Below are 144,179 nucleotides of genomic sequence, written 5' to 3'. Positions count from 1 at the left end.
AACGAAATGTAAAAAAAACAAAACAAAATGTAAAAAAAACATAATGAAATGTAAGAAAAACATAACGAAATGTGAGAAAAACAAAAAGAAATGTAAGAAAAACATAATTAAATGTAAGAAAAACTAAAAGAAATGTAAGAAAAACAAAAATAAATGTAAGAAAAACATAACAAAAGGTAAGAAAAACAAAAAGAAATGTAAGAAAAACATAACGAAATGTAAGAAAACAAAACAAAATGTAAAAAAAAACATAATGAAATGTAAGAAAAACATAACGAAATGTGAGAAAAACAAAAAGAAATGTAAGAAAAACATAATTAAATGTAAGAAAAACTAAAAGAAATGTAAGAAAAACAAAAAGAAATGTAAGAAAAACATAACAAAAGGTAAGAAAAACAAAAAGAAATGTAAGAAAAACATAACAAAATGTAAGAAAAACAAAAAGAAATGTAAGAAAAACAAAAAGAAATGTAAGAAAAACATAACAAAATGTAAGAAAAACAAAAAGAAATGTAAGAAAACAAAAAGAAATGTAAGAAAAACATAAAGAAATGTAAGAAAAACAAAAAGAAATGTAAGAAAAACAAAAAGAAATGTAAGAAAAACATAACAAAATGTAAGAAAAACAAAAAGAAATGTAAGAAAACAAAAAGAAATGTAAGAAAAACATAAAGAAATGTAAGAAAAACAAAAAGAAATGTAAGAAAAACAAAAAGAAATGTAAGAAAACAAAAAGAAATGTAAGAAAAACAAAAAGAAATGTAAGAAAAACAAAAAGAAATGTAAGAAAAACATAACAAAATGGACATTAATTGTACATCTAGTTCAGATTGTACTGTACTCTGCTGTCATTCATGTTTTCCCCGGTTGACTTCTCCTCACATGTCATCCCTCCCGTCGCTGCAGGCTCCGGTCGCTTCCCTCCGATGATGCACCGCCAGGCGGCCCCGGAGGGTCGAAGCCAGAGGGCTGCAGCCTCCGGCTTCAACAGAGCCCAAAACTCCGAGGCCGTAGTCAGGACCAAGGGAGCAGGAACGGGAGCCGGAACGGGGGGCAAGTCCAACCTGGCGGGACAGATCATCCCCGTGTACGGCTTCGGGATCTTACTCTACATCCTCTACATACTGTTTAAGGTGAAACACTGATACTGTATAGACAAGAGTTGATGTAGAAAGTACTCAAAGCCTTTACCTGAACGTTTTTATTAATGTGAATGATAATATATAGTTTGACATTTGGGTTAAATGTCTGGAGTCTCCACTGGTTGCCTGTAAAAAACCAGATGCACTGACAGTAAGGCTGCTATTGAACTTCAATACTGTTTTGGTACTGACTGAAATGTGTCTGTGTCTGTGTCTTGATTAATTATTTGATCAGACATTTAATTATTTAAATAAATACAAAAATAAAAATTGTAGACAATTCATATTTTAAGGCAATGTTTGTGTACGTCTACTTGTGTTAAGACAATATTTAACATGTGAGACGTTTGTCTTATTTTGTTAGATTACAGAGTTTTGTCAAAAGCCATGTTTATATAAGTTATATATAAAGTTATCGCTAGTATGAACAAATTTCAAATGACACCCAGCCCTGACTCACAGTAAAAATTTAAAAATCAAAGTATTTTAAATTGGAGTAAAATGAAACCATGAAGGAAAATAGATAACCTTTTTCTTTATTTAAAAGACTTTTAAATACAGACAGACAGTCCACTGTGGGGTTTGTTGTGATGTGATTTAACCTCGATATTGTCTGTCTATCGTCTCCCTGTCAGATCACATCGAAGGGGAACAACAAGCCAACAGAGAGCCGCTTTCCTTCGGTTCGGTCAGAGAACATGAAGAGAAAGATCAGTGAGTATCATTCAGCGTCAATTATACTAACTTTTTTAGCATTTAGCTTACTTCCATCTCACTTCCAATATGTTTCTTTAGTGTTTGAATGCACTTATTTTCCTTGATTTTTGGACAAAAGCATGTGATGTACTGTAATTTTTCTGAGGACATACTGCAACGCTCCGATGTTGTGTGTTGGTACTGATTCCTCAGATTTCAGCTGATCGGGAAGAAGACTGAGAACCAGTTCCCAACCACATAATACAGAAATATTTACTTAGAGGGACAACAAGGGCCTTCACAATGAAAAAATGCCTCTTCAATTATAATAAAATTTCTCTTCAATAATAAAGAAATGTATATAAAGGGGGTTTTAATGACAATAAACAAAATAAAACCTGCATGCGTTGCAGCACAAACTGTATGACTAGCATTAAGGTCGACCCTGATGCAGGTAACCTCGTGAAAAGGTGTTCTTTAATAGCTGACGCTCATCTTTACACTGCATTAATGTAATGAGATGTAAATTAATGTTGGTTGTTTTCTGGCTTATTGAGTCCCACGAAGCATCATAACAGTAAAATTAATTGCAGGCTGCGAAAACAACATTTCCCAAATGATTGTAACCGCCGGAACTTTTGTGCGGTGGTGGATTATTGTCTGTGTTGTAGTTAGTTTGAGCTCAAATGGTGTATTAATGCATTTCCTTCATTTATTTTGTCCCTCTGTCTCCAGCTGACTTTGAGTTGTCTCAGCTGCAGGACAAACTGAGGGCAACAGAGTTGGTGATGGAGAACATTGTTTCCAACGCCCACCACAGTCCTGACAGGTGGGTGTGTGCCTTTACTGAGGAATCGTTTAACAGGAATTAATAGTTTGATGGAGCTCATTTGTTTATTTGTTAATTTCATTACATGTGTGCAATGAGACAGACATGACACTCCCATAAAGTATGAATGCAGAGATCATTTCCTTTCTGCAATTTTGTTCTCTCCCTTTTATATAATCAATAATAATATAATTATTTCATGTGTTATCTGCAATGACTGCGCAAAATCTTGTTGGTTAAAAGTTTTAAAAGTTTATTACTTGTTATTATTAGTTACCCCAGTAGGCTGTAATTAGGATGTGTGAAAGTATTTATTGTTTTTAGAAAGAAATATACAGCTAATGTGGGTTAAATGTGAAAATTTAAGGTAGAATAGGGGAAACAATGAGATCTGCTTGACTTCACACACTCACAACATGAGTTATTCACATTTAGGAGTGAAAGATGTTCAGATGGTCGTTTGGTTTTCTGTCCGTGTTGCAGGGTGAAGGGGGTGACGGCGGACCAGGAGGAGAGTCTCCTGCAGCAGCTGACGGAGATAACTCGGGTGATGCAGGAGGGCCAGCTGGTGGAAAACATGGAGCCAGAGAAGAAGGACCAGGAGGAGGACTGGGAAGGTACATGAACGCTGCACGCTCACGGTGGCTGTTTTATAATGTAGCAGTTACATTTTACCCCAAAGGAACATATTCTCATTTAACATATTATTAACATTAAACTTAAAACTCCTGTAAGTTCTTACCAGCCAGTGTTCCCCTCCATCTTATTACAGTAGGAAACAAATCTTTAAGGGAGTGGTAATCTTTTGTTTGGTGACGTAGCTGTGAGCAGAAACTGTTTTTTAGCACTTTAACGCATCAAAGGGAATGGTGCATTCAAGTGCTTGCGGTTAATTCCTTCATATAATAGTAACGATCAAATTCAGGTCATCGTTTTCACATTGTGTGTTTGCTTTATGTTTCAATGCAGCAAACAGTCAAATATTTAAAGGTATAATATGTAACTTTTCGGCATTAAAATGTGAGAAATCCGTAACTTGAATCAAGGTAACGGTCCGTTTCATTCATGCCTCAGAAAATTGCATATTGTGCGTTAACTGTCAGCATTTTCCACTAGGAAGAGATCTCAAAAATATTTTAATTGCACTACCATGCAAACAAATAATATAACTTTCTACAAAAAAGAAAAGCAACATTATGCTCTTTATAATGATTTACCTTCCTTAAGCTGCTCTCAAAGTTTCTGCAAGTTAATTTTGGTTCTGTATTTGCATGAACTGAAACCAGAGGACTTCCTGGATGGCAGGAAATCAGTCTGAAATCATATGTTCCACATGCAAAGCAATACAGAGAAGTAGCCGAACCATGGTTTGATTTTCTATAGATTATGTCCAAATTAAAAATTTGCTTTTGGTATTACAAGTGTTAATGTCAGGACTATTGACAAATAGTGATTATGCTGTGCTAATCAGCTGTAATTGCAAGTTCCTAGATTGAATGAGGCGATAGGTTTTTCACATACAGGTAGATCAAGGAAAACTGATCAATTAATGACTTATTCAATGTCTCTAAAGGTTCTGCAGATTATCCTGAGGAGCCTCAGCAGCAGTGGGAACATTCCCGCTGCTCCTGTCACCACGGTCAGCAGACGGAGACGGAGGCTGAGAGGTCACAAGCTGATGGAGCCGACCTGGACAACCTTCCCGAGGACGTTGCAGGTGGAGGAGAGGCTGCTGAGGAGCCGAATAAAGAGAGAGAACCTGATTTGACAGCAGCAGGTGAAGAGGATGTAGAGCCAGAGAGCGATGCAGGTGTGAACGAGAGGGCGGACGACGTGTGTGAACGCAAAGAGCCAGCGGGTAAAATCGACCTGGGTGTCCCAGCGGAGGACCTGGCCGGAGTCCTGGAGGACCTGGAGCTCACGCTGAAGATGACGTCCGTGATGGAGCAGGAGAAGATGGAGGATCTCACCAGGACGACGGAGACGGACACTTCCTGCGGCACCGTGAGACGGAGGAACAAGAGGAGGAGAGCGAAGAAAGCCTCGCACTAACTCCCAACATGACTGCATATGAACTTCAGCCTGGACAGCTGCTTCTTTTAAATCTGCTCTCATCAGATGGGTTGTGTTGTCAGCCTCGTTTATCTACTATACTTGAAGTGAATAACTTAGAAAATGTGTTTTATATGACCGTTAATATCAGCTTTATCCACTGGCTAGAAAAGGCACAAGTATAGTTTATGGTCATAAAACTGTTCTTTTTCTTAAGAGAAAACAGGGGCCTCATTTATTAAACGCTCACAGTCAAATACAATAATATCAGTCTGCATAATGTATAAATTCATGTTTTTTAATTGAACATTAAGATGCTTCCAGGTCAAGATTTGACTGTGAAAAAAATCCAGTATTTATTTCTGTTGGGGGAGTTATTTATCATATTTCATTTGTCTTTTTGCACGATTATCAGCCTCTTTTCCTGTAAAATGATTTTACTTTATTTACATCAAGTGCTTGTACTAGAGGTGGTTTTAAAATGTATAAATGACCTGCAAACATGACCGAATCAGGCCACTTCAAAACATGTTCTACAAATTAATACATTTTGAAACTGCCAGAAAAAAGTTATTGATAAAGAAAGGAACCACTGATGATATTTTATGACGTTACTGTCTTTAACTGGGCTGATGGTGCCTTTTCTCACCTGTTAGAATACATGTTTAACAACTTCCTGCAATCTTTATGTCCAAGATGAAAATTTTTTAGAGGAATCTTAAATTCTATTCAACAGCCTCAGTCTGAGGAGACACAATAGATGCACTGTACTAAATTAAAGAAATGGGGACATAAATAAATCCCCCTCTGTCTTCCCATCAGTGTCTATGATGGAGAAATCTTTGTCTTCTGCACCGATAAACATTTTAAGCTTTTAACAAACCTGCTTTCTTGTGTTCTAAATTATTTAAAGATTTTTAATTTTATAAACTGAATTTATTTATTTATTGTTTAGAAAAGCACCTGGTTATAGCATAGATCAGTGATTAAAGTACTGTGGATAACTTAAATAAAGTGTTCTGGGTTCTCAACTTACTCTTCAAGGCTGTTTGATTTTTACTATAAAAACACTGTGGCTCAGACTCTTGAAACTCCCAGTTTGGTGCCTGCAATGTTGCTCATCTAGATATTTTAAGTATGTTTGTGTATTAAATAGGCAACTGATGAAATGAAGAGCTATAGCACAATTCAAAAAAAGAGTTTATTACTTGTATAATGTTACACTTTACTCATACAAAAGCAACATCACATTGGTTGTTGATGTTAGCAGAATATTTTGGATTGACGGTTGAGCGAGTGGCACATCACAACAACAACTTCTCCTCCTCTAAGATTTACTCTGGTGAGTTGCAGTTCGGTCTGGCTTTGTGCCCCGCCCCCCTCTGATAACAGGAAGTTAACTGACAGGAGACGCCTCAGTGCTCCATTGGCTCATCAGGTACCTCTGGTGCAGCTACGGCGGCGGGTTCATCTGCAGGCTGGGCGACCTGACACACAAAAACAGAATCAGACATCAGGGTCTGTCTAACACTGAAATAAATATAACCCCAAAATGTGAGAATATTTCAACATTATGCCACTGGTTCATTACTAAGGGGAGGACTAAAGAGCTGTCTAACCTGGCCCCAATGCAATATAACCAACAGGGGATACAGAGCTTGTTAGTTTGGACTAATCATGTATCACATAAAAGTGTGCAGAAGACAATAAATAAAATATAACATTTGTTGTGGACTTGATAAATCGTTGCAGTACCTTTCTCTGTGGCCTCTCCTCCAGTCCCTCCAGGAACGGGGCGACATCATCATCGTCATAAATGACGAACTCCATGTCCTTACCCACAATGCCGATGGAAACATTCTGAAAGAATGACAAGTATACGTAAGAAATGGCCTGTATATTATTACATTTCAAAGATGATCACAGCATCCTCAATCCCTACTAGGGTTGGGCTTTTATAACACTTCCCGTCATTTTCCTTTGAAACCGTTTAGGTTTGCTTTTATCAATTGTAATTAAGTTATCGATAACATTCAAAGTACAAAAACTAAAAGCCATATTTTCCCTATTAGATGACATTTTGGATTCATATTTATGTTCTGACGCTTTTACATAGCTCTGTAATACACACAGATCTGATCACAGGCGGACAAGTGCTTGGCTGTGTCCCAAGTCACATATTATGCATTACTTACCCAATATGTGTACTATTGTTCAACATATTTTTGTGTGAATAAATAGTAGTATGTATCTGTTTGGATGCGCTGAACAGTAATTTACGTCGTCGCTTCCTGAGAGCCTTCTTGTCGGTTTGAGACGTGTAACCATGGCAACCCGTGCCAAACTCATAATACCAAACGATTTGTGAGAATCAAAGTCTGAACTAATTAAAAAATATATATTACACCTATAGCAAAGTGGAATCTTATACTTACACTCAAATTGAAGCGTTATTGGTGTTACAGAGCTGTCCGTCAATGTCTGTTAGGAACGTTGTCGCCAATATTGCATTGCATTGTGGGATATTTATGCTGCTGTAGTGTCCAGCATTTGTATACTGTAATACTTCACCGGAAATAGTATGCAATTCGCGTTCTACTAAGATTCATACTCAGGTTTCGGACATACTAAAAAAATCTCACATACTGTTTAAGTGTGGAATTTTGGACGCAACCCATGTCTTAATTAAGACACAGATGAAGACAAAGATGATTGATCTCTTGTGTAGCTGAGCGTCACATCAGACAAGAGTGGAGAGAGTTGGCGTACCTTGGTGGTGAGGTCCTGCTCGGCGGGGAGGGTTTCTCTGAGAGCACGGAGGCCGTGCTGGACCAGATCATTCAGATTACCTGAGAACAAAACAATACTTTCTTCACTCAAGTATTTCCACTGGTCAATCAGCAAGTGGAACACAGTGTTTGGTACTGTGACTGTTATCCATGTTTGATTTGTGAAGTTGCTAAATGAGATCTGTGAGAACACCGATGAGTAAATACTTAAATAACTCATCATCTCACATATACAGTAATCACACTGTAATTAGGATATGAGAAATCCATGACAACCTGGCTAATAAAGATGCAAACACATTCATATGAGGGAACAAGGCTAGTGAAATTAATTTCATCTTACAGTCGGAGAATTTCTCCATGCATCTCTCCAGGTAGGTACGTGCAGACTGAGAGCGCGCTCCGATGGACATGGCTTTGCAATCAAAGTAGTTGGCTGACGGGCAGGTCTGGAAGATGTGAGGTCCCATGTCCTGGGTGACACATGACAAAAAACAATTTTTTTAAATTTTAAACTATAAATTTGTATGATCTTTATTCTTTCACGGGGAAAATACTATAGATAAATAAAAGAAAGGATGTTTGAGGTGACAAACTTACATCAAAGCCAGCAATGAGGAGTCCAACACCATAGGGCCTCCTTCCATACCTCTGTGTTGGGATTTGAGTTTCTGAAGGTTCAGTTAAGGTTCACTGTTGCCATTGACAATTATTTGACTTCATAGAGTATTCACACAAGGAAAACGGACCAATATAACCACTAAGATAGCGATACATAAAAAATAACACCACATTTTTTTTTTTTACTACAGAAGTTCAAGCTAACAATAGTTAGGATACTGCTGCCAATAAGAGAGACGAGCCGTGATGCTGGAAGGGGCCTGTCGAAGACAAATCTTGAGTCCAAGCACTCCTGACGCATGAAGTTACTGCGGAAGAGAGGGTGCAATCAGATTTATTGATCCACAGGTTCACTGAAAAGCTCCATTCAGACCATGAAGGCAGCTGTGACCTACCAGAGCAGTCTGGCATCAGCAGTCAGTCCAGCAATGGAGATGCCGATGTGGTTGTCGACATGGAGGATCTTCTTCTGGTGGGCAGCCAGTTCAGACTGGGCTCTCTGGAGGGACATGAAAACATCAGGCATGATCTCATACTTGTCCTTCAACTGTCACTAATAATCTGTTACATGTTTTGTTGTGTCTTTATGGGTTATGAATGAATGAATGAATGAATGAATGAATGAATGAATGACTATTTTGAACAAAAAAATAAGTAAAAACAGATACAAAATAATAACAAACAAAACAAGAGTAATAGTGTCCGAAAAGGAGTATAGGTAGAAGTAAAACTTCTATTTCCCTACCCCTTTCTCACTTCCCCTCTATTAACTCATATATCATAGAATTATAATATAATATACTATATAAACTATCCCAGATTTATTTACATCCCAAATTAAATATATGAACAGCATCCCAAGTTTATTTACAACGCACATATCCATCCGGAGTTAAAAAGTAGATATAAACTAACCCGTAACGCAACCCTTATCACAACTCTTCCTCAACCATATATAATACATTTAAATGGTCCATTAAATATCAAACATTGCTTCCACGGTTTGCGGTGTTTCCAAATAAAAAAGGGAAACACTTGACACTGGAATTTATTTTGGCTCAAAACATTATTTAAATGTAATAAAGTAAGTTTTTGGGAAGCAGAAATATCGACAGACAAGACATTGAAGGACCGTACCTTTAGTGCAACCAGGACTGCATGGGTTTTGGATTTGAGTCCTACAGTTGCAGAGCCTTGCTTCACTGCCTCCATGGCATACTCGATCTGATGGATACGGCCCTGCACCAACATGAATAATAGTATTAACATATTATACTATGGCATGTCAGTGAGACATAGACAGAAGTCAGAGGTTAAAGCAAACAGCGACTCACCTGCGGGCTCCATACTGTCACGTCGTTGTCGTACTGGTTGCGGAACTAAAAGATAAAAACAAGACATAATTAGAAATTGACATTTAAAAAAAAAAAACATTATAGAAACACACAAGAGCAGAGCTTACATAGTCTGCAATGTCTTGCATTATGCGCTTTTCTTCAGTTACAGACTGTTTGTCACGGACTCCAAATTACGACTACACGAGGCTCTGTGTCTGTCTTCAGACCGGACCTTTTTTTTAGACTCAGGTTTTAAATTACTACCACGACTAAATAATGTATTAACCCAGCTGTGTGTGCAGCCATTTACCAAATAGAATCATGCAACCAAATACATCAACTTGTCAACAATGGATGACTACAAACACATGTCAGCACTAAACTCTTTTTGCTGTATATATGCAGGACAGATAATAACGCACTATACTCACTTTTAACAGTCTCTTCTGCACTATATTCACTTTTTTAATAGTCGTGTATCACAGCTGTTACCCTGCACTATATTCAGTTTTAACAGTTTTCTTCATCTCCTTGTATTTTTATATCTGGTATATTTTTTTTGTACTTTGCACTACTAACTTTTTACTGCCTTTTTACTAACATGTTTTTGCACTATGGAACTGTGATGCTGGAAACTTGAATTTCCCTCTGGATCAATAAAGTTACTATCTATCTATCTATCTATCTATCTATCTATCTATCTATCTATCTATCTAAAGCATGTCCTGCTTGTTTGCAATGTGGTTTTCTATGTAACACTATTGCTTTTGGTTCTGATGCATTGTATGAAGCCTCTCATAACACATTGGCCAGGATGTACAGGTGTGTATTTATTAATTTGCAATGACCCTTAAATGTCCCATTGTTGTTAACGGTGCTGGGCACCACTTAAACTTGGTTACTGCACAAAGCTAACTGACATTAGATGAATAAAATACAGACTGTATGAAAGTTTAGCTAAATTACAGTGATTACCTGTTTACATTACATCTATTTTTATATTTTATACTTCTAGTGTAACACTTCTGTTTATATTTATTTATTACATCTACTTCACCTGTTTTATTTGCTTTATAACTGTGTGTGTTTTACCTGTTGTATGTTTTATCTGCCTCGTTTAGTCTTGTCTAGTATTTGTTTTAAAGCACTGATCAGAAGTGGCAGCTGTGAATCTCGTTGTATTTAATACAATGACAATAAAGCTTTCTATTCTATTCTATTCCAACAACTGGAGTTAAATGTGTTAGCTTCACAAAATAGGTTATTAGTGTGAAGACGAAGGCCTGGTGAGCTGAAGGAAAACGAAAGTAAAAGACATGATACTTCAATTTTGATGCTAACTCTTAGCCTAACGCCTGTCAAGGCTTATAGAAAGAGGTTAGGACACGGGTCTTGTTGAGGGAGTACAACGCATGCGCAGTGTGATTTGTTGCGACAACGATTTGTAATTGAAACCAATAACTGTGTATTTTGTGATGATACTGAAACTACTGATCATTTATTTTTTCATTGTATATATTCTGCTGCTTTATGGCTTCTGATATACATGACTAGCTTTTCCCAAAAGTTTCTCATCTGGGAAACTTCTCTCAAAATGAAATGTTTATGGACTTGTCAGACAATAACAAAGATGACTTTCTGGTGAATAACATTCTCAATCTTGGAAAATTTTATTTGCATAAATCCAAGTATATGAAAGTGAAACCTATAAGTTTAATGTGTTTCATTCTGAGTTTCTTTCTTACATAAAAGCCCTAAAAACAAAAATGCATTGAAACTTCTTAGTATAATAGAAGAATATGAATTACAGGTACAGCCCTAGCCCTTAATTTAATTTATTATTATTTACATGTATAATTTTACATATTTTATTTGTTCTTATTCTGTATGCACCTTATCCTTTTACTCTTATGCAATAATCTATGAGCCATGTTGTTTGTAAATTTGAATTTGTTCAATAAAAAAAAAGAAACATGCGCAGTGTAACTCAAGCTGCCGTCGTGCAGAGCAGATTCTACTGCGCATGTGCAATACCACCCGGAGGTATGAACGTTGGTGACGTATGACCCAGCCTCCTTTTTATAGTCCTCGTTAGCATGCTAACCACATAAGCAGCTAACTAACTAATCAGCAACGCAACAGTGATATTAGAGTAATAATGTTAAATGTAAATAGTTCGGGTTACTTATGGGCATTGTTTAATGTAATGTGATCCGACAGATATTAGTCATGAAGCGTTTCTTTGGACAGACGTCATGTAGCCGGTATCAGCTAGCATGCTAACAGTTAGCTAGTAGCTAGCGGTGTTTTGCTTACTCACAGTGCAGCCAGGAGTTAGCATGCTAACGTTAGCATGGTGGGATTAATAATAACCCTGTTTTTAAAGGTTTCCTGTTAAATCAAACTACATGAACACGCTGCAGGATATATTTACAGTGTCTGTATAATATATAATGTTAAATTGATTAATCTCATTGATACTGACCATCTCTGCTTTAGAAAGAGTCTCCTCCGCCTGTGATGTGCTGCTCTGATCCGAACTTGATTTGTTTTCCTGGACGCGACGTCAGGGGAAAAGAGCAGAGCACCGATTTAAAATCAGTGATCGATTGAGTAAAGTTGCTAGCTGGAGAGAAAAAACAAACAAACTGCTTATTATCACTATATTTGGTTATTTCATCCTGGTTCTTTTAATCTATTTCCGATTAAATCTATCAATAAAGAAGAAAAAAAACTAAACCTTTAAATGTATATGTATATATTTGTGTATGTATATATATATATATATATATATATATATTAAATAAAAGCTTTAGTTTATTAGAAAAATAAACTAAACTAATAAACTAAACCTTTATATATATATAGGCATAAACAAAACAAATATTTTTTTAAATCTAGGCCTACTTTCTTTTCAGATAAAAGCAATCATCATCCACAACAATGGTTTTAAATGGTCAACATTTTTGTATATTTTGTTATTTCATCCTGATCCTTTTAATCTATTTCCGATTAAATCTATCAATAAAGAAGAAAAATAAACTAAACCTTTATATATATATATATATGTTTATATTTGTATATATATATATATATAGGCATATACCACACAAATAATTTTTTTAATCTAGGCCTACTTTCTTTTCAGATAAAAGCAATCATCACCCACAACAATGGTTTTACAATTTGCGATTTTACTTTTAGATTTAAACTGTTTTAAATTATTTAGTTATTATTTAATAATAAAGAAAAAGTGGATTTTATCGTCAATGGTTTCAACATTTTTGTAAAGCTCCCAACAACTTGAAAAGGTGGTTTATTATTTTCAGCAGTATTAGTGCTCTATGTACATTACTGGAGGGGAACAGGAACTAAAGTGCAGTTTAAAGTAATTTTCTCCCTGATCTTTCCTTCTTTTTTCGTTTCTGCACTGACCACACAGGTGCAGTGTTTGTGCACGAACACTAGGCGGCAGCAATAAATTAGAAGAAGACACTCTGGGTTGGGTTGTGGACATCATGGACATTGACAAGGAGCACACATTTCTGTTGCAGAAACACATAAAGAGACATTAGATTGTCCCGTAGACAACAATAGAGGCTGTTTTATGCTTGCTTAGATGTCTTTCCATGTCTGTCAATATAAATTATGGAGAAGTCAACTTAAATAATGAAAATCTAGACTTCACTGTTTCCTTTTCTATAAAGGTAATAGTAGATTAAATTAACACTGAACTGGTGCAGGTCCATAAACACTAACTGAGTTTTATTTAGTGCCAGTTTAAATTTAAAGTTTATGCTGTAATTTCAACTTGTAACAGACTTCTTTTTCTTGGTCATTACTCATAGCCCACTAGAAACTTTAATGCACCCGGTGGAGGTAAAACCACTAGTGCACAAATGAATATATGCAACAAGTTGAACTTTATTATTTCATTCCAAATGACATTTTTGTGGTTGTGTGAGATTCAATTCAATATGTCAAACTAACTAAATAATTCAGTAATTGAATATACAGACAGATAAATAAATAAATAAACAACACAAGCAATCATGAAGTCAACATAACATTTGTGAAAACTCAAAAGCAGCTGTAAAACGAAGGCAGCAGCAGTTCGTGTGCTGTCTGCTTCTTCAAAGGTATAAATGCCACCCATTTTAATAATTCACATATGTTATTTCTGTGCCACGGAGCACTTCGGTCAATACTTCTCATCCACTGAGCTTTTCTAAAAGCTGGAAACTGGAGAAGAAACACATGACCTTTAAACTGGAGTGAAGGATCTGTCTGTCCTCGAGAGACCACCAACTGGATTGTGTCGAGGTCTGAAACCAAAATGAGCCTTAAAAACTTGTTTATATGAGCTGCACTAGAATATTAATTTCATTTTGTTGTGACATGTCACAGTTTGACCAAGTCAGCATCTCATTTATTATCGACAAAGCAGCCGCTGAGGAGTTTCTTCTTGATTTCTGTCTTTTAGGAAAGTGTCACCAAGTTCAGAAAAACTGACTGAACCTCTTAATCTGTATAATGCCTTAATGAGATGTCTTGATATGTGTCTTTATGATGATTGACACATTTTAACCAGCAGCCACCTGCATTTGTCGCAGTCCTTTAAGAAAAAAAATTGTTCTCCCTAAAATGACTTAAAACATGGAAGGATGAAGACTTTGAATGTCTGTATCTTTTTAAATAACAGCAAGAGTCCTATCATCATTTAAAAAATTAAAGATAATAGTTAAATATCTTACTGGAATATTGTGATAACATGTAATGGGACTACTATACTGTACACCTCTTATTGAGTATAGAAACATCAAAAGTCCCTCATTTGATGGGTAAAAGGCAGGAAATGCTTAATATAATCAATGATATTTGAATAAAGTAAAGTAAAAGTATTAATTATGCAGAATATTTATTACATTATTTGATTATAATTATTGATGCATTTATGTGTTCATTAATTTAATGCTGCAGCTGGTAAAGGTGGAGTCCATTTTAATTATTTGATATACTGCTGGGTAGCAGCAGTGTTAACCTATAATAATATCATAATTTATTATGATATGACCACTACTTAACCTTTAAAAAAAAACTGAAACACGAAGCAGTCATGTACTAATGCATAATATCTGTTCCCTCCTCCCCCCCCCCGGGGTCTTCTGGTTCATTCTGTATTTTAACCAGCTTATTGTATGTGGATTTGTTTTATTCGTAATGTAAATAATGTGTCCATTTTGTATGTAAAACAGTTTGTGAGCTCTTCTCTGTGCTGTCTCGTGGACTGCCCTTTAAGGTGTCCTGTAATTGTAATTTAAACATTTTTTTTTTATACCTGCTTTAGGATTATGGATGAAATTTAGCTATTGTGCTAATTCCAGCATATTTACATTGATGCATATTGCTGATATGTTGATTAATGTGCACTGTCCTAATTCAATAAATTCAATTTAAAAATAAATAAATAAATACATTTATATAATATTTATTTAAAACTATTTTTAAATGATTTATTAAATTATTATATATTTAAAAATAAATAAATAAATACATATATATATATATATATATATATAGCAACTAAAGCTATAAAATAAATGTAGTGGAGGAAAAAGTACAATAATTCCCTCTGAGATGTATAAGTATAAGCATGGAATGGAAATACTCAAGTAAAGAACAGGTACCTTGAAATTGCACTTAAGTAAAGTACTTGAGTAAATGTACTTAGTAATTTTCTACCACTGATAATCATTATAATAGTCCAGAATCAGAATAGTCAAACAATGATGCTAATTGAATCCCAGTGGAGTTATACTTGTTGGGGTGTTTTTACATTATTTCTTTATAAAGTATCTGAATGCTTCTTCCACCACGGTTGAGTCCTTAATGTAAAATGGATGAGTTTTAGTGGAATACTGGAAAACATTTCCCTCCATTATTGGATATTATAACATGCTTTACAGGTGGATAGATGCTGACCGCTGAGTCTGTAATAAATTACACGTGCACTGTGAGTCTTCCCAACACGTGCATTCATACTTTACATCCTCTACGCTCAACATATTCTATTTCAAATTGGAATAAAGATATATTTTTTAATTTCTCAAAGATCCAGTCACTTCTCTGCAGTCAGATAAATGCCTCTCATCCTCTCTCACATCCAGCTCTGTGTCTGGTTTTAAGCTTTTTTAATGATATCTGATGTACCCTTGATCCAGGAGGAGGGGGGGGGGGGAATTAGTAGGGCTGTGCTGACGAGCTCTCCTCCTCTGCCAAGGCAGCGGCAGCACGGCGGTGGCCATTACATCAGCGCGCCAACCTCCTCCTTTGTGATTGAGATTGTAGGAGCTGTGCTGAGCTCAGCATGTTTTTTCTCTTTTTTTTTTTTTCCTCCTGGGGGCCTCATTTAACTCTGCCAAACGGCCCTCCGTTTAATTTTTCAAATGGAGAGCAGCCTGAGTCACTGTGTGATGGGTCCAAGCCACACTGTGGACTCTGCGCTCGCACGTGGCGGCGGGGGAAAGAGGGAGGCGGAGGTGCTTTAGGGAGTAGAAGAGAGTGTGAGTGCTCCCATTCCTCTACCCATTCATGGTTTTCAGCTGGTGTTAATCACACAGGGAAACAGTGAACTCCTGCTGTATCTCTGATTCAGATTCAGTTCCTTTATGTTTCTTTGGATAATAAATGTCATGGCGTCAGCACAGACTCTTTTTTTCTCTTACTTTATTGTGTCTTTTACCTGAACTACAGGCTACTTCTTCTTGAATGATGACAACACATTTTGCATCCTGAGTGGCTAAATATTGCACGACTCTCATCCCCTTGTTGCTTAAAATAGGTCAGCGGTGTGTTCGCAGCCTGGAAAATGACTGGACTAATAGGCGGGAAAGGTGGCGGCTCTGCCAAGGTTGCATTAAGCTGGCAGCTCTCCTGTAACAAGGCGGGTCAGAGGTCACCAGCCGCACGGCCAAACGGAGGAAAGCCACCTCATCCCCTTCCCCTCCCCTCCACGAGTTTTATGAATACTGTATGTCGTCATTGACGTTAACACGGCAAAGGCCAGCGCATACGTGCGTACGTGAGACGAGGTGAGGTGGGAGTCTTGCAGAGATTCTGTTCGCTGCCGTCAGTTTCCTGGTGTTGACGAAAGCGCTTATGCAGCAGTTCAGTGGCAAATGGCTGAAGAGGCTTTTTCTGGCACAAAAAAAAATGCAGTACATTGTGGGGGCACTTAATAATATCAGCAGCTAGATAGATCGTCTCTTTGCTCAGTCTATGAACCTAAGAATAGACAGCTAATAAGCTTTTTCAAACAGAAACTGGTTCACTTTAAACCACCTGATGCCGGCGAGTATTACATACATACTGTACGTATACTGGCTGTTTGAGTCACTCAAATGCTGGCTAACAGTAATCCGGTTGCTGTGAGAAGTGATTGAGTACTGTTCACTGTGAGAAGGAAATGCAGTCCTGGAAGACGCTGATTTCAGTCATTATGTTAACAGCGATTACAATTTTCCAATCCATCATTTTCATTGTTTTAATGCCAGGAAATGCACCCACACCAGCGCCGGAGTACCAGAATCCATCATTTTAATGTTCTGATTGCATCTGACCACAGCTCACTGAATAGAAGTTTTAAAGAGAGTTTTTAGGAGATTGCACTTAACGATACCATGATACATTTTCATAAGATATATACAATTTCTCATTTAGTTAATTTTGTCAGGTGAAAGCACATGTTCCCCACATAAATTCTGTTCATTAATACACATATTCAGTGATAAAGTTGGTGAAACACAAGATCTCTGAGAAGAGGAGATCCGCTGACTGCGTGCAAAATTAGCTGCAGGGAAATCCTTTTTGCCTCTCAGTATTGTATCTGTAAAACTGGGCTTTCTCTAAGTGCTGAGAGGATTTATGTGTTGAAGACTCCACTCAGACTCACACACTTTGTTGGTTATTAGACCGCACATTGTCAAGTGTAGGATAGATTTCATCCTGTTAGAATCATTGGCTCGCTTTAATCTAACTTTTCATTATTTTTTCTAAACAACTTATTTCTATTTGCACCTCAGAAGATTACTGAGAAGGCCTAAGGCTGATAACCTGTATGTGCCAATACTAGTTAACGGCACACTAACTTGTCCGTCAGTCTGTCGGTCCAACACTTTTGTTCAGAGGAAAATATCTCAACAAATATTGAGGGGATTGCCAGGAAATTTCAGACATTTAGAAGAGGATATTATTGACTATGAAAGCTCACAATTTCACCTTGTTCAACACAGTTTAGGAATCTTATAGAACTAGACCCAAAAAAAGAGACCAAATTTCCATCACCCACAGCTGTACTTTGTGTTTTAATCAGAACCAGAATCAGAAGCAGGATCCGGTTTATTGCCAAGAAGGTTTTCATATACAAGGAATTTGCTTTGGTGTATTGGTGCATACTGTAAACATAGTCGGAGACAATTAAATTAAAAAAAGTAAGTATTGCCAAAATCAAGAAACATAAATATAAAAATTAGAGTAGAAATATGCAAAATTGTCCAAGGAATGTGCAAAGGTTAACAGTAACAGTATGTGAACATAACACTAGTAGTAGGGTCGTGGAGGCTATTACTAATCCAATTTTTTTTTAACATATGCTGTATTAGGCTTCTCCCCAACACCTGTAAATAGACTTTGATGTGTAAAGCTGAGCCTGACAAGTCTGATCATAAATGGTTACCATAGAATAGAATAACCTCTTTAAATAAAATAGCCTTTCATCTGGTTCCACAATTTTTGCCTCACTTATGGAAAAGATCTTAGAATTGCAAAGTTGCCTCAACAGTTTTCATCCATCTAATACTTTAGTTTTCTGGTGTAATGAAAATGAAAGAGGGCTGTTAGTGTTGCTAGACAATGTCAGTCTTTTTTTTTTAAGCTGCAGCGGGTAAAAATGGGAGCAAATAAGATTAAAAAAGTTATTTTCATAAAACGGTCACTATATCCTGACAGTAGTGCATGAGACAGGTAATGTGAAAAAAATCCTGTTCCTCTGTGTCCTCCGGTGCTCCTAATGGCATCAGCAAGATTTAACAGACCGGAGGAAAACAACCAGTCAGAGCCGATCTGGAGTCTGCCGTTCAGCCGCCGTCTATGAGAGGCGGCTGTCAATCACTCGCGAACTGACGGTCAAACTAGGCAGCGCTGATCAAATATGAATCAATATTATGTTACATTAATGCCTATTTTTTGCCTCAATTTTTTTTCAGAAACATCTTATCATATACTGTTTAGCTGTAAAATTAGAAAGTTTGTGTCCCAGCAGCCATGTTGAGATCAGTTGAGGAAATACCAAGCATTGCCCACCAGCCGGAGCACAACCAATAGGAATGCTCTCTCCCTGAAATGACCTGTGACTGGTCTAAGTCTCCCATCACGGGCTAGATTTTTTAAAGCCTGAAAACAGAGCCATGAGGAGGTGCAGAAGTCTAGTTTTCTCTCGGAACACTTGAATTACAATATGCTGAAAGGTTATTATGGAATTTTTGCCCAAAAACATTCTGCCTACCGAAGCTTTAATCTGCTCGATGCACATTTCTGGTTTCAGTTTAACTCATTATCTAATTGAAGCAAAAAATAACACACAACATAGATTCAACCCAAGCTGTAGTTACATGACAAAATGACTGTGCATATAATTATAATAGACCGAGAATGTTTCTCTTTGTCATTTTGGACAGCTGAATATGAAAATACAGTAAAGATGTTTGACTTTTGATGATAACGCAGCCTCAACTAATCTGAAACCTAATGCTCCAGAAGCATTCGTTCATTTGTCATCCCTCGTCAGTGTCAATGCAGAAACATCTGATGATGCCAAGCTTACGGAACGGAGATATCCAATCATTGCTTTGGCTCTCCGGCAAACATTTAAGAATTAATTGCATTTGCTCATCTAGCTCTGCAGTTTTGGAATAAAACTAATGTAAGTGGTCACTTTTGGAGATGAGAGCATTGTCTTCTGTCAGATAGCGCTGCATTGATCTATTTAATATCCACAAACAATTGACACCACAAATCAACTCAAACAACATGACTGATTTAAGTTCCACAGACGGTCTTTTTTTCCGTGACGACACGTAATTTGATGATAGCGAGAGCTGGAAGGAGTTGGGAGAGGTTCATCATGAGTCACCCTTTTTGATTTTGTTGTCGCTCCTGATCAGATTTTTCCAGACAATGAGGTATTTCACAGTAGATGAATGTGTGACACAAAAGCCAGTCTGCTGTGTGATAAATCAGTCTGTTTTCTGGCTCGTGTGAAGCTCAGTTCAATGAGCTTCACGTTGACGTCACACACGTGTTTCTGTTCATTGCTGTTTGGATAAGGTCACATGAATGGTGAGAGGCTGGCGCAGTTCGTCTTTATTAGTATGTTAATGTATCAGGCTGAAGGTAATATGAGATGTGAAAAATATATTCTGCAACAAAATGTGTCAGATGGCAGAACCGACAAATAATTTACAAAACGTATAGATTGGAGACATGACTGATATCCCAGACCCTCAGTGGACCCAAGTTGTCTGTGTGGCAATTAGTTTTGATCATAAACTGTATATAAGGATGTGGACGTCGTCACCGGGACGTCACCCATTGGTCTGTGGACTGCCGTTTTGAAGCCTCGAGTTCGGCATTTTGACTGTCACCATCTTGGTTTTTGGCCATCACCATCTTGCAACCAGAAGTGACACGAGAGGGTGGAGCTAAGTAACCAAACGCTGAATAAGACATCTTTAGGCGACCAAAATGTTACAATTAACTTTCATGAACTGAAAACACACTGTGAAAGGGTTAAAGTTGTAAGACAGATTCATGGACAACTCCCAAACCGGACAACGCCGTGGTAGCGACCTGTCAATCACAACGTAGCCCCGCCCTAAAGCATCCCCTGCTTTATGGTCTATTTGACTCTAAATGGGACCATAATTTACTAAATGAACATGCTGTGTTGAAGAAAACTTGAATACTTTACAATGCATCAGACAGCAAAAATAGCATTTCCTAATTTAGTTAACTAATAGCTTCAGAATTAATTGAAATATCCCCCAGCTTTAAATTTCATGCGACGTGACTTTTGTCAGATTTATATGAAAGCTTATGGTTTAGTATAGGCATGTATGACTAATTTACGTGATTACAGGCTGATCTAAAAAGCCAACGGCTGATTTGTGAGAGCCACTGCTATGCGATCACGTCATCGGTTTCGACGGTGGGTTTTATCCTGATATTATTGGTTACAGTTGAGTAAGTATGACAGCAAATGAGGACAGGGCGGACTTCCAATCAATACTCACAGAGATGAAGAAGTCCAGCAAACAGAGGAACTCTGGTAAATAGCAAAAGGTTAGCTCAATTTGATATTTATGCTATTTGACTCTTGGCTGTTTTGGAAATTCAATGAAATACTTAAGTCTAGACATATTTGGATTTCTTGAAGGAATCCTTTCTCAGAGCATCATTTTTTAGTATAGGAAATAGTGTTTTACCAGTTTTATATTGCCAGAAAAGCTTTATAGGAGTGAGAAACATGTATTTATTTTTCTAAAAACCCGTCCACTGGTGAAGTGAAGAGATACGACATGACTGATCTTCAGTGATTGGCACTTAATGGACGGAAGACACTTTGGTGGCAACGTTTAGGTTTAGGTGGGCGTGTGATCAAGTGTTGTTCTGGAGACACCTGGCTGCTCCGGCTAATCCATTCATTAAACCCCCTTAATGGCCTCTTGTGCTTCAGGATCCATCATGTCACCATAATGGCTTTTACGAGTGAAGGGCGCTTTTAACTGCATTTGACTGATTGGGAAAAAAAAACAAAACTGTCCCATTTCTCGTGGTGGAAAAAAAAAAAATGCAATGGCTGAACACACCATATTAATTTCATTGCCATGCCGGATAAACCATTAACTGGTGTAGACTCAATTACGTCAACGACGGTGACATGACAAGGGAAACAAGAGGTTCATGGGAAAGGAATTTGATGGTCCACAATTTGAGATATTTTCCTCTGACAAGGAGAACAAGCTCTCAAAAGGATGATGAGTAGTCTTTGGTGAGAGACATGGCAAACTTGTCTCAGGCAGCGGGAGGTACAAGAACAAATAACAAAAACGGCAATGGAAGAAGATGATGCAAAAAAAGCCACAGCGAAAAAATATTTTTTCTCATAAGATATTGCACTACATAGCTTTACATTTAAAACTGCAAAGCACAACTTCATGTAACTGACAAATTTAGAGACCTTTGACAAGCATGCATAACATTAAGCCTGCATAACAAGTCCATATTTTTTGTCCAAAATTGTTGCAAGTTTAAAAATAAATACGACCTGACGCTATGTCAATCCAGCCCGTTCTCACCAAATAGTATATGAATGACACAGTAATCTTTAAGTCATTTCACATGCAATAACGACGCCCTACACCACTTGCTTTTGGCAAGTCATGTTGTCTGTAAGCCATGTAGTCTGTAATGACTGCTATACAAACGCATCCTTTTTCAAGTGTTCGTGTCCCATAGTGTTGTTTTACTTAGTTTACGTAATTATTTTAAGCCCAAACATGATGTGTTTCCTAAACCTAACCAAGTGGTTTTGTTGCCTAAACTTAACCGCGACCGTTTCGCGGTAACGACACGTGAAAAGCAGCTTGAAAACGCTAAGCCTGTGGGGTATAAATGACATGCAAAAAGGCTTAAATGACACACGGAAATGTTGTGCTATTTATATGCCTTTCCATGACATCGGGTTTTCGGAACAGGTTTGATCTTCTGCGTTATTTTGCATATGACAAGAGCCAAAAGAAGGTTGTTTGACCACTCAGAGCGGCCGTGCGTGCAAACGTCATCATCTAAAACATCATCTGATAAACTGATACGCTCCATCTCCCAGCACAAAGCACTGTACGACAAAGAAATAAAAGAATACAGAGATGCGGAATTTAAATATAGATTGTGGCAGGTGATTGCAGAACAGCTTGGAATCGGGGATGGTCGCAAAAATAAAGGATTTATGAAAGATTATAAAGTACGGATTGTGGATTTAGGTAGCTAAACGATAGCTTCTTTCTAATGTCATTCATTCATCAGCCCGATTGGGAATAGCGCTATCCGTTGCACCCACGTAATTAATTCAGTTTTGTCTCGTATTGCGAATTTTCGCAACAAAGAGAATAATAGTATGCATCAGACTCAGTGTGCAAAGTTTCTCTGTGTCATGATTCTTATCAAATGACGGATAAAAAAAATGCATACTTATGTGCAAAGGCCTTTATAACGCTAATTTTGCCCTCTTTTTGACCTGTGCACGAGAGGATTTTGACTGTTGGTCAATGCTGAATCTGTCTTTAGTCGTAGGGAGGAATGGCTCTACCAAATTTGAGATTTTATTATTGGGCAGCCAATCTTACAAGCCTGGCTACAGTTTGACTCACTTCCAGTATCATTTCCAGCATTAGTTCATTCTCCCATTAAGAGCCCCTCTTCTGACTACACGAAAAAAGTAACTGTTAAAATGTCCTTGAGAATCTGGAATCAGCTCAGACGTTGTTTTGGTCTCCAGACATTCTCTACGTCAGCTCCAATAACTGCAAATCATGCTCCCCCCCATCTTTGGTAGATGGTTCATTCACTATTTGGTCCAACCTTCTTCCAACAGAACTTCTTCAGGTATCTGCAGATCTGCAGTTTTGTCATATATCTCAGAGTCATTCTTTACATCTAGTTTCCTTAAACTTCATTAAAACATTTTGGCAAGTGGATCTAGGAGAGGAGATTTCTGAGGAGCTTTGGGAGGATGCCATTGATGAAGTACACAAATCATCTATCTGTGCAAAACATGGACCGATCCAGTGCAATGTTGTACACCGCAGCTCTCGAAGGTTAGGCTCTCTATAATCGACAAAGATGTGAACCCAACCATGAACACATGACCGAGCCATGTACCAATGTTCTGGTCCTGTCCCGCTTGACTGTGGGGGGAAATCTTTAGATCACTGTCAAAGGTTACTGGAAAATTGATTGAACCTAATGCTATGATTTGTTCGTTGTAACTCCACCCACAGTACCACTCTCTTCCCTGGAGGCAGCCTTTACAGCCTGCGCCACCCTACTAGCCAGACACTCCTGGTGTCACCAAATGGCGCTTGATTGACACGCCAATTTCTTAAGTCAATTTGTGTGCTACCACAACGCCTTTATTGCTTTTGGTGTGTCATTTCACTCAATGTGGGCTGTACTGATGGCAATGTTAACACACCCACGTGAATATGCTACGCTCTGAGCTACTGACGGAGAATAACGAGGAATGCTCAGAGCAAGTGAAGAAGAGCTGGTGACATTATATAAAAAGTGAGAAAGACTGCTTATGGTGGGCGGTAGGGGAAGTGGATGTGTCCAACAAACTCAGGACTTTCACGCAGGAGAACGGTGTTTGTGTACCGTGTGAAACCAAAAGTCTTGCTGGCTTATTTTGAAGTTCCATTAGTGACATTGGTGATGTATTTTCCGTGCTAATGTTACATTGTTTACGTACATATTTTACTTAGTTTACACACTTATTTTAAGCCCAACCATGATGTTTTTCCTAAACCTAACTAAAGGGTGCCCTGGTAGCTCACCCGGTAGAGCTGGCGCCCCATCTACCAAAGCTCTGTCCTTACCATGGCGACCCGGGGTTTGAATCCGACCTGTGGCCCTCTGCTGCACGCCATCCCCTCTCTCTCCCCCTTACATAACTATCTCTGTCACTATCTAATAAAGGCAAAAAGCCCCAAAAATAATCCTTAAACCTAATTAAGTAGTTTTGTTGCCTAAGCTTAACTGCGATCATTACCGTAGTGACCCGTAAATGACACGTGAAAAGCTGTTTCACAATGTCAACCCTGTGGTGTAAAATGACACTCATGTATCATGACAAGCGAATTTATACACCTTCCCATGAGATCACATTGAGACGTACTGCTCAAGTGGAAATCTCCTCCACCTCCTTTGCATACCCTTTTTACAAGATGGGACCTCTTCTTCGACTATACGTTAGCTGGACCTCCCAGATATCCCAGAATTATTGATCAGGCTTTTCAGCATTTAATTGTGATGTGACAGCCACCAGACTGACCAACAACTATTACTTTATGTTTTAGTATTTCATATTATTATTATCATCATACATACTTTTATATTTATATATATTTTTAATTTTTAATTCATTTTATGTCCTTTTTGATTTGAAGTATTTGTCTTGTCTTGGTCCTGTGTAAGTTTTGTATTATTTCTGTCTTGCTTACCACTTGCACCTTTGCTTTATCACTAGTGTATTGACCAAATGTTATTATGTTCTGCTCTATTTGGAAAATATCAATAAACAGATTGTGGAAAAAGACAGAACAAAAACAAAAGATGGCGCAAGAAAGGACTCTAACAAAAGAAAAAAAAGAGAGATGATTATTAAAACCTTTGCTGAAAGCCACTGTCTAAACAGAGTAGATTTAGTTTTGGGTAAAACAATAAGTTCAAACATATTTTTGCTTGGTGATGAAGATTTTCCTTCTCGGTTTCATTGCAACTTGAGCATCTTTGAGCCACACTGAGAGCCAGAAATTTCCAACTCTCAGCTTTGCTGCAGAGGCAGAAATGATGGCAGATTCTTGGGTCCGGGCCAGGCTTTATAACCGCATAACGTTTAACTTTCTATAAATACCGCGGGAAGTGATCCAAGTTGATCAAGTGTGATTGAATCTGAAATGACTCCAAAGACGGGAGCCAAGTTTCCTTAAGATACTTCAGAGGAACTGCTTGCCCCTGCCCAGCGTTTTGACAGGGCACCAGCCTGAGTCACTGCACGGTTTCTCAAGGTAAATCAGAGTTATTCAAGCAAAACTAATAGTTGCAATGCACAAAATCTCAAGCAGTATTGGGATCTTAAAAGGGCAGTTGAGCTATGACTGATGTTGTGTACGTGTCTGTGTTTGTGCACAAGGAGATTTCCTGTCCTGAAATATTAGTTTACAGGTTGTTTCCATCAAGGGTCAGAAAATTGGTTGCGGTTGCTACACCTGTCAATCGTTCAGGTGATTTCACAGCACATATGCAGTTGAAATGATAACGGTAGCAGATTTAACACTACAAAATCTTATATATTTATTTATTTATTTATTTGTGGAATAATGGGTCCTTGATTTCAGACAGGCGATAAACAAAAGTAGTCTTCTCATTTATAGCTGTCCATTTTTTTTGGCAGAAATGACATGTCGATGGAACCTACCAGCTAATCAAGCTAATGTTAGCGCCTCGAGCTTGTTGAAAATGATATATCTCGCTGAATGTTTAATGTTTCCAGCTGACTCAGTTTAAATACACACTTGATAGCTACATACATGGATTGCAATCTATTATGATAATGACTTGTTTTCAGGCAAAAAGGCTTCTCAATTGTCTTTTATCTTATTTGATAGTAAGTAAACTGAATATATTGTGTTCTCTATGTTATGTAATGGCCATTGTTCACCATTTTCTGACATTTTATGGACTATTAATAATGAATTTATCGCCATATTAAATTGATAATGAATATAATCGTTTAGTTTCAGGCCTAAGAAACATCATTATTCTTGTATTGTATTGTTGAGCTTGTTAGTCCACATATTATAAGTAAGATAAGGTAAAATGTAACTGTTATTCTGATCTAATATAACCCTGTTTTGCCGCTTAGCTTACATACTTGTATTTTCAAACAGTATGTTTCTACTTATAAGGCTACAATAGAAAAGGCTTTTAGGATGAGGACCAACCAATGTATTACCAAACATAACAGCTATCTCGAGTAACATTGGCTGGGACGTGCTGGAGTGTAAAACTAAATCCAGTAAAGAGCCGAACGGAGCCGCTAACCGTCACCCTAAACTCTTTACACCGTGTCAGCGTTGCCAGATGTACGATAATCTTCTTATCGTATTTGTACGATAAGATAAATTCTTTTCCATCGAGGTCAAGGAAAAATGGTTAGGAAAAGACATTAGGATGTAATTTTTTTAACTTTTCGACCGCAGCCAAACTCTTTGTCACGGTTAGGAGAGCAGAGAGCAGAGGAAGAACCCGAACACAGATGAGGAGAGGCAGATCAATGATTTATTAGAAAAAAGGCTTTAAGGCAGCGAGAGTCCAGATGGCAAGCAGGAAGACAAAACAGGTAACAAAACTCCAAACAGCAACAATGATGACCTGACAACAGAACAAAGGAAGTAGACCGGTAGCAGAGAGTGACTAATGGGGAAACAGGTGAGCAGAGGTCTGCTGAGTGCAGCGCTAACAAGGGACAGGTGATACTCATCAAGGAGGTGGGAAACACAAGGGCAGGAAACGGCAAGGGAATTTCATCTTTCAAAATAAAACTATGAAAACATGATGACAAGAAACTAAGAAAACATATCCTCAGAGCTGATCCTGACACTCTCAATTTACTCCCTATATGTTTGATCTTGAGTTTCTGGAAAGGCCAAATAAAGACACCACTCTCCAAACTCTTTAAAATATCTCTTTTACTGGAGCCCAATACACAAAGTCCAAAGTTTGACAGACCTGTTGTGTTACATTTACTGAGCTATGAATGGACAATCACTGTTTGTATCAGTATTTCAAACATCTAGGTTGATTGCGAGCTGTAATTGCTTCAGTGTTAGTCTGTAAAGGATCCAGACCGGAGCTGAGTTGTTTATGCATCAGCGTCTAGCACTGCAAGAGGTCTCGTCTTTTATTAGAAAATGTGAGTGGATGAAATAAATGATTGAATGATTCTAATAATGTTTTATATAGTCGAGCTGGCAAGCATATTCGCCGCACGACTCAAATCCAATTCTGCCATATTTCTGCTAGTCAGCCGTCAGGTCACTTCATTCATTCTGGTGTAATCATGATAAATAGGACTCCCAGCGGGCACTTTTCGGAAACGCAAACCCTCTTTAGTGTTGCTCCGTCAGTCCACAGCATTTGTAAGTGTCTAGCTATAGATTGCTGAGAGGTCTCTTTTTTTTTTCTTGAATGAATGTGGAGTAAGCAAGCCCGGCCGTTCAGACGGTGATGTCAGAGCCAGGGGGCCAACATCCCTCCCACGCTGCGACGTCTACGCCCCTGATTGATGCTTCAAGGCTTCAACGATTGAATGTAATCTCCCTAATGTCTACAACGGAAAGATTAGCTGCGTGCTCCTTGACATTTTACCTGATGACCTGTCCCCAAATGTTAGCGTGACCTTCTGCTCAGCCACTTGTCCCATCGGTTTAACAGGTAGAACAACATGTTCAAGAACACCTGCTTGAAGCTACATATCCTCCTGCTGCTCCATCCCGCAGGTGTTCAAACACAGCCCCCCCCCACCTTCTCCCTGATGTAAAACCACAACCAGTTCCACCACTTGAACTTGCATTTAATCAGGTGGCGAGCGTCCGTCGTGGTAGCAAGCCACTGATTAGATTTGGAGATTGAGAGCCATTACAGGAGGCTGCAGTTGGATAATGACTTAAGTGCTGTTTCGCCTTCCTTTCTCTGCAGGAAGTGATTTATCTGGATGGGCCTGGCCTTAACTAATTGGGAGGTGCCCAACGGTGAGCGGTGCCATTCGTAGATCATATCACTGCTCTGACCCCTTCAACACTCACCGTTCTCCCCGTGGTGATTTATATGCTTTATGGAAAAGTATTACAGTATAATACTGCTTATATTCACAGCTTGTGAGATGGGATCTTGCTTTCACTTGATATGTCAGTTGAGTAATTGTAGACATGTGATAGAGAGCTATCTCTTTATAATTGGAAATTGAATATCGTAAGGTTTTTGACAGATGGTCGGACATTTGACCACTTTTGGAAACAGGGATGAGCAATTTAAAACACTTTTTTTTTAATTTAACCTTTAATTTACCAGGATATTTCCCATTGCGATTTAAAATGTCTGTTTCAAGGGAGTCCTACAAGACAGCTGCATAATAAATTATTACTATTATTCCGACTTACTATCATTCCCAATAGGACAATATTCTGAAATTGATATGGGTCGTGTAAACAGCATACATGTTTGGATAACCTAAATCAGGCTTTATTCAGAATGGAGCATTTTCCAATTAAGACATGTGGGATATGCCAATATTATTCAGGTTTTAGGAGCATTCTTTGGACATGCATACAGCGCATTCGGAATAAGCGTCTCAGTTGGGGGTTTTACGACACGCCTCTTGCCTGATTACGACCAGCTCTGTGCGTTGTACACAAACCAACTAGCGGACAGTTTGCAGAGATGCATGCCCAAAAGAAAAGCCCACATTTCTGGTCGGGAGGAGAAACACACCTACTGTTAAACATTATGAAAGATTTGGATATCAACAGGTTTTTTGATATGCACAAATATCACAACGCCGACCTTTTCAAGAAGGTGGTTGAAGGAATAAAAGAGGGAGGCTGTGTTCGCACAGTCCACCACTGGTTACATTAATTGGAGTATGCACGGCTGCATTTTAACAGGAATATTAGTAGAATATTCATTTTCATTAGCCATGTAAACAGCTTAGTAGGAATATTGTCTTTTTCGGAATAAGCACTGTAAAAAAAAAAAGTGTGAAATAACGGAAATGTTCCGGCAGCAGGGGCGCCAGAAAATGTCTGTTAAAAAACGGAAAAATACTGTTAATTTACATAAATAAACTGTAAAAAAACAGTAATTATCTTTATATAATTAGCCTTTATTACTGTAATTTTAGAAGAAATATTTTACTTTTAACATATATTTATTGTTAGAATAGTCATACACCGTAAATCTAAGACCATTTACATATAAATCACAAATGAAACATGTAATTTTACGTTGCAAAAGCCCAAATTTACATTAACTCTCAGAAGTTTTGCAAAAAAAATCTGTATTTTTACAAGAAATAATTTTAGAATTCCATGAAGTCATAAACCTCTAAAAAACAGAATAATTATCTTGAAAAGCTTTAATACAGATAATTATGATTATGATTACAAAAAATACTGTAAATCTAAGACCATTTACACATAAATCACAAATGAAACATGTAATTTTTAAAATTTTTTCTGTCATTTTGAAATACAGACAAAAATGTAAAATTTCTTGAAAAAAACTGTAAAAAAACTGTTTTTTTTTTACAGTGAGGGCAAAAACCGGAATATTTTGTGAATGCAATAATAATAATAATAAATAAATAAATAATAATCCTTAATCCTATTATTCTAACCTGCCATGCTTATAAAATAATCGAGTTAAATTTTCCGATATTTCGTACAACAATAATAACAATTACTTTTTTATTTGAAAAAATAACCGCGAGATTAATCCATAATAAGATTAATCATTAGTTGCAGCCCTTTTTGAAAAGTTTGAACGATTGAGCAATTAAATTTGTTTGAATTAATTCCAATGGCAGCCCGCGTAGCCCAATCCTGAACTTGACTTTGTAAAAATTGATGTTGCTGATTGATGTTTTTGTTAATTTGTGACGCTGCATGTTGCCTCCGTTTTGTTGTTGAGGTAAAGATATTGTAGGCAGGTTTTTTTTAAAGGCAGCAAGCAGCCATTATCCACGATTTTTCCATCTTCACAGTATAGAATCAAAAATTCTTCCTCACATTATTTTTCTCCATTTTGCGCCAACAAGGAGAAAAACCGTTGCGTGATTTGCTGGGGGCAGCAGGGTATGCAATAGATCAAATTGTCATCCTGTTGCACCATTCGGTCAGATAGTTACAGATAAAATCTTAAATTTTCCCAACGTTCAAACGGTAATGGATATAACTGGATCTTTTCAACAGGCAATAATGTTTCTGACAAAGCTTGAGCGTAAATACAGAATAGGTGCAGCTGATATAAATGTGAAACATGGATATGAGAATGTGACCAAGAAATTAAGCATAATACGATAACTATTATACTTAATTAGACATAAGCTGCTGTAACAAAAATAAAGACGGATTATTAAATATGTCAAACTGTATTTTAAATGAGCTTCTTATTGGAACAATATAAGATGTTTTTATGGATGCAATGATTCACAAGCTTTTAAGTGTCATGTAGAATAATCGCAGTGTGACTGCAAAAAGCATCTTCAACAGTATTAAAGTCAGTCATCCGTGTCCATCGGCTACTTAGTGATTTCCTGCATTTCCCAGAATGTCCTTCATCTGGCATGAGCAGCTTCCATTCGTCTGTGGGCGGCACTTCAACCAGGGGGTTTGTAAATTGTTTTTTCCTTCTCTGAGTGTCACGAACGCGCTCATTAGTCTGGTTTAAATCGTTTGCTTTACAAGTTATTGAAAGTGAAACAACAAATATCCAGTGAAGATCCAATATCGTGCTAACTCTAATTGTTTTGTGTAGGTGGAGGGAGACAAAACAGCAGCTGTCAGCTGAGGAGCACAGAGAGTCGTGCCTCTTCTACAAACACAACCTGTGTTGTGGCTTCATTTCATAAAGCAATATTGAGCTTTAATATTCCATTACAGGAGTGCCACTCATTGTTTGGCTTAGTCAAACAATATAATGATTATATGGCCATCACCATGTTGCAGTGGTGGAAGAAGTACTCATATACTTATTATTATTATATAGTCTAAAAATAGTGCCCAAAGTAACGTCTTTAAACAGCTTGGCTTGGCCGAACAAAACATCCCAAAAAAAAACTTATAATCATATTATGTGAAGCTGGAACCCGCAAATATTTGGCACATTGAAAATGACTGAAACGATTAATATCAGCAACCATTATCAAAACTAGTTCCCGATTAATGTTCCACTAATCGACTGATTGTTGCATCTCTAGTAGCAGTAGTACTTCACCTGCTGGCATAGATAGCTGTCACAGATTTCACATTTTCACAAAAAAATATATGCATCCTCACAAAGCTTAATCCAAGACTGAGGTTTTAGCTCATAAAAGTTGTATGTTTTAGAAATACATGGATTCCATTTGACAGACATAATAACTGTGAGAGCACATGTGTTTCTGCTTGTGAACACCTACATGTGTGTTTTGCAGGTATTGAATTTCAGTCCCAATCAACCCACTGCCATGAACTTGTGTGTGTGTGTTTGTGAGTACTGCATGTGCATGTGTGTGAGACATGAAACACACCTATACATCACCTCTTTAATGAGTGTCGTATAGGTCATTACACACAGCACAGCAGTCCAGTAATATCAATAACAGCATTTCTACAGGTAACTGATGCTATATTTACACGTGAGCTGCTTGATTGGCCCAATAGAGCTGAGCCATTAAGATGACATATAGCATGACGGTTGCTCACATCCAATAATAGCAGCAGCAGCAGCAGCAGCAGCAGCAGACACGGCGGTCAGTGTGTCCCCAGTAATAACTTACACTAGGGTGGGCGGGTTGATCTCGGCTGGGGGAGGCCCGGCATCAAAGGTTACCGTATCGACTCCACGCTCAAAAGTTCTTTCAGGAAAACTTCTAAGGAGTCAGGATGGCCTGCTGCAGCTCCCTTGGGTGAAGATGACCCAAAAGAAACACCCACGCTGAAAATATGAGCACATATACGTAAGCATGCACGTACATACACACCCACACGCAGGAATACAATATATAGACCCACGGAGATGTGCTCACACGTGACACACTGTCTGGTGCGAACTAAGAAAAGGAGAAACCGAGAAAGACTTTTATTTTATTAACTATGACACAGACACACCACACACAGTTCGTCCAATTGAGTTTGAAGGGGTTGTTCAAACACTCTACTATAGGAGATAATACAGATCTTCAATTGAAGTTAAAACTGAACTCTTACGAGATTTTCAATGACAATATACACACAGACTCATACCTTATTATTATCTCCATTTCTCTTTTATAAAAAAACATTAGAAAGTAAGACTGGTTGGTTTGCATATCGATATAAATAGATGGATTTATAGGTAGTTAGGTTTGTAGGTACGTAGGTTGGTAAATACAAAAGTAGTTTAGGATGAGAGAACAGTAGTTTTATAGAAGTAGTTTCATGCAATTTGCAGCATGGAAATAGAGTTGTTGCCAGTTTATTAGGTACACCTATAGCTAAAACTAATGCAGTCTAATACAATGACTAAATAAATAAACAATAAATCCTTCTTTCACAAAGGTTATAATGTTCAGTTTGTGTTGAAACTGTTTTAGAGAGGTGTTGTTTGTCATTTTGGAGCATAGAAATGGACATAGTCACTGTGACGTCACCCATTGGTTTGTGGACTACGATTTTGGCCGTTGCCATCTTGTTTTTTTTGCAACCAGAGAGGGTGGAGCTACGTACAACCAAATGCTGAATAATACATTTTTTGGCGACCAAAATGTTAACTTTCATGAACTGAAAACACACTGTGAAAGGTATAAACGGCTCATTCTAAGGTAACGAAAACACAACGATTCTTATTTTCAGGTCGATACACTAAAGAAAACATACTTATTAATATTATATTCCATTTCTGCTAATAGAGCCCCCTAAATGCTACACACTAGACCTTTAAAAGGAACTCTTTAATATGTGGGCAGCAAGGGAGAAAGCAGGGATGCACATTTACTGAGAGAGGGTTCCCAGAAGTTAGTGAAGTAACCCATTCATATCAATTTTATTGATAATATAGTCCCAATATCAAGGGACTTTACAATCTGTACAGAATACGCCACCCTCTGGCCTTAGACCCTCGATTTGGACAAGGAACTCCCCCTAAAAAAAACTTTAAAAGGGAAAAACTGGAAGAAACCGCAGGAAGAGCAGCAGAGGGAGGGATCCCTCTCCCTGGACGGTCTGACATGTAATAGATGTACAGAATAACCAACATGGTAAAATTACAGTATAGACACTCAGTAGACTACTTTATAGTCTGCCATAACCCATTGATGCAGGGTATGAAACAGGGCTCAAAGTTGTCTGTCCGGCACTGTGCAATAAGTTCGGCAGCACAGTGGACATGCCGGTAGAAAGCGGTGATGTAGGTCCATATAGATGTGGCTCGAGACCCAGCAGCTGTCTATTCTGCAGTGATTTAGCGTCTGACATGGGTGAGCCTTGTGGCTCAATAGCACTAAAAGGCTCATCCTGTCTAATGGGGTTCCTCTATGACGCAGACGAGGAGAGGCAACCCCTCCCCTCCTTTTACTCTGACATATAATCCAGAACATACACACACACACACACATCATTCATTTTGTCCATCGTGCAGAGACTGAGAGTGCACACAGATATATACACACATCAAACACACACACATATACTGTACACATGCCGCCCTGCACACTAATGAAAAGGAAGGGGAATTGAGACGACGGTGCACGACAAACAGTTGTGTAATTGCTTTTGAGAAACGGCTCTTGTCGGAGGCTGTCATCGATTGGTCTTTGCCGAGGACAACTCGTTTACTCAGTGTGTGGGAGGAGGCCCGGGCGGCAGTGATCATTACTGGACTGACTGTGGTATCACTTTATTAACTCAATGTGGTTTGATGTTTCACTGCAGGGGGGGAGGGAGGTTGTCATACTCCATAAAGTAGCTGCTGCGAGACAAGAAATATGTTTCAGGTTGATCACACTGGTAAACAAAAATACACAATTTAAGTTGAAGAAGAAGGAAATTGCTTCGTAGTTTGAAAGTAGTTTCCTTTGAGGAGAGTTGACACATATGATATTTAAAGAGCCATGAGTTCATTATTTGTGGTGAATCTAGATTACATAAACTGATCGTGTGTTAGACGGTCTACACTGAGCTGAGGCACAGTGGGTGTAGAGTTGGTGTTATCCAAACAGCGTTATGAATGAAGAGCCCAGGAGTGCGTCACCGTGTAGTGTACATCCCTCCCCAGCAGATGGCCCCGCCTGCAAGTGCTTAGCTGGGAGGGTGGCGGCGGTGCTTGGGAGGGTGTGGGGGGTGCGGGCCCTTATCGATTTGGCATTTGAGATATAGCATGCAATGTAACATTTTTGGAAGGTTCTTAAAATATTTATTGCTGGTGATGCTCCTCCACGGACACCGGCCGGCACTGCCTCCTATTTAATTAATGACATCAATGCAAATTGGGGATAGCAAATGGTCCAAAATGACTGAAGGATTTTGTGAATGGAGCACTTACTGACTGAGGAATGACGTCAGCGCAAAGCCATATCCCTTATTAGTGAGCCAGGACCGAGGGGAGGCGTCCCATTGGCTCGCCATGGCATCAGAGCGACGCGATTGGCTGCCGGCGGATAATTAAACACCTACACAGTCAATGCACAAATCCAAGTGGTGGGATATATAGGCTGGTGCGTTGGCGCTGCATGCAACAGAATCAAGAGTTGTTCTGCAAGTTGAGATAACTTGTTGTGTTTTGCATAGAGATACATAGAGATATATATTTATTTTTATTTTTTTTGCTGGGTGATTATCACTGAAGGTAAGTGTTGACTTTTAAATGTTGGGCGATGTGTTGGAACTATGAATGTACCTGATGAGCTGTTTGTGAGTGTGTGGATGAGATGGGGACAGAGTCACTGCGTTAGACTGCGGGGACGTGATAGTGTTGGTAATGGGATTGGAGTGTGGCCGCTGGGGTCACCAGTATCACCAGCACCCGTTCTGTGAGGGTCCAGTGAAGGCCAAGGACCCGACATAGAGAGAGAGAGATGGGAAGAAACACAGAAAGAAAATGACTAAAGTGAAGAATGGCAAGTGAAAGAGGAAAAGGGAAGAAGAGATGGACAGGAGGAGCGAGATTTGAGTGTGTGTGTGAGAGAGAAAGTGTGTGTGTGTGTGAGAGAGAGAGAGAGAGAGAGAGAGAGTGCTGGCAGCTCATTACACTAATGCACTGGTCCCTTAGGGAGTTGGCAAGCTTGGAGTCTCCCTCCTCCCTCTCTTCGCTTTCCACCCCTCCTCTTCCAGGACTAGCAAGTGCTACATGCCATGCACAGTCTAGGACCTCCACCTACCCTCACACATACACACACACACATGCACACACACTCACACACACACTCTCACCCACAGGCATGTCACACTCCGGGTCCTGAGAGAACTACCTGTCCTGTGCTCTTGGCTGGATGTTTTGGAGGAACAGTGCATTTTTCCAGAAGAAGTGTAGGAGGGGGGGATTTTTTAAGTGGCTCAGTTTTGAAGGGGTGTTGAAGTAAAAGCAAGGATGTGCAGCAGGAGACCAGAGCTAAATAGTGCCAAGCTGAGATGTGGGTAAAGCTGAGCTCACCTCTCTGGGAAGTGACAGGAAGCCCTTTTTCCTTTTCCAACTTCTTCCCATCAGTACGAGAGGATCAGACACTAAGAAGTATATATTTTCTAGATGTATGTTGATTTTTTTGCTTTGTAGATTTTTAGGCAAACTTATTTGTGTGAATGGCAGCAGTCTTGCGCACAAGGAGCTGACAAGTGGGGGGGTGGGTGTCTTTCTTTGCTGTGTAGGGGACCATGGTTATGTTGAAGATCTCCGCTTTCCTCGTTGCCTACGCCCTGGTCATTTGCCAGATGTACTGCTCACAAGCCGCCCCTGCCAGGTGAGACTCTCAACATTCACATTTTTCATTTTTACACTTCAAACTCTCAGCTGACATGCATCTTGAAACATGTGAGGAAAAGTAGAACGGATGTAAAAATTGTTAGAGTCACAAGCAACCAGTGGGATGGAGAGGAGGGCTGAAGCAAAAAAAAAGAAACCTCAAAAAAAATTTTGTAAATATTTTGTCACTAAGGGAATCGGGTAGAGTTTCTCCTCTTTAAAAAGAAATCACAACATTTTCAGTACTGCTAGAACAATATGAAGGAATGGGAGGGGACGTATGTGTGTGAGGGGGAGATAGATGGAAAAAGATTCAAACACATTCAAAGACACACAGCAGATAGTGAGTAATAATGTGCATGCATGACAACTTTATTTGTTCTGGTTCATCTTAATATCATCAATTTATGATGCTTTGCATGAGCAGGATGAAATAAAGGCTCCAGTTGGGAGTTATTAGGTTTAAAATGTGTCTTTAATCACATCATTTTATAAGAAAAAAATAATGTAGATTCCATAAATTAGATTTCCTTATCAATATATGAATGTTGTGTATGCTGTTATACCTCTAATCCAACTGGATGAAATGGTGAATAATGGAACCAAAAAAGAACCAAAAAAGTGAAACAGGACAGAGAATAATTCACTTCACGGGGACATGTAATGTATATAAATCTATATATTTATATGAAGCCCCATTCGAGCCACTCCCCGCACTGTTCCCATGAAGCTATCGATTTAGTAATAAATCTAAAGGCGGCTGCACATCAGCCCCCTCTCTCAGATGGGGCACTTTCCGCAGATTGTTTCCCCGTGTTGGCTGGGGGCCCTCCAACTCAGACGTCATCCCTCTCAGAGTTGGTGACGTCCCAGCCAACCCTCCCCCCCCCGACCCCTCCTATCCATCCAGCCACTCCACATCCACCACCACCACCACCACCACCACCCTACCCCACCCTAACACCCCTCACATCCCCACCCCTCCTTTTAACTGCAGGTGATAATTCCAGCGAAGGGTTTAATGCTTAATCTCCCCTCTGACCCCTAAACCTCCCCGCTCACCCCTTCGCCACAGACCGGTTTTAGAGTCCATGTCAGACCGAGTCACGCTCACGGACTACGAGGCGCGAAGGTTACTCAACGCCATCGTCAAGGAGTTTGTGCAGATGACGGCGGAGGAGCTGGAGCAGCAGGCAACTGAAGGAAACAGGTACACAGACGACACACCCTTCTGTATTTTAACCCCTTTTAAAAAAAACAACATTTCCTCCCTGCGCAGAAACAGAAAGATTTGACTAGAATGGAAAGTTAAACGATGAAATTAAAAGGTAAAAGCTCTTCTTTGGGCTACCATGCTGGACTTTGTGTATCTTTTTAGGGGCAGTATCTTATTCTGGTTTCACTTTAACATCACTGAAGATGCGTCTTTTTAGTGTCCCACTTGGGTTCAATCAGGCATAGAGGTATGTACGACCAAAAGAGAGAAAAACTGATTATTTCCCAGAAAAAGATGTTCATACACGAACACAAAAAAAATCCCTATCCTCTGTCATGACCCTGCTCCCGCATGGATGAGTTTGATTTTGTTTGAGTGGACTACTATTTCCAGCCTGCCTGCCGGGCATGTGAACAGCGTATGCCTAACGGAACGAATAAGTGTGCATGATGTCAATTAAGTGGAGTTGCATGACAGTGGGAAGCGACTGGTTTCTGTTTGTTCTGTGGGTGTAAAAGATGTGACAAGAGGGGATTGACTGGGGCGGGGGTGGGGATGGAGGTTTTGGCGCATGAGGGGATGGAAGACAGGTTCTTTGAATGGTGGGGAAGGAGAAAAAGCATGATGCTGTAGGGGAGGGATGTCTTTATTTGTAGTTTTTTTATACCTGCGATGGCATGTGAATGAAATGCATGTGAGAGAAATGGAAGGAAAAAAAGAAAAACAGAGATGAAGAAAGTGTAACCTGCATGTTTTCCCATGCCTATGAGCCTGTTCTCTGCATGTGTTCTTGTGTGTCCCCTCCCCGACAGCATGGACAGGCCTCTAACCAAGCGGTGCTCCAACCTCAGCACCTGTGTGCTGGGCAAACTGTCTCAGGAGCTGCACAAGTTGCAGACGTTCCCTCGCACGAACGTGGGATCAGGAACGCCCGGCAAGAAGCGCAGTGCGCCTGAGAGCGACAGCTATGCAAGCTACGGCGAGACGTTTGACAGCATCTAACCCCTCCTCGTCCTCCCTCAGCCCTATACTCTTTTACCTTTACTGCATCTCTTCCTCTTCCTCCGCCTCTTCCTCTTCCTCATCCCAGTTTCTTCCTTATTGTTTTTGGATTGGCAAGTGCATGTTGATTTTACCTGCTTGATTGACATGAGAAGAATATGACCTCTAACTGCAACCAACTTTTCAGTTCTTATCTCCTCCTCCCCCCTCAGAGAATGATTTGTCCCTATAATTTCAGACAATCAGACTTAGTTTTCATATAAATGTAATTCAGGAGCCAGTTCAGACATCCATCTCTGTGTAGTCCACTGTGTGTGGAGTCATTTGACGGCATTTCAAAGCCCCTGAAATCTAAGAGTAGAGAGAGATCACTTAATCGAACCATTAATAAATGACCCACTCATGCGACACCATGTTTCTTGTTCAATAAACGTATTTTTCTACCAGGAAGCCTTAGCTCATTTTCATTCTTAGGGCTATACTTTAAAACAGTTAATGGGTACCTCATGAACACATTTCAAAATATGGACGTAAATAGGAGTTTAGAGCATCCTCTGAAGCCCTCATCGAGTTCACAGGTAAAAGAAATGTCAAAATATGTGATTAAACCTTGCATGCTTGTGCATATTTTAAGCTGTACGTCCTGTTTTTCTGTGCTGTGAAGTTAATGTTGATAAAAATGAAGAAATGCTGTTGTAGTTTGTGTGTGTCAGTGTTGTATTGATAGATGTCACACCAGATCTTGGCGTTAACCCCTCCTTTGCTCTCCTGAAGCAGCGTTACAGCACAGAAGCGAGCTTGCAACACGGCAACCTGCGTGACTCACCGCCTGGCGGACTTCCTCAGCCGGTCGGGGGGAATGGGCAACAGCAACTTCGTCCCCACCAACGTCGGTGCCAAGGCCTTCGGCAGGCGGAGGAGAAGCGTCCAGATGTGAGCAGCACTCCAAAACCCTTCAGGGACATGGTGAATAACTTTTCTTCTCTTCTGTTTTTGTTCTTTGACGGTGATTTCTACCTTTTCATCACTGCTTTTCTTCTGTTGCATGAAGTATGACTATCATAAAAAAGTCAATATTTTCCATTTGCTGATTAAAAAAGTGCAACAAAAGGACTTAGAACAGAAAAAAGAAAGCAGAAGTATTTTTAAAAATTGGCAGTAATACCAAACTTTTGACAAAATCATTTATTGTATCACAATAGATTTAAATAATTTGGACTCATCCTGTAATGACCACCAGTCAGTATTGTCCTTTTATAAGCTTTACATTTCCTTTAATGTCTTTCTTTCTTTCTTTCTTTCTTTCTTTCAGAGGTTGAAACCTGACAAGAAAACACCAGAAAAAAACCTGATAACAAAAATCAACAAAAACAAAATCAAGCAGAAAATAAACACTGAACTGGCCCTTTATCCACTCCCTCACGTTCTTACTGGAGAAATAAAAAAGACGCCACAGGACTTCTCGTCCCCATTTCCATCCTGTTAGTGAAACCTTTTGCTTTCGGCAAATAAGAGAAAAAAAAAGAGAAAAAAAGCACTTTAGTTTATGTACATGAACAAATGAACTCCTGAAGAAAAAAAAAAAACATCCTAATGGTTCCTCTTTTTTATACATGAATATCATTGGAAAATAAAATGAAAGCTGCAGTGGTTATCACCTTATTCTTTCCCAACCTTCACCTCGTTAGAGCACATTTCTTCTTCTCCCCCCCTCCCCATTTGAGATCCATCCTCCATAACTCCCCCTTTCCTCCCGAGGGTACCCTGTTTTTGTGTGTGCCAGAGGGACGCCATTAAAGATCAGCCTACCCAAGGCCCCCCCCACAACGGCTGTTGTCTTGTGCCTTGATGTAGAACAATTTACATGAACATGATTGTACAGTTCTGTTTCGAGACGATAAAGAAGAGCCGGATGAAGAGAACGAAGACAGATTAATATTGTAAACAATATTGTGAAAAAAACAAATTTCAGCAAGATTAAAATGTATTTTAGATACACTCGGGTTTGGGGTACTTGTGTTGTTCTTCAAAGGTTTTTAAAACATTTAGGTGTAGAAAGAGGTTATTATGAGAAGCTTATATTTGTACATTAATTGCTGGAATATTGATTAAGAATGTCCATAAAATATAAATTATATGGTGAAATTTGACAATATTTCCAATCACAGATACACACCAACATCCTGAAAATTTGTAGCACACATCTATAGTATGGGAAAACTATTGAAAACCAATTCATATTCTACTGTTGCACAGTTTGGGTCACTTTGTATGCAGCGACAGTCTGCAGGTGTAAACACATCAGTTTCATTTTCTGACTGACACCACAGCGGCATGGATATGTTCAGATGATATGAGAAAAAAAAACAACCTGCATGGGTAATTGCTTAATAAAAGGCAGACAAACCTGCAGTCAGACTGGTTCTTCTTTAGCTCCAGTGGAGGTAAATGCACGCCACTCTTTTTAATCAGAATCAGTGTATACGGACACTCGTGATAATAATTCATCACAAGTAAAATCTTTGTTTTATTAAGTTGTATTCTGCAAGAGAGAAATCGACACGTGTTCTTAATTTCAGACACAGCTTTTTAATCAAATGCAGGAACATTTTGGGGTTCTCTTGTTTTTACAGCAGCGCTCCAATAGGTGGCAACATAATTATCTTGAGTAAAGTTTCAGTGGAGCTCTGCAGAGTCTCACAGGTCTGACTCGAGTCACAGAAGCATAAAAACAAGTCCTCACTGGTGATAAATCCATCAACCGCTTCAGCAGGTACTGTGAGGCTGATAGAGACTTGGATTTTGTTTATTTGCACACAAACTAAAAGAAGAAAGGACAGCTAAAAAACTCTTAAAAAAATGAAAGTTTCTACGCTTGATGATGTTTGAATGGCGTCATTCTTTAGATTCTCCTGGACAGCAATGAGGTGTAAAACAATGACCTGTTGACCTCCTCCTGTAGGCGTTTCCTTAACAGAAGTCATCAACCAGTGCGTCATAACAAGGATGTGTGAGCAGATAAATGAGAAATGGTAAATTGCCTTTGAGAAAGTGACACACAAGTCCATGACTTACAAATAATATCTTTCTGCTGATGCTGAAACACATGAATAGGAACAAAAAAAGCTAAAGGTTGTCAGCTCGAACTGCGTAAATCCAGGTGTGGAGGTGCCCTTCGGCAAGGCACTGAAGCCTCATCTGCTCCAACCAGCCGTCTTTAGAGGACTGGTTGTACTTACTTAGTGAAATTATGTGTACTTCAGCAACCTTTGAGTAAAGGTTACAAGAAAAGCACAAAAAAAGAAGATGTCATTAGTGAAAAATAAAAGTCTGTATGCGGAAATAAAACATTAATTTCACATAAATCATGTTAATTGCACTAACTGGAGCATATCAATATCGTGCAAAGGCATAAGTTCTGTTTCAGATTGTATTTTGCCAACAATAACTTTCCCTGTACTGAATGTATTTGAAGTGCAGTGTTTCCAGAAAAATCACAGACAGAGAGCTTAAAAAGTACTTAAAAAGGAGGATAAATAAAGGCCCCTCAGTTTTTGGATGACAAATGCAGGATGTAAGTTTGGAAATTGAGGGGCTAATGAGCTCATTCAATAAGGGTGAAATTGAAAAACAGGATACAGTTGATCCTATTTGGTTGCACGGATGAATGCTAAAGTGTGCACCGGAGCAAATACACGACATTTATCACAGTGTGCATCACACCCAAGCACACAAGGAGACCAAGGTTTTGTTAAACCATCTTATGAAATACGAGGGATACGTGAGAAACCATCACCACCAGACGTGCCGTGTCCATGCTATAAACACTTAAAGCCATAAATGATTGGTTATGAAGCCAACTGGACGGCTTATTAATTCAGGAGATGCATGAAAAATATGTGACCTTATGCGATCGGAGTGTAAACAGAAAAAGGGATTTGCGCTCTATTCCCCCTGAAGCTTTAAACCCCTCATCTGTCAGTTGTTTTTACAGTCTTTCCACTCGTGCTGTCTCTCTGTCTTCCTATCTGTCTCTCTGTCTGGAGTCATGCTAGAATCCACATGGAAACTTTCCCTGCATGACTGAGGAGGGAAAAACTAAAACCCCCCTCTCTCTCTATATTCTGATAATTGAGGGGGACGGGAGGTTGAGGGCTGATTCGTGGGTCGGTTTGGTTTTAAGCTTCTTTCTCAGCAGTAATCTAACAATCCCACTATGCCAATGAGAATAGCAGTCCTAATGGCACACAGCTGCTTTGAATGGGGCCCTTCCAGTTGGAAATTAGATGGTTCGTATAAGAGAAACCAAGAAACAAGCCCCCCATCTACACAGAGAAGACGTGTCGCTATAGTCCAGTTCCCAGAAACCTACACCACAAAACTAATTTCAAAACCCGAGGCTTTGGTAGATGCTTCTTTTTAATGTTGTAAAGGAATGGTTTGACAGTTTTGGGAAATAAAGAGCTTGAGTCATGATTGATGATGAGTCACGTCCATGGCTGGCTTCTGTAAACCAATGCAATCTCTCACTGAGCTATTATCTAATGCTCTATCCACTTAAACAGTCGCTATACGATATTAAAACCATTGAGATTTTAGCAAACTTTTTTTGTGAGGACAAAAAAAACTGCAAGGATGGCAGTGTGGTCCTACAGTACGTCATCGTACTTGGTTTTGTCCATGTCCATAAAATTCACTAAAGCTCTCTTCTAAAGTTTTTCTCCTTTCTCGTTGTGTAAAAACGTCTACAGCCTCTTGACTCAACCCGATCTCACGTGAAGGCGTATAAATAGCACAACATTATAAGGACATTCTGGGAGTCATAAGAGCGCATTTTAGCCTTTTGACGTGTCATTTGTGCGCCTCTTTCCGTGTGTCATTTTTACACCACGCAACAAAACTACGGCCCAAACTTAGACTCAGTCAACAAAACCACTTAGTCAGGTTTAGGGAAAAACATCATGGTTGGGCTTAAAATAAGTACGTAAGCACACAACACACTGTTGAGAAAGGCTCTGTTCCAAGATTGGATTTCTTCGTTATTTGTATTATCTTAATTTTTTTTTTTTTTTTTACTCTCTTACCAAGATTTAAGTGAGAAGATTGATACCTTTTGCAGGTGCTGCTAGAGCCAGAAGGCGATTAGCTTAGCTCAGCATAAAGACTGGAAGCAGGGAGAAATAGCTAGCCTAGCTCTGTCCAAAGTATTTCAAATTTAAGAAGATATACAGTAACATGCTAATTAGTGAGATTTAGAGGTGTTGGCAGCCAATTTTGTGTACCTTTTGCCACGAGCTAGCTGTTTTCCCCTGCTTCCAGTCTTTATGCTAAGCTCAGCTAACCATCTCCTGGCTTTAACGTCATATTTAGCCTACAGACTTGAGAGTGGCATCAATCTTCTAACCTAACTCGTGGCAAAAAAGCGAATAAGCCAACTTGAGCTCATGGAATGGCGTATAAATAGCACAACATTACAATGGCATTTTACGTGTCATGAGGATGCATTTTAGTATTTTTGTTATTTGTAGGCCATGCAACAAAATTTCGGCCGAAGTTAGGTTTAGGTTTTAGGTTTAGAAAAACATCAGGTTGGGCTTATAATAAGTACGTAAACTAAGTACGCATGGAAACAACGTAACGTAACTACGGAAACACGTCACAAACGTCACTAACATAATTAACACAACTAACATAACTTACAATTTTAATTTTATTGGTTATTTTTGCAGGGACAACGCACAATTAAAAACTAATTGCATCAGAGTTAGCTAGGAAGCAATTTGCATATCTAAAATAAGCAAAAAAACTAACACCGGTCTCCTGGTTGAAAGTCCTGTATATGTTGGACCCATCCACCTCCCTTTCCGCCCACCATAAGCGGTCTTTCTCAGTTTTTATTCTACATCACTATCTCTTACCGTAATATATTTACACAGATGCGTTTACATTGCTGTCAGTACAGACTACATGGCGTACAAATGACATGCGAAAATCAAGACATGTGTTCTTATTGCACGCTAAATGCCTTGCGCATTATCATGTCATTCATACACCTTTTCGTGCGGCCGGGCTGGAATAAGCGTACATACCAAAGTGGAGAACTATTCCTGTAAAGAATGGGGTCTCGCTGAGAATTACCTTCACACATAGCAATGTTTCTCTAAATGTGCTTCAATGAGCACTCCCCTGTTGCATTTGCCAGGAAATGAGGTAAAATTTGGGAGGAAATTAGCTATTTACATTCAGATTGAGGCTAAAACTAATATTTATTGACTTTATATAGTGTAACAGGCCCTTATGTGCACATGGGAGTGTGTGTGGAGCCGCCCCCCGTCACATAATCACGTGATAATTATTCACTCAAGAATACGTAGTGATATTAGCTGCAGCAACCAGCGACCAGCTGAGTCTCGCTCATAATGGGAACCAGCCGACTGACGTTTATATTTTCATTTTCCTTCCTCATTTTTAAAGCTCCCAATTTTTCCATAAGGCAGTCATTTCCAAGGCCCGAGGTGAAACCAGACACCCAGGAGCACTCATGGTAAAGGTCCAGAAACAACATAAGGCCGGCACGACATCCTCTCACCTTCCCCAATCCCCCTTTTCCGTCTTGCGCGACTGTTGCTGGGAAGGTAAACACCTTTTCACCGTGTCAGAAATGGGATTTCATTCTGCTGCCATTGCAGTTCCTTCATCTCCCCCTCTTTTCTGTTCCTCCCTCTCTTTCTTCTTCTCCCCTCCCTCTCTTTGCCGCCACATCTGGAACCCAGCTCCTCATTTATTTATGTGGTCTGTGTTGCTTCTTTTTTTTTCTTCTCAAAGTCTTATTTAAAAGTCCTTTACCTTGTCTTGTTGGCAGTTTCTCTCCATCTGATGAGGTCTGCAATTACATCTCGCCATAACTGGTCACTCTGCAATTACATGCCCCACCACAGAATCTTTTCTCCCCCTCCTCTGAGCAGCACCACTGCTCATATGGCAGACCGAAATAGAATAGTTTCATGTCTGTTTGGATGGCGTCCCAGCTGAAACTATGCTCCGCTGCATGACTGACAGTGGGATGTGGGCTTTTTCTCCCCAAGAAAAACCCTTTAAGGCCAGTCACGTTTAGACTCTGAGCAGTCCCACTCCAGCAGGCTTCGGTGGTGGTTGGCCCAGCTGGGCTCCAAGACGGGAGACAGAGTGAGACAAAGTTAGAGAGAGTGAAAGAGAGGACAGAGACAACAGTTTGCAGTGAAGAAGACAAGAACCCCGAGCTGTAACTATGAACCCTCCCGGGAACACTTAACCTTTCAGTCGCTGACCGGGTAAGTTTGGCAACCGCTAATCTCAACTTCTGGGAATGTTGACATGATGCTGTGAGAAACTTTGAGCCTTTTCATGATGTTTTTCAGATAACTTAAGCACAACTTGTGCAGCATGTACGTCCTGTTTTGAATAGAAAACTCAAAAAGTCTTCAACAGCAATGCAGTTGTCCACTTGGTTGACAGACATTAGTACTTTCCAACGTGAGATGCAGTTATTATTGTGCAAGGTGCTTGCATCACTTTCAAACTCCCGCATTTAAATGGGTGGGACCTTAACAGATGACAAAGCCTTTTTTTTTTTTCTCATGATAGTGTTCTTGATCAACGTCCAAGTCTGCTTTAATTTATCACAGAAACCTTAAAAGTTTTCTAAAGATGTCAGTATTCTGACTTAAAAGCTTCTGATTTAAAAGGGCGGCAGTATTGATCATCTGGACACCCAGAGTCTCACAAAACCTAAAGGTTGTATGACCTGCTCTGGAGGGATTTTTTTTATATTTTACAATATCATCCTTGCTAAAAAAGTCAGATGAAGCACAAAAAAACATCCTTTAAATGCCAGATCATAAGGAATTCAACTGAACCCTATATCAATATCTAAAATGTAATGTTAGAGTAATGCAATTGAAAAGGTAATGCATTGAAATTACTGACAACTTATATTTGGGTTTTAGAGTTTTAGATAGTTACAGATGAGTAAAAAATAATCAAATTATGTCTTGATTGCAGGGTATGTAATGTCAGCCCCCTGAGGCAAATTTGTGATTTGTGAATTTGGGCTTTACAAATAAATTTGACTTGACTATGTAATCCAAAAATTGCTCAAAGTTGACTGAATTGATTTATTGGGTGTTTCAGTGAAACCATTAAAATAGTGATTAAACCATTTTTTTCCCGCTTTGGGGCAGCTTAACAAGCTATAAACACACAATGACATTACCTTTTAAAGTTGATGGTTGCTTAATTACATATCTAGTGGAGATGCAGCAACATTAACATTCATTTGGAGTTGTGTTTCTGGCCACCTGATGAATAAAAGTCCAATATTCACACTCTTTTAGCTCTGTTTTTGGTCACCACCAACTCCTGAGGGAAATATCTAGCTCTTTAGCTGCTAAACGCTCCACTATGTTCACCAGCTAATCACTAACTTTGTCTGTGTGATGTCTCAACCCGATCTCATGGGAAGGTGTATGAATAGCACGATATTTCAAGGGCAATCTGCGTGTCTTGAGGACGCATTTTAGGCTTTTTGTATGAAATTTGTTTGCCGCTTTTTGCGTGTCATTTGTACGCCATGTATGTCCAAAGTCCGCAGTTTAGGTTTAGGCAACAAAACCGCTTAGCTAGGTTTAGGAAAAACATCAGTTTGGGCTTAAAATAAGTATGTAAAGTAAATAAAATACGTATGGAAACAAACGTCAGTAAACGTCACTGAGAGCAGTGAGAGTGAACCAAAACAGTAAAGATACGGGCCTTAAAACCAAAACAATGAGCTGAAAGATGCTAAAATTCTCAGTAGAGCTGTTGGGAAATGGTGATAATCATCTGAGTCCCTCATTAAGAGCGACACCTTTAACATTACACACAGTAACTCTTTCTATTGTTAATATAAAAATACTGAGTAGCGCACCTTTAAGTTAATCCTTTACAAGTAAAGTATACCAACATTTTGCTGAGTCAGTTGGCCTCCTTAAACCCCGTGACAGTCTGCAGTTCTGTCTAATATGTGCATGAACATTTAGTATATTGCTGACTGACTTTAACGATATTTCAGCCAAACATTTACATTTTAAATCACCGATAGATTGCATTGCTTTAAGCATCCCTTTTGTAGGAACTTGCACTTGCCATTTGATGCTATCATGATAAATATGAACGGTGCTTTCGGGATACTGGTCAGTGTTCTCAATCGGAAAATATTTTATGTTTTTGTTCTGAGTCATGCTGGAGCTGAACACCATCGTGTGGCTATAGCTGTTTGGAGTATATGCTGATCTGGTTTGTGTGGGAGTGATGGAAGCTGAGACTTTGGAAAACAACAGAGATTACAGTGAGGCTGACGGTGATGATGAGGACACAGCTACCACATGTCTCTACTACTTTGTGTGTGTGATGTGGTGGTGGAGAAAAGAGTGTGTTTGAGAGAGAGAGAGACAATTAGAGATTACAACATAGGTGTGTCATTATGTTTTCCCATGCTCTCTGTGTGTATTTCTCGTCTTTTCTTTGCTTCTGTTGCCCAATCTCAAAGTCCATCAGCTGCCCTTCAAGCATTAAACCCTCACTAACAAACATCACCTGTGTGCTCACTTAAAATGCATGAGTGGAAAAATGTGCCAGCCTCTGAATGGCAACGTGAACTGAACAGCATATGTTACCAGAACCAGAAGTATTTCTGTTTTCTCTAACCACGTAAGTCATGGTGTCACTATATAATTATATAGCAAATACGGTGAGCTATATACAGTATATGAACTTCTTCCTGTGTTTTGTTCATTGTTTTTAGACAGAGTGGCTCGGACCAGTATTTTGGTCCAGACTGGAGTCTCTCAGCAACTATTGAAAGCCATGAAATTCTGCATGGAAATTCATGTTCCCCAGATGACGAATAGGTGATCCTCTGACTTTTCCTCCAGCGCCACCATGATGTTGACATTTTTTGTCAACTGTTGTTGTCCGGATTGCAATCGCAATTACAGAGATTACATCTCAGGATGAATTCTAATAACTTTGGTGATCTTCTGACATCAGCAATAATTTGTCCAATATTTTGGTTTATGACCAAATATAATAATGACATTCAGCCTCAGCTCTACTGTGTTTACTGCTTATTGATATTATACTGCCATAAACACACTCGACTCCAACAAGCACTGAATGACCTCTCATGTGCGATATGATGACTGTCTACGGGATCTTGTGCAATATTTACATAATTGTAGTGCAATAATAACTCTTATTCTAGTGCAAAATTAGATTGTAGATATTTATTTCATACTATTTTAGAAGCTGTGTTGCCGACTGTGTTGAGCTGTGTTTTCTGATGTTTTTTTGTTTTGGTGGTGTCCTGTTATTTTCTGTCTTTTCTGATCAGGAGTAACGCTCCTACAATCATTTTGTTGTATTCTGTACAACTACAATAAAGGCTTTCTATTCTAAAATAAGATGGTGAACATGGCAAACATTATAGCTGGTAGTAGCATATTTGCATTTTCATTGTGAGCATGTTAGCAATCTACGCTTGTCTTTCTATTCTTGTTTCTGTTTTGGGAGCTCGCAGGCATGCTATAATGCTTATTGTGAATTTTATCCTCAATCAAAGTCTGCAGGATTGAGTGGATTGATTGGATTCAGTGAGGCGTTTTTAAGAATGAATGTTGCGATTGATCCTCTGAGGTCTTGAAGTTGCCAAAAACACAAAAATACATGAAGACGTATAGCTGAAACATCTTCAGTGTCTTGCTCTGTTCTTACAGTAGTATTGTGCCTGTCTTGTGCCTGACACACTATAGCAAGCCTAGCATTTGGTGACTCATTATGTCACTCAAGTTTTACAATGTGGTAAAACTGGTGCCGTCTCAGTATAAAAATAAACTTTTGCGAGGCGGTGTGATTGGTGCTTAAATTCTTAACAGCAAATGATAGCTTAGCATCAGTAAAGAAAGAAAGCTCAATGCTTATAACTCATGGTCTGGACAGTTCATTTGGCATCAGCAGATGACAAGCTAGGACAACCACTTCCTGTAAACATCTGTTCAGCACTTCTATCTAATAATACATATGGCTGGTTGGGGATGAATCTAGAAGCACAGTTGCGTTCTCCTCCGGCCCGCCTGGTGAACAGCTGAGGAGGGCGTAGCGTAGCGTGGTCAACACGAACCGCACATGCAGGTGTGGCCGTCACACTGCTGTCACACTGTTTTAATTAGGCTTTCTCTCCACGGGCCGAGGGTTTCTGCTGTAAAAATCTCACCCCCACAGTCATTGTCTGAGACGTTAAGAGAGCGCCTAGTAGTGTCTATCAGTGAGGGTGTGACTGAACAATGTGACCGCAGCTAAAGTTGGAAACACAAAGCTTGCACTTGGCTCCACACGAGTCTGGTTTTGGAGGAGCCAGCGCCAAAGCATTGTGTATTCCAACTAGCGTGCTCATAATAAACTGCTCAACATGAAGACTACTTTCACTCATCAAAGACAAAAGTCAAACCCATCCCGTATATTTGCTCCCATAATGATAGATAACAAGTTGATTCACGTTCAAGGCTAAGATCCCACACCGGCAGCTGGACCCTGCCAAGCGCCTGTCGCTCTCCATTAGTAGCTCCTTTCTTCTGGATGAGGTAGTTTCTTTCTTTGTGCATTGCTATTTTTCCATCCCTCCTCTTTGTGTCTGTGTGGCCTTGCGTGGAGTCAGGGCCGGGTCATTTTGGTTCTCCTCCCACGAGTCTGGTGTCCCCCACAGGCTATTTCTCACACAGCTCGGCCTTTCCTCCGACGGTTTCGATCCAGATGCCCACTAATTGTGCTTTCTTCAGGGGAAACAACAGCGTTAAGCTTCTTTTCTTTTAACCAGTTTGCCTGTATTTCAAATTTACCTACACTATTGTTCAACAAATGGAAAGTAAATATAATTCATTTTCTGTTAGCCAGTGATAACTACATATGACCTGGGGTATATGTCTCCAAAGAATGCTCCTAAAACCAGAATAATATCAGCATATCCCACATGTCTTAACTGGAAAATGCTCCGTTCGGAATAAGGCCTAATTCAGAATATTAAAACGGAATATGCTGTTTACATGACCCGTATTCAATTTGGATTTATAGTGGAATATTAGTGTACATGTAAACATTGTCATAGAAGTAGGGGAGGCTGTGGTTCAAAAGCTAGAGCAGGTTGGTGATTTTATTTCTCCTCCTCCTGTCCATGTGTTGAAGAGTCCTTGAGCAAGACACCGAACCCCAACTCCCCCTCCGCATGGCACCTTTAGCTGCCGTCGATATGTATGGGTGAATGAGAGGTGCTTTGATATATAAATGCAGTCAATTTTCCAGTCCATTCAGATGATTTTTAAAACGTATGAATTTGATGTAATGTTGATGCGATGCTGACCGAATACTGACAGATACTCAGCCACATCTGAATACTGTATAAGCTGCTATATGGCAGTGAGAACTCTGCACCCAGTGTGTGGAATCCTGTCCCTGTCTGGCTCATCTCAGTCTGTCTAGGCTTATAACATGACTTCTATGAAGTGAATACAATTTTCAACCTCTGACTAACTATTGCTTCCATTTTAAGTTGTTTTTGTACCAAAATACAAAACTCTTACCAAGGCAAGGCAAGGCAGCTTTATTTGTAAAGCACATTTCAACAACAGGGCAATTCAAAGTGCTTTACATAAACATTCAAGAACATTGCGACAAAGTGCAAAAGAACATTAAGACATAATTAAAACAGTTATAAAAACATAAAAACATAAAAAACATTAAAGATTAAAAAAAGAAAAAAAGCACTTTAGAGCCATTAAGAAAGGAGATAAAAGCTGGTCCGTTCTGTGACAAATGTAGTACATTTCTACACTTCCACGGCTACAAAAAACGACAACAACAACTGGCTCGGGTTGCTGACCTTTGACCTCTGTGGAGTACAGACAACATCTTCCTCCGCATGGAGCCAGCTGCCTGTCTCCGACATTAATCAAAGGGACAGTTTTTATGGCGTCCAAACAACCGTGATCAAAGAAAGTTGTGTAAAAATGGTTAAAACAACAACTGGTTGTGTCCACAAAACCTCCCGCTGTTGATTTAAACCTTCATTCGTCCAAAGAATGAAATCTAATGATAATAAACGCAATGAATCAGCAAACTTTTGAGGTAAAGATGGAGATTTAATAATGTGGGACCACAGCATGAAGCAGCTCCCATGAATGACAAAGCCCCATGTTAATGTTTCTTACGTCACAAAATATGGACGTTGCACGAGTGTCACGCGTCCATGTTTGACGTCGCTTTATTGTGGCGCCTGTTGACACATCGCTGCGACAGCGTTCATGACTCAGTGGAGGCTCTCTCTTCAAAGTGGGGACTCAATTAGGAGAGTGCAGGTATAAATTTTTGCGTAGGTGGGCCCAATATGGCAGCCACTCTGGGGCCCAAGGCTGGGAGATAAATCAATATCAGACTGGTTGAGTTAGAGCGTCAGCTTGGAGGCTCCTCTTGCGTTGACCTCCTTCTCTTTGCTTTCTTCTTTTCTTCCCATCTCCATCTGCTAATTGGAGGGAGGTCGTGGCTTCCCGGGCTTCAGTCTGTTTATCTATCTTGTCTGTGATTGCCATCCACTGTATTTGCTCTGTGGCCCTCGTGACGGTTCATTGGGGAGATCATGAGAGGAGACGGAGGCGTCGGTACTTCTGCGCTTTTGTTTGTTGTGTGATTCTTAGAAGATAGAAAAGGTCACCTCCTTGTGAAAAAGTCTTGATGCTGTATAGAGAGCACCTCAGGGAGTCTTGAGGAGTTACTACTCCTCTCTAGTGGTGTCATTTTTCTGTTTTGGTAACCCCCGCATCCTCATTACTACCGTCTGTCTCAGGGCTCTTACTGCGTCATACAGCAGCGATAGCAACTCAGAGGAGGTGTTTGAAAACGTAAAACCAAATGAAAGTCATTATGATCTTTAAACTGTCAATCAGATATTTGGGCAACTTTTTCTCCTTTGGGTTAAATTACATTTTCCTGCATATATTATATTATTTATATTATATTTAAAGTTAACTTAACACTTGTTTTAGAATTCATTATGTCATAACTAGGGCTGCAACTCATGATGATTTTCATTATCAATGAATTCGCTGATTGTTTTCTCGATAAAATCTTGCTTCATTTGTCTGATCAACAGTCCAAAACCCGGAGATATATAATTTACAATGATGTCAAAATAGAGAAAACCAGCAAATCCTCACATTTAAGAAGCAGAATCAAGACAATGTTTGGTATTTTTGCTTTAAAAATGACTGAAACAGTTACTTGATTATCAAAATTTACATCTTTGACATTGTAAATAGACCCTTTTTGGGTTTTTTTTCGCTCTCGCTGCACATTACTGTCCTTTATTATTTTTCAGTCCATTGTTTGATTTGACTTGTGAAAACACATCCAAGTCAATAAAACTGAAATGGTTTGTAAGAGCATGGTTCAACGGCAGCAATAATTCTGTCACAATAGGTGTTACACCCTTTTAAAACGATGCATATCTCACTTTGAAATCACACTTTTTAAGTATTTACTTCTGAGAATATTCTGTATATCTCAAATGAGACATGGCAGACTGTTTTCCAGACCTAATTACCCAGAAAGCTCTCACATGTGTTTGCTTTTCGTGCCCAAAGTGGAAAAAATAGCACGGAAATGGCTTTTTGAAGTGCCACGTGTGGGCACATATGGAGCTTGCCCTGCATACCTTGCGATTTATGCAGCCGATATTTACTTATCACATTGACCCCATGTGTGTCCCATTTTCCCTGCGTGCTCCTTTAGTTCGGCGGTGGAATAACAGTCGGAGGAAAACGCCTTGAAAAATTCCACCCTGCCCTGAAGTGGTGCCTGTGTTCCTCGGTTTTAGATCTGGGCAGTGGACCTATCCTCCTCCCTTGATTCTTACTCTTCCCTTCTCCCCTAAACCCACACACACGGACCCAGCCCACCTAATTTACTCCCACCTCCTAATGTCAAACAGCTGTAGAGTTCACTCGCAAGGAATTGCTGCTATTACGTCCTCTTCCCCTCCTTCTCTGCTCTCTTTTTCTCAGCCATTTTGTGTGTGGCCCCTAATATCAGGTCACTCAAGAGCCCAAATGTGGCATCTTAAACCACGCATCTATTCAAGGCTTATTTATGATCCGGCCGTTGGGTATGAGGTCATGAATTTACATCGTAGATGCCCGTGGGCGGAGATGGATAGACAGACAGCCGGCTATAAATTGCGCGTATGGATCGCGCTCCTATGTTCTCTAGTGGCCCGGTCTCGCTGACATGTAAAGGTGGGCCGTAACTGGGTAGATGCCAATTTCCAAGGCTCTCCATCAAACTGAAGGAGCCGCGTGACATAAATGCCAGTGACGTCATTCTCCGTGTGATTGACAGGAGAAAATCAGGCAATGACGCTGAGGGTTCTGAGCTCCCGCTGCTGTCGGGAATCTGCTTCAAAGGATTGCTTTGGCCGCATGCCTGAAGTCCGACCTGGAAGCTGATTCCTCAAGAATATCACTAACTTTAAAACTTTGGCTACGATATTCAAGACTGGAAAAGCAATGGACCTGCTATAGGTTTAGATTGCTGAGGGTACAGCACTTTACTGCAATGTTGTCAAAGCCAAAATAAAAAAAGACAAGCGAAAACAGAGGCAAAACTAAGATAAATAATTAAAATAACCTCGAAGGATTATAAAAATATCTTGCATCAAAATACATAAAAGCAACACATCCAACAAGAATATGTAACTGGTGTCAAAATCCCCCTCCCCTTTTCAGAGGACATCAACATAAATGTGGAAAAACTGCTACACCATATGTCCACTCTGTCCAGTCTTTGTACATTTTGCTCCATGTGAACAATCTTAACTTGATGTTTAATTTAACTCGATAGTCGGGCAGATTTTTGATAGACTTCGTAACCTTTACATAAAAGAGTTCAGTGGTTGTTTTTATGGAGCTCTCTCATTCGGGGAAGCTGAGGTCTTGCCATTTTATTGAGAACTCATACTGAGTCTGAGCTCTTCCACTAAAGCAGCTGAGTGGAGTTCTTGTTGGTCAAAGTTAGAAATGTACTGTTGAGTTGAAGATGTTTTCCCACTCATCCAGGGGGCTTCATCAGTTCTACTGGCTGGTTGTGTCAACATTTTTAAATTCATGCTTTCTGCAGAATCTGCTTATGGAAACTAAAGTACAGTATGGTTAAGGTTAGACAAAGATTGTGCAAATAATATATGGTTGAGGATTGTCTACGGTTAGGCAATTAAAACAGTTGGCTCAGGTTAAGGAAAGATGTCTATGGTTAATAGAAAAACAGCCTTTAACTGCAGGTCTATGATGGGACAACATGTTCTTACTTTCAGCTCGTGAAATACCGAAACTTGGTCAGTGCCCCTCGATGTCTGCTGATGCATGTATGAGACACACTGGGCATTCAACTAATGCCGGGTACACGTTACACAAGAATCAAGCAAATTCTGGTCCCAAATCCTATATATTAACCAAGCAGACTGAAGCGAAAGGACAAAAAATGCTGTTATAGCGGCCGAGGCTAATGCATGAGCTAATGCGAAACGCAAAGCATAAAATAGTAGTAAGATGGATCTCAGAAATGGAGGACCAACTTGTTAAGTAAGTCTGAGTGTTTATTTATTTATTTTATCTATTTTTTTCTTTTTTCATCGTGAAATTTCAGTACAAAGTAGTGCAAAAACTAACATCGCTAATTCTTCCTGCCCGTCGTCCGCCATGTTTGTTTACACTAAAGTAAACGGGTCAAACAAACACCTAGGAGACCGCTGTTCGTGTCCCGTGTGAAACCAATTCAACGCTGACTTACTTCACCGTGCTTTTGTTATGTAACGTACGTACTTCACTACCACCAGTTACGTAACAAGCACACTTATTTTACTAACCAAACCTAACCAAGTACTTTTGTTGCGTAAGTAAACCTAAAAACTCAGTAGACCAAGGTTGGAAGTTTATTTTGAAAAGAGACTGTATATGAGCGAAAATAGTTTTTTCAGCCTGTGAACACGGAAGTTTAGTTTGAAAAGCGGAAACCGACACACCGTCCCTGACCCTGACCCATTTTATCCCCTCTGGGTTGTTCACATGGACCAAAACTGAGGCTCCTTCTGGAAGTGATGCCCCATTACCCCCGTCATGCTGTGTCCCCGTGGACCGGGCCTATGGATGTGTTGCAGCTGTGTCTTGATTCCCCAACATCTTAGCCACTCATTTTAAGTACCATCAGAGAATGATCAGAAAACCATGTTCAGCACATAATCTGATCATAACCAGGATGAAATGACTCGTGCATGAAACACCAGCGAGTCCTGACGTGGTGTATTTGCTCTTCTGTGCTGTGCTTTATCTTTGTAATTTCATTGCACAAACATCAATTCTCTAATGATGTTAAAGTATGTGTTCCTCCAGGGGGAGCTAAGCGTTGCCTCAGTGAGTTTGAAAATCGCTGAATGTTATATTTTGCACAAATCCTTCAGGGACACAAGCCTCATATCTCATGACACTGTGGTTCCATATGTGTTGTGTTTGGATTTAAGCTTTGGTTTGGAGTTCTGCGTTGACTTAATCTTTTGACAAAGGCCCAGTCAGTCAAACCACAAGTCAAATGGATGCACTTCTGTCTCCTGGTTTTAACCTCAGCGTTTGTTTTATTTTCTCGGCTCCGAGGTGACTCAGCTGATGTTTCGCAGGAGAAAAGTGGTTTCTAGTTTTTGTTGCTTGGAGCTGGCTCGGCTCTGATTAGGTTTTCCCCTCTTCTTTGCCACGAGGACTTCATCTCAGCCAATCCTATTCTGATTCTGAGGTGGGTGTGGTGGAGGTTAAGTCATTCATGTCGACACCCATCAATCCCGTTATTTTGAACGCCACACTGGGTTGTAACTAACTGTTCTTAGATTTTTCTCTCCAGTCATGTCTCTTGAGTATAAACTAGCACTAAACACACTCGAGGCCCACTGTGTGTGAAGTGTGGATTGCTGCAGGGTGATGACAGAGTCTTTAGTCAGCAACATGTGTCAAGTTGCTCCGACTGATTATTGTCATACACCCTACTTTTACCTGACCATGCTGTAAGCCTGGCTCCAATTATGTCAGTGTGACTCCCCTATTAGCCATGTGGTGCATGTGTGCCTCCCTGCAGGCCTCACTCATTCATTATTAAGCAGCTCCTGATGTTTTGCTGGCCGTCACTGCACCGGTGTCAGGTACCGCACACGGTCCCCCTTCACTGAACCAGACAGAGCCAGGATCCAGTTCTCTTCGGCCTGTTTGGAGCTGCTCCCGAATGCTACCGAGCTCCACTCCAAACCCTTTTGTTAGCACTGGAAGTTGTCTCACCCCGAGGTTGATTTCCCCTCCGTTATTTATTTGGCTAACTGTCGATGGAACTGGGAGGCTTAAAATGCATTTGGATATTTCTCTTGGCGTGACGTCGGGGCTATTTGAGCTCTCTCTGGAGGTATGGTGTTGCTATCATCTTTTTTTTTTTTTCTTGAAATGAGAATTATGGGTACTTTTATAGCTGACCGTAAAGTACCAAGACGACAGTGTGCTCACTTTAGCAGACTTGTGGTGAAGCAATATAGTTATATATGCAGCAGAATTTCATCTTTTTTGGGGGTTAAAATGTGTCCCAGGCTTCTTAGTGTCAGAGGAATGAGGAGCTGAAGTGTAACTGCTATCAGTTGTAGCGATCTGTCCACTTTTATTAGTGTGACATTCAGCAGGGTGGCTGATTTTTGACCATGTTGGGATTACAGGTCTGTGTGTGTGTAACTTGACCTCGTCTGATCTCATCTCCATATGCGCAGGTTGCCTAGAAACCCCGTGAGGGCGGTGCATTTAACTTCCATATTATTATGCCAAAGGAAAGAATGCTTCCCAGACCCAAATAGATTGCACAGTTTCTGGCCTTACAAGGAAATCTTCTCATTCGGTCTTGTCAGTTGAGGAAGGACTTAAAGTTTTCATCTCCCAAACTGGTGCATACAGAGACAACAGGACAATTATGGCATGCTAGACAAAACCAAAAATAGGCCTAATTTCTAGTAAACGTTTTATAGAGTGCTTTTACTGTATGCCCCGCTAAAGGCCTTTACACACTGGGTGGGGGCGTTTTTCTTCTTGTTTTTTTTTTCGTGCGATTAATTTGCATGTGAATATATTTTTTTGAACTGTTTTTGTCATGAATACTTTCACACAGGACGGGAATATTATGCAGCAAAAAGTAACGTTTTTTTTTTTTTTTGGAGCTTTCGCACCACAAATAAATCAAACCAATCATACTGTGTGGAACAGGTTGAGTTGTGCCTATATTTATAAGGATTATAAAACAACAACACTGAGGCTCTGTAGTCTGAACCAGTGGGGAACTCCGAGGTCTTAAGCCCACGCTGAAGTGCCTTAAACTTGCATTCTTTCTAACAGCCAGCAGGGGGCGACTCCTCTGGTTGCAAAAAGATGAGTTTATTGTCTCAATTGCTAGTTTCAAGTCTTTTTCAATACAGCATGATGTTCATTTAGTAAATTATGGTCCCATTTAGAGTAAAAAAAAAAACAAGATGGCGATGCAAAATGCCGAACTCAAGGCTTCAAAACAGCAGTCCACAAACCAATGGCTGACATCACGATGACTATGTCCACTTTTTATATACAGCCTATTGTCCAAACCAAGACGGTAAACTTTATCGGTCCTTTCAACCTTTGTAAAGGTTGTCTCTCACCTTTCACAGTAAAAAACACTATATTTGCAGGCAAGTATCTCGCATTTTCGTGTTGTTTATTCGTCATGTCCCCGGTGTGTAAACGTCTTAAGAATAGCTATATGTGGGTCTGAAAAAGCATTGTACAGTATGCTATTGTTATCATGTTGGGGCTGAGACTACTGGTAACATTAGCTCTGTACAACAACACAGGTGTTTTTTTAGTTATTCTGGTTGATTAGACCTCTGCTCAAGTTGAAGGCAGGTGGAGCTTTGATGGGAATTTATTAGGTTATAAATCTTCGTTTAACAATAAGAATAATAAAAGGTGTAATTAACAGGTTCAACAAAGCTAACAGGATGCTCAGGAAGATGTCACTAAATTTGTCTATACACGCCCACACAGTCCTGAGAAGAGGTCTAATCAGCCAGATTAACTGAAAACACCTGTAAGGCTTTAAATTGCACAAATGCTGGAAAATTATTTTTCCAGTGTATCTTTTTTTCTTAATATACTTGCAGTAAAGTCTATCGTCTCGCCTCATTGCTGCTTGAAAAAGAAAGAAAACTTTGGTTTCTGTAAACTCCAAAAGAGCAAAGAAGATCAAGTTCACCAAAGTGAGTTGTTTCCTGCGTACGCCTTGACTATACATCCTGGGTAACAGTGGATGGATGCAGTATGAGTGACAGAAGTACAATGGAGCAAAACGGTGGTTCTGCTGTCAGATACACTGCTGGGGGAGCATTTCACATGTCAAGCAAGTCCGTCTTCTCTGTAGAGGCACGGTGACAGACGCTGAATGGTAACCGGCTCTCTCCTTCTCCCAAATGGAGTCTGGAAGACTTAAATGATCCATTAAGGAGACATTATAATACTTTCTCGACGCATCCGCCCTCACTTTCCCACCAGTTTCTCACACTTTCATCTCACAAAACTATCAGTGGAACTATTTCAGTCCTGTGCCATCCCTATACAGAAACTTTCAGTAACCTCTAATTCACCCATCTTTCCTGTTATTATCTACGGCTCTAAGTCTCAACCCACCCCAGCAAATGTGTTGAAAAGAAAAAGATGACTCATTGTGACCAATTGTCAATAAACTGTAGGTTATAGAACGCATGAGTCTTTTATTCCCAAAGCATTTCAAAGACTTTTCACCCTAGAGCTGCACTTTATTTGGCTCTATATTTGGTGTGGGTCTTAATTATCCAATTTATTTCCTGCTGCGTGGTATGCTCGCTGCCAGCGGTGTGTGTGTGAATGGGTGAATGAGAGGCAAACTGTAAAGTGTTTGGATAAAAGCTCTATATAAATACAGTCCAATGCACTCTTTATTTGGTAATTATGTTGTTAGCTGTCATGTTTGCATCATGTCATGTGTTTTTAATGCTTTGCTGCTAAGATTATCTGCGGGATAATAAAGTTGAAGAAGCTGACGTCAAAGTAGTCAGGCTGTTCTCATACACTGTTTGTAGCTGTACCTATATGAAAAGTAATACATTGTAATTCGTACATATCCTACAAAATCAACTTGTGTGTAATTCACGTAATCGTGAACCAGGAAATATAAAGAGCGGTGAGCGCCGTGTAGGGAGGAGGTCGGGGTGGATGGGTGCGTTAAAAAAATACCAGACTTTTGCCCAAGAGAACAGTGTCCATGTCCCATGTGAAACCAGAAGTCAACGTTGATAAATTTGTCACTTAACTGACGTACTTAAATAAGGAGTTATTTTAAGCTGAACCACGATCTTTTCCTAAACCTAACTAAGTCGTTTTTTTGCCTAATCCTAACCACGTTGATCTTTCCTAAGTCAAAGTAAGTCGTTTCTTTACCTAAACCTAACCTGTGAAGACGGAAGTTTATTTTGAAAAGACTGTATGCATGTAACGAGCGGAAATTGACACGTGTTGGACATTTGTAGGAAAATGAACGAAAAAGGAGGAATACATTTTTTTGGAAGATAATTATATGAGAATACTTTGAAGTAGTAGTATGTATAGTTTCACATTTAAAGTAATCTAAAGGTGTTAGAGTTAGACTACAAATGGATCAATTGTGTATTTTTGGGATATTTTTGCCTTGATAGTGGGGAGTTGAGAAGAAAGGATAAAACTACTATGACCACATACTGTTTGTTCACCCTACTGAAGTTTAATAAAGCAAGACTACCTCCTAGCTCCAGTAGCACTTTTCTCCTCCCTGTACTCTTAAAGTAACCTGAAACTCTCTTGTTGAAGAAATATTTCGCTACGAAAACTCTTACTCTGAAAAACCCTGTACTGTATTTGGAGAGCCGTTAATGTAACAAGAGTTTTTGTACAGTGCAGCTTTGTTACCAGCTTTCTCCCACATTCTTCTCCACTTCTTTCTCAACTCTTTCAATCTCCTTCCAAATCACTGAACAGCCCCTTTTCGTAGTAAAAATATATATGGAAACGGTGCTTCCTCTCCACTCTCCATTATCCCTGACATCACGGTGTACCACACTTAAACATGATGCTCTTGAGGTCCCTGTCACCATCACCTGGAAACATGTCAAGACATTGACATTGTTTTTCTATCATTAGCCACACAGCTACAGTGGAGCTGCTGTAGAATATGGTAATGTGTGTATTTAAGGCAAAATTAAGAACTCCAACAGCCCTCCGTGATGACGCGGACTGAGTCAAGCTCCAGTGTTTTTTGTTGCGTACATCCTCTCATGCAAAGAAAATGTAGTGATTAGGAGAGTTAACTGGGAGCTGTCAGTGGTTTCAGTGGTGGAACCAGTGTCAGAAATGATTAAGGTCAAATCTGATGGATGTATTATTCTGACAGACCACCTGAAGACCCGGATGTAGGCACAAGGGGAGGCTAAAAGGTGGTGCAGCTGTTATTACCTCCACCAAGACCGAAGGCCTAGGAAGGAGGTTATGTTTTCACCGGCGTTGGTTTATTTGTTGGTTTGGAGGATTACTCCAAAAGTCTGTGATGGATTTGAATGAAATTTTTTGGAGGGGTGGGGTGTGGCACAATGAACAATCCATTAGATTTTGGTGGCAATCTAGATCATGATCCGGCTTTGGGAGTTTTTTTCAATAACTCCGCTCAGACTATGCATTAACACCACAGACTTTAAGACATGCGCAGTGTAACTGATGACGCATCACCCTGCCTCTTTCCTTCTGCCTGCAGAGAGAGGGACAGAGAGAGAACAACATAAACAAAAATACACATGGAAGATTGCTGCCGCACAGGTGGAGGTCTGTGCTCTCCGAGTGCCATTCTAGTTTTAATATAGGACTCATTAAATGTCCTTGGGACAAAAATATCAAATATCAAGTTTTAACATGGTTCACAGTAGATTACATGTATTTGCACTATGGATTAGTCTTCATTAGTATTCAAAGTATAAATCTTCTATGGAGTTTTAACGTGTATTTTTCCAAGGGCAAAGATTACAGTATGTTACATGTTTTTAGTATTTCAAGAATTAATGTGATTTGCAGTCTAAGTCAAACATTTACCCCTTTGTAGGGTTAAAAGCTGATTTCAAAACGTTATTGTTTCATCTTCTACAAAGGAAACCAGCTGTAGTCACTTTTAATTAACGTCAGTTACGATTGATTCTAATCACCATCTACTAATCCATCTCCGTATATTCTAAACACTCATATTTTTCACCAAAGTATGGCTTAATATGCCAACATCTGGCAGAGCTCCCAACGTCCGAGGATGGCGGTAACACAACAAAGTAGTGTATTATTGTGCCATATTTTGCAGAATGGCCAACAGAGAAGTGAATTATACAGTTGGAGTAGTTCGAGAAGTTTCTTTGGACATGGTGATACTTTCTGCAGAGAAAACTGACAAGCTCACCATTGTTCTTTGTGAAGACTTTCAAACATATCGTGCGTCAAACACATTTTGGGTTTTTGAAGGAGGTCCCTTTTTTATTTACTATCGAACTGAACTGAACTGTTGTGCTGTAACTGTAATTGTACTTGCAGCTGTTCCTTAGCTGGTTATCAGCCCTTGTCTTTACATTCTTCTCAGTTTTCAGTGTAAGTTTAATGTTCACCAGCGATGAATGGAGTGATGGTAGCCTCAGGGTTTGGCTTGTGGCCAAAATATTTGCTCAGAAGGTCATTCAGATCCCTGGACGGGCTGGGAAAATGCGAGAGGGCCACTGCAAGGCACTGACCCCCAGTTACCCCATGTAGTGCTGTAGAGTAGTGGCTGTACTCACTAATTGTTGGATCTGTGTGAATGTGTAACCAGATGTTGCTAGATAAAAAGCTAAAAAAAAACTAAAAATGTTACCTTCATTTGGTTAGATTTACACAACCTAAAGAAATATGTGCTTGCATACAGCAAAACTCTCTAGTAGCAGATTGGACAGACAAACTGCCGTCCAGTTAACTTGAGAAAGGTAAGGAACAAATTGTAGTGTCTTGATGCAGCTAAAAGGAACAAATCTCACTCACAAACATGCTCAGTGTACTAAGAGTCAATCTGAGGCGTGAAAAGGCTAAAGCTTAAAAGTAAAAACCAAGCCAGACTTTATAGAGAACACATGGGGCTTCAAAAAGCTGACCATGTTGCTAATGTTCAAACCATCCAGATTATTAAGAATATATGGTTGTAACTTGGTTAGCCCACCAAACAGATTGTCAGCTTGGCAACCCAACCCAAAATAAGTTGCCCATGCCGGTGTTATCTGTGGAATGTGCTGCATTTAGACTCACAGAGATAACGGGAAAGACTGTTGTGTCTGGTGAGAACAAATATGTCTTTCCAATGTCTGTCTGGCTTTATATAGAAGAGACCAATTGATGGACAAGTTGGTATTTTATGTTTTTCGTGATAAAATTATCAAGTTCATTGTCCACATCAAACCAACAGACCAAGAACTCAAGGCAGGGTTCAGTACACATGTTTGTTAAAAAAAAGTTAACTTAAAAAAAAACAGGCAAAGGCTAAGTCCAAAACTACAGAAACAAGGTCCAAACACAAGAGCTGGGAAATGAGAATGCCGGACCTCTAACCACAAAGAGCTAAAACAAACTGGCAACAGACAAAGAGAGCACAAGGACTAAATACACGCGGGAGGAAGAGTAATCAGGGACAGGTGAGAATAATGAGGCAGGTGAAACTAATCAGGAAGGCGGGAAACGAACAAAGGGCAGAAAGTGAAGCTTTCTGAAACGAGAGGATCGGTTAGTATACCAAAATAAAACAGGAAACAGTAACTGAAAAGTGGAAAACCTCATCAGGAGGCCGGGATAAAACACAAACGGGTTGTAACTCCTGCCAACTAAGCGCACGTTACCTCACGTGACATTATCTTAAGTTACGTTACCTTACATTACGTTAGCCTAATTTAGACTATCAAATGCATCACAATATTCAATATTGTGCTCCCAGTTGGTACACATTATTGTCACTTTTTTCAAACAGTAATAATTCTTCTCATCGGGAATTATCATGGTTGAGGCAGTAGCTAGTAGAGCTGCAACCATTTATTGATTAGTTGTCAACTATTAAATTTGAGTAATGTTTAAAAGAAAAAAGAAGTCAAAATCCTGAATATTTTCTGGTTTCTTTACTCCTCTATGACAGTAAACTGAATATCTTGTTGTTGTGTTGTGGACAAAACAAGACATTTGAGGACGTCATCTTGGGCTTTGGAAAACACTGGTCGACATTTTTCCCAATTTTATAGACCAAACAACTAATCGATTAATCGAGAAAATAATCAACAGATTAATCGACAATGAAAATAATCGTTAGTTGCAGCCCTAGTAGGTATAGGCTTGGTTTGTGCCAGACATATTCAGTCTAGCACATCTGCAAAACTGTTGTTCCACTATATCCTGTGCCACAACCCATGTCTATGGTCCCTTTACATCATTGTTCAAACAGGTTATACTCTACCGAACAACCTAAATGTCTTTTAACAGCAACTCTAGCACATTACCTTGGGATAAATCTCTTATATGATGTATGATTATTGGGTAGCTCAATGGATCAAGCATGGCACTAACTGCCTGGATTCTGAGTTGGTATTTCACTTGGACCATTAGAAATCTTACTACGTGATATTTTGTGTACAGTACTAACCCTGAAATAACTTCAGGTTGTAAGTAGGATGATGTAAAAGTAGCTTCAGTAGTAGTAATGGTTGACTCACCAGACAGCAGTTAACATCAGGCATTATCTGCTGCACTGTGTGGGTCTCTCTGTCCAAGTACAAGGGCCCACTTTGAGCCAGCCCACTGTGTGTGTGGGATGGGAATGTCGGGTCCACGGCTCGGCACAGCCTCCTTCCAGCTTGTTCCCACCCAGCCACCCATACAGTACCCATGCTGCTCTGCTACATGACAGCTCTGTGGTGACACTGTGACCACTGTCTCCTCCTGTGAACCAAGTCTCCAGCTCAATGATAGGACGCGAGCAGCGCGGCACCGCCGAGTCGCCGATGAAGAGCGTGTCCACCATATTTAAAGGCCAAAGGCCGGAGACAGCTGCTTAGATGCTTTCATCTTGTGAGTTTAGGAGAGCAGCAGGAAAAGAAGCATTTCGTCCATAAACGCTGGCAGTTTTGAACTAAAGCCAAACCATAAGGAATCGCTTACACAATGAGGCACTCCTGAAACAACAAGGATATTAAACTTGGAGTACACAGCCTGACTCACTCTGTCCTGAACTCCAACACATTGATTCAAGCTGGTTTTGGCCTCTCAAAAATGGTGAGTGGCTTCAATTGTTTCTTTCGATTTCCTCAGAGTTCTTCTGTCTTTGTCCAACAGAAATTCATTGCTTCTGGCACAACGGTGAAGCTAAGCCACAGTGGTTTGGTATTTTGTTTTCTGCAGACCAGTTTTTTGTATTCATTTGGTGGTTTTGCACAGAATCTGCAAAAGGCATTCTGCATCACCACAGAATATTGTGAAATGAGCTGGAAGCATATTTTTAACCAGTGAATCTCCAGTTATGGAGAACACACACAATGAGGTTAGCGGACAATGAAATCTGAGTGGTACATTAGTCTCCTTTTATTTGTTAGTTAAGAATGAGGCCTACGACAGAAACAAGCATACAGGGACTAAAAGGGAGGATAACTCTGGTGCTACAATGTCAATTTAAAAGTCTGTCTGTCACAAGTCACACTTTAGGATTGTACAATATTGGCTGACAAAATATCTGATGTACTGGGAGTCATTATCAGAGTTTAATAGGGAGCTGAAGTCCCGATGTTACGTCTGTTCTTGCTGCTGTTCCATCTGCTTCTGTCTTTCTTAAAAAAAAAAGAAAAAGAAATGAAATACTTGCTATTTGTGATTTTAACAAACTTAAACAAAAATCAATTTGTTAGCATTCAAAACACTATGCTCCAATTATCTCCCTTATCCTACACAATCCTTATCTTCACCTTTTGGGGGGGAGTAAGAAGGTGTGCTGTGGTTACAGTTTGTGTGCTTTAGATTGACAAGTGACAGTCCATTGTCATATCTCAGTTTGTCAAACTGGGGTCATTTAATCATGCAGTAGAGGTCTTGGGTTGGTGGATAATGGTGTCCATCGAAGGCAGCTAAAACAGAAATATTATCTAAACAATGATATTATATTGTATTCTAATATATTTTTTAATCCCGTCACAGGACCGGCTTAAGGCATATTTCTGCAAAAAATACACTTTTCACCCCTGTAATAAATACAATTATTTATGAAAATAAAAATCTTAATTTTTGTCTTAAAACCATTGTGATGCCTGATGTGAGTGCAGTTTACGAGGCTAGCTAGCCCTAACCCTAGCGTTGCAGAAATAGGCGTCGGTGGGGGCTCCAAATCCGAATTTGGGATTTGCCGGCCCTGTCCTATCAAGACAAATGGAGTGAACCACAGAAAGGTTATGTTGTAGTACTGGATGTTCAAACCAATCTCATGAGAAGGCTTATAAATAACATTTACATGTGTCATTATAACGAATTTTAAGTGTTCAAGTGTCACTTATACGCCACAGGCTTAACATTGTGAAACGGCTTTTTGTGTGCCATGCCGAAAAGGTTGCGGTAATGTTAAGGCAACAAAAGCACTTTGTTAGGTTTAGGAAAAACATCATGGTTGGGCTTAAAATATCTACATAGTCTAAGTAAAATACGTACGTAACCAACGTAACAATCATTAACAATCATTAACATCACTAACGTCACTTCAAAATAACTCAACAACACTCTGAGACACAAACACTGGTCTCCTGGTTGAAAGTCCTGTGCTTGTTGGACTTACTCTGAGCGTAGCTTATTTACGCAGATGCATTTGCATTGTAGTCAGTACAGACATGGCCCTAAACATGACAAGCCAAAAGCAACAAAGGCGTTGTTATTGCATGCAAAATGATTTACAAATTACCGTGTCATTCTTAGGCCGTTTGGTGCAACCGGACTGGGATGTTGTAGGTTTTCTTACTCCTGTAACAGAACCTGGAAGTTCATGGTTTCACTTTGGTTCTTTATTGAATGAGCCTTTAAACACTAGCTCATTATTTAGGCCCTTTACTATGTAACTGCTCAACCTTGGTCAAGCTATTGAGCTACAGCCAAAATATATAAAAGCTACTGAGCTCAGATAAGAATAGGTCGAGATGACTCTCGTGTGAAATGCAGTAGTTGGCGTGACTAACTACAGACAGACATTACATGAAACATGACTGGAAAAGTGCAAAGTGACAGAAACATGCACACAAGCGCACACACACAACATTTAAATCCCCCTCGACACACATGCAAAGAATGAATACAAGTGCTGCAGTAAATCTGGAGCAATTTCCCTCACACAGACATAAAGTACTGAGTGCTTGTTATTTTACCCGGCATGTGACATGAGGCCGAGACAGAGGTGTCCTTTGTTTAGCTCACCTACAACCGACACGTTCTCCACGGCAACCGAGTGGGGAAACCCACAGGGCCGCTCGGGTTTCAGTCCAGACATAAAAAGAAATGTCCACCCCAGCAAGAAAATTAGCCAGGATGCCGTCAAAGCTGACCATCTGCTTCGGAAACTCATATTTCTGTAACACTTGCAGCCTTCCTGCGCTTGGGGATGTTTAAACAGCGGTGCCTGCAGCCCCACGGAAATACAGCTTTAGAATGAATAGAAGGCAGACTTGCCAACCGTGAGACCCTAAAAAAAAGGGAGGATTTCAAAACTGAAGCAGGGGGTCCTCCCCCAGAAAAATCAGAGTTTCAGAGACTTTGTTTCCTGCATTCTGGTGACTTTTAAAGAATGGAAATAACAAAATAATAAGTGCACTGCAAAAGCATTTTAATGTTAAACTTTGGATTTTGCCTTTAACTCCCAGGAAAGAAAACTGAATAATTCGTCCCTCTGGTGTGAACTTGGCGTGTGAATCTCTATTCATCCGTTTTTATTTATTTTTGCACCTGCTTGAGTATTTCTTTCTCATAGTTCACTCCATTTCCCTCTCTGTCTCTCACTCATTGAAGGTCTTTTCAGACACAACACGACAACGGCACCACTGCACTCTAAAACCCGTTATTTCCAACGGCTTGCGCAGCGCCACGACGGCTTTTTGCTGCATCGAGCAAAGCCCAACTTTGGGAGCTGCACGCTGGAATGAGCGCAGCTTAAACATGAGCTCAAACTGTGTCGCGAGCATAGACTGCTCTCCTCCGACGGGAAACGACAGTTGGTGTAGCTCTATTGTCGTCCGGGTGGAAACAGTAGGGATTATACACTATGTTCAGTTCCAGAAACAGGTTGAGATAACGAAAAGGAAAAAAAGTGGGAAAATTGCCATAAATCGGGAGAAATACGGAATAATTGTGACCCCGGGAGGAAACCGGGAGAGGGCGATGAAAACCGTGAGTCTCCCGGGAAAATTCAGGGTTGGCAAGTATGACAGAAGGTGCATGATTACAACATAACAAAGCACTGTCTGTACCAAAATGACATCAGTCCAGGAAGCTGTAAAAGAAACAAGGCTGCTTTGACATTTTGCTAAAATGCCTTTTCGTTCTCCTCCCTCGTGCACCGCTTTGCAGTCGGTGGCCACTCACTGCAGAATGACAGAGATCACTTTCAGTGCAATGGCCCTTAACACGGCACTTAGTGGCACACTCTAAGTGCTCAGGACTGAATTGCCTGATTGGACAACTCATCTCCATTTGTATGGTAATCCACAGAAGAGCGCCGTAACGAGCCGGAGGCACATGTAATGGAATCTGCTGGATTTGTGTCTCGTTGGCGGTGACCCTGAGCTCAATTATAGGGCCGATATAATTCATCTACGCCTCTATTGTAATAATCTAACAGTGCAATTATATCAGCCCTCATGCTATGGTATTCTATTTGACTCTATTGTAACTGCACAGTGTGTAGATGTGTGTGTTTTTTTCCCCCTCCAAACTGGGTGCTCACTGCCAGACTTCCGTGGTCCTCCTGGCACAGTATTGGTATAATTTCTGATTCGCTGTGATGCTTTCTCTGAAAATGGCCCTGGAGGAGCGATGCCAAGACTGCAGTTAAAAGACCCCCTCCTCTCCCCCTTTCTTCGCATCTTCTTCCCCCTGCTCTCTCCCGTCTTCTCTTTCTATCTGTATTATCTCGTCACCTATTCATCCGGCTGGGTATCCGTTAATCACAGTCACTGACTCAGTCACCCAACCCCCCCCAAACAACCCATCCTCATCCATCATCAAACAGTTCCCTCGTTGCTCATAATTACGTAACTCGGGGAGTTTCGGAGCAATCGAAGCAAACGGTAAAACAAGAATCGGTGTTTCCTCTAATACGCCTGATCCTCTCCATCTCCTAAGGATGGTTGAGTTTTTCTGTCATTTCGGCTCGAACACTGCGGCACTGAAAAAAGCAGGCCAACATGGGATCAAACCAGTGACGTCCCACGTGCATCACACATCCCTCTAGTCTCAATTTCTTTGAGTTCTCCTGTTTACGTTTATCGATCCCACAACACTCTGGAGGCATTTAATAAAAAGCAGGGCGCTACAGCTGAAACCTGCTCCGTGACACCGGGAGGGTGTGTGTGTGCGTGAGAGAGGCACAGTCTCACTTTGTAACTACCTGCTAATTACACTCACACGGTAAACATGAAATTTGTAACCACACCACTGCAGGATATCATTAACTAAAAGGATTAGAGTGTAGTTCAGGCGGGAGGGCGTCTGCGGCTTCTCCCGATTGAAAATGGACTAATCTAAATGGGATACATCAATAAAACGGCGGAATAAAGTTGCGGGCACTTAAGAGCGTCAGCCTCTTTTGCTCAGGCTCAAAGTAGGGACGAGAGTCACTGGCTGGCAGCCAGCCAATAAATTAGAAGATAAGAAATATTATTCCACTGGCACACCAGCGGCTTGCAGCTATTTAAAACAGTGAGGTTTATTGATAATTAAATTACTTGGAGGAAAAAAAGACAAGACAAGAATAGAATGCTTGGAGGCGGATCAATAAGGAGATATTGTAGTGGATAACGCTGCAGTGGCAAGCAACACAGCCAGGAGGATGCAGTGTGTGTGTGTGTGTGTGTTGTATTCACAGTGTGTGTGTGTTGAATGTTTATATGTAATGTATGAAAGTATTAAATAGGAAGTGACTGATTGAACACCTTTGACGCTATTTTTTTGCGACAATTTTTCACATTTGACGGGAAAATCAGTTGATAAAGGAAGACACGTTTGTGTGTTGTGACCTTGAGGTTTACGCTGAATGTCTTGTGTTTTCAGGTGCTGAGCTGAAGTAAGATGGCCTCGGACAGAATGGCGACTCCTCAGAGCAGCTCCAGGCAGAGCAGCTCCAGGCAGAGCAGCTCCAGGCAGAGCAGCTCGCTCTCTTCATCCCCAATGAGGCAAGTAGCAGCAGTCCGACCACTGGCTGCAACCAAGTCACTAAAACATCTAAAGTGGGCAGCAGCAATGCAATCTCTTGATTTAGGTCTATTAGGGTTACAGGTGCTCGATTAGCTTTGTATCTTGTAAGGTCCACTTTGATGTATTTGCATAAAGATGGAAGATAGTAGGAAATAGCACAGATTCTCAGATACTCCGATTTTTATTTATTTATTTTTTTTACTTTTAAAGGCTATTGAAGGTGTATTTTGACCCAACCCGGGTGCAACATGACTGATTGTGTTGAGATGTCGAGCACGATCTGCTCTAGTCTGACAAAATAAGTGAAAACACCTGTGAGGGTGCACCATGGCTGTGTAGGGACTTGAATAGAAACGTAACTAATGTGTCTACTCTGTACTGAAATAATGCAACGGTTACCACACGGCTTATTATTAGCACAAAGTTTAATACAGACAGTCTCACACAGTCTCATGTTGATATTAAAGCCGGTGGTGCCGAGCTGTAGATGATCTCCATGTTGACGACACTTTTCATATCCATCATCACACACACACACACGTCACATTCATACAGAAACACACACCCAAACACCCAAACAACATACTGACAATAATAGCCATGGTAGGAAGAAATAACCCTCCTGTTTCATCTGCACATGAAGCCCCCCCCCAAAAAAAATGCAGCGCACTTTGGCTCCTATCTCCTTCTGATAATGCGCTGTAATGGTGGCATCATGGCAGCTCTCACAGGAGCAGAGATTGAGGTTTCACAGTGGTGACGGGGTCTAGTTGTGTCATCGGTCGTCCTCGCTGGTTGGCGAGGAGATGAATGCATCACAGAGATGTTTGGTAGCAGATTATAGGCTGCTGTGAAGAAGGCACGTCGTGTTTGGTTCTCAGCGGTGCGTGAGTTGGAGGACACAAACAGAAATGCATTTACGCACTCATACAACTGAGTCAACATGAGACATTTTAGGAATTACTTCATGTGCTCTTAATCACAGAAGAATCACCAGACTAATTGTCTTAACTGCCCACAGCTGGTAAAGTCACTGCAAAAATGTAAAAATCTTACCAAGTATTTAACACTAAGACACAATCACCTAAGAAATAACATTCAGTGAGATATAGTGACTTGATTTTAGACCATTCATCTTGAATATCTTGAAAAATTACTACTTTTGAGCATTACTGGCTTATTATGACACACAACACTTCCTAATACTAGTGAAATATAGTCACTGATCACACTTTTAAATACACCTGGTGGTCGGACAGAAAACAAATAACTGGATAAAAACCCCCACATATCCAAAAAACAACATTTGATCATAATAACAATCTTAAAAATGAATCATTTAATCTCTGTTATAACAATATATAATATGATCCTTATCCTCTTTGTTAACAAATATGAAATTGAAACATATGTACTGATTTAATGAAGACTTTTCTTGAATGCATTACTTTCCTTTCCTACAATATATTAAGCTCGTCTTTGAGACAGCTGCATAAAAACACTTTATGTGCAAGTCGTCTTAGTTAAAAACCATGGCAACCAAAAGTCTCCTCCGAGTAAAAAGAGCTCTTAAGATCTCTTAGATTACTTAAAGCAGCAATAATTGATTTTTTGCCACTATAGGGGGTAAACATGATATATTATCATCAAATAAACTTGTTGTGGCTAACTCGTCAGCAAACAGTTAACAAGGTTAACTAAGCATTCAGTAGACACAGAACATCATTATTATTATTCATTAGGAATCGCGTTTCTGGTGATCCTACACATATAAGTCCAAAATTCACTCTCGTTTTAGCTCTGTTTTGGTCTCCACTAAGTCCTGAGGTAGACTTCTGGTTCTTTAGCTGCTAAATGCTCCATTTTGTTTAACAGCTAGTTGCTTATTGTTGGCATGTAAAGTTGGATGTTGAGGCTGCGGTGTCGATGAAAACAATGAGACTGAAAACAAACAGTATAGTTACATTCTGTAAAAACAAAACAATGAGCTGAAAGACGCTAAAACACTCTGCAGAATTCGTAATAATTTCATCCATTGTTTATATAAAAAGATATAGACGAGAACTTAATAATTCCCCAACATAAATGTTTCTTATAGACTTGTATTGTTTGCATCCTGCACAACACTTCTACACAATTATTTAGACTATCGTGGGATTGAACTGAAACTCAGAATAAATGAACTTTAGATGGTTTGTGTGTATGTTGAGAAAGGGTGAGGCAAAAGGTAAAATCACTTCCTCACCTCCTTCATATCAGCCTTGGGAAATATTTACCGGCTGATGTTTGATTAGAGTTGTTGGTTCAACATCACCAAACCAATATATCGGTCTCAGTCAGGATCCTACATCAACTCATTAAGTCAACAGCAGGAAGTGCAAAGGTCAAAACCGTAATGACAATGCAAACACATACACAAACCCACCACAGTCCCATCCACGCATACACACACACCTGAAAACATCTGTACACAATCGGATTCCATATTTGAGGTCCACATCTGCACTCAAAAGCTGGAGATTGAAACCAGAAATCCTGAAAAATCTGTGAGACACATGTGGTCAAGATGCAAAATGTGCACATACCAAACAATCAGAAACTGAAGCAAAAACAGAGCAGCGCTGCCAGCCACGTTGACAGTGAGCGCAAACCGATCCAGCCGACCTGAACTGGACTCTCTGCACTGTTGAACCATCAACTAAACAGCCATCATCATAAGCTGGAGGCCAAATCAGCAACTGCCAGTTTATTTATTTGACATTTCACAGCCAAAGAAAACACCCCAAACCCATTGTGTGTTTTCAACCCTTCATGGCTATCAATGTTTAAATAAACTGATTGCTCCTGACTTCCAGAAATGTCTCTTCTTGGAGATACATAAGACAAAACTGTTATCACACAGCAGTGATTTACATCTTTGTTGTGAATGTGTCAGCTGCTGATACTTAATGGGAAAAGCCTCCTCGTCAGCCGCTGCGGTTGAGAGTATTTCAGTCATCGATAACACATTTGAATATATATCTTCTGACAGTTCTGTGTTTACAAATGCTTACACAGCGTTGCAGAAGACACGCAATGAACGCCTTTGGATATCAAATCAGTACAGCTGTCACGCCATACATAGAACCAGACACACACACACACACACACACACACACACACATAAACAAACACACGCATAAACAAACAGATCATCTGTGACTTGCTTTATTTGTCTGTCCCTCCAACATAAATCCTATTCGTGCAGCACATGGCTCAGTAAATCAACTGATGAAAGGAGCCAAATGACTGAATCGTATTAAAATAAATTGCAAACACAGATGCACTCAGTTGACAAACATCTCCACAACAGAACCGGACCAGCTTGTCTGGACAATCTAAAGGCCTCGGGTTACAGTCTGAAAGAGGCTCGGCACAGTGCGCTGCATGCGAGCAGGTTAACCAAGTTCCTGCGCCGTCATTTGTCTGTACGTTTGTCTTTTTAAGTTGCGGATTCAACTGATTCGACTGTTATCAGGCCATTAATTAGGCACTATCAGTCGCTCTTAGCACCATAGATGTCGGTCATTAGGGGCCTACTACACCTACTACATTGTAAAAGTGAGAGTGAAACTTAAAAGCAACACATTTTAAAATGTTGTAAAACTGAATGAACTGTTACGTTTTGAACACAAACAAAAAGGCGTCTTTAGGTTTAGGTTACAAAACTACAACTTCTTTAAGTTTAGGCAACAAAACTACAACTTCGTTAGGTTTAGAGAACAAACTACAACTTCTTTAGGTGTAGGCAAAAAAAACAGTTAGGTTTAGGCAACAAAATTACAACTTATTTAGGTTTAGGCAAAAAAACTACAACTTCTTTAGGTTTAAGCAATAAAACTACAACTTCTTTAGGTTTAAGCAACAAAACTACAACTTCTTTAGGTTTAGGCAAAGAAACAGTTAGGTTTAGGAAACAAAACTACAACTTCTTTAGGTTTATGCAATAAAAAAACAGGTTTAGGGAACAAAAGTACAACTTCTTTAAGTTTAGGCAAAAAAACCCCACTTGGTTAAGTTTAAGGACTTCCGCTTCTGTTCCTGTCATAATTACTACGGTCACTGTCGTGTTCTTTTATATCTTCTTTCGGTGATTATGTGATTAGATGATAAAATCTACTATTGGATGTAGTAGGCCCCTGTTGACCCACATCTAAGGGGCTTATATCGACTGATATCGCCTATTTAATAGCTTGACAACAGTGTATCGGACAATCGGTTGGCGGATTTGTGTTTGCAGCCGATGCAGAAATGTTGGAAGTTACACAAGTGTGGGTTTGCTGATGTGAGGGAAAGACTGAGAGAAAAATGGAACAAACTCAAGGCAGAGACGAGTCAGCTGCAGATGGTTTGAGACAGAAAAAGAGAAGAATCCACAGTATAATGTTTTGCACATATGCCTGCAGTAGGTGTCCTTTTATGTACTGTAACCAGGCATGTGTGAGGGCCGGAGCGTGAGTCAGAGAGAACAAACGACGGAGTGAATTAAGAGACAAAGAGACAAAACAAGAGAGGAGCAGACTCCGTGTGCTGTTTTAGGTGAATCTGGTCTTGGCTGCACATTAGAGGCCGTCTGAAACATCTGGGAGTCAGATGTCTGCCCCCGTTGCCAGGACTCAACTGTACCAGTCAGAGGCCACCATATCCCATTACCACACGCTACTTCGGGAGGAGCTCCGACCCGACCTTCGCCCAGAAAATCAAGGCGTGACTTGCACATTTAAAAGTACCATTAGCCATATGCTTTTACTATTTCCTTAGCTCATCTGTCAGCTCTTTACACAGTGAGGCAGCGTTTTGTAAAACCTCCCTGAAGATTTCAGTGGAGCTCTGTTTGTTCAGAGAGTTTTGTTCACCGATGTTCTATAGCTCGAGGAATGCATTAACATCCTATTTGGTCTCTCTGTATATATGCCTCCATATTTAATTCTTTCTGGGACAAGAGTGTCCTTGTTTCCTCCTCCAGTCGAAGCCAAAGCCACAATGGTCTGGTCCTGAAAAACTCGCAGCTCATTCTGCCCACATTTCCATCCACTCGGCCCCGCTGGACTGCGGTTCTGTTGTGGTATTTGAGAGAGATTTCCATTTGTTCATAAGTGACATCAGGCGTCAGACTGTGATATTCATGAAAAGCAGACAACAGTGAAGGCTCCTTCCTGCTCATAGTGTGCTGAATGACTTCCATATCAGACAACGGTGGGAAGAACACTCCAAAACAGAAATACTAACATGAGCTAACACGTTGCAATATTTCTTTTTTCAAAACAAGCTGCTTGGCCCGCAGTCAGTGGACAAATCCAGATGTCGTGATAAAACCCCAGAGCCGGATAGTCTCTTATCCAGTTCAAAAGTTTTCATTTTGTGGACACCTAATGTGAAGATTAAGCTCCAGCGGATTTTGGCAAATACAGTAAAACAAGCTTGTTTATTGTATTGATACGAATGAGCGTGAGGTCAGTTTTAGGAGCAGTGTGGCACGAAGTGAGGAAACGATTTGTCCGTGAAAATGTTTAAGCTTGAGCAAAACATCCACGCTTATCTTGAAGCTGCATTGTTTGCATGTAGTTGCTGTGGTGTGGTTTCATGTGTGTTAAACATGTGTTAAACATGTACAAATCGCCTACTGGTTGTAACAATGGAACTCCTTGTATTTTATAAATGAATTCATTCTGTGATATAGTTGGAGATGTTGTAAACATGGCAATTTTTAGTAAACAAATAAGGGTACTTTATGTCCAAATTTGAGAGCTCTAACACAAAAATCCAGGGACCAAATAATTTAGTTAGAGCTGCAATAAATTATTATTTTAATTAGTGATTATTCTGTCCATTATATGTCTCAATTAACTGATTAATAGTTTGCCCTGTAAGATGTCAGAAAACATTTAATAATTTCCATCATAATTTCCTGAAGCCCAAAGGGACGCAATCTAATTCCTTGTTTTTTTTCTAATCAACAGTCCAACACCTTCAGTTTACTATCAAATAAGTGAATTGTTTCAATTTAATGACATTTAGATCCATCACCACACCCTGGTCAATATACAACTCAATGTAAAACCTCCCCCTTTCGTGTGTTTTCCTCGTACAGAGTCCATCACGGTGCATGGAGCACATTACCTGTATTTTACGACATGTTAATTTCACACACGTTCATTAAAGCAGACCGGCTGAGCCACACAGGGCGTCTCCACTCTAATTCAGAACATCAGCGGCCGGCCAAAGAGAAGCGGGCATTGCTCGACCTGTGCTCGTGATCTATGAAGTGTTGTACGTAGTTCCTGAATCACTTGAAGCCTCCAGCGATATGTAGAACGAGCCCAGTAATGGCCACCCCTGAAGAGCAAACTAATTCCTGCTGTGCAATAACTGCCCTACTTGAGTGACAACAGGTGCTCTGCTGCTATGTCTGCCGCCCGCTGCCCCACACTGTGAGCTGGTGCAGTATGTCGGGACTATCACTGTGGTTTAAAGCACATTTATATTGCCATTTGTTTTCATTATCTTCATGATGCGATTAGCGAATGACCCACAGACAGCACACGCAAAGAGATGAATGCTTGCAGTGATGCGGACATGGTTGCTGTTTTTAGCCTCAAACAAAGTGACTCACTTCCTGTGATGAGGGATTCTGTTAGAAGCCCACATTTGTGCTGCACCGAGTGATATTTTTTCTTTCTCTTTGCTCGCCGAGGGTTTCCCTCAGCTGTCAGCCGATGATTCCATCTTTAAAGCAGCCGGATGTCACGGAGTGAAGATGTTACTGTAAGGTTCATGTGATTGACATTTTACGCTTGAATATGGAATAGAAAGTCTTCTGAATTTTCACCTTATTGGTCTGTGATGAGCCACTTAACCAGCAAGCCGTTCTCAAAAACAATTATCTTTATTCAAATTGTTCTGTTAAAAACATGCTTTTCATTGTATTCATGTTGGCTGGAACCTGATAGTTTGTTTTCTGAAATCCTGGATTTGGCTAAAAGAATCAGTGCTTCTCTTCTTCTCTTTTCCTGTTTAGAAAAACAAAAACAAGAAAACATTGCGGTTACTGTGTGTGTGTGTGTGTGTGTGTTTTGTTTTTGGCCACCTATGGGGACACATTTCAGACTAAAGACCACTTCATTGGGGACAGCTTGTCCAATTGGGGACAAGAGCCGTGTTCCCATTTAGAGAAAAGCAGATTTTGGGGTCTGTGGTCAAGGTTAGGATTAGGGTTAAAGTCAGGCAAGTAATGGTTATAGTTAAGGTTAGGGTAAGTCCCCAGTCCCCAGAATGTAAGTCGATGTAATGTCCCCAAAATTCACATAAACAAACGTGTGTGTATGTGAGGGATGTTGGTGCATGTTAAAGTGCATAAACAAACCAAATACTGTTGAAATACGTTTGACCAACTGCTTTGTTTTTTGACTGAACTCTGCGTGAACGTGGTTTCAAAAGTCTTTTTCATAAAATAAAATTAATTGATTTAACCATGCAATAGCCTCAGGAAGGCTAAATAACAACAACAACAACAACAACAACAACAACATAAGGCTACTGTTTGAAAATCAAAGAAAACATTTATTAATCCGAGTACTCACAGCACTAGCAGAGCATTAAGAAATCAAACTAACTGAGTGACATGTTCTGTCTGTCTGTCTATCGATGTCCTTCACTCAGTTTCAGCACTATGAACAGTGCCACACCCACGATGGGTAATAATTTTGTTGGTTTTGCTATTTTTCTATAGATACATAAAGCTTAAACATCTTAAGCAATATTGTTTGGCTTTAAAACACAGATACAATTCATTCAAACATTATACCAGACTCCAAAAGTTACCTGGGCCGCAGGCACCTCGGCCACTTTTTTTACATGGTCTTCCGACTTTCCGACTTGTAAATAGTGTTAAAGAAACAATATACTGACAACGAGCGCTTTAAACGGGTAACAGCAGTCCGAATTCAAATCATTGGAGCCGTGGCCCGTCCGCTCCTCCGGTGTGACCGATAGCAGTTAGCGTGTGTTAGCATCACGGTGTTAACCTTTGGCCAGCAGCTGTAGTTGGAATCACTTCACCGGCTGTGTGTCTCAAATAACTTGATGCCTTGATAACCCTGCTGCACACGTACCACAGAGAGACGTGCCAAGGCTTCTCAGGTCGGGTAGAATCTAACATTAACGTTATCGCTGTTCATCCAGTTCGTTAGCTTGCTTGCATGGCTGCAGAAGGCTGTGTTTGCGTGTCAATTCGTATTATATGTTGCAATGGGGTGTTGAAATGGGCCGTGGACGGGACCACACTGATCCAAAACAAAAACAGACGTTCTGGACCAGAATGGAGTTTTCAAAGGAGAACACACAGACTGTAGCATTGTTGTCAGAGAAGCCAGTATTTCAATTTAGCATGTTTCCTTAATCTCTGATGACATATCAAGATCATCAAGTCAGACTTTGTGGAAAGCTCTGATATATCCGAATTGGCACTTAATAATACGGAAGTGTTGGAACCAAGCCACATATCAGCAGAAGTGCAATAATCCCAAATTGAGTGATATATTGTAAATGCACAATATTTTAACCCTCACACAACCAACCATTACAACTACATGCCAAATTATAACCTCAACCCTAAAACCAACTCACACAGACGGAGTCTGAAGTCACAAACCTCTCTCTTTCATAAATGTGGAGTTGAGTTCAGGGCCGGGCGATTATGGAGCTGAACAGTCAGAGCAGCAGCCTCTCAGTGACTCATCCAGCAGAACAACTCTCTCTACGTCACTCAAGCACATGAAAAAGTTGAGAAAGTGAATCATCTAAAAGCTCAAGTTATCATTTTCACCTGAAGTGTTACAGGAAGTGTGAGCTCACTGTGACAGTAACTCAGCACCTGATTCCCTCCGTAAATCAACCCCCTTTGTTTTTTTGGAGTTATGTAACTCTTCCTTTTGATCTTTCTTCATAAAGTCCAAGATTTTTCCTCTAGGTTTATGTTTGTTACAACTCCAATTTCAGCTTAATTCATTTTCCATATATTTATTGTTTTTGAGACACGCATTGCAATCTCTTTTTCTTTTCTTTACGGATAAAGCTTTTGATATTCTATATTTTTCTTATTTTCAACAAATCCCACGCCAACAATGTGTTAGTACGTCTCTCAGTACTTTCCGTCTTCCCTTTCATGTCTTAAGGCACTCAAAGTTCTTGCACGCCATAAAGTTTTATTGACAGCTGTGTAGGATCAAAAACTCCTCACTGTGAAACAACTGCAGATTCCTTCTCAATTTGATTTCAAGTTCAGTCAGTGCAAATCAGGTGAACATTAAAGGTCATTTCAATTCACTTTTCTTTAATTAAACAAATATAACTTTAGCCTGATTGAATTTAAATTTCACAGTAATATTTCAAAAGCACCGTATCGCCATCTGATCTAATCATAAAACAGAGAGAACGTTGATATCAAACACAGACATGAATAGACTTATACAAAAATCATACATGCAGTACCATTTCTAAAAACAAAAACAAAGACATCAGCTCTTGTCTCAGTTTCCTGACAGCCAGCAGCAGATGATGACGCTTCATCTCCACATCAGGATCCCTGTCTGTCTGGGATAATAGAGCTGCTGTCGCCTGACCCTCTCTTGGCCCCGCATGTAAATATTTGTCATTCCCTGCGAGCTGAAGTGCACCGCTTCCCCTCCTTTGGAAAACAAGCCTATTATTATCATCTTTTTTTCCCCCCCCCCTCCCGTGGTGAGGGGAACGTTTTGTGGCTTGATGGGCGTGTAAATCAAGACGGGTTCATCCTTATAATATGCTGTTATATAACGGTGGAAAATGGTTTGAAATGGTCTAGTATGAAGAGGATTTTGCATATTATTGCACATTTTTAGATTGATTTGATTGTTTGTTTAGACATTTTCAGACTCAGAGTGTCACTTTGGCGCTATTAGGAAACACACGCCATAAACTGACCTTTTCTTTTTTTGTTTCTGCGTCATCCAATTTGGTTTTCTACGAAAACATGTGTAGGTTAATGGGGTGAAATGTATGATGCCGATTAAGAATGGAGAGCTCTTTCCATCTCCTCTTCTGGTGATCTTTGTGGCTCAGGTATAGTTTGAGTCACTGTTATTCACCACTGTGTGATTAATCTCTAACAAGAGACATTTTGAGAGCTGGAGTGGTTTTTAAGAGGTTTTTTTTCAAAATGTGAGAAAAAAAACAGAAGCAGGGTTCAGCATTATTTTATTTGCGAGGAACATTTAGGAGAAATTAATTCCTTTAATCGCCTGGATTTAAACTAAAACTCGTATCTCATCCATTTTCAGAAGTCACGATGATCACTATGAAGCCATTTACCCCACTTAGCAGAACAAGCTCCATATTAATGACTACCGCACCGTGTAACACTGTGCAGTTATTTATTCCAGTCTACGTTCACAGCTAATTACATCTTCATCCTTTTTCCAAATTGAGGGAGATTTATTTGCCGGGGTGAATTTTGAACTGGCGAGCTTCCTCGCTCTGCATCCTACAGATTTGACTACTTTTGCATTATTATTCCACCTCCTCACCTGACAGGTGATTGACTGAATGTAAAATGTATATACATATACAGTATGTGTGTGTGTACAGTGTGTGCATTTGGCCTCAATTCTCAATATTTCTGAAAAATATTAAGTGAGAGCTCTGAGTTGCAGAAAAAAAATTGCTTTTTAATTAAATTAAATTTTTTTTAATTAAAACATCAAGTGACAGACTTTGTTAAAGAAAGGCGATGCCTGAAGGGGACACACCTGGGTTGAAGAGGGTACAATTTTTAACTAATAAACACCACCATGAAACTTCCCCAGTTCATTACTTACATTAAGACAAATATTTTCTGTGTTGCAAGTTTTCTGAAATGTTATGATTAAATATGCAAATGAGGCATTATCTTATTAAATATGTACTAATTTGCATACATTTCCAGAACAGAAATCTGATCATTGAATAAAGCCAGGTTATTTGTATCACTCCATAAATCCTGAAAATACTATTAACAGCCATAAAATATCCATTTTTACCATGTTTTTAGGAATAAAATGTTCTATAAATCAGGCTATGAATGATATATGAACAAAGCCCTGTGTAACTTCAGAATATAGATAGGAATGAAACTGGGAAGTTTGGTGAATGTAAGTGCTGCTGAAGTGGAGATTTCTGGCTCAGAGTCTGAGAAAAACCTAATTTTTAAAAACGGCCTTTAAAGCTATGGATTATAAAATTTCATACATTTTGCAAGATACTACCGGTGAACAGGGTAAAAAATGTGAACTAATAGATATCACCACTTCCCAGTTGATTACTTACATTAAGACAATAATTATTTTGTATTACAAGTTTTCTGAAATTTCATGTTTAGATATGCAAATGAGGCATTATCTGAGACAAACTTTTGGTAAATTTAGGAGAAATCCACAGTTGCAAATAGATAAATAAACACCTTAATGTGTATTTTGGATGTTTTCTTTCAACTAGTCTGAAAGAAGACATGTTATAGAAGAAAAACTGACCATTGCATGAAATCATCGTGTTAGCTGAGTTAATCTGCTGTAGCTTTTTTCTGACCTTAACAAAACTCCACATGAGTTTGTTTTTCATTAAACAGCTGCCCTCTGTGGTTTGATAGTGGATTAGATATAATTGGAGCTGTGGCTTTCTAATGATTCATCGCTGTTCAATGACTGATCTTTGTTTTTTCAGTGTACACACCGCCACAATGCTGCCTGGTCTACCAATATTCCATACTAATGCAATATCCCAACGTCTCCAGTGAGCTGCCATTTCTCCACAAACTGCAGACAATACCCAGAGAGCCAAGAGGAAAATATCAAGCTTCATTAGAGACCCCGTTCCCATGTGTTGACTCAAAGCAGAGGTGGCTGTTGTAGCCATCGACCGGTCCACTTCCAGGGAGCTTTGACTCACTGGGTGCAGGACTCTGGATCGCCCCCTTAAGCCTGCGTTCATTAGGGTCGGTGCTGGGAGAGATTGAAGTCGGGGGGGAGTGTTTGCTCGGTGCAGCCCTTTGTTAAAGCCGCCTGCATGCTTTGGGGAAATGTTTAAACTAACGAGTGTGGAAACCGACAGTTATCGGTGGATAATTGACCTCGAGTACACATCATTGATTTTAGGAATGCCGTGGTGGTTTTAGCGCTGCGGTTTATTGCGCGGCTTAAATGGGATTTTATTTTAGAGGAGGAGGAGGGTGTGTTTTATTTGCATGTATGAGGGCTCTAATTATAATTTTAGTAGGACTGTAGACTCCAATTTTCAAGCAGTGTGGTTCATTTTATTCTATCGTTAAATTAACAACCAATTCCTCTCAGATTAATATTTTAGAATTGACCCGTGTCTAAGCCCAGCACCTTTAATCACTGTTGTTACACCTGTTAAGATTTTCAATTTAGCATGGTGCTACGTATGCAGTTTACAGTAACGGTGGCAGATTTTCCACATACATTTTTGAAACAATGGGTCTTTGACCTGAGATAGCAGTTGACAAAAAAGGTTTGCATTTGAAGTCGGTGACCGTCATTTTTTTTCTGGCTAAAATCCCAACTCTCACTGGCAGATTGTATTAGCTATAGTAGCTAGCTAACTAACATTAACTCATCGATTGAAAACTCTCCTGTCTCCACCTCATTTGACAATAACAACAATGCCAAAGAGTCTGAAATATGCATTTGATTGCTACATCAGGCTATCATGCTAATTTACACTGAAAGACAGACTAAAGGCCGTAGCGTTTTTTATTTTTGTGTGATTAATTCGCACGTCAATGTGTTTTTTTTATAACTGTTGTTTTTGCCATGAATACTGCACCATTTTTTTATCGGAGCGAGGTTGATTTTCTGAACTTTCGCACTGCAAATAAAGACATCACCCAATCACGTTGTGCAGAACGGGTTGAGTTGCACCTATATTCATGAAAGAACAACACGAAGGCTCTTAGTCCGAACCAAGATGGCAAACTTTATTACTCCTTTCAACCTTGACGAAGGCAGGGCTGACCAGATCCACTCCTTCCATTCGTACCTTTCACAATAAAAGCCCTCGACATATAATATTTGCAGGCGAGTATTTCACATTTTTGTGTCATTTATTTATCACTCACCAGATGTGTAAAGGCCTTAAGGCTAAAGCTTATAGGTCCCTGGCAAAAAGTCAGTATCCACAACCAGTTGATGAAACATATAGTAAACGTGTAAATAAATATAAGTACAGTATTATAGTACAGTAGTAGTCTAAAGTAACTTGCCCACATAATTATGTAGCTTGTTAGCTCTTGGCCTGAGAAGTAATAGGTTACAACTGTAGGTAACTAGTTAGCTAGGCATGCTAACACACGTTTGAAAACTTTTGCTCTTGTTTTTTTTTGGAAAGATGATTACAAAAAGACAACACCCTCAAAAAGATAAAATATTGAAATTGCTCTTATTATTTTGTTTTATCAACTTTCTAATAAAAAAGAACAAAAGAATTGTAAAAAGAGGAGAAGGAGGAATGAAAGAGAGAACAAGGGTGGCACGGCCAAGTTAAATGATCCGTCATTGTCTGCAGTTTGAATTTATGAGTAGCCACTTCCTTCATTTTCTACTGATTAAGCATGTTATTTCTTGGGGAGGAGGCAAAGATGATTAAGGATTTCTCATATAAATCAGTTCAAGCTTTCGTCAGCAGGCCGGTCAGCACAAACGACTTCCCGGATCTCAGACAATACATGCACACTGTATCTGGGTGATACTGAGTACATCTGTTGCACTAATGTGATTCTGTTTGTGCAGCAATTTGTACTTTTTTATTACTTATATCAATAATGAGTAACTGCTATGAAGCCGTAAAGTGAATTTATGATGATTTTCTATCTGCAAATCAATTCAGAAGCAGGGAGTGAACGTTCTCTGCATACACCGATCAATAGAGGCGAATGATCTCTGGTCTGTTTCACCTGACCGCATTTTGATGTATGTACTGTCCATAGACTGTGTATAAGAAGTGGACATAGTCACCATGATGTCACCTATTGGTTTGTGGACTACAGTTTTGAAGCCTCAAGTTTGACATTTTGGCCGTTGACGTCTTGTTTTTTTGAAACCAGAAGTGAAAGAAGAGGGTGGAGCCAAGTACAACCGAACGCGGAATGGTCTATTTGACTCTAAATGGGACCATAATTTACTAAATGAACATCATGCTGTATTGAAGAAGACTTGAAACTAGCGATTGAGACCATAAATTCATGTTTACAATGTTTACTGAGGTAATAAATCAAGAGAGAAGTAGGCTCATTTTCTCATCGACTTCTATACAACCAGACTTCTTTTTGCAACCAGAGGAGTCGCCCCCTGCTGGCTGTTAGAAATAATTCAAGTTTAAGGCACTTCAGCATTGGCTTCACTTTTCAGACCCGGAGGTTACCCACTGCTACTGTATTGTATAGTATATCAAAATCCAAATATGGACAATCCATTTGGGCAATCAAGGTCTCCAACTCACTTTTGGTTTAAAAGTGGAGCATTTGATGCATCTGTAAAATCATCTTAAGTTTAAATCCTCTGTTTCTTCTACTTTTAGGCCTCCACTCACATCCAGCTCCGTCTTGCTATTGAACCACTGTGACACAAAATAGCTCATCATTTTTCTGTGTTCATTTCTCCCACAGTACCCGCATGCAGTCTCTCCACGTCGACTCGGTCCAGCGCTGGATGGAGGACCTCCGCCACATGACAGAGGTCGAGTGTATGTGCGTCCTCCAGGCCAAACCCATCGGGGTGGAGGAGGACGCCCAGCAGGGAGAGCTGATCGTGGCCTCCGGGGTCGGCGGAGGGGACCACGTGGCCAGGAACAACCTGCAGACGCTGCTCCGCCGGGCGCTGGTGGTCAGCACGGAGCTTGGCAAGATGTTCCAGCGACTGGAGAAAGGACGCTGGCAGAGGGTCCACAGCACCGCCGTGAGGGCCAACTGCCACGTGCGCTCACTGGTGCACGAGTACAGCGCCGCCCGGAGCACACCACCCGAGATGCAGAAGGTGACTGTTGATTGTGGAAGTGGTTGGAGGCCAGTTTGGGGTCCTTACAAGCTTTTAAAGTTACAAAAGAACTACATGTGAAATGTATTGTAAGACATTTTTGGTGTCACTGCTAAATTAAATGTGACGTTAAGGCCCACTTTCAATAAAAAAAACTATATTTAGTTCTTCAAATTCATTTAGTAAAATGTTGTAATCATATTTCACCCTTAAATAAATGGGTGTTATCCTTATTATAGGGTTATTATATCATATAGTTATCATGCAGTGAGTATTTATTAAACACTAAAATGCCAAAACAGAGAGAAACTTGCAAATTAGATTCCAAAGTGATGAAGTTAACAACAGTTTCAGTTTGATTAATCGTATGTACGTTAACACAGGGTCAATGGTACAATGAAATGTTGTTGACGAGAGAACGGGTCAGCTCAGCAATAAAAACACTAATCGCAATAAGAGCACAAGTCATACAGTATATTATATATATAGTAGTGCATAAAAGATAAAATAACATACAATGACAATGATAAGATAAAATGCCAATACGTTGTGAGATATAATGTCATCACATAAATACAATATAGTACATATATGAAAATGATGATTGTGTATAAAAGCAAGTGACGGTATCTCTGACCGTATTGCACAAATGTAATGAAAAAAAGGAATGAGATAAATAGATAAATAAATAAAAATATAGCACCAACTATGAAACTATCAACTATGAAAACTAACTACATTATCTAACTACAGTATATCAATGATCAAAATGAAGTTTACAAAAATGTTATGAATTCAAATTGAACTCGGATTATATAGAATACATTTGGATATAAAGCCAATTATTTCCCATCATGTGATTCTCCTTTTCCTTTTGTTGCAGTATGAGAAATCTCTGCTGGAAAAGTGTATGGAGCTGACCAACATTACAGAGAGGTAAGACTCTGAAATGATGGAATAAATTGTAAAAACAGTGGGGGTTTATGTGGAACATAATCCAAAATGTCCCGTCACCAACAGGTGCCTTCACACCGATGACGAGTTCTTCCTGAAGTCCATGAGGGAGGCCATCCACGAGATCCTCACAGATGTCAGCGACTCCTTCAGCAACATGATCGACATGGCTTTAGCCAATGAGATCCGGGTATGTAACTCAATCATAAACCCACAAGTCCCCAATATATTCCTCCTTTATTTCTATTTGGGCCTCTCATCATGCGCTCCACCAAGTGTTGAAATTGAGGCCATCAATACAGATTTTCTAACTAGGACTTCAGCGCATGTGAGCCCCATTTTTCTGTGGGAATAATAATGATAAATAAAGGCCATTTGTATAAAAATAATTGAATAACGAATTCATTGCAGGACTGTGGTACTTGAGTCTGGTCTCGGCACCACTTTTTTGAAGTATTGCACTTGTCTTGGTCTCATGCCGTGTTGGACTTGGACTTGTCTTGGTTTCAGACTCGGCTATTGAGAACTGGTTTTAAAGTTGTTCCTGGCTGCTGATTTGGGATCAGTTGTACAGAACATTACCTGACTAACATGATGCCTAACAGCAGGAACCTGTAATGGTCCTCAAACCTAATTTAATCACTATGTTAGCATTGGAAAGACACTATTGCCTATGATGGTCTTGAACAGGACTTGATTTGTTCTGCACTCGGTCTTGACTCGTACTACAGCCTTGATTCATTCAGTCATCCGTAGCACCACCTTGGATTTTTCTTTCACCACAACCATTCTTTGGATTTCATGTTGATATTTAATTGTTTTTCTAATAAACAGGTTGTGAAAAAAATCTAATCTGCAACTGTTGCATATTTCTGAGTTTGGAAAACAACAGACTTTATTCTTTTTTTTACAAACCAAGACTTGTCGTAGCTGAAGAAGCAGCGCAGCAACACAAAATTCCATGTGACAACAAAGATGAAGTGACAAAAGACAAGGGGAGCACGGACACTAAACACACAAGGAAAGGAGGGAGATAATGAGGGACAGGTGAGAGCAGGGCTGACGAGGAACAGGTGAAACTAATCAGGGCGGGGCAGACAATCACACAGGCGGGAAAAAAAGTCAGGAAGTAAAACCAGACAAGACACAAGAGGAGAGGACTTTCATACTAAAACAGGAAACAAACAAAAATCCTAGGACCATGACAAAAACCTCTGACATAAGGATAATTACAGAAAAATACTACAAGCAGTGTCTTAAATCCACTTTTTAAAAAAAAATCTTTAAACAGCATTCAGCTACTGACAATGTGAATCACATTTTTGTGTCCGTAATAAAAAAAAAATGACACGTTTGATCTTCCTCGCAGCTCCTGATCAAACAGATCGACTCATCGGACAGCGTCCACACCATCGGCAGTGCCATCAGCAACCTGCTGTCCCTCACCCAGGACGGACCTCAGCTCTGCAGCATCATTGCCAAGGTACTGTGGACACATACTAGTGGACTATAGTGTACCGCCGTGATCCTGTGCTGACAATGGTTACACCACCTTGGCCATGAGTCTGATTAGGGTGGAGATTAATTCCCACCACTGCCTGAGATGAACCCGTCTCCGCTGACGCATTTCATTGTGCAAAAGCCTGCGAGGTCCGAGATCCTGACGTCAGTGACAAGTCAGCAGCAGCGTGATGTATTATATTCTTAGCTTTGCAATTTTTCCACCCAGTCTTTGGCAGAAGCCGCTTCATTTGATATTACATCTCCACCCCTCACTTCACTCTGGACACACCCCTGATCAGCTCCACCTTTTGCCAACGTTCATCATCCAGGCCGGCGGACCTGCAGCTATCTCTCTATACATGCCTCTAAAAAGCTCTTTCCCTGTGAGATAAGACAAGACAGACCAGACAGCAGTCTCAATTGGCCATTAGTCAACCGAATGCTTCCAGGATACTCTTGATAAGACTCTTCCTGATGGCCCACACACACACTCATACCTGCTTCGCTGCCAGCTTGTCAGATCAATACTGTCAGCTCCCATTAGGAGTGAGCATTGGTCACAAATGCAGGTTACCTTTCAATCCGCTCCACCTTCCTTAACTCTCTGTGTAGCGCCGCTGGCCGATCCCCCAGAGAGGCATCTCAAGGAAACCTGCCTGCCAATGGCTGCTAATGAATACCCAATACAAAACATCCTCCACCTGCCATCGGAGTTAATGAACTAGCACCAGTCAGTCTGTCACACTCTCACATACACACCATCTTACAGTATAAGTGTTGCGTATCCTCTGGCTCATATCCGAAGCTCTTCACTCATTATCATTTTCCGCAGCCTGCTGACTTCACACTTGTTTTGAAAATCTGCAATGAGCCGTTTAAATATTTGGGGTGGGCACCTGATATTTCCACCTTTTCCATCTCTTTACCGGCGTTAGACAGCGTTTAGTGAGGGATGCGCTGTGTGTGGAGAAAAGGGAAGTACGTTAAATGTGTGGCAGTGAAGCAGGCAGCATGATAAATAGAGATGAATCATTGTGTATATGAGCTGGAAGTACCAGATGCATTTAACAATGTTGAACAGCATAATGGATGCCAGACAGTTTAAGGCGGTGGCAGTTCCTCTGGGAAAATTAGATTATTGTGTGATAATTAGGTATTAAGTTGTCATTTACAGCCATGTAGCTTACATGATGACAACAGCAGATCACTTTGTTCATTATTTATTGCTAACACATCAACTTCCACATCACATCATTGGCTGTTGTTAGGACATAAAGTCATCCCCCTGGGTTTTGTAAGAATTAAAATGCAATCAACAAATTCATACTTTTAGAGATGTCAAACATAAACTAAATAAGTGTTTATAAAATGAAAGATTTGGGTACTTAAAGTTGCATTAAGTGATGTTTTGGTTGTATACCATATAACGTTATGACAAACCTGTTAGGAAACTGTTGCCTTTTTACACATCCAACATTCGTTTGGAGTTGTGTTTCTGGCCACCTGAAGTATGTAAATCTAATAGTCACTCTCTTTTTATCTCTGTTTTGGTCTCCACCAACTCCTGAGGAAAGCATCGGGCTCTTTAGCTGCTAAATGCATCCACTATGTTCTCCAGCTAGTTGCTGACTTTGTCTGTCTGCAGGACATGTAGCACACAGTGGGTTCATCACCGTATTTTTTATTATCTTAAAACCACTTAGGTAGGGTTAGGAAACGCTCGTGGTTGATGTTAACTTCACTGACTAGCGACTCACGTGACTGAGTCAACGTTAATTTTAGTTTCACACGGGACACGAACACCAGTCTCCTGGTTGAAAGTCTTGTGTTTGTTTGACCCCTCTTCCCCGACCTGAACGGACTCTCCCGCTATTAATACTACGTCAGTTGCACCAACAGTCGAATAACGCTGTGGGTGCGTTTACATTGGAGTTAGTTGAAAGCCCAGTTCGTCACAAAGGGCGCCACCGTGCGATGGGTTTCCAATGCAGAGGGGCATTGACTATACGGCGGTGTTTGACGAGTTGGGAGTGAGAACGGGTTGAAACAAAACAAAGAAACTAAAGCAACTTAACCAAACTAAATGGAAGTGAAGCTGCAGCAGCCAGCAGAGTCAGACACAGAGAGAGAGTAGGCGCTGCAGCAGTGGCTTCAGGAAACAAGGATCACGGAGCACAGGTGCTCCTGATTACACCAATCAGCCAACAGCAGGGCAACGACAGACAGGTTAATAAGGTCTTTGACATCACGTCAACACTGTAACCTCTTCACATTCACGTTCATTTTTTGAATGTTTTCAACTGAAATTCTGGCCATAGCTTACACATTGCACCTTTAAAGCACTTTTCTGTAATTCACAGCTTATCAGACGTTAACTAATCACATAATCGTGACTTATTTGTCACGACTGAATGAACTGCACCCGTCTGGTTTACCAAGCAGGTCAGAACAAATTATTGTCAAACACCATCCATGTGTGGCTTTATTTGATGACCCACTCATAATGACAAAACCAACTAAATAAATGTATTCATCTAAAAAAAAACTTTTGATATATGTTCTTTAATCCACTAAAACAATGTTTTCTACAGTATCACGGGGATAAACTATAGATAGATGAACACATTCACATTTTTGGGTTATTTAGATTCTCATTTTCACCTGATCTGCGTGTTTTTGGACTCTGGGAGGAAACGGAAGCACCAACAAACAGAAAAGCCCAGAGCTGAGATCACTGAAAAGAAAAATGTTATATGAGCTGACAGTGTTTAATACCGAGCCATGTGCCACCTCATAAATCAAGCAGCAGCTGGAATATTAGAGAGCGACTGTGTCATGATGTACAGGAGAGTTTACCTACTGTCATGATGGATGCCGATCTAAATGTGTCCATGTTGGCAGACTCCCCGTGTGTGTGTGTGTGTGTCCTTGCTCTTCTAACACGGAAAGCGTTTAGACTGCAGGCTGTGAGAGCATGACGTGGCAATAACTCAAGCCCGGTGAGAGGCAGCGTGTCGTCAAAACTACGTGGGCAGAGAGGGCAGACACGTGTAGAAATACAGTGCGGCAGATGAGGATGTTTATGTGATGTCTCAATTTTAATTAGACCCCAGAAAAGGCAAGGTTTTTTGGCTGTTTGGATGAATATGAAGTGTTTTTCTTAGTCTGACAAAGCATTATGATTTAGCTTCGTATACACAAACACAATGATGTCCTTGACATTTTTACTAACAACCTTTTTGTTTGCAAATCAAGAAAGCAACCTCATAACTGCAGGCATTGTGTGAGCAACAACAGACCAGAGTTCAGTTCAGGAAACTATGAGATGGAAAGAGATTACACGCTATGTCGGCCTTCACATGCAAACAAACGGATAGAGAGGCATTTTAAGACAAGTAGTCGAGTTTCACATGATGATGTTAGTGCAGCGAGTAGCGAAATGCACGAGTGAGGATAAATGCGTTCATTGAAGGAATGAGGATGAAGTCAGTGGAAACAAAAGAGCTGAGGGTTGTTTGATGGGGAAGGAAGAGAAACGAGTGACAAGAACCAACCATCTGTGAAAAGGAAGAGAAAGTCTGTAAAGAGGAAACAAACAGAAAGGCGCTTCTAACTGATGATTAACTGAATAAAACTGTCTGGCTGTCAGGCTGGAGGTTAACTTCTTTCCTCTGATACATTTCTGATTTCAAGTGGATGTTAGATTCCCGATGAGTCCAGGGGATGAGGGGAGTAACAATAGAATTAAACAGGGGAAAAAGAATTGAGGAAAACTAAAGTATATGCATAAACAAGGAGTTTATTGACAGATTGAAGACTAAGTTAAACATTTTCAACAAAGAACAACTGAACATTAACTTAAAATACAACAGTAAACACACTAAAACTCACAGACACCCTCTCTCCAAGAGGGAGTGAGTTTGCCGAATAACATGCAGGCCGACGTCTGCCATGCAGACTGACGTTAGGTACTGGCCCACTGGCCCCGTCGTTAGACCCTGATGAGTGACTGATTGAAATCAGCTGCATACAATCAGGCAGGAGAGGATGGCACCCTGTCTCCTACAAAATTACTTTCCCATACAACTAAACTGCATTCTTAATTACGTTTCGAGGGAAACGTATTTTCTCTCGTATTATGGTCGCCCTTTTAAACAGTTTTAAATATGTGGTTACCTTTGTATATTGAAACAAAACTAAACAAAAAACGCAACAAAACTACTTAAGTAAAAAACATCATGGTTTAGCTTAGTATCACTCAGAGTCCATACATAAACATAGATGGATCAGACTACCAAAAAAATCAGGTAAATTAGTACATGAAACAGAAATAGCCATCCAGGTAAAAAAAATAAAATATAATTTTTTTTCTTAATACAAGAGTCGACAGTAAAACATCAATACAATATCACACTATAAATACTATGCAGGAGTTTTTCTCTTTTATTCAAGTTCTGCGCACCCGTCACTTGGTTGGGTCGGGTCAATATTTTCATTGTAAAAACAAGCTTTACTGCATTGTTTGAAATACAATCCTAAGGCTGGAATTATTATTATTTTAACCACGTGTTCGTGTAGACAACTGGCTGCGTCGTGCTACATTCATATACTTTGTATTCCGTATAGACGGCAGCTATTTTGACAAGTATACTTGTCATGGACGCGTAGCGCTAATTTCTGAGAAAGTGCACAACCAACGCTCCAAACAGCAATCATGTGTACACAACAAGTTAAAATCATGTGAAACTTCAATTGAAAGTCATTTAAAGTCACAAAATATGACTCTAAAACCAAAGAACTAAAGCTCAAAAGTAGGGCTGCACAATTAATCAAAATGTTATCTACATCATAATATGTCTTACTACGAATTTCAAATCGCAGGAAGCACAATATTTGTCAAAATACCATTTTAAATTAAATATTGTTGTGCTGCATAGATGTCCTGGTATGCACATTATATTTTACAGACTTAAGAAAACATTTGTTAGTACAGATCCTAGCAAAAATTGGAATGTTTTTCAGTAAAAATGAGAAATAAATCGTTCCCTGTAATATCGCAAATCATATCGCAGTCAAAATAATTTCAATTAGATATTTTTCTAAATCGTTTAGCTTTACCCAAAAGTACGTTATTAGACTATTCGGAGATTCTTCACAGACTCGCTCTGAAAGCTGAAGCAACATTTGTGTCACAGCATAACAACAGGATCAACACCCTCTTCATCACTACCCCGAACACAGCTTGAATCAGCCTGCGAGTCTCTGGAGTTTCAAATGGTTTACTGAAAACTGTATGTCGGTGTTCGCAGTTCTTCCAGGTATATGGCGGAACAGTATTGCGTAGGCGGCGAACAGGGAAGAGCGGTCAGGCTGGAGGGCAGGATGATTAGTCACTCCAAGCCCCGGCAGCATGGCCTTAGCAGCATACGAGACATGCCAGCCCAGTATAATGGCCTTATTAGGATAATGGTGGTAGTTACAGGCTTCGTCTTCCTCCAGGTAATTCCATCTATCTGCACGCTGAATAGAATTCAATACCTGCAAGTGTTTGTTTGTCAGAGGGCTGCTTTGGTGTAGACATAGAGCCAATACAGGAGCTATTTCTGTTTGTTTACTCCGAGCATCATCCAACAGAAAATGCTCAGCCATTAGAGCTAGCAAATCATCTTTTTTTCTCAGTTCAGTGTTTTCCATTTATGAAATATGTATATTTTGGCTGTTTTTATCTGACATGATAAATTGTGTGAGCCATTTGATAGTTTCTGTGGTTGGCAGGCTCGCTGGAGTGAAACCGGCCAAATCCATCGGTCATTCCGGGTCCCCTGGACTCTCTAAAACCAGCATCGCTGCTATTGGCTTAGATCCGCAGTACTGGCTCTCACAGCACCGTCTAGCAAGGAGCAATTTGATCCATCATTTTGCACAATCATGTGTGCTTTAAGACAAGAGCGGATTATGAAGTACGCTGTATAATTTGGTGGTATGATGAAGCCTGATGTCGGGCCTGTGAAAGTCTCAAAAGAGCTGTACTCTCACTCAAAGTTGTTTTCCCAACCGAACCACCTTTATGTCCCACATTAACCCGAGCAAACGTACGGAGAACTAAGTGAAACAAAACACAGTGTCCACTCGACAAATGAACAAAACAGAAATCTTCATATGATAACACAACTCATCATGTGGTGTAGGTGGGTGTTCTTAACTATGGATATGTTAGCATTTTTGTTAAATACACAATATGTAACTGTTTTTATTTTGAGCGAATGTGATAAAAAGTTGTTTTTATAAAACTGTCACTTTATCCTGACAGTAGTCCGTGAGACAGGTCATCTTTGAAACAAATCATGTTCTTCCGTGTCCTCCTAGTGCTCCTACTGGCATTTGAAATGAGAAAGTTTGCTCCGCTCGTGCAGCTTTAACAATATATAAATATGCAACCCTGTCTTCTAGAAATGACATTTATCTAATACTGAATAGAATGCTGCAGGAGTGAGTTAGTGTAAGCATTTTAGCACTTCATGTTCCCTCGTCTGGACGTCAATTGTTTTTTAGTAAGATGCCTGAAATAAGGTCTGTGGTTAACACAAGCTGAGGAGAGTTTAACGTTTTGTTCTATAACATAAAATACATCAATAAACATCCCACTCGTGAATTTTGAAGCCTTTATGTGTCTTAAAAAAGGCGATTGCTAACAAGAGGCTAAATAAGACTACTAAACGTCATCACGCCGACTTGTGTCGCGACCGCGTTTACAGCCTCGTTGTCTATTCTCGCTTTCATGCAAGTTGTGTTCATTTGTGGAGATTATCTTCCGGAACAAAATGTTTAAGTATCATAAACGTGTGTTTGCCACAAAGCTTATTTTCTGCAATAACCCAAAAGCCAATGGAACAATCCCATTGGCTTTTTGTCGAGGGAACCCAGGGTGATGCTAACTTCCTGGTTGGCCTACAAAAATATGTCATCCCTGGAGCACTCTATTGTTTTCCCAATTATGTTATGGATTTAGCAGCTACAGCTTATTCAAAGACAACTGATGATGATGCTTGACACGGTTTTACTGTTGTGTGGGGACTGAACGTATCAGAATTTAGCATCAGTGCAGATTTATGAAGGACTGTAGATCTCGTTCTAATGCACAAACATCTAATTACTTTTGGTTCCTCCACAGGAAGGAGCTGTGGTTGCCTTGTTTAAGATCTGCAGGCAGGACCGCTTCAGAGAGCTCTACGCTCACGCTCTGAGAACAGTGGCCTCCATCTGCTGTGTGGAGGAGGGCATCAACCAACTGGACAAGGTAAACCTCTCTCTCTCATACACACACACACACATATTACAAAATGTTGAAATAAAAGAGACCAACATTAATTCATTGATATTATGCCAAAGGAAAAAAAGGTCAAGATCATGATAATAATAACTGATTCGACAACTTAATTTAGTTAATTTAATACCATTGATTATTTACGAGGGAGACTGATTCACAGAAATTTGAATCTGTATTTTGTGACCAGATGTACAAAATCAGTTCAAATGGGGAGGAAAATGACACATGAAAAATGGGATGTACGTAAGTAAACGTACGCAGTTTGGCAACGAAAGTATGGCAGAGTGCAGTATAGCTCGCCAGGCTACGCAAGGACATTAACCACCAAAGATCGCAAATGCAGCCAGAACAAATTGACTTTCCAGAGCCGTGTGCTATTAGTGAGTGAGTAAAAGACGTCAGGCTGTTCTCATACACTGTTCGTAGCTACCTGCATTGTAGTTTGTATTCATCACACAAAATCAATTCGTATGTAAACCACGTAATCGTGAACCAGGAAGTATAAAGAGCGGCACAGGAGGAGGCCGGGTTTTTTTTAAACACACACAGAGAGAGAGAGAGAAAGAGAAAGTGAGACGACATTAATCTCAACTAAGTACAGTACTTCCAGTAAAATAACTTGGCTGCCTCCAGCCCAGACAGATTATGTTTACAGTGATCAGCTGAAGTTGTGCCTCAGACAGGAGCTTGTTCCTCTTCCCAGCAGCACAGTAACGTCTGTCTACTGTTGTACACATTCAGCCATGCTCTCGCTTTCTATGTTATGACTGGGAGGCTTAGTTTATTTTCATAGGTGAATGTTATGCCAACAATGGCAGCAGCAGGAGGAAGAGGAGGAGGAGGAGGAGGAGGAGGAGGAGGAGGAGGAGGAGGGGGCTGCACAGAAACAAAGTGTGTTATCGTAGAATCAAAGGATCAACAGTTTTGCTCTTTACTGGGAAAATATATCGTCCAATGTTGTCCTTTAAAGATAATTTATAATATCTCTTCATTGGTTACAGTAGACCGTTTCTACGGTTTGTAAACAATGATGACGTACGTAAGTGTGGACACGCAGTTTGGCAACGGAAGTACGGCGTAGTGCAATAGCTTGTCAAGTTACGCACGTGAATTAACCACCAAAGATCAAAACCTAAACAAATTGACTTTCCAGATCTGTGTGCTATTAGTGAGGTAGAAGATATTAACAAGGCCCAATATTCAGTGGCCGGATAGATACACGTATTTGGTGGAGAAACCTAGCGTGTAACGTTACACCAGCGAGAAATTATGAGCAGACGAGTCACTAGATGCTTACAACTACGTTATCTGTGTTCATGTACAGAACGTCAAATAGACATAGACTCAGAGTTTTGAGTTTAATAATGAGTGCTACAAACAACAATCGTATCGTCAGTCCAGTGGTAGTCAACATGTTTAATATCTTGCAGCCATAGAGGTGTTTCAGTTTAACGAGTGATCGTGTTAACTGGGGCAACATATTCTCATACAGCAGTTTGCATGATATCTATTTTTTGTGCGTTTTCCTACAATTGTCCAGCATCAATTTCCGCTCCAGACTTTTCAAAATAAACTTCCATCTTCACAGGAAACAACTTTGTTAGGTTTAGGTAACAAAACCTCTTAATTAGGTTTAGGAAAGATCGTAGTTAAGTTACGCCGGAAGTCGTTACGCGACACCGGAAGGGACATTACTTAAGTATGGAAGTTATGTGACAAATCCAGGGTGAAAATCCGGTGTTTTTTGACCCCATCCATCCACTCCGACCTCCTCCCTATGTGGTGTTCGCCATTCTTTATATTTCTTTGTTCACAATTACGTGGATTACAAACAAATTGATTTCTTGGGATGTATGCAAGTTACAGTGCATTTGCTTTTCGTAGGTATAGATACGAACGGTGTATGAGAACTGCCTGAATGGGGGCTTTCAGCTTTCGTAGTTGCTCGTAGTGACGTCAGCTGTTGAAAACACAAACAGAACATGTAGGTGTCTTCGTAAAAGCCTACAATCAGTTTTAAATACATACTCATTTGTGTTTATTATCTACGCCAACCATTTACACAAGTTACTAGGAGCAACCACAGATGCATTCGGCTGAAAGTCACCAAGTAACACGGTCACTCGTTAAACTGAACCACCTGTTGCTCTGAAACGGTCGTGATCCTGATCGTGATGAACTTGAGTCCGCTGTTGGAATATTGATTCTGACAACCGAACACGCAACAACCAGACATTTTGATGCTGGTAACAGCTTTAATTGAATTTTTAAAGCTTGTGAACTCATCTGGATGGCATGGGGCAAGACGCCACTTCCATTGCCAACATGCCGCACACAGTTTTGATGACGTCGGCTGTAGAAGGGCCCATTTACGATACCTTGGGGTTTTATTAGCATTTAAACACGATGAAACTGGTGCTAGTAATTACCTCAATTAAGAGCACATTTCCTAAACACCTTGTTGATTACTCTCACATGTTGCAGGTGATGTTACTCTCTGCAGACAGGCAGGTAGTGCCAGCCCGATGTTAACGTCTCGTAATGAATAATTGATGTTCTGTATGGCACCTTAACATTGTTTAGGAGGCTTCACTTGACACATACAGCCTCTGTGTTATTAATCATATTCCCGTATTGTTACTTTTTTGGTGGAGGAACTTTTGGCTGCAGCAGTTGAGTTCTCCAGCTTTCTATTTACTTGATTAAATTTTCATGAATGAGTTCACCATGTTCAGTCACCTCAGGGCAGGGTAACCGCCGTTAAAAGTCTCGCTGCATAATTTTAGGTTCGGTGACGGTGAAAAATTAGGCATCATACTGTGTACAGTGTGTTTTTTTTTCTGACGACAGAATTATACAGTACACACACAAAAAGATGAGTCATGATTTAGAGTGTGTCTCGGTGGTGCGCAGAGATGAGATCATTATATGGGACCTCTTGACTGCTGAGCTGACGGGTCAAACATTTAGACCTGAGTGACTCCTCACTGTGCGTAAAGGAGAGAAGGCGAGGCAGGGAGAGAGAGAGAGAGAGAGAGAGAGAGAGAGAGAGCTAATGATACATCCTTCTTTGTTTGTCCTTGTTTGTTCTCTATCGAGAATTCATCCAAAATAAACAACAGACGCACTTGTGTCAAGCAAGCGTTCACAGAAAGACAAATATAACCTGATTCCGGCTAATAATGATGCCACAACGGCGTCTGTGTTCACGTGTAGAGCAGCTGGGACAGCATGAATCATCCGAGTGTGAAAACTCTTTTTACGGGGAACCAAAGTCCGCCCCAGATTAGCAGCCATAGTCCCGGGAGAGAGGCTGTCAGGCAAGTCTACGCTACCAACCGCTCACCAGCGGTCGCTCAGGCTTGAGAAACACAACTGTCACTGTTGAAGGGTGATCGAGAAAAGGGGCCGGCACGCATCTGTGCTGCTCATTGGTGGATATAGTATGTACTAACTTTTATCCCCAACTGGAACATTATGTAATCATAGCATGGTGAATGGGAAGAGTTTTCAAACTTTGATGCACATTTGACTGAAAAAAGGAACAGTGTGTAGCATGTCGGGGGGATCTATTAGCAGAAATGGAATATAATATTCATGTTTTCATTAGTGTATAATCACCTGAAACTAAGAATCGTTGTGTTTTCGTCGTTGTGTTGTGCTTAGAATGAGTCCTTCATATCTACGTAGGGAGCGGGTCCTCTTCATGGAGTCCGCCATGTTGCTCCACCATGTTTCTACAGTATAGCCCAGAAGTTACCCGAAGTCCACCGTAGTTCTCCGACACGCTTAAAAAACTTATCGTGAGCCACAGAGCGAAAAACCGTGGTAGCGCCAGCTGCCGTCTGACTTCCGTTGCTCCTAAAGTAGTGTTATTATGGTAAGGATGAGCTCTGAGCGAGGCGAACAGCATCACCACCGTTTCGCACTCCGGGGAAATGCGGAGGGGTACTCATTTGGTTGCAATCTGCAACCACACCACTAGATGCCGCCAAATCCTACACACTGTACCTTTAAGCTTGCAGCTCTAAAAGTGTAAAATGAAATTGGACATGATTGCATTAACCTGCAACGCACGCTGGCTGTGTTGCATAGTGGATAATGTTTATAGTATTATGGGATTAACAAGCGTGAATTTGCAATAGCTGCGACCACATATGTGCAGGCGTGTATGCATTCATACACACACACACACACACACACACACACACACTGTCAACTTCTTATATACAGTCTATGGTGTCTACAAGAAGGGGGTTATGAAGGGGGCAGGGCTAAGGTGTAGGGGGGCGGGGCAAACCATCACTAATGAAAAAGGAACTCTGCTGAGTGCAATGATGCCTCCACAAGAGTCTACAACAAACGGTTCATGAGTTTCGCCGTGGTATGTGAATCCGTTTCGAAGTTATGCCCCTTTTTGTTATAGGCCACTCTCACTGCCACACCCCCTGTTTGCCAATTGGCACGAACACAAACACACACCTTCACACACTTGACCTCCACGCCACATTTCAATCTCCTAGGGGCAAAAAACTGTGGCCGCTTAATGCATGGGGAATCTTTCGAGGGCCGACAGAGTGAGCTATAGAGCTGCTGGTCGACACTTTAATAACTCATAAGTGCTGCCTCTCTCTGCTAAGTATTCATGTAGTGTCAACTGGAAAAGTAGCAAATTTAATTTGGTGTTCAGGATTTTGCACTTTTGTTCCTGACACAGAGAAACACAATTCAATGCATTTTCTCTGGTCACAGGGCTGAAATACTTCAGGATGGTGTGACGCAAAAAACTCCCCTCAAACTATGTTGTGACTCCGTAAAATGCAGAAAAAGTTATTTGGCGTCGGCCCAGAGAATAAACTGAATGAGATACATCCGGTGTACGGTAAATGAGGAGTCGGGGAATATCTTATTTTAGGGAGGAGGAGGTGCGGGTAGGGACGGGGGGGAGGGGAACAGAAGGGGATGGGGGGGACGGTAGATGAACGGGGGTGTGGAGAGTGGATTGTTCCACGTCAGTGGGTCGCGATGGCACAGTGCTGCTGACGTCCACCGAGACAAAAATAGGGAATTGCCCTGTGAAGCTCAGCGCGCTGATGCTCGTCAGCAGATAAGACTGACAGGTGTGGCGGGCTGAGAGCTGACGCTGTGCCTCACTCTGGATGCTCCAAACTTTTGTTTTCAGGTGTGTCGGCTGGTGGTGGCTGAGCATCACAAACATTAACATGCTCTTTCCCTAAATGAATACAGTAATGATTGAAAAGTGACTAATGCAGAAAACAGTTTGGACATGATGGAAATTTATAGGTGTCTATTGCCACCATGGAAACCACAATCCTGCAGTTTATCACTAATTGATAGTATGGATGGCTTCCAGAGTGTGTGCTGATTTTCAACACTTACACATATGGGAGACTTGATAAGATCTAAAGCCGACAGAGGCAGAGTAACATCAGCAGCTGGAGTAAAGTTGGTATGAACTGTGCAATAACTGTGCCCCCAAGTGGATGAAGATCAGCTCTACACCTCCATTATTTCCTGAAGCCTCTAATACCAAAGCACACACACACACACACACACACACAAGCAAACACAAACACAACGATGAGATAAATATGACCTCATGCTCCTGACTAAACGTCTCTTATAACTGAGCTCGTCCTCACACACTCTGGGTCCACGCCAGCCACATATACAAGAGTTTCTTGACCATTAAAGCAGAGTGGTGTGCTTTAATTGTGATGGCTTTATGGGCAGAGCTGCAGGTTTTAGCCAAGCTGACACCTGCATGGACACTTAACTGTCCTGTCTGGATGGCCAGTGATGCTGCGGATGTTTTGTCATCCCTGCAGTGTTGAGAGGAATCATTAAAGGGGACACATCGTGCTCATTTTTTAGATTCATACTTGTATTTTTGGTTTCTGTTTACATGCTTTAATTTTCAAAAAACACATTAATTTCCTCGTACTGTCTATCTGAATATACCTGTATTCACCCTCTGTCTGAAACGCTCCGTTTTAGCGCCTGTCTCTTTAAGACCCCCTCCAGAAAAAGCCCAGTCTGCTCTGATTGACCTGCGAGAAAAATATGGTGCACCTTTGCAAAGGTAGTTCTCAAGCTGAAGGCTATAGTTATAGTGACTCGAGCAGGTTAAAATTAAATGTCTACGTAGACGCAAGCGAGTATCGGTCAAAACTGTGAGGCGACACACACAACGTGATTGACAGGCATGTTGATTTATGTTAGCAACATTAGCCTGCTAAAACCACAATGTCACTCTATATTTCACCTGCTTGGCAGTAACGTTAGCTGACCAAATGAAGGTCCCTCCATGAATCGAAGGCCCGGCGTATTATGAACCTAGTTTTCCCCACCGACGTAGGTCACATTCCTGTTTTGCAAGACAGGCTTCACTAGATATAACTTTGTTTTTTGAGTTGTGGTGGGGGCTGGTCGTTTGTTGGTGTTAATGGACTCATCTTCTAACCGAACGTTAGCAATGGTTGCACACTGTTAATCCTGTAGCGGAGTTGAAAATAAAGGCACTCGCAAGCGCGCATGACGTCAAATCCGTTGGATTTTCCCGGTATAATCGGCCCGGGTTCTTCACAAAGCAAAGTTCTTCATATTAAAAGCAGTCTGCATAAAGTTAATAGATTATTATAAATGATTATGCTGTGTGTTTTCTGACGTGTAGGTGGATGGGATCCTGTGCCTGGCGGACATCCTGACCGACGAGAGCAGCGTGGAAGCAGCCAGGGCCGAGGCGGCGGCGGTCGTGGCTCAGATCACCTCCCCTCACCACACGTCCACGCAGCACCTCGCCAGCTTCCTGGAGAGCATGCACGACATCGTCACCGCGCTCATCAGTGAGTGGACGTGGCACTGATCATGTAACCATGACCTTTGACCTCATAGTAGGTCTGACCGAAGGTTGTTTGGAGAAACAGGATTTTTTTTTAGGTTTAAAAAACAGTGAGTTTTGATTGTAGAGAAAATTAGAATGACAGATAGTGGTGCTATGGAGCCGTATGGAGGCGATACACAGTCCTATCTACCCCATACTGATCTACAGTTGGTGGTAAAAGATATGCTGCGATGGGCCAACGGATATTTTTTGAGGAAGGAAATGCACTCGACATGTTTGTTAGACCTCAAGGACACACAATGTAAAAACTACACAGGTCACCTTTAACCTATAATTTCAGATTAGGGTGCATTTTATTTTAGTTTATTATAATAGAGGTTCAGTGCAGATATTTTATATATATTTGATACTGTATAAAAAGTAGAAAAAGTACAATAAATACAGTATATTAAATCAGAACACAAAAATAATGATTTTAATGTTTAAGATTTTTACATCTCAATCTACAAAACATGCAAACAAACAAATGCAACAAGCGATCTAGTTGCCAGAAGACAACAACTTCAAACTGGAGCAAATAATGTGATTTGGGTCATGGTTTACCTTCCTTGCATTACATATGCTGTGTGTTGTGTTAGAACCGCTGTACAGTATTAAATGAGAGACGTCTTCTTCTCTCAGAGTTGTGCGAGACTGCCTCCTGCGGTGAAGTTTTCCTCCTGGCGTCTGCAGCCTTGGCCAACATCACCTTCTTCGACAGCATGGCCTGTGAGATTCTCCTGCAGCTCAATGCCATCCACATCCTGCTGCAGGCCTGCAGAGACCGCCAGAGAGTCGACACACCTTACTCCAAAGACCAGGTACACAGCATATGTTTCTCAAAATACTATATATAATAGCAAAAACTTTGACTCAGAAGTGCACTTTTTCTGTGGCAAAACAGCTGGTTGTGATCGTACAGGGACAGTAGCTGTGAATGTAATTCAAATTTAACTTAGTGAACTGGTATGGTACAGAAAAAAAAAGTAAAAGCATATGTCTAACTTTTTTTTAAATGTTTTTTTTTTATTCTCAGGTGGTGACAATCTTGGCAAACCTGTCAGTCTTAGAGCAGTGTGCTTCTGAAGTCCTGCAAGACCAAGGTACAGTAATCTATTTCACAACAGTCATTTTTAATTAAATGTTACATGTCATTGTTATTTTTCATGGGTTGCTGCTGTTGGATGAAGGACATACACCAGCAAGTACTGAACTACTCACTAATACCCTGATTTGAGGGGGGTGGAGGGAACGTCATCCCCCTTGTTAGCAAAATGACCAAAATGCATCCCCCCTTGTTAACCTGCCATCCCTCCTCTCCACCCCCTAGTAGCAGAGAGAGTCCAGGGTCAGAATATGTTAGTCTAGTCTGCCTGACTCATTGATCCTTTATCTGACTGAGGTTTGAACAAGTTAGAATCTAAGGCCCCGACCATGACTCTGAAATATCTACAGCCTGTCTGTGCTGTGTATTGATGAATCCATGGTGCTGTCCGTGGTGCTGAAGTAGCAGACGGATTTCCGTCCCCCCTGTTAAAATAATTAACAAATCGCCTACTGCTAATATACCCACACGTTGATGTGCAATAATTCTGTGTAATTCTTCTTTAATCCTCAAGATGGCAGCCTCACATAATATTTGCGAAGTAGCCTGGAAGAGTTTCAATAAAACATCAACCATATGCAAATATTTTTAAACTGAAATACATTTAAATATAAATAGTTTTTCATTCCTTAATTTCACTATTTATATATATTTTTTTCTTAAATGCAATCCACCCTGTATTACACATCCCGTAATCTCTATTCATTCATTCATGTATTGTAAAATACATTCATAGATACATATGTTTACGGTATGTTTTAGTATGGGTCTGGGTCATTGTGTCAGAGCCTCTGATTGTGTGTCAGTAATATCCTTCACCCATTTAATTAACATTTCCAAATACATTGTATGTCTTGCTCTTGCTTCATTTAGTGATTATTTATAATAAAATTTGATCATAGAATGAGCGGCCAAAACTGTTTATTCTTTTACAATCTGCACAATGTATTTCAAAGTTTGTTGCAGTCTTTGTCCTGCAATTGTCCTGAAGCACTTGTGGAGAATAATGTGTCTTTCCTTTCTGTATTGAGTGATTTTAGACTGTTGACTTTGCTTTTTAACTACGCTTCTAGTTTAAACCCTTTCTGATGTGTGTAATGTGTCTGGATCCTCTCTAATTCACTTGAGCACTTTGTTGTGTCTGTGTCTTGAGTAACTTTATGTCTGTGTAAGTTTCAAACTGTTTGCTGTGTTTGGTTCCTATTCGCCATATGTAACTTATTGCTTGTCAGTTTTTCTGTCTTCATTTAATTATTTTTATTTTTATTTTGTGTCTTACTGTAGCTTCAGTACCATGTTTCTTTCTGACTATGCTGTTTGGTTCCTTGCTAATCTGTATTATGTATCATGTCTTGTAGGAATAGAGCGACTGCTGCTGCTGCTGGGAGAAAAGCCGTCCTCCCCCAGTCCATCAGAGGGCGCCGCCTGCGAGCGCGTTCAGCAGAAAGCTGCTGTCACTTTGGCCCGTCTGAGCAGAGACCCTGACGTGGCCCAAACAGCCATCCAGCTAAAAGGTTGTTAGTGTTAATATAACACTATAAATTATTTATTAAATGGTATTGTTGACAGATGCAGAAAAGTTCAAAGATACAAATGAAGTGCGGTAAAACAAGTGGTAAAAAGAAAAATATTCATTAATGAGATATGCTGCATACATTTGTGTAAATTTACGCAGCCCTATTTTAAATAATATTATGTGATGCTTTCCTTTGTACATCTGACTTTGATTGACTTAAAGCCTCTGAACACCCACGCAGGTGTTTTCAGTTATTCTGGCCGTAAGACCTCTGCTCAGGTTGAAGGTGGGCCGGAGCTTTGATGGGAATTTATTAGGCCACAAATCTTCATCCACCAATAAGAATGATGAAGGTGTAATTTGTCCAACTCTAACAGGTTGTAGAGCAGATCTTGTGCTAACAGTCCTGAGCAGAGGTCTAATCAGTCAGAATAACTGAAAACACCTGTGTTGCTGTTCAGAAGCTTTAAGTCAATTAAATTACTCGTTGGGCTCCATAAAGAGTGAAGACAGTTGTGAGTAAGGATATCATGACATTGAAAGAAATTGTTATATATATATATATATATATATATATATATTGTATATGGATCTTACATAATTTGGCCAAAGGGAATGTAAGTGGATTTATAATCATAATTACAATACAGCTGGACCTTGAATTGAGCCTTGAGGTATCTCATTTGTAATTTAATGGCCAGTGTGTAACATTTAGGGGATCTATCGGCAGAAATGGAATATATTATAATATTAAGTGTATGTTTTCTTTAGTGTATGATCACCTGAAACCGAATGAACTGTTTATATCACATATGGAGTGAGCCCTCTTCACGGAGTCCGCCATGTTTCTACAGTAGCCCAGAAAGGACAGACCAAACACTAGCTCCAGAGAGAGCATTTCACGTTTTCATGTCGGCCACCGTAGTTCTGGGTGTGCTTGGCACACGGGAGAAGTTTCAGCTGGTTGCAATCTGCAACCTCACCACTAGATGCCGCCAAATCCTACACACTGCACCTTTAAACACTTAAAGACAACAAAACCATCAACTACATATGATGCTCTGATTCTGCATCCTCTTGAAGCTTGAATATGTATTCACTTTAAGGAGGAAAGAAAATGTCTTACAAGATCATTTCATGTTTCATAAATGTACTTTCCATTCTCCAGTAGACCTCTTTGTCTCATAGGAAGCAGCTCTCTATGAATGCTTTATTAAACCCTATAATCTGATTAATAGAAGTAACATATTATACTCCATAACAGAAGCCAGAGATGGAAAGTATTATTTTTCTATTTTTTAAACTAAACAAAGGTCATACCTTTTTTGTTTAAATGTATTTAAAGTACACTGATACATGTATAGAACATTAATTAAAAACAAATACTTATGTGTAACGGAAACTTCCCTGTTTTTTTGGGAATGTTATCAGCATTACAAAAAGAGGTTTTACTCTGTCTCATGTACACAACTGCTCTCTCTGCCCTCCTGTTTATAGTCAATATCAATGTTTAAGAATGGGACAAGCTTGTAACAGATTTTTTTTTCTTCCTCTGCTGTCTGCTTTAGCTGTTCCTCGTCTTATTGAACTGTGTCGCTCCCCTACTGAGAGAAATAACAGCGACTCAGTGCTGGTCGCTTGCCTGGTACGTATAAAGTGTTTGTGCACACAGCCCCCTTAGATATGTGTAAATGACTCCATGTCCTGAAAACAAATATGCAATTCAAACATTCAAACTGCCTATTTCAGTCAGGCAGTTAAAATACTATACATTTTCAGCTGCACTTGCTATATAGTACTTAAATAGTGCAAACTGAGGGCATTATACAGCAGGCCTGCATGTGTAACATCAACGCACCGAACGACTGTCCAATTTAATTACATCCACAGGGCGATATCTGAAAATTGAAAATATATCACAACCTCAGTATCTTTAAGCCGCGTCAAGATAGCTGACCGGTTCATCTCAAACGTTAGCATGTTTAAATATGTACATATCATGAATAATATCCCTGCCCGCGCTTTATCATCCTCTCATTCTGATCATGATTATTAAGACCAGATCTTAGGGCCGATGAGGGGGATTTGAAGCCCGTAATGGTTTGGGAGCTTAATTGGGCTGCCTCGCCGCGCTGAGAAATGCCCTCCTCTTCACTGTAGCCACACTTGTCAGTCTATTCAAATTAATGTGATTCTATTTTATCCTTTTAGCCAAGGGGTCAAGTAAAGCATTTGTAGGTGTTGAATTTTTACCTTCAAAGGATGCTGAGCTTTCACAGAGCATTTGTAATCTCAAATGTAAATGTTGGAGGCTCTCGAGACGTCACGCGTATTAAACTCATGAGCTCTTGAAATCACATGAGATGTGTTTAAAAAAAAATGGTAGGACTGAATTTAGTACAGTATCACTACAGTTTGTTGTTTACTTTTAACCTGCAGATACATACAGATTTTCTTTTTCTTTTAATCATACTAAATGTGCAGTTCCAATTCTAATTCCCCAGTCTGCGTGTGTAATTTCACATGTATTAACAATGTGTGTATTTATACACAGCAGTACAGTATGATCTTGATATGTGATGATGCATATGTTTATTGGGTTCGTGCACATGCATACTTATATATATGTGTGTGTGTGTGTGTGTGTGTCTGCAGGCTGCCTTGAGGAGGCTGGCAGCGGGGTGTCCAGACAGCATCGAGGCGAACGACCACCAGCAGCTGATCAAACCGCGGCTAGTCGATTCTTTCCTGCTGTGCTCCAACATGGAGGAGAGCTTTGTATGACGGCCTGCACAGCGAACACAGACAGCGGAGAGATGAACTCGTGAAGAAGATCATGTACATGTACCGTTTCATGACCCAGCGAGGACTAACGAGCAGCCAGAACATTGCAATCTATTTCCTGACCTGAGCGTCAGAAGATTTGTTTTTTGTCCAAAATGTCAAACTGGACATGAAGAATTTGGGCGAACGGAGTGAATGTCAATCATTGTCAGTTTGGATGGATGCAGGAGACTACATCTATAATATGTAAATGTACATAAATGTGTTGCCTATAGTGCAACCACATTAAATGCAATGAATGTGTACGGTGTTGTAGAAAAAAAACACGTCATTAGTTTATTTTATTCCACTGGGAATTTCATATCAGCAATTCTATAATTATTTTGCACGAGTAGGTGCTACTTTTTGAAAATGAAAGTATAACCTGTTCTGGAATGAAACACTTTATACGCCACCACTGTGCAATTTATTTGTGCAATGTCTGAAGCTATTGTATCCAAAGCATGTTGGCTTCAGAGAAACATCCTTCAAGTGGATAATACAGCAAATGCCTCAGACACAAATGGTCATCTGAAGCATTTAGCGTTGGAGTACCAAGATGTACGTCTGGGGAAATTCTTTTATTGTCGGTCTGTTAAAAATATCGCCTTTTTTTATGTTTTCAATCAGCAGCCACTTTATTTGGACCATTTACAACTAAATTATTACAGTTAGATTAACTATTACATCTTCCCAGCTTGTTATTTGAGTACCTTAACTGACAGGGCACTATTCGTATTTAATAATGTTTTCTTTGAGACGTGTGGCAACATGATCTATTTGTCCTGGTGTACAATATATTGTTTGTTAAAGCTCATTGTCTGGCATGTTGAGTTATTACTTATTTGCCATTAATATCAAATATATTTGCCACTGGAAAATGAATCTATAAAAATGGTGTTGAATTTAAATATAGAAATGCTTTTTATTTAAAGAGGAATTACCATTATTGTATGCCATGCATGGAATAAAGGCAATCATCTAATGTTCAGTGTATGTCGTTCTAGTGAATAACTGTTACTGAAGCTCTGTCACAAAGCTGAATGCTTCAGTTTTACATAAAGTAAAGCCAGTCCAGCAGTACTCAGAACATGGGGAGTCCACAAGGACACATGGTATATATATATACACACCGATCAGCCATAACATTAAGACCACTGAGAGGTGAAGTGGTTATCTCAATTGCACATGGCAGTGTATATATTATATTATATTGGATATATTAGACAGCAAGTGAACATTTTGACCTTTGAACTTTGTGTTGGAAGCAGAAAAAATGGGCTAGCGTAAGGATGTTAGCGGCTTTGACAAGGGCCACATAGTGCTACTAGACGACTGGGTCAGAGCATCTCCAAAACTGCACTCTTGTGGGATGTTCCCGGTCTGCAGTGGTCAGGACCTACTAAAAGTGGTCCAAGGAAAGAAAACCATTGAACCGGAGACAGGGTCAGACCTGAGGCTCATTGATGCACGTGGGGAGAGAAGGCTGACCCGTGTTGTCCGACCCAATAGAAGAGCTACTGTAGCTGAAACTGCTGAAAAAGTTAATGCCGGTTCTGATAGAAAGGTGTCAGAACACACGATGCATCGCGGTTTGTTGCGTATGGGGCTACGTAGCCGCAGACCGGTCAGGGTGCCCATGCTGTCATAATGTTATGGTAAGAAATGATTGGACGGGCTTATTACAGTCTTGAGGCAGTCACAGATACCTCTTTTTTTGTCAGAGCATTTCATGTATTGATTGCTGTCCATAGCCAAAAATTAGGGATGCACCGACTGCAAAATTCTGGGCCGATACCGATTTGTTTTTGTCAGCTGCTATTGCCGACAACTAACTACTCAATGAGAACAATGTTTCAGTACAGCTGAACAAAATATCTGTTTAGTGAAATTAAAACGATTAGAAACAGAAGCAGTGTTTCTCACACATAAACATCACTTGGGCGGGCCGCCCGTATATATTAACGGCTGCACAAGTATATTTGGCGACTAATTTTAGCCTTTTTCATTCTAATTTTTTTTAATCGGTACGAGAGAACGACGCCATCCGCGATCAATTAACTAGTGGACTAGTAGCAGCAGAAGGCCGCCGGGGAGCCGATTGAAAGCTCCGCTCTGCTGGTGCAGCTTCCCACACGGCCGACTTTTCTTTTACTTTTATTTGAAAACAAACCACACGTGCGCATGGCACCCGCCGTCAGAGTTGTGCCCAGCCAGTGGCTTCTTCTTCGAATTAGCGAATGTCATCTTCTTTACTGATAGGCCGATGGCAGTCAACAAGGTGAATATCCGCCGATACCGATGTTTGGCCGATAAATCGGTACATCCCAACAAAAAATGTCTCTAAAAACCATTACCCACCTTAGCTTCAAAGTCTCATCTAGTTTAAATACCCAGAAAAGTTTTGAAGCATCTTTGGATAGAGGAAGTTTAACTCCACTACAACGCAGACTGCAGTTCAACTTGTGCTCATATTTATTGTGGTCACACAGACCACTGCTACACCACCGGTACAACAGGCAAACATTCAAAACAGTCCATACATGGTGCCACCTTATTGCAGCATGAGTGCATTCGGGGTCCACGCTGCTAAAGTCCCTCGGAGGGGCCCCCGCGACCTGCAGCTATCTCTGAGGAACTGACCGGTCTTCTGCACAAACGCAGGCACAGGAATGAGAGAAGCCTTTGAATGAGGTTCACAGAGAAAGAGAGAGGCTAAGAGACTAAGAAGAGGTGGACCCCAAGGTCTACCTGTTGGTCCTCCGTGAACCGCCAGGTCCTCTAGAACAAAAAACCAAGAGGGACATTTGCTATTTAAGCCTCCAACTTTCCAAAAAAACATTGGGTCTCGTTGGGAGGAATGCCAGTACAGAGTGTAGCTGTGTGCATTAGATGAACTTGTCATCAAAATACTTTTCATTCATTCCTTCAATCACAATGGATTTGAAAAAGGTTCACAGGTTCAGGTTCAGAGTTTTTTACACAACACGTTTGAGTGATTGGGACAAAATGCAGCAAGTGATTACAAAGAAATATGAGGGCTTATCTGCGAAACTTGTCCTTTGTATTGTCATCTCTTTGATAGAAACACTCAGGTTTTTTTTTTTTCCCTCCATAAGCCTTCCTCTCCTTGGAGAGACAATTGAGGGTCTTCTTGCTTTCTCTGTAGCTTCTTTTTAACCTAAGGGCACTTATGCTGAGCCTGGACTTGTTACACTCCAACCCAGAGTTGAGACAATTGAGCTGCTTTGTGTGTGTGTGTGTGTTGTCCAGCATACACGTGGGACTGTGTTCAGAGGCCTTTGTGATAGAATATGCTCCTGCCTCGCTTTGGTGAGACCCAATGAAATATGTATCGACACAGAGGAGAACTAAACAGACGGCCTAAAAACACAGGTTCCTTTGATATTGTTTTGGTTCGACCATGACCATGATGCCGAGTATTGTAGCTCTGGGTTTTTCAGTTTTTCTCAGTTTCAAAGCTCTTGAACTTTCATTTTCCTCCCTCTCCATCGTCCTCTGCGTGTGTGTGTGTGTGTGTGTGTGTGTGTGTGTTGTTGTTTTCAAAGTTTCAAGGTGGTGGTTAGATAATGAAAAAGTGTAATCCAGTCATCCTATCAACAAGGTCTCTCATGAACAGGTATTAGAATGTCAGAACTACAACATTTAATGGATAACTTCAGTATTTTTCAACCTTTTCCCATGTTTTTTGTGTCTGACAACATTTTTTTAAATTGGTCCAGTATTGAGGAAGAACGCCGCAACCGGCAGACACGTAACGATCTGCGAGGGCAAATAACCAATGTCAATGTAACGTTACGTTCACTAAAAGTTCTTGTTTTTGCCACTGACAGGCTCAGATTGTTATTATAAGTGTCTGACATCATTATGGAAAGGACCCTGCAGAGAAACTAATCCTTTTTCTAACCTTTCTCTTGATCCGGTCTGTTTGTTATTGTGTCAAAGTCCCGCTAAAGGAGAAGTCTCATTGTGAAATCTGAATATCCTCATGGCTTAAATAAATTAGGCTGTTCTCATACACTGTTCATACTGTTCATAGGGAGGAGGTCGGGGTGGATGGATGGGTCTAAAAACACCAGACTTTGACCAGGAGACCAGTGTTCCCGTGTGAAACCAGAAGTCAACGTTGATTTATTTGTCACGTAACTTACGTACTTAAGTAACGCCCCTTTTCTGAGTTTTTTTTAAGCCAAACCACGATCCTCTGCTAAACCTAACTAAGTAGTTTTGTTGCCTAATCCTAACCAAGTATGCATGTAACGAGCGGAAATAGACACGTGTTGCTGGACATTCGTAGGGAAAACAAACAAAAAAGGAGGAATACATTTTTCATAAGATATCATATGAACAGACGTATGAGGATACGTTGAATAAATACGGGCGGCCATCCAATTCAAAAACCTCGTCCACATTGTTGAAATCATCTGATCATTCAGCCATGACACTGAAAATCTTTTTGATAACACTGAGCTACGCTTTCTGTACTCCAACACAACAAACTGCCCGGCTGGATCTCGCGTTTCCACGATGGACGTATTCCACCGTTGTCTCCTGGCAACACGTCACCTCGCCAGTATTCAGAACGAGACTTCTCCTTGAGTGAGACTCTTTCCATAATGTCAAACACTTATAGTAAAAATCAGAGTCTGTCACGGCAAAAACAAGCACTTTTAGTGGACGTAAATGACAGTGCCAGCTTGCCCCAATAGCATCATATTGCAGCCTGTGAGCAGCTGTCGTCTACAGCACTCTCCCTCAATATTGGACCAGTTTCAGAAATTGTTCTATCTTTTAGTCAATTAGACACAAAAACATGAGAAAATAGGGTCCAGGTTAAAAAATACCGAAGTTACCCTTTTATATGCAAAGCACATTACAAATAAAACTCTATAATAAAAGGACAAGCTGCTTTACAGAGTCATTTTCATCTTCACTGTCTCAAACCATCACACACACTTTGTGTAAGAAAAGGATGTGAGGATTTGTAGCCTAATGCGAGGAGACACTTCTCCGTGACTCCCGAGAGATTTTAATATTTTATGGGTCACATCTTTTGGAAAAGTTTTTCTCTGTCTGACTCTTTTTCTTTCAGAGGGCTGGAAATGAGTGAAACTATTTCTCCTTTGAAAGTGCTTTCAGAAGTTGATACATTAGACTTTACTTTCAAATTAGGATGAAATAATTTGGCCAAACTTAAAAGTAAAATGCATTTGGCAAAGAGATGAAAAGTGATGCAAGTCTTTACATAATAATAAGCCCCTTGTTCCCACTGTTAGTCTACCGATGAACTGCACTTCAGACACAGTTGATGGGAGGACAAAGGACTCCATCATCAACAAGGAGGTGAAGGTTATTTTCAAGGAGCCTCCAAACAGGAGTAGCTCCCTGAATAAGGTGACGTCTGCCGGACGGATTGTTTGTTTAGTATCTTTGTATTTTAGTATATTGGGCTCAATATGAATGCCCCCAATCCAATGGCAGAGAGTCTTAGACAGTTTGTCCCAGAGAGCACTGATGGTACAACTTTTAATGCCATAAAAGGTGCTTGTTGGTTGTCATTTCTGACATTTGAGGTGAGAGATAGGCATTACAGTAACAGAATATTGATTCATATTTGATCAGCGCTGCCTAGTTTTACTGTTTGATCGGAGTTTGCGAGTGACTGACAGCTGCTCAGAGACAGCAGGCTCCAGAGTCTCATGAATTACTGTCAGGATAAAGTGACAGTATTAGGAAAAATACTTTTTTTAAATTCACATTTGCTCCATTTCTACCCACTGCAGCTTTAAAACTACTACGTTTGTTCAGTGAAAATGAAACTGAATGTTGTGAACACGGGACACGAACAGCGGCCTCCTGGATGAACGCCTTGTAAACTCTTTAAACTACGTCACCACACTCCCGCCGCACATTCTCGGAGCGTTTACTGTTTTCCGCAGATGGGTTTACATTATAGTTCATGGAATGCCTGGTGCGTTTCTTAAGGGTGCCGTGTGTGGCGGCCGTGACAAAGCCTTGGTATTTGACATCCTGGGAATGAGAACGGGCTGAAATATAGCTGTCAGAAATTCTTGATATCTCGGACTCGGAATTACAACTCAGAGGTTGACAGGAAAAACATTTTTTTTTCCCCATCTGGTTTCTTGTAATTACGGTCTGAACAATATGGCGTAAAGGACAACACTGTTATGAAATCTGTCGCCTTGTTTCCTTTTCCAAAACGCTTTGTGATTTCGTTTTCTACATTCAAATTCAAAATGTAACTTCCATGTATCCATGTATGACTCTTCTTGTAAATACAACAGGAAAGGCACCATGATGTCACCTGCTTTTTTGTCAACCATGCTGTTGTAGACGGGACTAGCTCGACTAACATCATGTACTGCACATAATCCGACGAGAAGAGAGTCTTCCATTGAGTTTCTGAAAATCACTTGCTAGCTAGTTGGCTTGTTACAGTAACTTTTTTGCAAGATAGTTAGTTTGCCAGTCAGTTGTATTTTATGTACAATATTTAATTTGGACGAATTAACATGGTCCAAATTGTCCTGTCCTCTGACAAACAAAGACACCACTTAACACACATCTGCAGCTGTGAACAATTACTTACATTTATCATGTCGCCTCTAAAATTCACTCCACGTTCTGTCAGCTTTGGACTCTGTGAAACTGTAAAACTGAAAGGTTTAAACACACACACACAAGTCCCACATTAGCATCCTGCTGCAGCACATATAGACCTCACACTATAAAGGCTAATTATGACTTAAGTGCCATCACCTGTTGGACAGCCAATTAAGAGAATACTATTGCTGTTTACTGATATCTCTAGTCCAGTGCCCTGCTGGCTCCCATTAGAGGACCCACTGGGGATTTTAATTGCTCAAACACAACCACAACATTGAGCATAAATTAATATCAGCACTTTGCGTTCACAACTTTTGGCCAAAGTCAGTGGAGGGTAAAAGCCTAATGCCAAAAAATGTTCAGGGGCTGGTGTACAGCGGTCAAATGGCTTTATCCTGCCACGCATTAGTAGCCTACATCATAAACTGCTCTCCCTCCATGATGTTATTCTACTGAATGTGTCTTGAAACTGCAGAGAAATAAATAGTAAATAAACGTTATGCAATAAAAATCACTATGGGCTGAATAACTTGAATTTTCTAAAGCTTTTTTGTTAGTTGTTGTTAGTTTAACATTCCCTAAAAATAATGTTGAATGCCACGTCTGTTTGATATTTAAAGGATTTAAACTGACTTTTGTGGAATAGTAAATTAAAAATTCTTTTGAGATACATAGAATGCATTTTGATGTGCATTTGGACTGTTCACGGTTCATTTGGATACCCAAAGTGTGCCAAATGGGTTTTCTACCTCTTGAAAGAGAATCTGACTATAAAATACTACTGATATCCACTACAGGCGGCTATGTGCACACAATGCAGCCTTTGGCCATGACATTTACCCTGTGCATCATCACATTCTACCAATGTGCACAGTATAAAATCCATAAAAATCAACTAAATTGTATAATTTTGACTCCAAAAGGAGTAGTTTTATTATAATCATGAAATATGATCAAGAAAAACTTAGATAATAACACATAAGATCACTAACGTTGTAAATAAGATAACAAAAAAGAATGTACATTCAATATAAACACGGTCAAAAGTATTTATAAGGTAAAAATACAATTTCTTGTGCATTGATTTTAACTAAAATAAGTAACTAAAATATTGAAATAATTGCCAAACAAACATTGTTTGGACAAAATACACTTAAAGTGTTGTTTTAGTAGCGTTAAAAAATTTGGTAAAAAGACAACCACGGCATTTTATGAAGTTTTTAAAGGCAGTGTTTTAACACACAGCTCAGCCGAGATGTACTGGGTTCGTCGGGTTAAAGAGGTTAACACCTTTTATCCAGTTTATCATTATACATTATGTAAATCTCATATTATCACTGTATGGGTCTTTCACTCTATTTTCCAGTCAGTATTTATCTACTCAATAAAACCCAGACAAAAGACATTAGCCTGGCAGTTTTTTTAATATAGCTCATTTTGGCTAAAGAAACAGCATCATTTAAAATTCAGTATGATGAAACACTCAACTGACAAAGTACGCAGTGTAAGTAAACTTTACTTTCACAGATCTTCAAGGTAAAACAAAACCCTATTTTTGCTTTGTATTCAGCAGCATTCCTCGTGGACCGCCATGAATTTGTTCAATTGTTGCTTGAGTGCACCTTAATTTGAGCATGCCATGCAGGACGGCGGGAGGTCTCTCTGTGTGGGTCAGAATTGACTCTCAAATAAAGGCTCAAACAGCTCCTTTTTGTCCCAAGACGTGCGGCCTTGACAAAATGTTCCGCATATTCAGGGCTGCAATTTATTTTTTTGCGCCGTAAAGTAAAAGACAAACAATGGTGATTACTTTTCAGTGACAGAAAATTAACGTTTTGAATGTTTTTTCTTTCACTAAAATAACTCTGGCGCGTGGTGTACAGTAGTTCATTGGATGGAGAGCAGCGCGCTCGTGGAAAAAGGAATGTATTAATGAAATGTGGTAATTAAAATTTGAGCAGCCACAGTCTTGTTCGTGTCAAAGGATGTTTTTTATTAAGTCTGTATTTTCTGCTTTTTAGTGTGTGTGTGTGTGTGTGTGTGTGTGTGAGACAGACAGAGATAAAGAGAGAGACTGCTGCTCTTTAGGGACTCGGGCATTTCCAGCAGAGAAAAACTGCCTTGAACATCACATACGAACACACACACGTTTGTACCTCTAAACTTATGAGGACCCTCACTGACTTAACCTACACTATCAGGACTACTAATCCAAACCCTTAACTTAAACTATGAGAATACTTAACTCCTCTCTGATGTTGTATTGATGTTTTTAAGACAAGGGTTAATCTATCCATTACAAAAAAAAACATAGTGAGTGATATAGCCATCTATCTTTTATTTTCTTTAAGATACTTTTGGCTTTATTTGCCCCCCCAGATGCCAGCCCAATACAGTGGAGGTAAATTAAACTGTTCTCATTGGAACTAAAGTTATTACAAACTAAAGCTTTATTTCTGAAGTAGGATTATGGAGTTATGGATATATCGTAATTTGGGTGAACAGACCCTTTAAAATGTAACTTTTCTCATTACTGTTTATGTGCAATTAATTTGCACGTCAATATAACTGTTGTTTTTCCACATAGAACCTGAATATTACACGGTGAAAAAGCGTAATTTTTTTCAGAAGAAGGTTGATTTTTCTGAGCTGCAAATGCAGGCATCAACCAATTACATTGTGCGAAACGGATTGAGTTGCGTCGGAGGCTCTGTAGCCCGAGCCAAGACGGCAATCTTTATTACTCCTTTCAACCTTGACAAAGGCAGCGCAGACCAGATCCACTCCTCCGTTCATACCTTTCACAATTAAAACCATAGAAATATAATATTCGCAGGTGAGTATTTTGCTTTTTTGTCTCACGCCCCCAGTGTCTAAAAGCAATAAAATTTGCTGATACAGTTCATGTATATATCTCAGAAGATATGTTTTATTTTAATGTGAAACAGTAGTTTGACACAATAATCTTTACTTGGTTTAAATCTTAAAAACATTTTTTTTTTTATCTGGTAGTTTTTGCTCTCTTTTTCTGTATCTATATAAATTGGATAACTAATCATTATTATTATCACTGTCACAACATATGAAAGACATACTGCCACTACAGTAGGCCGACTGACTAAACACCTATTCCAAGAGGACATTAGCATAGATAAAAAGATTATCATAAGTGATGCACCTAAAAACATTTCGCCAGCCGGTTGGGGTGCCGCCATGACTTCAACTTCATGGATTGGAATTGGTTGTCTCTCTGTGTGTGAGATTTTGTCCAGTGTTTTGCACTTTGGATCAACTGTATGGTGTTTAAATAAAGCTGGGTTTATGTGAGTTACCAATAACCCACATAAAGTACCACATTGGAGTTTTCTTTTCTTTCAGTGTTACTCACAAAAACACTGTGTATCATTGCGGTATTAAGCTCTTCCTCATAAAACATTTGCAAAGCTGAGTTTTCAAATATTTTGAAGCCTGCAATGTTTACATTAATGTTTGCTAGCTAGCACTCTTCTTCTTCTTCTTCCTCTTGGCATATAACCATCCAGCTGTGTGCTCATTCACGTACATGTGCATCCTCCTACTCATGAAAACATTTCACTATAACGCTATTTGTGATAAAAAACTCTCAGGATAAACTAAACCTAATACAAACCTGAGATCTAAATCTCAGTTTTAACCCTCAAACGTCCTTTTGAAAAAGTGAAGGCAGGCCAAAATGTCCTCAATCCCACAGACTCACTCTCAAATTGGTCCTCAAAAAAATAGATGTATCAGGAGCACACACTTTTACCAACAGATCAACGTATTCTCATCAAATATCTTAGGAAAAAAATAAAATCTCCTTTTTTGTTCGTTTTCCTATGAATATCCAGCAACACGTGTCAATTTTCGACTCCTTACATGCCTACAGTCTTTTCAAAATAAACTTCTGTCCTCACAGGAAACAACTTCCTTAGGTTTAGGCATAAAACTACTTAGATAGGTTTAGGAAAAGATCGTGGTTTGGCCTAAAATAACTCCGGAAGTGACATTACTTACGTGACAAATAAATCAACATTGGTTTCTGGTTTCACATGGTACACGTACGCCGGTCTCCTGGGTGAAAGTCTGGTATTTTTTTACCCCCATTATGTGAAATACACATAAATTGATTTTGTGGGATATACACAAATTACAGTGCATTGCTTTTCGTAGGTATAGCTACAAATGGTGTATGAGACCAGCCTGAACACATACATATAGAGATATAAAAATGCACATAAGGACAAATAGGTGGATTCAAGCTACACACTCTCTCTTGCTTCCTTCTGCACGCTAAAGGTACACACATACATGCAGACACACACACACACACACACACACAAAAATGTTTGGATAATTTAAATTAAACGTTTTTCCATTGTCATTAAAAACCATCAGGCCTGTAGAACAGCCTCACTTAACCCGTGTTCACTACCTCTGTTAACACACTCATCTGTTCAAATCATCCACCATCCATAATCCTACACCCACACACGCACACACACACACACACACACATACACACACACACGCACACACCAACACACACACACTTTCCCCTCTCTGGTCCTCTGAGCCCCCCTCGCCATTAACAGGCCACCGCAGCACGCCTTCTCCATTTAGGTCCTCCAGTCCTCCCAAAACCCCCGTACACACACGCACAGACACACACACACACACTCGTCTTTCCTCCCTCTCCATCCAACGTCTCGGAGGATTTGTGGAGAGATTTTTTTCTCCTGCAGACGACCAGGCAGCAGAATTGTATTTGTTTTTTCTGTAGCGCTGCCTGTAACTGCAGACAGTAGCAAACCGCCGGCCTGTGTGTGCTAACTGTCTGTGTCCACAGTTGTAATGACGGAGTATATCATGTAACAGCCCCAGTATCTGTAGCCTTCAGGTTTTATATGTCTAACAAGACTGAGTGTGTTTGACACTGCCTTGGATTGGCAGGAGCCGTTCTCGGTCTCCAGGGTATTTATATTTTGAGTGACATGTTGCGGGATGTTTTCTCCAAAACTGCGCTGGATGAGAGGAAATGCCCAGTTGCTAAAAAATGCCCATATGTTACATGAGTATTTGTTTTTACCTCATCCACATTTCAGTAGTCATTTGTTTTAGTATCTGAATGTTTTTTTTTGTTTTTGTAACACTGTCTAACAGAGTGACTCACACACAGGATGTTAAGTCAATACATTTAGTTTCTATACTTATATACTAAAAATGACACTTGTATTTAGATGCTAATGAAACAAATACAGCTGAATTGACGGAAAAGTAAATACAGAGATTGTCTCATGTACTGTCGGTAACCTCCCATGTTCTAAAGTGACACACCTGGTTAAACATTAAGGCGGGTGGCTGATTGAGTTTGCCCTCTTGGAGTGGATGTTTGAGCATGAATGACTCTGAGTGTGTGTGTGTTTGTGTGTGTGTGTGTGTGTGTGTGTGTGGAGGTATTTTCACTCAAGAAAAAAAAAATAGAGTTGCTGTGTTTCTGAGGTCGTGTATGACCCTCGACTGCCGTCATAATAAGTGACTGATAACTCAGATGGTTGTCTTTATATAAGGAGGAATGTTATTGTTTTTGTTTAAACAATAATTAAAATCATTTTGAACAGATTCATATTTATGAAATCCATGACAGCCTGTTGTCTTTTAATGTGCTTTAATCCAGCTGTATTCAAAAGGTCACCTCGGAGAGCAACACTGTCTCCTAGAATTTACATTTATATACTATGAATTTGTTTTGCTAAATACATTTTGGGGGATAATTATTGCCCTGACTGTGTTCAGTGGCTTTGTTTTTCAAGTGAAGGAAATGACACCAGAGACTGGGATTCACATCCTAAATCGTGATACGGTTTAGGCAACAAAGGCACTTTGGTTAATGTTAGGGAAAGACCGTGGGTTTTAAAAAAATGTTAATAACATAAACCGCTCCTGTATATAATCAAACCAAGATCCCTATCTTTCCCTCACCTAAACCAAGTGATTTCAGTTCCTGAACACAACTCAACTGAAAACATTAATCATGCTTTAGTTGCTACGAGCCGATATTTTATTGCAAGCGTAGATACTTCAGGAAAACAAATGAAATACGATTTCTGTTAACATTTTTCAACTTTGCTGATATATTCATTCAAGACGTTTCTACACTGTGTTGATGAAAACACATTTCAGGCAGCACTATTTCAGTATATATAGTATAGTAGTATATAGTATTAGTCATAATTTCTAGAAGACATGGCTGCAGGCAGAATATACAGTAGTTGAACCATGACATGACTGAATAGCCTTTTAAAACATAAATAGAAATGATAGAACAATTGGTTCGTATACTTTTTTTTTTGGGGGGGGGGGGGGGGGGGGGGGGCCTCCACCACCCCTCTTTGGAGGATTAAATTTACATTGTTTTCATTATTTTTCAAATTAATAGCCAGTGAAAGAAAAGAAATGTGATAATATTAATAATAATCTTAGTCAAACCATATTACTTTAAATAGCAGGAGTGAATAAGACGGCCACCTTATCGACATATAAACAAATAAACAGACAACAACGACAAAAAAACATTCAAGAGTAGACATGGACACATAATAACAAATATCAACAATGACAGAAAACAACGAGCTGAAAAACAAAGAACAGAGACATAGAAAATAAGGCCTTTTTAAACTGTGTAAGATGGAGTATAGGTATGGGATTATAATATGTTATATGAAGAAGATAGTAGTGACGGGGTGGCATTTACCTGGTTCTTTTGCATCCCGCACCTTTCTTGGTTTATGGTAGTGTGCTGTAGTTTTGCTAAAACATAAACAAAAAGCCAGCATTCAAACTTAGAATAAATCATGTCTTCATTGATCAGTTAACTGCAATTCAGTTACAGTCCTTTCATTTTATCAAATCAGAGGTAGTAACAGGCTCAGTTTGTGATAAAGATGGCTGTCAAGGATTACAACTTTGTAATCTTCAGCTGCAGATCAGTATCTGAGCGGCGTCGATGCACTCAGCTGTGTGATCATCAAACAGGAAATAAAAGGTGTTTTGAGAGCATGTGAGTCACTAGCATGCAGCCTTAAATGAGCACCCAAAATATTCTGCAGTTTGGTGCAGCAGTATGCGAGATTAGCCGTGGACAGACACAGAGATGCACACACACACGTGCATGCAAACCGATCCCATTATCTCCTGGCAGAGATTTAAAAAAACCCAAAATAAAACACCTCTCACATGTTCAGGTAACATTTCCATAATGTTCACCATCTTTTATTGGGTACATTTAACTTTAAGTTCCTGATGTTTATTATATCTTATTTTCCTGTCTGTCCTCCCGTCTCTTGCTCTGTGAAGCAGTATACATGCAGACTTAATTCCATTTATTCCAGTAAAAAGTCTTGAGTCCTTCGCCACACTGTTCCGCGCTGCTGCCCTCCGATCTAACATGGCAGCGACATTACCATCTCTATGTAAATTGCTCTATGACACACAGACAAGGGCGGGGGGACGGGGTGGGGGGAGGGATAGAGTACTTGTCAGAGTGCTTGTCTAACCCTTCCACCTCCTCCTCATATACCCTGACGGGAAATTACAACAGCCGTTGGTCTGGTCTTCTCTGTTAGAGACACTTGTATAGACGGAATAAAGAGCCTTTCTTTAAGAGGGGAAGCGAGTGTGTGTTTAAATGTGTGTCCGTGTGTGTGTGTGTGTTTTCCAAAAGGCTGATGTTTCCTCACAGATGTTACAGTATATGTTTAACACAAGATCACGATACTATCTTCAGTATGTCAGTATTAATTCCTTCAAGTATTCACCACCCTTCTTTCAGGTATGTCATACCAACTTCAAGATTTCTTTTTCTTCTTGTCTCTGAAAGATTAAACTAGAGCAGCACTCGTAACCAAAACAGGTAAGGACAAGTAGATATTAACAAGACAGGGCACTTGACAGATGTTTTTTCAAATACAGTACAGCGCTTTCCCCCTCCATCAAAAGAGACCCAACAGCAGCATTGAGGGCAGATCTGTGTGATTTTCTAGCAGATGAAAGTGAATATGTAATTAACATGCTATAATTGCTGGCAGTCTCTCTTTTTATTTCAAGATGAAATGATGCTCTCTCTCTCTCACACTCTCTCTCTCTCTCTCCCAAGCCAAGGTCAGAGGCCCAAGCCTATGCAATACATATTTAATGGAGAAACACTGAATGTTAACATATGTGACTGGATACTCGAGCTGTACTGTATTTTAAATATCAGCTGCTGTTGCTCATTTTTATCTTGTGAAATAAATTAGGCAGTCAGATAAATCCACCGCATAGCATCTTTTACGCTGCATTATTTATTACTTCCAATGTGTCATTAATAAGAAATGTTTGTTTTTTCCCGGTTTGCAGGGTCTCAATCCAGAGATGGATTGTTCATTTCCTCAACTTCCAGCATAATTCGGTAGCCAGACCACAACTAGAAAACTCTCCACTTAACATAAAAGTAAATGGGCTACCTCTGCCTTCATGCGCTGACGTGGTTTCGTGGCTCATTCTTCATTTCGAGATCGTTTCAGCGTTACCGCCATGCCGCCATGCTCTATAAACCTCGTCCCAACCGCCGCACTGCTCCTTGCAAAACGGCATCACCAGCACAGGCCCTCTATCGACTTCAAACGTATAAACTGAGAACGATTTAGCTTTACGAGTGGCCCCTAAGAATCCACGCCATGCACAAGACAAGACAGCATTGTTGGATGGTGGAACACCCCAAAATAGTGTGGTGAGAGATGGAGCTGGTTAAGCGTTTCTCTGCCAATGATATCAGATTAAGCGGAGCTCTCGGGGCCCGTCCGGTGCTGGCTACGTGCATGACCTCATCAGCTGCGGCTCGGGTGGTTTGGCAGCGAGGGACCATGTATAAGCTGTGGCAGGAGATGACAGAAAAACACAGCAGAGACGTTTTCTGCAAAAGGAGTGTGTTGGTGCCGACACTGGCGACTGGTTTGATCCTTAAATGCTTTATTTTGTAGAATTAAGTCAACAAGAGTAATGCTTTGGAAGCATTTGGGGGTCTAAATCATTCAAAGAATCACACATGTAAAGCTATTTATCTACTTGTTTACTACAATATATGAAAGCTTTGAGCAGAGCAACAGTAGTTTGAAAACCCTGAACTTGTTTTCCTCAGTGTGGCTGAAATAAACTATCCAGAGTAAAATAATATTAATAGTATAATTATCATTAATCTTATAGTAACCTAAAACGAAACACAATGTAAGCAATCAGTAATATGCAATCAAAGAAGCCAAAACTTTAAAAACCTTTAAAAACTGCACAAGCTAAATAGAATAGTAAGTCTCCTTGAACCGTCTGGAGGACAGTCATGACACGTATCTCTTTTGATAGGTAACTCTTTATAGTTTACTATCTAAAGTCAGATTAGTCGTGATAGTGTTACCGATACTGAATCAAACTTACAGAGGCTCAAACTTGGTAAAAATGTTACTTATTCTTTGTTAATATATAAGAGAAAAAACAATAAGAAAACACAGGTTACAATTCAAGTAAAGGCAAAAAAAGTACAAAGTGATTCAAATATTTAAAACCTAATAAGTAAGCTGAGGGGAAAACTCCTTTTTCTGCTTTAAAGTCAATAGATTTTATATATCTAATTTCCTTTAGCTGGTTAAAGTCAAACATTGAATACCTGTCATGATCTTGACTAAGATTGTTGGAAATAAGTCCAGGACTTTATTATTATATCCCCGACAAAGTCTGATATATACGACGGGCCATTTTAGGTAAAAAAAATAAATAAAAAATAATTACAGAGACAAGAGAGAGGGGTAATATTCTGAGAAAAAACTCATAATTTTAGAGATTAAAGTCATTAATTAACTGACGAAAACTTGTCAAAAAATGGGCCACTTCAATCTCAGAAAATTAAGGACGTTTTTTTTCTCGTAAATTTACGACTTTAATCTCTAATTTTGAGTTTTTTCTCCAACTATAACCCCCCACCCCCATAATTATTATTATTTTTTACCTACAGTGGTCCTAATATGCCATCGTAGATATATACTGTATATATTGTCTTTCATAAATATATTCGGATGTTGTCAATTAACCAAAATGAAAACAATGCAGTTGTATGAAGAAGCATGTTTAATTTTGAGTATTACTAATTCTGAACAAAACTCTCCGAACTGGAAATAAGCTCCAGTATTGTGTTGCACTGAATGAAGTGATTTTTTACTTCTCATTCCTGCAGCACAGCTCAGCACCGGCCTGAAGTGCAGCAGTAAACATCAGTTAAATGACGTACAGTTACTGCAACTTGCAGCACCAACACTCCTGCAGCCACTCCCGTGACGTGACGCACTGCAAATAAATCTGACAAGAGAATATCCCGTCCACATCTCTGATCTGTCAGTGCAACGGAACAATTAATTGCACTTTTTCTTTCCCCATGTAAATCAACAATGTCTCGGGCAATCAGGCCCTCCACCCCCCCTCCTCCATTCCCCACAAGGGCTGAATCCTGCATGTCACCCTCTTCACATAATGAGGAGACAGCGGGTGTCATGTCTGGACTTGGCAATCTGTTACTGACATGAGAGTTAGAGTATTAAATGGACTAACTGCCGGCTTTACTGTCGAGGAACACCGGTGTCTGAGCCCGATGATTACTGCGGCCCCCAAACAAAAATGACATTTGTCTGACAATAAAATTGGATACTAACCTGTCTGAAAGCTGTCTCCATTTGCCTAGAACAAACGTTGGCGTCAGCAAACAGTTTGACACACTTTCCCCCTTGAATGCATAGAGAAGGCGAAGCCATCCTTTGCCTCACGGTAATGGCCCCTCATTGTTGGCCGCAGAGGATGTGGCGCTATTCATACCGGTGGATGATTGAAAAGAAAATTGAATCCCTTTTGATGTGATAAATGTGTCTATTACTGCATTTGCACACAAAATGTCGGTGGAAATTATAGTGGGGAGGCAGGGCTCAGAGGAGAAAATACATAGGGATGGCATATTGGCTAGCTTTGATTGGAGCTGAAATATAAATATACTGTACCGGTGGATGTAATGAGTCCAAGCTCCCTGATTTTTCCACAGGAACTTCACAAATGAAAGGCCTTGAGAGCCCCAATTGTGAGACTATATAAAAAGGTTAAATGTCTGCATAGCTCTCTCTCTCTCTTTCTCTTCAAAAAGCCGTCTGATAAAGGACACCAACAACTGTTTGCCTTGTAATAAAAGGAAATTTTCTCTTTTCAAAAACTTCTGAAAGACAGCGAGGAAGCCCGGGGAAGAAAAAGGAGACCCGATATTTTGTGTTGCAAGTGTCGCCCTGTGAAGGCCAAATTCATTTGAAATTGTTAAGACAGTCGGTGAAGTGGTTTGATATATATCAAAAAATGTTCTCTTAGTGGTGGATAAAATAAAATGTCTTGCCATTTTCAAAACATCTGGAATGCAAGTATAATAATGGTATTTGCATTTTTATGTTTTTTTTCAGTTTGCAGTGTGCACAACTTCTAAACACATTGGCATCTCATCCACATATTGAAGTAGCATTAGTATTATGTTATTAATGCAACCGTTCTTTATGAGGGGTCACTTTTCAAGAGTTTACCTCAACATAACTGAGTATTTCTGTATGCATTAGTGAAATAAATAAATAAAAAGTAATCATTTATGTTATGTAGGACATTTCTTGGTTGCAAAATGGTCTAAAACAAGTCATCTTAAACAAAAACTATGGTATCAAGTGGCATTAAAAAAGTAATATGACGACAAAAAAAAACAAATTTCAAGGTATTTTCATGACTTTGGAAGGAATTTGAAGACTTGTTTGAATGGATGAAATGTATATAGTTTTAGAAATAAACAATGAAAACAAAAGAAAAGAAAACTAACACACACAGCACAACAACCTAAACCTACAGCACACACACTCTTCTGTATTTTGACTCACAAAGAGTCTTTGTTGATGCGATGAAAGCATCCTTTCCTTGAACAAGTCCAGAGTTCTTAAGAACTTTTTGTAAAGAATGTTTCAACAATTCACAACTTAAAATCTTAAATCTGCTCTTATTCAATTTGACTAACAATTCATCAAATAATACTCTTTGGTATTGAAAGATCAAGGTCTTCCTCCGTACACTGTCCTGCCCCGTAATGGAAAATCATCCTTTTCTTGCTATTTTCAAAACATCTGGAATGCAAGTATAATAATGGTATTTGCATTTTTTCCTTTTTATGTTTTTTTTTTCAGTTTGCCGTGTGCACAACTTCTAAACACATTGGCATCTCATCCACATATTAAAGTAGCATTAGTATAATTTTAATGTTATTAATGCAACAGTTCTTTTTGAGGGGTCACTTTTCAAGAGTTTACCTCAAAATAACTGAGTATTCTGTATGCATTATTGAAATAAATAACTAAAGGGTAATGATTTATGGCATGTAGGACATTTCTTGGTTGTAAAATGGTCTAAAACGTGTCATCTTAACCAAAAACGATGGTATCAAGTGGCATTAAAAAAGTAAGAAGACGACAAAAAAAAACATGATCAATGTCAAGATATTTTCATGATTTTGGAAGGAATTTGAAGACTTGTTTGATTGGATGAAATGTATATAGTTTTAGAAATAAACAATGAAAACAAAATAAAAGAAGACTAACACACACAACAACCTAAACCTACAGCACACACACTCTTCTTCTGTATTTTGATCTGCCATTATTCCATCAGGAAGAGTCTTTGTTGATGTGATGAATGCATCCTTTCCTTGAACAAGTCCAGAGTTCGTGAGAACTTTTTCTAAAGAACGTTCCAACAATTCACAACTTAAAATCTTAAATCTGCTCTTATTCAGTTTTACTAACAATTCATCAAATTATACCCTTTGAGTTCTTGGTATTGAAAGATCAAGGTCTTCCTCCGTACATTGTCCTGCCCCATAATGGAAAATCACCCTTTTCTTGCCATTTTGGAAACATCTTTGAGGGAAGTATAATAATGGTATTTGCCTTTTTGCCCTTTTTATGTTGTTTTTTTCAGTTTGCTATGTGTACTAAACTGAGAAAAAAAAGTTCGGAAACTTGTGTTTGGTGGATTATTTCTCTGTTGTTACAATGCTAATTGGCATTGTATTTTACATCGTTGGAAAGCCTGTTTATTTACCTTCACAATGATGTCCAACTTGTAAGGATCATGCATTTGTGGGATGAGCAGCACAGCTGATTATGTGGGTAGCGCCCAAGAAAAATTTGCCAAAATGCTCCGTCAATGGTAAACAGTGTATTCTCCTGTTGGTGTTGACTCTTGTTTTGAGTTGTTTGGTGGATTGGATGATTGAACTCTCTATCAGTAACAAGGAACAAACAAGACATATTGGCAATTTTACACTTTATTCATTTACAGTTTTTCTCGATTGTTGGCCGCAGAGGATGTGGCGCTATTCATACCGGTGGATGATTGAAAAGAAAATTGAATCCCTTTTGATGTGATAAATGTGTCTATTACTGCATTTGCACATGTAACCCACCTGATGAATAAGTATACACTGGATTAGTATAACCTAGATTCGTAGAGAGGAATAACGAACAGGAATCGGACACCACAATGAGTAAGCAGAACACAGAATTAAGTTTAAAGGAAAATTATTATATTGACACAGAATAAACTCACAATTACTGCCGGCATTCAGTTTTGTTCAGTTTGACATGTATATTGAACTGGGTGCACCCTAAAAAATAAAAGTAATCCCCAAAATAAAATGTTGAAATCCAATTGTCTTTTGAGGTCCTTCCCCACAGTCCTACCACACTGACAGCAAGGCAGATGAAAGTTGAAAGCGCTCCTCAATCCAGGTGTTTTGAGTTGTTTGGTGGATTGGATGATTGAACTCTCTATCAGTAACAAGGAACAAACAAGACATATTGGCAATTTTACACTTTATTCATTTACAGTTTTTCTCGATTGTTTACACACATTTTCTGAAAGCATACCTCATACTCTCAGAACTCTACACACAAATCAAAAAACACACACACAATGGGCAAAACCCCTCAATTCTCCTGCAAAATGAAACTTTACATTCAAAACAATGTTATTTCTTCTCAAAATGGTATTTTGTTTTCAAATGACACACACAAACCATCATATGAATAGACATGTATAAGAACCAGTTGAACACTGATGTGCTCAATGTAAAACACTATGATGAATGGAAAACACTTCTTCTCCATTCATCATAATGACTTAGGCCTTTTTTTTGTTCAGTGTTACACTTACTACAGACAGTACATACATAAGTGTGTTGTAAAATATTTTAGAATATTGTTTTTATACTCAGAACACACAAATACACGGTAACAAATATATTTTATTTTCCCCACAAAAACAATGTACACAGTGTACATCCCAACCAACACAAAGTTGCACATACAGTGGTCTACATACAAAACAACAGAGGAATTTACTGTATACAGTTACAGTAAAAACAAACGAGAAAAAAAACTATGCTGCATCCTCTCTTCTGTTTCGGTCTGGCCACAGCACCTCATCTACATCACAAGCAATGTTTTCCCTGGCCAAGCAGTGGGGGAAATATCGCTTAGCATGTCGAATCCAGCCATGAAAAGCATCAACTGATTGCTAATTGTAACACTGTGTGACAGGTGTTTGCCCATGTGATGAGTCAGTGTGCATAGTAGGGCAATTGTCTTTAGAATTTTGAATGACAGTGTGTTCCTTGTGAAAACGAGATTTTCTTCATGAAAATTGTGCCAAATGCAGAGAATTGTGTGTAGTGTTTTGAAAAAAGTGTGTTTTAGAACTGCAATTTGAGTGTAAAGCAGGAATTGTGCTTGTAGTTTAGCAGAATTGGTTCAGGGGGTTGGTGCATGAGTTACATGTTGTGGTCATTGTGTGTCAAGTACCAGTATTTGTGTGTAAACAATTGAGAAAAACTGTAATACACTGTCAGGAGCCTCAGTAGCAGTGGAAGATCCATACGCAGCCACAACAGCCTGGCACCTCCTCCTCATGCTGGTCACCAACCTGGTCACATGTTGCTGTGAGATGGCGTTCCATTCCTCAACCAGGATTCGTTGCAGGTCAGCCAGCGTGGTTGTGTTGGTCACTCTAACACGTACAGCACGCCCAAGCTGATCCCACAAGTGTTGAATTGAACTCCATAAAAGAAAGAAAATAAATAGTAAATATATAAAGACATACAAATTAATTAAAAATATAATAACAAACAAGAAACAAAGAGGATGCAGATTGTAGGAGACAGGGTTGGACAATATGTCATTGTTCTCAGAGGATGAATCATATTGACTTTTCCTCTATAGTCGACACATTCTCAACCCGTATTGAGACCGGGTTTCTAGTGACACCATGAGGTCCACATTTATGGTTTCGAGTCAAATGTCTCCATGAAATCGATTCTTTATCCAGAAATCTTGGAAAGTGCTTTGTAGCAGTTTCCATAAGAAGGAAAAGTGAAGATCCTTTATCAGCAACAAAATATCTGTCAACAATGAAATCTTCTGAGATCCTCTCCTCCACTATTCTCCATCGACTCATTTTGTTTCCGCGTTTTGCCGACTAGACAGAGCTCATGATTCCATTGCTTAAAGGACTTGAAAAAGACTAATGTCAAGAAGTTCAACTTCCAGCAACATTAACTCAGTTTTGGTGCTCTTTCATACTGTCTTCAACAACAACTGGTGCTTTGTTGATCCTTTCATAAATGATTAATTTTCAAGGCTCAAAGGCCCAAATGTTAATGTTTGTATTCTACGTTTTAACAATCACAAGGAACAAGAAAGAAAGAGGAGCCAGACATACAGTAAGTGAATCTGTCTGAAAAGTGTCATTACAGTATTTGTGTGCATGCCTGGGGTGTGTGTCATCTCTTTTTTTTTAAGCAGCCCCTCTTGTTCATCTGTACTTCAGGAGCTGCACGCAGTAACACAAACACCGACTCCACTACTCCATTCTACCGCCTGACCCTTACATTTTTAATCGAGACACTCATCTCTCTTTCAATACACAACATCTTTGATGATGAGACGCTCTTTGATGGCAAGTGAATTTCATTTTCGTCTAAAAGCTTGCAAAGTATTCGGTTCAAGATGATCACCACATTCGTGACTTCTAGGCAATTACTATAATGATGCAAAATGGTAAACATTGGCCCAACATCTAAATAATTTAACAGACTGAAAACATGCTGCTCCAATGTTTATGAAACTCGTTTTTGTGTTTACAGAGTGATCATGTTGAAATGTTCCATGGCATTGAGCTTGTATGGAAGGTCATGTTTGAATGAACTAATTCTATGATATTTAAATGGCTCCTCTAGATTACACAGTGACTCGGGGCAGACAATAGACTCCACCTGTTTAAAGTGGGTGCTGGTGCGGCCAAATGTAATGCATCTGAAAATTATTATTATCAGAGAGAGCTGTGCTGAAATTGACTGCAAAGAGAGCTCCGTTTATTTGGAGAGAAAATATGCCGAGCTCAATTTGGACACAAGTGTCGCGTCTTTGTGGCTGACGGCGCAGACTGACTTCTGTTTGAATGGATTACAGACATCCCATAATGAAAAGTTAATTAATTCCAGGCCTTTATTCTTGTGTTGCCTGGACACTTGAATAATGTTTTTTATTTATTTAAAGTTACTGTGAGGAACTTTTAACTGGTTACAGTCTCAATGTAATACTGATGCCTCTCTGTGACCTACATAAGTAAACAAGACCATCAGCGAGAAGATTGAGTTATTCTTAATGCTTGTCATCGGTGCAGGTTCACCAGAAACTCCTTCAGCTCAGACTCCGGCAGCAACCAGCCCACCGCGGACAGACCGAGATCCGGCTTCGCTGCGGCCTTCGACCTGCAGTCGGAGCTCCGGCGGCAGGTGGAGACCTCTGCGCACGGCAGAAGCGTCTCCTTCCACGGCTAGGAGCAGAGCTTCGCCTCGCTGCTCTGCCTGACAAGACTAAGCTGCTGGAGGACGAGGCCATATTGCTGGGTTTGCCAAAGCAGCCCGTTCTCATTCCCAGGGTGTCAAATACCGAGGCTTTGTCACGGCCATCGGCGTTCGGTACCGTTGCGCAAGGCACCCCTTAGTGCCAGTATGAAACACTAAACACTCTAGAAAAAGTGCGCGGGGAGTGTGGTGACGTAGTTTAAAGAGCAAAAAGAGACACACCGCGTGGGCGGAAGGGGAGGTGGATGGGTCCAAGAAACATCCACGCTTTCATCCAGGAGACCACCTCTGTTCGTGTCCTGTGTTCACATCGTTCAGTTTCATTTTCACTGCACAAACATAGCAGTTTTAAGCCCAACCATGTAGTTCTTTCCTAAACCTAACTATAGTGGTTTTGTTGCCTAAACCTCAAATGACTCCAAGGGTAACCGTAGTGGTTTTGATGCTGAAATTATGGTGATTTATTTTTGTTCAGTGACTTATTTACATCTTTCAGTAAATTTTAGTTTTTATTTCACATGATTATATTAAGTTCTATTTGCAGGCATATTTCTAATAGCTGTGCCTCTGAAAGACTCGGATGCAGCACGGTTTAATGAGTAAGTGCATAAAAGTAAAAGAGGTTTGCTGAAGCACAAACTTAACATCAAAACGCTTCAAAATCAACATCTGTTTATCCCAATGACTTTTTCTCATTGAATTCTGTTTAACACGACATGTGCCTGCTGCAGAGTTCCAAGCACCAGTGGTTAATGTATAAACTGTGCAGGAGTGGGGATGAAGATTCCCAAAGGAACATTGGCCCCTGATCAGCAAACTGGACTGCTGAGTCACTGGACACACAAGTGGACGATTTCAGTGACCGGCAAATACCGCCGATGGCTCTCGAGCTGTTGTGACAGAAGAAAACGTTAGAGCTCTGTTGTGGATTGCATCACCAGCATTAAGACTTTTCTACCTCATTCAAGTTTGTTTTGTTTATTTTTGTCTTGTTTCAAGATTAAGCTCACATTTGGCTTTCCAGAATTTTGATCCAACTGGCCCTTGTTTGGAGGTCGTTTGATGGTCTTCCAAAACAGTAGGACTTTGGTCCAAAAGTTTATGAACAAGATCTAGACCTCTAACTTTTGAGGGAAACATGTTTTAGGATTTTACATCTGCTTTTTTGAAAATGGACAGTAGGTGTTCTGGTGCTGGGAACCACCAGCTTCTCCATGTGGACCTCCTTATTGATGAGCATGAACCTCGTAGAGGAATCCTGGATCTCCTCAGCAGACTCCGTCCTCTTTGGAAGGCACAGGACGTTCAGATGAAGGCAAGTGAATGTTTGTGTCTCAGTGATTCAATAATGAGCATTTTATCTCAATATACAGTATTATGTGTCCAAGATTGTATCTTGGTTGTTGGGTAGGTTGGTTGTCTGAAGCTTGGTTGTTCAGATAAACGTTTATTCTGTCTAGTCCTGTGACTTGTTCACCTTGTATTTTACTGATTGAGCATTCAGTCCGTTCGCACAAAAAGGGGTATGAATGCCATGATAATACGCAAGACGTTTAGCGCGCAATAAGTATGCCTTTCTTGATTTCCGCATGTCATTTGTACGCCATGTATCCTGTATTGACTACAATGTAAATGCATCCGCGTATACATGCTATGTTAAGAGTTAGTGATGTAGCATAAAAAGTGAGAAAGACCACTATGATGGGATGACCTCCAGTAGAGACATGTTCAAGACCATTGTTGACCGGTGTTTTGTGTTGTAAGTTATGTTAGTGACGTTTGTCACGTGTTTTTTAGTGACTTTTGTGACATGGTTTCCGTAGTTGTTTTACATTGTTTCTGTATGTATTTTACTTATTTCACATACTTATTTTAAGCCCAAACGTGACGTTTTTCTTTAACTAAACTTGCCTGAACCTAATTGCAAATGTTTGAGTGGCATACAAATAGACACACTAAAGACACACATCGGGTGGGTGGGAGGAGAGGAGAGGTGAATAGGTCCATCGAGGCTTTCATCCAGGAGACCGCTGTTTGGTTCCCATGCGTCCCGTGACAATCAGCTGTTCATTCGTGTCCCGTGTTCACAACATTAAGTCACATTTTCACTGTACAAACATAATAATTTTAAGCTAAACCATGTTGTTTCTTCCTAAACAACTAAACAAGTGGGTTTGTTGCCTAAACCTAAGTGTTTTTGTGTAATTCATAACCATAAGCACGTGTTTACTGTGACCGAAAGTGACACCGAGGGGTCAGTACGTGACCAGCTGGGATGACAACGTGCTGGTGGGTGGACAAAGGTAAACAACAGGGTTACATAAATGGGAGAGGAATGACCTGGACTTCTGCAGAAGTCGGATGTTTGTTCAAAGTGAACATACAGAATATGATAAATAAAGTCCACAAAAATAGTGATGTTTATAAAGTCATTTGAGATAAACTGGAGAGGGGATTTGAGCGCACAGTAGATCAGTGCCGAGGCAAAGTGAAACAACTTTGACAACAATATCTTAAAGTCTGCGATTCCCTGCAAAGTGGCAACACGATGAAAAAGATCAATTCGCTGCTTCGTACACACCCCCTCGGCAAATAGATTTTTTAATTTGGTCCGCTTTAATTTGTGCACTGTGAGACCGAACCAAACTAAATAGAAAACTGAAAAAGTATAAATTTCACTCTGATTCGGACTAGACAAAACGGACCGTGGCTCGTAAAAGTGCCCTTAGATGTTGATATTGAATGCCACATTAGACCTGTCATTGACGTTGTCACTACATCATGGATGTCACTGTGACACTTGTAAATAGATTTAGTCCATTGTGTTTGCTTAGTTATCTTCGGGCAAAAAGCTGCATGGATGAAAGAGAAGAAAAATATGTGGAGAGACAAACTTTCTCCCTAAACTCTTTTACATAAAACATCCAATTTGTAAAAGTGTAGACTTATGATGAGGTTCCTGTGTTCACAGGGGATATAAAACTGAATTCACGCTGTTTCACCATTTGTGTTACTGCAATTTGAATTGTTCCATGATGCAATTTCCCCTCATGGCTTCTATCAAAGATCCTTCATAAACTGTTGGGGAACTTGTTTTAATATTATTGGAGGAGCATGTTACAAACTGCAGTCTTGACTGAGATTGCTGCGATATAAAACTGAACGTTGCTGCAGATCAGACAGACCATATTGTCTACATTATCCAGACACCCAAAGCCCTATATTTTTCCTCTCACTTTAAGTGCATGAAGGAGGCCTAATGCTGCCTTTCTCTATTTTAGTCAACATTGTTAAGGATGCAGTTGTTGTCTTGTTTGAAGTGGCCGGTCAGTTGATCCGTACGGTGTGAGCTGCAGAAAGGCTGATTAAATGTGTAGAGTGAGTTAACAAAACATACAAGATTATAAAAAGTGTCTGCTTTAGTATAAACCCACACCTGCAAGTGTTCGTGTGCTAACTCACCGCAGGTGTTTTCAGTTACAGGCTGAGTCAACCCGTTTGCACTGACCAGGCTTCATTGATGCACCTAGTCAGCAGATTCCTCCTCTGTGATTGGCTGTGCTCAAATTGTTATTTTCAGACCACAATAATTGTGATGTTTGATTTTCAGTTTCAGCTTAACGTGGCAGTGGCAGTATATTTTTACAATCATTGGGAAAAAATCCCATAATAACCTTTCAGCATATTGTAATTCAAGTGTTCTGAGAGAAAACTAGACTTCTGCAAATCATCATGGCTCTGTTTTCAGGCTTTAGAAAATCTACGAGAGACTTTGACCAATCACAGGTCATTTCATTGAGAGAGCGTTCCTATTGGCTGTGCTCTGGTCATGTGACCAGTACTTGGCGATCCTTCACCAGATTTCACAATAGCTGCCGGGTCACAAACTTTCTAATTTCACAGCTAAACCGTGCACTACAAGATGATTCTGAAAACATTTGAGGAGAGAAATAGACATTAACGTAACATAATATTGATTCATATTTGATCAGCGCTACCTAGTTTGACCGATTGGTCGGAGTTCGCGAGTGATTGACAGATCAGCTCTTACTGCTTGTTTTCCTCCGGTCTGTGAAATCTTGCAGATGCCGTTAGGAGCACCAAAGGACACCAGAAGACACATAGGCACCTGATATTTTACAGGTTACCTGTTTCATGTACTACTGTTACACTATATCGACCGTTTTATAAAAATAACTTATTTTTAATCATATTTGCTCCAATCGTGCCTACTTTAGCATTAAGTGTAAGTGTACAACCTGCTGACAACCTACATGTTTTATTTTTTTAATATTTTTAAATAAAAAAAACTTTATGAAATATATGAATAAAAAGCACACACGGTGATAAAAAGTAACACAAAACTGAAATGTCTCATCTTCTGCAGAAATGGCACTATATAGAAAGACAAGTGTACAAAACCAGCAGAAAAGCCAAGGTAACCGGACAACAAAAGTAGACGATTTTATTTTATTAACCCTGAGAACAGATGCGTATAGTGTTGTCAGAGCATCTGTTCAGAACAGGATAATCCCACTCTGGTCCCATGTGCAAACACAAGGTCCAATCTTTCAGAGAAATAGGGTTTATGTTTGTTAGGTGACAGCACACTGGGTGGGTGACCTCTCAATCTACACCAGGTCCACTAGTGTACACAAAGGAGTCGATGTTTCCCTTCAGCCTCAGACCCCAACAGTCCCTTTAATGATGCATTGTGTTCATCTGTTGGAATATACAGACTATACAGGGGTAGGACATACATGTTACACCTGTGCTTTTAACTGTGTTGTATGTGACAGTTTTTCTTTCAAACTACTTTCTGTTATATCTTGTCTTTCATCTTTGTGTCTATTTTACTACTCTTATTTTTATTCCTTCCAGTACACCCTTTGTAATCTTTCTTGACAAATTAAACAGTAGATCAAACTCAAGGCAGTTTGGGTACTTTGCATGCACTTTAACTACAAAAGAAATTGAAATAAAAAAGAGTACAAAAAAAAAATTGAAAGAGATAATGTCAAAGCTTCACATAAAATAAATAATTAAAATGAATTTAAAAGTGACAAAAAAAGAACAACAGATTTAGAGGCAACCCTGTTTTAGCACTTGTATAAAAGCCGTTTGAGTACACATGCTGTAATCTACATTTCTGTGTACAGAAATGACAAATAGTGAGTTTTCATTTTCAAATGACAATGAATGAACAACACAGTCTCACGGCAGTTCGTGAAATAGTCACGAAATTTATTCTATTTGATTTGTGTACAACAAACACGAATTTCCCTTTTTTTTCGTGACGCTCAGCATGACTTTCAACAACGTGTTTTTTGCGTTCTCCTACGAATGTCCAGAAAACATGTGAAAAAAATAAATAAAACTACTTATCTAGGTTTAGGAAATGATTGACTTGGTTAGGTTTAGGCAACAAAACTACATAGGTTTAGGAAAAGATCACAGTTTGGGTTTAAATAACACCAGAAAACGAAACTTAAGTAGCCTACAGAAGTCACGTGACAAAAACTACTAAGTTAGCTCTAGGAAAAGATCGTGGTTTGAACTTAAGTACGGAAGTTACGTGACAAATAAATCAACTTTGACTTTTGGTTTCACACAGGATATGAACACCGGTCTCCTGAGCGCAAGTTCTGTGGTTTTGACCCACCAATCCAGCCCGACCTCCTCATATATATATCTCTTATATTTCCTGGTTCACAATTACGTGGATTACATATGAATTGATTTCGTACTGACCCTCACGAAAAAAAAATTGAAATTCGTGTCTACGTACACAAATCAATACTTTACATTTGGGACTATTTCACGAACAGCTGTGCGACTGCAGCTGGAATTAATTATATCAAATAAAACACATAAATCACAAAACTTGACTAACTTTCATGTAAAGATAACATGCAAATCAGACACAGAGGGACTTTGATAACAATGTAAAAGCCAGAGGAAAGTGTATCCAAGTGGCCCTCTGTCCACTATATAAATACTTGATAAGATGTCAAGGTGGCCATGTTTGTTCACTTTCCATCTAGATGAAAACCTGTTGTGTGCAGGGCCCCGTCTGAGGCTCAGAAAATGCCGTGGAGACTGTGGCAGAGAATGAGAGACTTTGAGAAACCACTGAATGACAACAAATGTCCCATAGGGCCTTTCTAGGCAAACAGTGGTCACTGTGGTATTGTTGTGTACACATACAGAGAAGTACAGGCTGTGCTGGAAGTGTGATTTCTAACGTCAACAAGTTGAGACTGCAGCTCTCTACAGCTCAGTCCTTTTACCTATACTGTTGGATGTAAACCTGTATCTGTCTTTCTGTATGCCAGTTTAATTCTACATTCAATTATATTTGGTTGTTTTTTGACACACAGTCCCTCTACAAGACAAGGCCACAACATGCAGGACCAATCTTGGTTAATATTGTACATTAATGCAATTAATTAACATTAACATTACTTTCACCTCACACTAATCAATAAATATAGTGGGCTACATTTATCAGTGGGATGCATTTACTTACTTATTTTAATGTTATGCTACTTTATACTTTGGCTCCATCTCATTTCAGAGGAAAATTGTACATTTTATTCAACTAAATGTTGAATAACAGTTACCAGTCACTTTTCATATGTTATTTGCCATGTAAAAGACTGATCAGTTCCAGGTCAGTCAGACTGATTGCCGGAGTTAGAACAGGTGAGCAGGAGGTGAGGCCACTGCAGGGCTAACGAGGAACAGGTGAAACTAATCAGGGCGGGGCAGTTCAATCAAAACTGGCGGGAAAACACACAAAGGCAGGAAGTGATGTGATCTGAAACAAGAGGAGAGATTTAACAAAATAAAACAGGAAACTACATGTCTTCATAGGAAAATGCTCATTTTGGAATAAGGCCTAATAGTGAAATATATGTTAACATGCTACCATTGTTATCTGTAAAGTTACACAATTTATAATATTGTAGAAAGTCAGCGTTGATTTATGTTATAATGTTGATAAGCTGATTATTATATTTTTCTGTGTTCATTTCCCTTTTGACTTCCCGTCCGTCCAGAAATTCACAGAAGGCATCACCAACCAGCTGATTGGCTGCCACGTGGCGTCTCTCCAGGAGCCCGGTTGTGTCCTGGTGCGACTCTACGGCAGAATGACGGAGCTCTTTGTGAACAGGGACCGCGAGGTGGAGATGTTCCAGGTCTTCCACGCCCACGGGTGTGGTCCTCAGATCTACTGCAGCTTCCAGAACGGCATCTGCTACGAGTTTGTTAGAGGAACGGTGCTGGACGACGAGCTGCTCCGGCAACCCTCCATCTACAGGTCTCTGCCAGAACAGCTTTCACATTTTCAGTCATTTCTTTTGTACAGTTGATTTGATCAGAGACGGTGTGCTGAGAGCATGTGTGTGGTTTTTTGGGAATGTCCTAATTCACATTTCCCACATTTGAAATATGATCATCGTCCAGTGTAGCAGTTTAGTCATGAAAGGGAAAAAAAGATGATGTTAACATTTCTTCAGAATTCATTGTTGAAGACTTAAATCTGAAACGAGACATGCAAAGACTATTCAAAAACTGTATGAGAATCAGCCTTACCACTATGTTTTTTACCACTATCTTTTCACAAATGTTTTATTGAGGTTGTTAAAGAAATTAAACCTGAAAAAATGAAGGCAAAATAAAAAATACTGTTATCAGGCCATTAAATAGGCATTATCGGTTGCTATAAGCACCATAGATGTGGGTTATTAGGGGCCTACTATGCCTACTGCATTGTAAAAGTGAAAGCGAAATTTAAAAGCAACACGTTCTAATACATATATGTTGTAAAACTGAATGACATGTTATGTTTTCAACACAAACAAAAAGTATTTTTTAGGTTTAGGCAACAAAACTACAACTTCTCTAGGTTTAGGCAACAAAACCACTTAGTTAAGTTTAGGGAAAAAAACATGTATGTTTTTGGCTTAAAACAACTACGTTAAGTAAAAATAGAACTTAAGGCTTGTGAACACAAAGACAAGTACAAATTGTTGGTTTCACATGGGATGCAAACACCAGCCTAATGGGTGAAAACCCTGTGTTTTGTATCTCATCCATCGCCCACCAACCTTTCCATGCTCTCTATACTACAGCGCCTGACTTCTGCTTCTGCTCCTGCCATAACTACTACGGTCACTACAGGTCGCTGTCGTGTTCTTTTATACTTTCTTTCAGTGATTAACCATGTGAATAGATGATAAAACCTAATACTGGTTGTAGTAGGCCCCTATTGGCCCACATCTATGGTGCTTATAGCAACTGATGGTCAGATATCTTCCACAGAGATAAAACAAAACATTCATTTTGGACCCGCCAAATTTTTTTAAATGATAAATTCACACTAACACCTATTTTATAGTCGGACACAGTCTAATCAGCTGCTATGGAAAAGGTAAATTACAACTACACGATAAATAAAAAAAAAAAAAACAGGACAATTTTGAACATTCATTGACACTTTATACTATTTAAAATATGTATTTATTTTGAAATGTCTTGCTGTAAACATTTCCTTCATTCAATTGTGTATTCATTTCTGTTGTAGGAAACAACCATTTGCAAAATCATGAATGAGTTATTATTACATCAATATATAAAAAAAGTATAAAAGTCATAATTACTGTAATGATATAGCATAACATTGGCTATTTATTTGAGTTAAAACATAATATAGCAGTTTAAAATATCAGTTACCACGGCTGCATTTAGTGTGAAGGCTGGCCATACAATGAAAAAGCTACTTAATGTCGATAGCTATTAATTCCAGGTCCATTCAGTGGTGAAAGTGTATAAATTCAACAGGTTTATTGAGAGTAATGGGAAACCTTGACCATTTGTTTTCTAAGAAAACAGCCAGTTGTTTGATCGGTGTCATGTGTGTGTGTATATATGTCGAGCATTTCAATTGTGCTGATGCAGGTGTTTTTAAATAATTTAAGTTGTGTTTCATGTTGAGCGATGTTGTTTAGTCATGCCCCCGGTTTCATTCATCATTCTCATGATAACAGGCCAGCATCATTATTCTCACCACAGGACAGTAGGACACAACACAGCCAGCCAAGGCTGAACGGCCAGGGCCACGATACACATCAATCAGCCTTGCTCTGCCTGATACCCTCAATGGGGAATACCAAGAAAACTTTCTGTCACCGCTAAGATGCCTCGAGAACGAGCACTCAAGTAGTCAAAAGGTCACGAATGCAACAAGGCCCATTTATTGAAAAGAAGAACAAGATAAGAAGCGCTAAATGGAAAGGGAGTTGTGTTTCTACTCTGATAATGGTTGTTTGTGCAATAACAGCGTCAGCCAGGCTCATCTGAGAAAATGTTTTCACTCCGCAGATTGATCGCAGCGGAGATGGGGAGAATCCACTCCATCCAGCCAGAATGTGGTCGGCCTGTTGAACCTCTTCTCTGGACAAAAATGTCCCACTTTCTCACACTGATGCAGAGCAGTATCAGCAGCAGCCCAGCCGAGCAGCGCTGCACAAAGAGGTACAACTCTTGACAAAATCATCTCAATGTATTTTAGATATCATACAATAGTCATTTCAACACATATGCTCAAGTCAAGAGCACCTCAGCAGTAGCTTTGCTCAGCCACACTTCATCTTGTAAGCTCGTTTTTTCTCTATAAAATTAAGTCCGTAGAATGAATTTGTTGTTGGTGACTTGTTGGGCTCAATCAGCAAATTGGTGGTTGCTTGGCCAAGGGATGTTTAGTTGATGATACGACCCGTCACCTTAAACCTTAACAACTGTTTTAGTGTGCATAGATATGAAATGGAGCATGGGCCAAGCTAATTATCCGAGCTATTTAGCACCGTTAGATTTATTGACAAGAAGATTTTGATGGGCAGTGGAAATCTCTCTGAGGTGTCGGACCACATGTATGTTAAGGGTTTGTCTCTAGGTTCAGGGGTTTACTTTGCCCCACAATCACAACAGACAGATGAAGATGAAGATGAACTTCAAATTTGGAAATGTTTCCAATGTTTTTACTAGTTCGAAAATCAAAAGCAAAAACCAAGAACAGCCCAGCTAATTGACTGTTGACCGTTATTGTCCAATTGGGCTTGGTATCTTAAAAATGACGATGCCAGCACCTATACCAGTACCCTTAAAGTGATACAAATACCAACAGAGCACCTTATTTGATTCCCATCATGTGAATGGAAGCTGTGTCCGACTGGCTAGCTAATCGCTGCCGCAGCGATCATACAGTTGGATTTTTCTGAGCTTTTGCACCGAGAATAAAGGCATCAACCAATCATGTTGTGTGGAACGGGATGAGTTGCGCCTCTATTTATAAGGATTATTAAACAACAATATGAAGGCTCTGTAGTCCGAACGGCGAACATTATTACTCAGACCAGATCCACTCCTTTCATTCTTACCTTTCACAGTAAAAGCCCTAGAGATATAATATTTGCAGGCGATGAATTCACATTTTCGTGTTGTTTATTCGTCACGCCCCCCAGTGTGTAATGGCTTTTAAACTCACGATATAATGTATGTAGCCATCAGGGACATATTTAAGATCCTTTTCGAAGATTCTTGTATTAAAACGAGCTGTAGACTATTTACTGTTGATAGAAATCTGCCTACAACAGCTGTCATTTCTGTCGGCAAAATCAATGGTCGCCAACAATAAATGAGAAGTGTTCTTTTGTCTACCTCTGTCTGAAATCAAGAACGCATTGTTGCAGAAATTACTACGAGTCATTATCTGCCACCATTAACACTGGAAACTGCAGGTGAGCAACAGTAACTAAGGGGGGTGTAGGTGTCCTACCAGGTGCAGGACGGGTTTAAACGAATCTAGTAATACGAGTGAGAGAAGAGAGCCGTCAGTTACATCAGTTTTAAACAAATACCTATTGAGCTGGCCCTGGCAGGCTACCTCAGTGGTAAAATACCTCAGTCATAGATTTTTGCAGTCATCCCTTTGATAGAAACCAGCAACATTTTCCACATCTTTATCTTTTAGGCAGCAGCACTTCCACTGATGCCTTATCATTTTCTCACATGCCAAATGTACATTTCTCAAACCTGCCCTCAGCGCTCCTCTCCACCCATACAGTATATTGTCTTTTAAATAGCTGAACAGTCAGTGCTCAAATAACACATCCACCTCGCTCACTATGCGGATAGAGGACGTCTCCGTGAGCTGTCATTGGTCAGAGGGACGAGGCGGGGGGAGGGGCCTCCGTGGCAGTGACATTGCATTATCTCTGACAGGGGTCACGGGGTGAGAGGTGAGAGGGGCCTTTCAGACACTACAAAGAAACAGACGCTCGGCCACGAGCTTCCTGCAGAGCTCTCCCTTATCGGTCAAACGTTCAACTTTGTTTATGTGTGCGGCGGAGGGGTCGGGAGTCCACGCAAACTGAAGCTGGAAGGCTCGGCGTCTCTGAGTCGCTTTTAAACAACATTGAGTTTCTTATTTGAGTTTTTTAGCACAAGCCGTTTGGTTCCAGAGTGAGTCATCCATTAAAGAAGAGGACTGTGGAGGAGACTGTTATGATGAGGAGTTTTAGCTTCCTGGATTCAGAAAGACGGTCCCATGAAAATCTAAGAGACAGCCAGCGTGACTCAACTTCTTTTTCATCTGGAAGACAAGACCCAGACAACTTTTCTAACTCTAAGTCCAAACCATTTCTGGTTCGTCTACTATTTCATAATAAATCTACTAATTTTAGAGCACTGCCATTACAGAGCCCGTAAGAAATCGACTGATTCTTTTTGTTATTTTCTGCTGTGGTCCAGGAGGAAATCATGTAGAACTCAAAGTGTAGTTTTTTTTGTTTTGTTTTTGTTAAATCATAGACAGTATCTATTTAAAATAACTAAGGTTTTTGCTTTTAGAAAATATGACCACCTCAAGCAAACATAAAGAAATATAGATTTAGTCTAGGTATTGAATTTGAATTTGACATTTTTTAATCTCATCACCAAGAGTTAAGTGAACATTTAAAATGAACAAACTATTGTACAACTTTTAAAATATCAATCTCTGCAGCATAATGATGTACTTACACTGCACTTTAGAAATCTGATTTCAAAACCAGACACGGCATAGTCTGCACTATCAAAGCTGCAAAGGTTTGATCTCACAGTCACCACACGGAATAAAAGAATACCCGTATGAATCACAGGACCTGTAATACTCTAGTAATACATCGTTAATTTAGACAGGGTCTTAAAAGTCTTGAAAATGTTCCAGTAAAGGACTATTAACGTCTCAAGAGATAATGAGGAGTTGTATTTTATAAACCATTGTTGAATCTTACATTTAACTCTTTGTGCCTTCAGTTTTAAATAGAACAGAACAGTTTATGAGTATCACATTTTGCTATAAAACTCCTTATTTGTACAATGGATGATTTACAACAAGTACCAAAAGTGATTCTGTGAGTGAGTGTATGGATGAACCAGGATATCGCTCCCTGTAACATTCATCTACAGCAGCAGGCTGCACCACATTTCGAGGCCCAATAGATGGTGCTATATTGTGAGACATTTGTGTGACTGAGGGGCTTGACACAGTACACTGCTGCTCAAACACTATACAGACGCACAGAAGAACTAAAAAATGATCAGGAAAATATCAATAATTAGGATATGTAATAAGGACGATAAAGTGAAATGGAAGGATTTCTACAGCATAGTTTATGAGATTTGAGATTCAAGAGGTTAATTTATGGTTAAAACTCATGTCTGTGGTGCGTGTGTGTCTGTTTGCATATTCAGTCTCTTGAATGTGATAACTGTGACATGACACACACACACACACATAAAAGCAGAGACAGAGAAGAGCAAGAATAAAAAATAAAAAAAGTGATTTTAAACAGGCATCAGAGAAACTTTTGTACTTGAGAATGTACGAGTGCTGGTATGAATGTGATCTTCAGAGGAAATGGTAAAAGAAAGGCAGAGGAGAGAGAGCAGGAAGAGGCTGCACCTGCAGAGGAGGTCTTCAGCTCTCAAGCCACCCGCTGTGCAAAGAGAGAGACAGATAGAGAGAAGAAGAGAGAGAGAGAGAGAGCGAAAGAGGCTGCAGCAGCTGCAAGGTTCGGAGAGGGAGTGCACAGTAGAAGTCAGAGATGGGAGAGAAAAGCAATGGAAAGCAAGAGTGCAACCTCTTCTTCTCCCAAAGGCCCCCCCGCTACGTCTCCCGTTTTGCACTCCCACCATTCGCATAAAACTGCAAATGGAAAAAAAAGAAAAGAAAAAAATCAGTGCTCGGCTGGTGTTTGAAATCATATGTAA

General features: G+C 39.9%; 5 protein-coding genes and 1 long non-coding RNA gene across 15 annotated transcripts in view; 4 read left to right on the top strand and 2 right to left on the bottom strand.

Annotated features, from left to right (window-relative positions):
- ric3b (RIC3 acetylcholine receptor chaperone b) overlaps nt 1-5,750 on the top strand; it is a 6,749-nt gene extending 999 nt beyond the window's left edge. Inside the window, exons 2-6 of the mRNA XM_037766550.1 lie at nt 907-1,133; nt 1,778-1,856; nt 2,574-2,667; nt 3,151-3,284; nt 4,241-5,750. Of these exons, the coding sequence (XP_037622478.1) occupies nt 907-1,133; nt 1,778-1,856; nt 2,574-2,667; nt 3,151-3,284; nt 4,241-4,719 (1,013 nt within the window). The 3' untranslated portion in view covers nt 4,720-5,750. The remainder of the gene's footprint in view (nt 1-906; nt 1,134-1,777; nt 1,857-2,573; nt 2,668-3,150; nt 3,285-4,240) is intronic.
- A 153-nt stretch (nt 5,751-5,903) lies between these two features.
- On the bottom strand, nt 5,904-12,067 carry psma1 (proteasome 20S subunit alpha 1). The gene is made up of 10 exons (XM_037766558.1): nt 11,952-12,067; nt 9,464-9,508; nt 9,267-9,368; nt 8,525-8,628; nt 8,349-8,437; nt 8,109-8,179; nt 7,852-7,981; nt 7,489-7,568; nt 6,475-6,579; nt 5,904-6,206 (listed from the first exon to the last, which is right to left on the bottom strand). The coding sequence occupies exons 1-10, from the start codon at nt 11,952-11,954 to the stop codon at nt 6,135-6,137; spliced, it is 801 nt and encodes a 266-aa protein (XP_037622486.1). The 5' UTR covers nt 11,955-12,067; the 3' UTR covers nt 5,904-6,134.
- A 19,876-nt stretch (nt 12,068-31,943) lies between these two features.
- Nucleotides 31,944-40,441, top strand: LOC119486448 (calcitonin-1-like). Of its 4 annotated transcripts, none has more exons than XM_037766570.1 (5): nt 31,944-32,078; nt 35,959-36,050; nt 37,128-37,262; nt 38,081-38,848; nt 39,048-39,126. In XM_037766570.1, the coding sequence occupies exons 2-4, from the start codon at nt 35,965-35,967 to the stop codon at nt 38,268-38,270; spliced, it is 411 nt and encodes a 136-aa protein (XP_037622498.1). In that variant the 5' UTR covers nt 31,944-32,078; nt 35,959-35,964; the 3' UTR covers nt 38,271-38,848; nt 39,048-39,126. The 4 variants fall into 4 exon arrangements, with proteins under 4 accessions (XP_037622498.1, XP_037622500.1, XP_037622499.1 ...); XM_037766572.1 differs by lacking the exons at nt 31,944-32,078; nt 38,081-38,848 and adding exons at nt 34,831-34,942; nt 39,583-40,441 and having other exon boundaries at nt 39,048-39,236; XM_037766571.1 differs by lacking the exons at nt 31,944-32,078; nt 38,081-38,848 and adding exons at nt 34,831-34,942; nt 39,583-40,441 and having other exon boundaries at nt 39,045-39,236.
- A 4,840-nt stretch (nt 40,442-45,281) lies between these two features.
- LOC119486438 (protein inscuteable homolog) lies at nt 45,282-108,096 on the top strand. 3 transcript variants are annotated; one of them, XM_037766547.1, is made up of 13 exons: nt 45,282-45,580; nt 69,812-69,933; nt 84,687-85,053; nt 85,937-85,989; nt 86,074-86,197; nt 87,377-87,490; nt 94,682-94,807; nt 101,532-101,703; nt 102,384-102,562; nt 102,778-102,844; nt 104,205-104,360; nt 105,931-106,007; nt 107,018-108,096. In XM_037766547.1, exons 2-13 carry the CDS (start codon nt 69,830-69,832, stop codon nt 107,144-107,146), a joined length of 1,668 nt encoding a protein of 555 aa, XP_037622475.1. In that variant the 5' UTR covers nt 45,282-45,580; nt 69,812-69,829; the 3' UTR covers nt 107,147-108,096. The 3 variants fall into 3 exon arrangements, with proteins under 3 accessions (XP_037622475.1, XP_037622476.1, XP_037622477.1); XM_037766548.1 differs by lacking the exon at nt 45,282-45,580 and adding an exon at nt 56,536-56,819; XM_037766549.1 differs by lacking the exon at nt 45,282-45,580 and adding an exon at nt 64,480-64,795.
- Nucleotides 58,073-73,629, bottom strand: LOC119486450. The gene is made up of 3 exons (XR_005206538.1): nt 73,455-73,629; nt 67,586-67,591; nt 58,073-58,083 (listed from the first exon to the last, which is right to left on the bottom strand). It is a non-coding gene; the product is annotated as an uncharacterized LOC119486450 (long non-coding RNA).
- Nucleotides 108,097-131,405: 23,309 nt separating the features above from the next.
- The window catches only part of LOC119486440 (ethanolamine kinase 1-like), a 34,930-nt gene continuing 22,156 nt past the window's right edge, over nt 131,406-144,179 (top strand). Inside the window, exons 1-3 of one of the 5 annotated variants that reach the window (XM_037766552.1) lie at nt 131,406-132,177; nt 137,924-138,186; nt 140,250-140,402. In XM_037766552.1, coding sequence (XP_037622480.1) covers nt 132,034-132,177; nt 137,924-138,186; nt 140,250-140,402 — 560 coding nt within the window. In that variant the 5' untranslated portion in view covers nt 131,406-132,033. Of the gene's footprint in view, nt 132,178-135,541; nt 135,612-137,923; nt 138,187-140,249; nt 140,403-144,179 lie in introns of those variants that run through there. The other 4 variants (XM_037766553.1, XM_037766556.1, XM_037766554.1 and 1 more) reach the window with 4 other exon arrangements.

The sequence above is a fragment of the Sebastes umbrosus genome, chromosome 4 (assembly GCF_015220745.1).
Source record: "Sebastes umbrosus isolate fSebUmb1 chromosome 4, fSebUmb1.pri, whole genome shotgun sequence".
Taxonomy (NCBI): Eukaryota; Metazoa; Chordata; class Actinopteri; order Perciformes; family Sebastidae; genus Sebastes; species Sebastes umbrosus.
Note: the sequence above shows the minus strand (reverse complement) of the source record. Positions and strands in the feature narration are given on the sequence as shown.

What these genes read in the sequence shown, in the direction of transcription:
- psma1 (XM_037766558.1), bottom strand. An exon ending in TCCTCATTGCTGGCTTTGAT is followed by an intron (nt 7,982 to 8,108) that starts GTAAGTTTGTCA and finishes TGTGTCACCCAG; the next exon opens with GACATGGGACCTCACATCTT. An exon ending in AGGAGAGGCCACAGAGAAAG is followed by an intron (nt 6,207 to 6,474) that starts GTACTGCAACGA and finishes TTTGTGTGTCAG; the next exon opens with GTCGCCCAGCCTGCAGATGA.
- LOC119486448 (XM_037766570.1), top strand. Translation starts at nt 35,965, where the DNA reads ATGGTTATGTTGAAGATCTCCGCTTTCCTCGTTGCCTACGCCCTGGTC. An exon ending in TCACAAGCCGCCCCTGCCAG is followed by an intron (nt 36,051 to 37,127) that starts GTGAGACTCTCA and finishes CCTTCGCCACAG; the next exon opens with ACCGGTTTTAGAGTCCATGT. An exon ending in CAGGCAACTGAAGGAAACAG is followed by an intron (nt 37,263 to 38,080) that starts GTACACAGACGA and finishes CCTCCCCGACAG; the next exon opens with CATGGACAGGCCTCTAACCA.
- LOC119486438 (XM_037766547.1), top strand. Translation starts at nt 69,830, where the DNA reads ATGGCCTCGGACAGAATGGCGACTCCTCAGAGCAGCTCCAGGCAGAGC. An exon ending in TCTGCAGCATCATTGCCAAG is followed by an intron (nt 87,491 to 94,681) that starts GTACTGTGGACA and finishes GTTCCTCCACAG; the next exon opens with GAAGGAGCTGTGGTTGCCTT. An exon ending in CATCGTCACCGCGCTCATCA is followed by an intron (nt 101,704 to 102,383) that starts GTGAGTGGACGT and finishes TTCTTCTCTCAG; the next exon opens with AGTTGTGCGAGACTGCCTCC.